This window comes from Sturnus vulgaris, chromosome Z, assembly GCF_052056855.1.
Source record: "Sturnus vulgaris isolate bStuVul1 chromosome Z, bStuVul1.hap1, whole genome shotgun sequence".
In the NCBI taxonomy this organism is placed as follows: domain Eukaryota; kingdom Metazoa; phylum Chordata; class Aves; order Passeriformes; family Sturnidae; genus Sturnus; species Sturnus vulgaris.
The window spans coordinates 79,871,469-80,013,568 of NC_142283.1; the positions used below are offsets into that span (position 1 = coordinate 79,871,469).

Genomic DNA, 142,100 nt, shown 5'->3' on the forward strand with positions numbered 1-142,100 from the left:
GGCTCCAACAGCACAAGGACGTGCAGCTGCTGGAGCCAGCCCAGAGGAGGCCACGGAGATGCTGCAGGGCTGGAGCCCCTCTGCTCTGGAGCCAGCCTGGCACAGCTGGGGCTGCTCAGCTGCACAAGAGAAGGCTCCAGGGAGAGCTCAGAGCCCCTGCCAGGAGCTAAAAGGGCTTGATAGAAAAGATGGAGAGCAACCTTTTACGAGGACAGATGGTGGCAGGACAAGAGGAATAGTTTTAACCTAAAAGATGAATGATTTAGATGAAATGTTAGAAGGATATTCTATCTTAGTTTTAGTCTTACAGTTGTAAAGAAGCTAGAGCTCTCAGCTCATCACAGAATCCCAGAATGGCTTGGTTGGGAAGGAACCTTGAAGCTCATCCCAAGCCACCCCTGCCATGGGCAGGGACACCTTCCACTATCCCAGGCTGCTCCAAGCCCTGTCCAACCTGGCCTTGGACACTGCCAGGGATCCAGGGGCAGCCAGAGCTGCTCTGGGCACCCTGTGCCAGGGCCTGCCCACCCTCCCAGCCAGCAATTCCTTCCCAATATCCAACTCTGAATCCACCATATGGATATGTCCGTATCTGCATGACAATTGATTGAAGGCAGGTACTTCTGGTGATCCTCTATTCCTACTCAGTGCTATCTGGAGAAGCTCACCTTGAAGCTGTTGCAGGTTGTTCAGAGCCTTCTCCAGTGAAGGTCTGAGTATCCCCAAGGAAATTCCACAGTTCCTCCCAGCAGCCCCTTGTAATGTTGAATGAATGCTCCCACTTAATAAATTTGCCTTGAAATTCCACAAAACTTCAGTAATTTGTTTCAGGATGGATTTTCTTTCCTTTCTATCTATGTAGTGCTGCCAAAAATTAATGAGCAGTGAAAAAAATCATATAAAAATTAGTTGATTTGTGGCCCAGAACCACAAGCAATTTGCCAATTTGTTTTCAGCCCTAAATAAAGTTTTTTGGGTTTTTTTGGTCAGATAATGGAAAGGGCTGCAGATGGGATTTATTTACCTAACTTATATCTCTCATTCTGTTCCAGGCCTTGAGAGATATCAAAAGCTTAGGTGAAAAGCAGTAAGATTCATATCACTTATGCTAAGCTCAATCTTTTTTGCAAATAAAAACAATCCTGGTCTTTTTGGTGATTTTCATTCAGGAGCATAGGCCACCAGAAGCTGTGATTTACACCAACACATAACACAGCTGTATTTTTTGGTTTCATCATTAAGAATAAAACCTTCTTGCCAAATAGATCTACTGAGTTGTGGACAGGCATCTGCCTTGCTTTGAATCTGCTCTTTGAAACTGATTTTTTTCTCATTACCTGCCTGACTGGGAAAGGTATCTGTTTAAGCTGCAGGTCTAGGAAGCTACCCATGCTAAGAAAATTTCACCAGCTGTTGCCTTATTTTCAAAATTTAGTTATCCATTGAACTTGAAGTTCGTAGTCCCCTTCTGGTTACTCTTACATCAGTAAGTACAAGCATATACATCCAATAAAAATGTATGATACTTTTCAGAATAGAATGGTGCATGTTTGAAATGTCATAAATTACTTGACTTAAGCAAAGATGGACTATTGATCAACAAAAGCTCCTTGCTAGGACACTGAAAAGTAGCTCAGAATTGAAATATTAAAAGTAATAGAATTTGAGAATTAACTGTAAAATGAGTACTACCAAAAAAAAGAAAGCTCTTTAAAAGATAGCATTTGATAGTTTGGGAGCTACAAAATACTGACAGCTTGCTAGGATCACATGGAACATACAGTCCCTCCAACAAAGATGGTCACACATAATTTTTACTTGCAAAATTACTTACAAGATATTGACAGGAGCAGCAGCAAAACAGAACTGATAACTGAGCACACAGTTCTCACATTGCCAGGAAAAACAGGCCAACAGCTATTTCCTTCTCAGATCTCAAGCTGGGATATATATAACTGAGTTCACAAACCAGAAATGCTCATCTGCCCAGTCTTAGAGGTTCAAAAAGTGGCATTTTGCTGAAACCACACAAGTAGCTAAGAACACCAAAAATATTATCAGCGTTTAAACTTGTCACACCAGAATTTCAGACTTTAAAGGCCAAAGACATTAGTGTGAGATTTCACTTCAGAAGTTGTACTTCTCTTCCTGTTCTTGGAAAAGGGAGCAGGAAGCTCCTTGATGCCTCCACATCCTTGCTGGTAAGATCCAGAGAGACTCAGTGAGAACATTAGTGAGGTGGGGGTTTTTGTACTAATTAAAGCTAGTTTTCATAACAGAGACTGCATTGACTGTTATTATCAATAAATTCAAATATTTTACACCATGTCCAATACTCAAATAGCAAGAAACATTCTTGAGAGTTTTGTAAGGCAGTTGCATCCTACTTCTTTGGGAAATAATTGGAAAGTTAATAAATGAACACTAAGAGTAAGAACTGATGATGATGGGCAAATGCAATAAAAAGTAATTTTCTTGTTCTGTGACTCTGAATCCCATTAAAGCAATTCACCTGCCCTGCATCACCTCCTTTGGCTCACTCTTTCCCAGAAATGAACTATTGATTACACGTCTAGTCTGTCATTTTCAGTGACCTAGCAAGCCTCCCACACACCAATTGAACAAATTGTTTCCAGGTAAAAGCTGTTCTGAAAATGAGATAGACGTAAATTCATCAAACTCAACAAAAAAAAGGGGTTATTCTAATGCAATCCTGTAACAATATGGTCTTTAGAAGCTCTACACACTTAGACTTGAGCTATCTGGGAACTTTGCAACAGCTTTAGTCTGTCCTTCTCTTCATGCATGGCTCCCCAGATGCCATCCAGTGTGTCCTACCAAGGGTCAGTGAATGAACATTTGACTTAGTTTAATGAGACAGGTTGTTTTCCATTTTTCCAAGTTTTTTTCCCATGTAAATCCTGGAGCTCTGAGGCTCCTGGGTGCACCTACTTCATCACATTCACTGTAGTCAGTGATAGATCTGCAGCTATCACACAACCTTTTCATCTTGGGCAACTTGGTATTTTCAAAGCACTTCCATATCCTATGAAGGAAGATGCTATATAAATGCAAATACTGACTATTCCCATTTTATCAATTTTCCTGGCAAGAAAACACTGCTTACAGTTTTCAGTACTTTAAAAAACACTTATGCATGAAATACGAAGTGGATTCCTAAAAATAAGTTAATATTATAGTAAACATAATAAAAGCCAAGAATAAAATCACTGCAAAACCAGAGATTTAGACTTGGAGGAAACTAAGATTGGTGGTAAACATTCCTGTGTTCCTTAAACAGCTTAATCTAAAGTAGCTGCAGTCTTTCAAAGCCATGATTCATATACATATTGATATGTTCTAGAAATATCAGAATCATTCTAGAAACAGCTTACTTGGACTCTGTCTAAAACTTGGATAATTTTTTAGCAAAAAAACTACTTGTTTAGTTACTTTTGATTTAAAATACTACAAGTAATTAGTCCATCAAATCCTTCAATCTGATGTACCTGTGGAAAAGTCTTTTGAGAAGCGAGCTATGTGCATAATCCTCTTGGCCAAACAGTGCTGAGCACAGGACCAGTGGGTGGCTGGGGAGTCATTTTATTCTTCAAAACAAAGCTGTAATAGGCCGTGGGTGCTGCATCATCCCTCTGGAGTGCAATTAATTGCAATTACTGCAGCCTGTCTTTGTGGCTTCTGACTCCTGCAGGAATAGCTGAGTATTCTCTTTTTGCCCATAAAACAAGCTGCATTTTCTCTCTTGTGTTTTATCTGATCTGCTCCTGGTCCGTCTTGGTTGTGTGGGTTTTTTGGAGGGGACTCTTGGCTTTTGTCTTTCTCTCTCTTCCATGAAGCCTCTGCAACCTTGAAAACCTGTCATGCAATTAGAGTGTATAATGCCAGAGAGGTGCAGTGCTGCTATCAGCCTCCCCTGCACGTGATGGAAAGATTCATTACTCCAATCTCCCAGCAAACTGGTGGAAAGTGGATAATAGATACTAGATAAGAGATTTACTTGAAACCAGAGAGCAACATCTTAAATCTCTTTCTCCAAGGGCAGAGCCAGTGTCACATTCGTGGGGTCAGGTGCCCAGACACGGGCACCTTTTCCTCCCATTCACCTGCCCTGCTCTTTGGTTTGATGGGGTCCTGCACAACCTGCAGCCTCAGCAAACACCCTGAGCACTCATCCCTGAAAACTCATGCTCGTGCTCAAATGAACATTCCTTTGATTAACTTGGCAGCATCTGCCCAGTGCTCAAATTCTATTTAGGTAGCACAGGAGAAAACACCCTGCAACCCCACAGAAGTCACGTAGAGGCAAATCAGCCCTGAGTCAGAATAAATAGGACTTAATTTGACTTCTGATTTGTTTACACTTCATCACACAGCCAGTCTCCATTATGATCCCTCTTTATTTCCTACTTCTGCAATTTCACACATTCTTCTTAACATGAAACTACTATTATAATTATTCAAGTACTCCAAGGGTTTTTGGCAACTCTGTTACCTGCAGGTGTTAGCATCTTCAAAAGGAACCAGTCTAAAGTCCACGTGAAGTTCTGCACGTAATTGCAAGAGATCTTTAGCTTTCAATTCCCCCTCCCATAGCTTGCATCTTACAGATGTGCCCTGCCTGCCTCTGAACTCCCACTTCCTGTCATAACAAAGGTATTTTACTTTAAAGAGAAAAATTGTAATTTGAAAAAACCTAAATCCTTTGTATTTGGAGTTAACTCACTGTTTTTAACCAAGCTTTCAGATTAATGCAGATTACTGTGGAGCCAGGTTTCCCGTAAAGCTTGTGGGAATGGATCAGAAACGTGCTGAGCAGAGAACAGCACATACTCTCTGCAAGAAATCCAGCCAGACTAGGGGAGCAGCAGCAACCTGGTGTTTTGCAATCAAATTGCCCCTTATTCTACTGTGATTGCTTATTTTACCTTCCACACATGCTGTGGCTGCCCTCCTGTCTTGCCAGGCTGCCCCTTTCTCTGCGTTTCTCCTCCACGGCCACTCCTGCTCCTCTCGCTCTTTGAGTCATGGGCTGTCCCTCTCTTTCCCCCCGGATTGTCAAGCCAGATCCAGCCTTCACCTCTGCATCACGGGCAGCTTCCACCAATGCTGGATTTCAATTTCCTCCCGATGTCAAGTTTCAGCCCAGCCCACGGCTCTTGCATCATGAGCTGGAAAATCCTCCTATGCTCCAGACTTTGCAAGGGATGTTTGCAGAGAAGCAGCAGTTTTATTCACTCTGTACTTGATGCCCCATTTCTTTTGCAGCTTTCCTCTCTTATGTGACAAGAAACAGCTGCTTCTGTTGAGGGAAGCCTCTTTCTTGAGCTAAATCCCTTGCCTTTCCTGGAAACAGATCTTTCAGTTACTCCAGTAGTACTGAAATTCCCTGGATTTTAATAAAACTTCTCACAGGAACATTTCTTCTATCAGACTTTGTTTTTATATCCATAAGAAACATTTAGACCATTTTTAAAGGCGATTATTTCTCTCAAAATAATATGATTCTAAATCTAAAATTTTAATTCCACACACCTTTTTATGTGTATGAGAGCTAAAAAAGCAAAAAAAAAAAAAAAAAAGGAAAAAAAATGGGGAGGGGGGATGAGGGGGCTTGCTGGTGTGAAATTACCTGCATAATTTTTAGTTAAATGCTGAATCTACAGGGTAATCCTTCAAACCAGCTCACGAGCGACTTGATTGGGACCACTCTGCTGTGTATAGTGGCAGCAAAAAACAGGTTAAAATTTTCAGAATCTGGGGTGTTAGCTTAATATCTGATTGAGGCTAGGACTGACTACTGCTGTTAGTTTAACACACTGCACAAAGCAGCTTTCTGCTCCTGCAAAAAGCCCCGGGTGTAGATCTCCAGTGAGACTGAGCACTCACAGCAGATTGCTGATGACTTCTGGAGGAGTGTCCCTGCCTTATCAACTCTACATCACATTTTGCACAGCAAATCATGTTTGAAGTTTTAAAGCTGGATAAATGTGCGAGCTTGATTACAGACGCTGATGCAGATAAGATTGTGGAAGAGAAGTTACATTGCAGGACTACACCCTTTCTGGCACAATTCCGTGCCAGGTCTCTGAAATTCTGTACCAGACCTTTGCAATTCTGTGATAATTTAGCAGTTTACTTGACTTAAAAAGCAGTTGGAGAATGCTGTCTCCAAGCTCTGAACAAGTCTCTCTGTTTAAATCATACACCACTAAATCATACACCACTCTTACTCAGTGAAATTAATGGCTGTACCATAGTCCAGCTTTCAGAACTCCCAAATCAGATATATTTGCAGGATTCAGTGGGATATACAGGAATAGGAGGGATAAAATTTTGTTTCATCACAGAAAAGGCAGTAAAAAGAAGGGAGAACAACATTTTCACCTAGTTCTGAGGATCAAGGAGAAGTGGCAAGTTCAGACCAAGTATCTCAGGAGTGAGAACTCACAAAGCAGATCAAAAAGCACTGGTTTCAGAAATGCTGTAAATATGTCTACACAGGGTACTGAAGAGACCTGAGCACCAGGGAGAAGATGAGGTCCTACTGCTTCCAAGGGATATTGTTATCAACACAGCAATGTCCACTGTCACCCTCAGAAAACCTTGCTGCTTTCTTTTGCTCTAGTGTGGAGCAGCACCCTGACCCCAGAGATAAAACATTAAAAATACAATAAACACTCAGCACATGGAGAGTGCTAACAGAGCACACACTTGCTGGGAAAGCAAGATGATGCTGCCACTTTGCTATTAATGTCACAAATGACATTCTCATAGACGCTGCCAGCTCTGCTCTGTTCAACATTTGAGAAATAAAGCTTTCTGCAAAGAACACAGCGATGATGATGATGATGATGATGATGATGATGATGATGATGATGATGATGATGATGATGATGATGATGACGATGATGAAACCCAAATCCTTCAATCAGCATATAGAGGCACAACTGCAGCAGGGCAGATGAACAGTGATGATATGCTCCACTGACAAGGGGTAACATTCACAAGTCACTGCCTGGAAGTAAAACTCAGATTGCAATTGGTAAGAGAATATGCACTATTAGCTTTGCATCTCTACTTGTTCGTCAGTTTGAGTTAGTTTGTACCACTATGCATTTTTATCCCCTGGGGACAAAGGGCATGAAGGAGATAAAGTAAGAGAAGCAAAGGAAGAAGAGAGATGGAGGCACAGCTAGTTTTCAGAAGCATAGTGAATAACTCAGTATTTTAGGCCTGTCCCAGCCATTCTACGACCACATTGCAAAGCTGGTAGGTTACAGCCTTGCTCAAACTGGCATCCACAATTTCCTTTCAGCCCTGCTACCAAACATACCTTAGGGCTTCTAAATGCTTGTGTATTACAATGCAGAAACCTAATGTGGAAACACTCTGCGTGCAGGGAATTTGTGAGAAGTTAATTTTGCCCCAAGGGATTTTCTGCAGACAAAAATCACAGAGGGCAATAGCCTAGTAGAGTTTTTAAAAAGGAGTGGACAGTGGAAATAACCACAGTTATGATAGAGGTAGTAGCTCTAGAGATAACAATGAGATGTTTTTGGAGAGATATAGCCCCCTCCATCTTCAGAACCAAAGCCAGTCATTAAACTCCTTATGATTACAGATGAGCTCCCTGCATGAGTTTTTTATTTCTAAACTGCCACGTGCCCAAGATTTATGCCTTTTTCCTCAGAAGCCACAAGCAGTACAGACACAAGCACAAGCTGTACTGTGTGCTGGCCTGACACTGAGGTATATTACTGAAACAAACACAACTACTTCTGCTTTTTGCCATAATCTCTGATTACACACATGTCCAAAGCATTTCACCACGCCCCACAGAAATTAAGACCCTGGGGATAAAGGAGCTCTCTGTGCAGTTTTTGGCATGCCTGGCCAAGCAGAAGGGAGCAGGATGACAGGCACTGAGGTGATGCTAAAACTTCAGCAGCATCACAGCCTGAAGAGTAGTATACTGAGAAATTTGAACAACAAACAATATATTCTGAAATGCAATAATTCCCAAGCAATCAACTCCAAGGGTAGGAAGGAAGCACTGAGACCAAGCCAACTGCAGGTCAGTGTTATTGCAAGGGCATAAAAACTGCCTGAGGATCAGCTTTGTTTTCTTTCAAGATGGAGAAAGGCTTCTTCGCCTGGAATTTCAGCATCCTAAAGTCTTCATTAAGGCTGGTGAAATCCAAGTTTCTGCAAAGTCTTCAACATTGTAAAAGTGGTTCGAACAACTAGTGAAGAAAGATTTCATACCTTTTCTCTTTTTCTTCTGGGGTTTTCTCTGAAGTGGGACCTGATCTTACAGTTACATTTGAAGATGGAGAAACACACTTTTCCTAGCCACCAACAGAAAAGCTGAGTACACATCAGAACAATCATATTTGCCAGAGAAGACAAGAGAAGGAAAATTCACAGTCAGAACTGGAACATTATTGCACCATATGCTTTCCAACAGCCAAGCACAACAGGGGCCCTGCACAATCCTTGCCTTACTGCACCCTGTTGTATTTCCACCTGGAAAGACATATGGCAGTGCCTAGGAGAGAAAATGTTCCTTTTTCTTTTTTTTTCCCCCTAATGTTAATGTTATTTCTCAGCTTTAAAGGAACATTTGATTATGAAACATGCTCAGCCCAAGGACGGAAAAAAATCTTCCTATCTATTCCCAAATGATGACAAAAACAGGTCTGTTGACCTGTTGGTATTATGGCCAAATGAAAATTGGAAGGCATGGCTTGGATGCTACTTCATCTCTTGCATCAGTGACAAAATTGCCGGCTCTGCAGAAACCTGGTGCCTCACAGTTATGGCAGGGACACTAAAAAGTGTCCTGGAAGTGTGACCTTACAAAAATAATCCTTCTGCTTATGAAATGAAAAACACTATTTTGTAAAGAACTGACCAGAAACAAACATTGAGCACAACAAGAGTTGCTTTTACCTCGAATTACAGTCAGTTTTAAAATGCCATTTTTTACTGAGAGCACATTCAAAATTACAGTAACCTTCTCATGAATGCTACAGTGTAAGGGAAGTAGTAGTTATGCTAAAAGACATAAGAATAAGAAACTACACAAATAGCTCTTATAACTACTCTATTATCACTCAGGTTAGTAGAAATATTTTAATGGTGATGTTATTGTAGCAGTAATATTTTTCACCTCCTTTCACAGTAGCTCTGAAAGACCTATGTTGGTCACTTCTGCTAGAAGAGGGCTATCTTTTAAAAGAAAACCTGCATAAAGTTGATTATTACAAGTCTCACCACCCCCTACCATCGCTGGGTAAAAGAGAAGCATGGTGAAACCCTGCATCATTTCACCAGCCTCGATTAGTTATACTATAATTATATATAAATATAGTTATAGTTGTGAAGGGTTGTCCCACCTCTCCCTTTAGTGTGGTTGCCCTTTCTCTGCCCACCCCAAACTGCAGCTCAGCCCTGTGACATCCACTGCCTCAAAGGGGCACATCTGCCTTAACAGGCTGTGGCCAGAGATTGCCCCCGGCCACTGATCCAGCTAGGCTTCAAAGTGACTACTCCTCCATCACAGATTTTAAAGCTCTCACTGTGGTTTTACCACTGAGTCACACAATCATTCAGGTTGGAAAAGCCCTCCAAGCCCATGGAGTCTCAGCTGTGCCCAGTCCCCACCGTGTCACCAGCCCAGAGCACTGAGTGTCACCTCCAGCCCTTCCTCAGACACCTCCGACCCTGGGGAATCCAACACCTCCCTAGGCAGCCCCTTCCAAATCTTGACTATCCTTTCCATGAGGAAATTCCTCCTGGTGTCCACCCTGAGCCTCCCCTGGCCCAGCCTGAGGCCGTTCCCTCTCCTCCTGTCCCTGTTCCCTGGGATAAGATCCCAAATCCCCCCCCGGCTGTCCCCTCCTGTCAGGGAGTTGTGCAGAGCCACAAGGTCCCCCCTGAGCCTCCTTTTCTCCAGGCTGAGCCCCTTTCCAGCTCCCTCAGGATTCTCCAGCCGTTTCCCAGCTCCATTCCCTTCCCTGGACATGCTCCAGCCCCTCGGTGTCTTTCATGAACAGAGGGAACATGGCCGCAGGGCCTGGCTCCGGCTGGGAGTTTTCATTCTTAATCTGCTCATTTCCCAAAAACCAGACTCACAGATTCCTGGGGTAGTCCAAGCCCAGTGCACAAGGGTTCACCCGTGGCTGCTCATTCCCGGTGGAGCATCCTGGATCCTGCTGACCCCTTGCTCAGGACACCTGGGCCCACGCCGCTCCTTTCCTCCATCACACAGCACGGCCTGCTCCCAGGTAAGCAGATCCCACCTTCCCCGTGAAATTTGGCAGATGCTCCCTACATATCCAAAGTCATCACAAGGATGAGTGGTAGCCCTTGTTTAATACACTGTAGAAAATCTGCCTGTGCCCTTCCTGAAGCACAAAAACACTTAATTCCTCGTGCTTTCCCCTTTTTTTTTCATTCTGTCTTTTGCAACCAGAATTGAATGAACACTACAACTAGTCCCTTTCAAATCTTTGATAACATAGAACTACTTCTACATCCATTTCACTGTATTGAAGATTATAATTTAAAATAATCATACATAATTGCAAAATATATTATAATAATAAATTATTTTAAGATAAGGAAGTGTTGTTAATTTCATTCACAAGCAGGGACATTTTGCTCTTTGGCAAAGACATTATGTAAAATTTCAGTAATGTCTTTCATTCATTTCCCAAATGTAGTCCGATGTCTTTTAATGAGGCCAGGCCTAAACTCTAAATGAGCTTGGATGAGTTACATACTCATTCATTTGGTCCAGGCAGACAAGCAAGTGTGTTTCACTAGCACAAATGATCACACAATCCATTTCAAATTTACACATAATTATCTTTGCTTAGCACCCTTTTCCTTACAGCTTTTCAAAAACAGCCATTTGGGGGCAAACTGCTGAAAATGACAAGAGCAATCCCACTGATTTAAGGAGAACTGAATAAATGCAGCAGTAAGGCAGTGCTTTTGAAGATCATATAGGCTGCTTTTATGTGTTAGAATTAATATCAGAGGTTCTCACAGCATCCAGTGAAGGAGCAGAAATAACATAATGTGGCACATCCTTCTTGTCATTCAGTCACAACACATCACAGGCAAATAAGAAGCTGAAATGCCTTCCTGAAGTGCCTGTCTCTCTCCATCCCTATGTAAGGCCTCCAAGGAAGATATCTCTGTCAAATACCTCATATTTTTTGAGGTGGACAGAGGTGATTCTGAAGTGTAGGCAAAATCCAAGGAGATTGCTTGACTGTAGCCAATGCTTAATTTAAAAAAAAAAAAGTTCATAATAAAAAAGCAGCAAAATAATTTATCAGCTTTCTGATTAATACCTTTAAAGGGCTAGCATGCTGTTAGAAAAAAAGCCTGCTAGGGAAAGAAAAGTTAAAGTCACACATAATCTATAACTATATATCCTGATTATCAAGATTAAATTAAGTTCCATGCTCAAAGGTTCAAACACACATGATGCTTGACGTAACAGATTTCCAAATTAAAAAAAACCACAAAACTATAGCAACACATCAAGGAAACTTTCAGTACCACCCTGGAAAATCCCAAATGCTGGGAGTTAAAATTATCCACCGCTTTTCAAAGATTATTATGCCAAGCAACTTCAACTTACACCTAACCCGATTTTCTTTTCCCACTCCTGAAAATAAAAAATTTTAGACTTTTTCTGCTCTACACAAGGTTTACTGGCATCAGTTGTGCAGATTTTCTAATACTGTGTCAGTCAGGTAACTTTTTGCTCCCATGAACTTATCCATCACAGCTTTTATTTGCACAGAGATGTTTTAAAGCAGATTTACAATACTATTTTAGTGTTTTTTAGGTAAATAATTTGAGTATTTTGAGATCCAGCACTTCCTTGATGAGAAACGTGCAGGACTGCTCCCTTTCAGTATGTGAAATTACCAGCTGAAGAGAAGCTTTTGCCCCCATCAGGTATCTTACAGCCATGAAAGATTTTGTTGTAGAGCAACTTAGTAATAAAGTTATGAGTTTTTTTAGTTCTCACGCATCATTAATAGAAATCCAAACAGGTATTGTACTGAAATATGGACAAACCTTCTGTCTTCAGAGGCTGTCTCAGATTGTTAATGGTAGGTATAGAGAAAAGCAATTGGTAAGTAAAATAAATAGGCTGGAGATTGATCTTGGTTAACTGCAGTGCTTTAATAATGCATATGAGAGAATACTGCAAATGAGAAAATATTTTAGTCAATGCATTTGATTTAAAGAATAAAATAGGTTTTAAGCTAAGGCTGGGCCATTTTTATCCGGGGGGGGGTTCAAAATTGAATTGTTCAGGGTGAAGTCACCTATGTACAAGCAGGTGAAGGCAGACTTGAGCTCTTCAGATATACTTGGAATACTCGAGATATACTTGGAATTCTCGAGATCTGAGGCAGCACTGATGTGGAAACTGGAGACTAAATGATAATTGAGTTGTCTTCTGCTTGGCTACCCTGGGTGATAGCCAGAGAGGGTCCTGCCTGTCCACACAAGCCCATGTACCAATAAACTTCAGAAACACCCATCCTCTAAACCACTGAATGTTATCAAAATTTATTTGAATAGACAAGGCATGGAAAACCAAGTACTCCATGCAGTACAAAGCAAGGCAAACCTATCTGAATTGAGTAGAAAGTAGAACCTAGGCCAAAATGAAATGCACAGGAAAAATCTGAAGATGTGCATGAGAAAGGGTGGATCCAGTGCAAAGCAGAGTAAGTGAAAATGGATTAAAACTGTGAGAAGCACTGGATGTGGGAAATGGCTCCCCCTGTTCCATTATGGCATCTTCTGCCACACAAGTGTTAACTAGCAAGCAATTTTTTAACTGTTCCAATATACATTACAGAATAAGGCTCTGGGTCTTTGTACCCACTGTACAATGGTGATAAAATACTGGGTACAGTTTGAACCAACTTCTCCTCATGGAGCCTTAGCTACCCTTTGACAAACCTCTCTTTTCAACATTTTCCAATTCTCCAGAATTGCTGGTCTGCTCTTATTTACAGCGCTCTAAACACAGAACAATTGATCACTTACACAGAATCATTTTAGAGTCTCCTCCTAAGCAAACCCCAGCATATTAAAGAAATCAAGTCTGGCAGAAGGCAAGTACAAAAATAATGTCTCTTCAATTTCCCTTCTGCCTTTAAAATGTGTGCTGAATTGCACACAGCTCTTTCATTCTACAGGAACAATTTAGATGATTATACTGATTGAAGATACAGCCAGGAGGGGGTTCAGTACAGCACTCTCCACATCCAGGGCTGAAGGCAATGCTGTGGAGGAGAGAATAAGGACAGTAATTGCTCCAGAAACATAAAAGACCATGCTTTTAGCAAAAAAAACCAAAAAAAAACCAAAAAAAACAAAAAAAACAAACAAAAAAAAAAAAAAAAAAAAAAAAAAACACAAAAAAAACAAATGTGGGAAAAGGAATGGTTAGCACCTGTAAGAAGGTTTTTGTAGGTAGTGAACAAGCTGAAAGACACTTTATGGAAGAGCTGTCATTTTTAAATGGAAAGGCGGTCATACAAAGAATAAAATGCCCAAGAAAATGGCATGCCAGTGTACACTGGGTGTTTTTTTCCAGGAATTTGTTAACTTGGAAACTTATCAACACTTCTGTAAGCTTTGTTTTCCTGCACAGATTGGCATAAATTGGAAAGGAATAAAAGATAGAGGAAAATAAATTTCAGTTATATGTACAGGACTGTGCCTGTGCACCAGCTCTGAAAAATGGTCCAAAAATCGTGTGCTTAAATGCACACAGACACGAGGAAAATCTGGTTTTATTACCAGACATCAAACCTTCAGAAAGGACTCTTCATGCTATCAAAGAACTGTCCATAGAACTGAAGTTCACACTGCACAAGCAAGGCCCTTACGAGTGCTGCTCAGCTCTTCAGAACAAAACAACAGCACTTTCCCTCTGCTGTGACACAGCCAGGTTGTTTAAAGGAAGATATTTCATATCTTCTTCACAACCCCTCGAAGATATGCTGAAAGAAAAATGCGCCTTTGGGCAGGAAAAGCTTGGCAGAGAAGTGTCTTGTGAGCATTTCCTCTTGTTCAGGGGGAAGGAGATGAGCAAAAGAGCCCTTCTCTTTCTTGGCCTAGTAAATATATAGATTATTTTGGCTTGAATAGAGGTGCTGACAAGGCATCAAACACACTGGGCTTACAGCCTGCTCAACGTGAAGTTGTTAATTGTCTGGCCAAAGAAAGTTTGTAGCTCTCAGATCCAGCTTTTCCTCTGTTGTGGCACTGCTTTGAGGAGCATGGTGCAAGTAATACCTGCTTTTCAATAAAATGAACAATGCCCTTGAGGCAACGTGTAATTTTGATCTCTTGGCTGAGCATTTATGACCACTGAAATTGCTGTTTAATTAAAAAAAAACAACCCCGCAGGCCAGAATTTCCACATTCCCACATTCTGACGCTCTCCAAGTGCATCTTCTTGCTATTGTGTTATTTTTGAATTATTTAATCATATTAGGCTTCATCCAGTTGAGCTAGGTCCTGCAAGTTCTCCTTTAGCAGCTCTGTGGAAAGTTACAGCAGCATTTTTCCACACCCAAGGCTGATAGAGGTTTTAAAAAGGACCTTTGATTCTGTAGGTCTGATACAGCCATTTACCCCATCCATAGCACTTTGTATATAATAATATGCTTGATTTGATATTCATCTTTCCTGACCTTCAGTTCTTAGGAAGTATTACTGTATAAATGTTCTCTTAGCTTGGTCCCTGAAGTTGGTGCTTTTCAGTGAAGTCATTCACACACTCACTCTGTGCTTGACAATTTAATTACCTAATATTTCTAAAAGACGTTTTTGGATGAAAGTGTGTATTAGAAACCTGAAGTGCTGTTATTACTTTAGTGCCTTCCATGACAGCGAGTTATTTTTAAAGGGACTCAGTGTCATCCCTGCACTCCAACAGGGAACTGATCAGTCATTTAACTCATTTTTAAAGCAATTAATGAGGGGTTACAGCACTGACTACCTGCTCCAAGCCAGGAATCAAAATTCAACATCCTCAGAGGGCAATCCCACTGCAAAGAGGAGGGCCCTTGGAGCAGAGCAGTGAACATCACAGCATGGAGTTTTGTCAAGGAAAGGTTCTTCCCCCAGAGGGTTCAGGCACTGCCCAGGCTCCCCAGGAATGGGCACGGCCCCGAGGCTGCCAGAGCTCCAGGAGAGTTTGGACAGTGCTCCCAGGGATGCACAGGGTGGCATTGCTGGGGTGTCTGGGCAGGGACAGGAGCTGGGCTGGATGATCCCTGTGGGTCCCTTCCAGCTCAGGATATTTTATAACTCTACATTTAGAAAGAACTACGACTTGGCCCAGTGTCTTGTGGTAAATCTCATATTCCTCCTTCCCTGCAGCTGGGAGGGAGAACATATGGGAGCTGCCAGCACACTGCAGGACACAAAAACTTCATCCCTCTCCTTTGCCAGGAATGGGTATTTACAGTCTGCTGCGACTCTGAGGAGGTGGGCAGGTAGGGAGCGTGTTGGTTGTTCTCTCTTTGTCATTTTTATGCAGGTATGGCAGCTCACCTGGTTGGGGTAGGTCACTGATTAGAAAATTCCTGTATGTTCTGCCCACACATTTGTGGATTCAATTAATTCACCTGTAAGATTTAGGGTTAAACCCTGATCATCAGTGCCTGTAGTAAGAGCAGTGCTTTGGGTGAGGCTGTGAAAAGGCCATATATATGAGTACAGTACAGGGCTGCAATGGACTCATGTTGAGGAAGAACCACAGAATCACAGAATTAGGTTGGAAAAAACTTCTGATACCAATGGTCTGACCTCAATTAAATCCGTGTTTTCGTAGGGAAAATCAGTAAGTTTGAAACACTGTAGAGTGGTCTTTTGGTTTTCTTCTAATTTATTTTTCCCCTTAGCAAGCCTGCCCCGTTGTTTTTCAACAGAACAGCTGTGGCTGCCCCTGGATCTCTGGAAGTGTCCAAGGCCAGGCTGGATGGGACTTGGAGCAACCTGGGATAGTGGAAGGTGTCCTTGCCCATGGCAGGAAGGTGGGACTAAATGAGTTTTAAGGGCTCTTCTCACCCAAACCATTCTGGGATTCTATGATACTATGATTCTATGATTCTTTTAAATCACTGCAGTTCTCCTAACCTGATTCACTCATTTTGAGTCTGTTTTTATTCTAGTGAACCAGTGGTAAACAGATGCTTGCACACCTTTGCCTTTCTTGAGAATTAATTAATGAGAATCAAATTCTTTCCCTTCTAAATTTTTTTCTTAAATTCTTGTAGTCTTTCCTTGTATTAATGCTACTATTTACTGAAATGAACGTTCTAGTTGCTCACACCAGCTTCTGTAAGTATTCTCATTTTTCTTTGGCTTTCAGGATATTTATTTCTGAGGTGAAGCATGTAATTGTTCATTAAAATAAAAATCTTAGCATCCTTAAGAGTAAGAGATGCCCTTCAGAAGAAGAAGGAGTCTAGTTTGGAGGCATTAGTGGCAGCACTGCAATGGGGCTACCAAATAACTTCAGGTAGAAGTTAAAAGGAAGGAAGGTCATTTTCTGCCTGTATTATCCATTAAACTTGGGAGTTTTGGACAAAAAGTGAAGCTCTGTTTTTAAAAACGTGGCAATGTTTTTCCCTTCTACAGATACTGCTTTTACCTCATAAATTTCTTGCTTGCTGGAGCACACAGAGGATCTTAAGCCCTCTGCAGCAAGCATTTCATGGCAAGGTACCTTTGATCTGGTTGCTGACTGACACAGCAGAACAAATTCTGTAACAGCTCTTCAATTAAAATCACTTAAGATTAAATTCACTGCTAATTTTTAATCTGAATATGTGTTTTTAATTGTAATTAAGACCAAAAGAACTGTGATGCCAGTGCCTTTCTCTCTTACAGAGCAGCATACATGTCCAAGCCTGTTCTGGAATTTGTGTAAATGAAGTGGTAAATAAAATGTTTGGAAGTGAAGAGCGTTTATTGATACATAATCCTGAAGCTCCTGCCACAGGATAACAACCAGTCCTGTTGAAATGATATGTCAATGATGTTTACATTTAGAATTAGTGTAAATGGACACATGTAGGAGGCTTAAAATATGAAATAAAAATTAACAGCTGTGGCCATATCTGGTCCTTGTCCCAAAAGAAAACCAGAGTGTGGCCTGTGTATATAAATGTGGTGGAAACTTGAAGACAATGGAAAAAGTTTCAGTTCAAAATGTAATTATCTTTGCCAGCTAAATATTTATCAGGTGCAAATTTCAGTTGTACCATTAAGAAGTGTAAAATTAGGAAGAAGAAAGAGCAGGTAAATAAATTTCTCAACACTTAGGTATTTATTTGCATTATGAAACAAGTGTACATAGCCCACTTCTGGCATTATACTTAATTCTTGCTAAGAGTCTTGATTTTATTTTTTTTTTTTTAGCTCAGCACAACTTTAAAAAAAGGGAAAACTATAAAAGTAGAAAAGTGGTGATGCCCTCTGTAAATGGAAAAGAAAGAGAAGAAAGAAATAGTTCAAAGTTCAGAAGAAGTATGTAAGTGTTGCTGTGAGATTATGGGTGCTAGAGCACTATAGAACTTTCTAGAAAAGGAATATAATTTTATTTTTTATTAAACTGAAGAATAACCTAAAGGGTCAAATTCAGAAATGAGGTACCTTCATATGAGGTGGATCACTGACAAAAGTGTAAACATACACTAAAAATTGTCTTGTTTATACTAAGTTTCTGTTGGTGGCAAAAGAAGGAGGGGTTGGTTGGTTGTTTTCTGAAGACTTTTAAGTAGGAAAGAAATTTTAAATGAAAAGAGCTGTGGGGAAATAACATATTTTGGGGTGAAGAGGTCAGGCTGCTGCTTAGATATTTCTCATTTCCAAACAGAGCTTGGCTATTTTAATGAGAACCAATTTCTGAGAAAACATGCAATTAAAGAAATTGAACTAAAGATCCAAAGTTAGTAAGAGAACATGCAGTAATTTATGTCTGCAGTGTATCTGTTCATGTACCAAAAAAATTCCTGTTTTGTCTCTTACATTTAATTATATTTTGAGCTGGGCTGGTTGATATTTTAAATTAATATCTTATCCTTGCAGGAAGATGTGCTCATTAGCACACCAGCTGTGTTGGAAACTTTTGTTGCTGTAGCAATAGAAATGCGTGTTTAATTTGTTTTTTCAGTCATTTGTGACTCCAGCTCAGACAAGGAACCTATTTAGGTGTTTCTTATGGGGTATTTTTCTTCTCTTGATCAGCAAGTACAAACCACTGCTGTAACATGGGATTTCTGTGTTTGCTTGTTTGCTATTCCCTATCATTTTTTCCTCCTGCTTCTGTTCTTTTCCCTGTCCCTATGAAGCACTTCCTGCATTAAGGGGATTTACAGGAATAACCACATTAAAGGTGCTTGTGACAGACTGAGACAAGTCAAGATTAGCAACATCTCACCTGCCTTTGCCAAGGTGTCTCAGGTACTTAATAAATAAATACCTGCACTTCTGGGGGGGGGGTCAAAATTTATTTTATTTATTTTTCCTTTCTTTTTTTACAAGCTGAAAGAGGGGAAATACTCTTAGCAAGAGATAGAAAAGTTATGGAAATAAGAACTATTTCTTTTAGCTATATAATTTGTGAAAGGGGCTCTAAAAATTCCGCACTTGGCTCATTAATGTTTCTTAAGAGGTTTTTAGCTGAGCTGGACCACCAGTTTTTAGAGATGGTGGTTATTTTGTCCAAAAGGAGGAGACCAAGGGCGTGCTGGAGGATGGGAAGAGGGGCTCAGATCCTGGGAGATGGGGAGCTGGAGTGGGAGCAGAGTTTGGCACGGCGAGGAGCAGAGGTGGGAGGAGAGGAGAAGGATGGAGCTCTGGTGAGAGCTGCAGCTTTAGGCTGTGTGCAGCAAACCCTCCTGGAACATTTGGAAGGGATGAGCTGTTCTGTCTCTGCAAGTCTCTTCGTTTCCTATGGTGGTTGACACTGTGGTACAAAACCAGGGCTGTATTTTAAGTTATGCCTCTGCTCTCTGTACTCACACAGACACGCCAAAAATGTGAATGGATATTTGTAACGCTAAGTTTAAAAGCATGAACAACCTCATTTCCCCTTTAGGTTGTGAATTTAATGACAGTAAAACCTTCAAACTTCATATCAACATTTGTCTACTTTGGAAGAAAGCAATAGCTGATCTTTCATTATTTTTTCATCCCTCCTCCGGGTGAGTTTCACAGCAGAACAGAACAAATCAGCCTTGTCAGACTCCTCGGTGTGTAGAGCATGCTTTCTTCAGCCAGAGCTTGAGGAACCTGATTCACAGACACACAGAAAAAGAGTAAGAAAGATGTATCATAGCTGAATCTACGTAAATTCTGTTTGTATCTTCTCTTCCTGTCTTTTTCTTTAAAATCTGAAGACAGAAGAGGGCTCTGCTGAAAGCCTTGCCTCTCGCCAGATCTTTTTTAAGTTGACATGTGCCTCAAGCTGTGCACTACAGAACATAAACTCACAGTCCTCCGAGTGCAATCTGGGCAATTTTGGGGAAGAGCTTTTAGGTGGTAGCCACTGACCATTCTCACCTGCTCCTCAGTAAGGAGGAAGATGCTTTTGAAAGGTGTCTTAGTAGTATCCTTCCTTTTTAGTCGATTTCTTACTGTTATTTTCTCTATCTTTGATGTCTGCAACTGCAAAGTTTTAAGGTGAATGAATTTTAAACTGAATTGGAGCATTGCTCTACAAGTGTCTTGCAGTGGTCATGCTGTGACTATTATGTTAGGGTGTTGGTTCTGAATAAAAATAAAAATTAATTACACCAAAAGCAGAATTTTAGATCCTAATAACTTTAGAAATTGAATTATTGAAGTATATTATGAAGTATTGGCACCATAAGAGTGTTGGCACAGGAATTGCCCAACAAATGCAACTTACAAAATCAGCAGAAAATGAAACATTAATAATTTATTATTTTTATTTTCTTCTCTTATAGAGCAATTTCTGTGAATTTTAAACTCTCAGACAGCACCTTGGCCTTCAGTTCAGGGATGGTTTGGGTTTTCTTACTGAGTTAGTTGATTTCCCTGGAAATATCGATTTCTTCTCTGAAGATAAAGCAACCCTCCTGTTGCTGATGGTGTCCCTGTTGTGACTGGCTGTTTCAGGTAAACATGCTCTTCAGCTGGAAAGAGCTCAGTGTATTTTACTTTCTTCTTCTTAAGGGAAATAAAAATCATAGGTGATGGGAGAACCTTGTTTCTCTAACAGTTTAACTTCTAATGATATGAATACTGATATGTGTGTTTAGCCCATGGCCTTGCCTCTATCTTAGGAGATTGTAGCAGTTCATATCCAACCTGTGGGTTGAATGTAGACTAAATACATGTGTGTAGGAATGAAGGAAATAATGTGGGAATGCAGGAAATAAAGTCAACTTTTCAGTAAAATCCTGAAGAGTGGAGCTGCCTATCTCTCTTCTCCTTCCTTTAGAAAATAAAGGCAACTGAGAATGAAGTTTTTGGTACCAGTTTGACTTTCCCACTCACCATTCTATCAAGTAGATTAGAGGTCTTGCACATATATAATACAAGTTTTAATCATGCTTGTATTTAATCAAGGGGTTTGAGTGCAGAAAGGCACAGTTTTGTGACAGGCTGTTGCAGAACAAATGAAGCCCATACTGATGATGAGCAAAATGGACCATTCTTTGCTGGGATTGCAGCTGGAGCTGGAGGAACTTTACCAGAGTGTTGTGGAAAATGTCACTGTCATCATTCCCACATATGGAGAAGGGGAAACTGGACCAATGAAAGATATTATGTTAAAGAAGATATAAAAACTTTGCTGTGGTTGAAAGCTAGTTTTGGAGAGTAGCAGCCTTGAAGCAAAATAATTGCATACATTTATGGCAGTTCAGAGTCATTCTTCAGTCCCCTTCCCCCTTCATTGTCCCACATTCTTTTAGGGATGTTATTTCAGACCAAACAACTGGGGGGTGAAAGCAACTGGGAGGGAAGGGAGGATTCACAAAGCAGATCATCCTCTAGCGACAAAATGTGTAACCTCAAGGCAGTCTCTCAGTGTGATTCAAACCCCAAGTGTCAGACATCTGCCTGGGGCAAACTGCTGAAGGGAAGTGTCTTTAAATCCATAAGGTTGGCTTTTTGTGCCTGACTTTGCTGCTTCTGTCACACAAGAAGAAACGTGGCCTTTCTGCTATATTCTGAGAAGATATTTAGTTTGCTCTGTTCTGCTCGGAAGATTAAGTCTGTGTTTTTCTATCAGTAATTATATGATAATGTGCTGGATATCTCTGGAAGCATAGTTGGATAGAAAGACAAATAGTATTTTCTGTGTTGCAGCTGAGAACTGCAAAATAAAAAAGCAAAGTCAACTGGAAGTTTTCCCTGGTGGTGCAGCTGTTAAGGTGAGGAATTGTCAGTACTGGGCTGGACCAGATACCATTTTTTTCAGCAAAGAGGTACAAGACCGACTTTCTCACCAGTTTTTAGCTCTTTTCTCCTTTATTCAGATGGAGTTCTCCCATACTGGCTCGTTTTACAGCTAAAATTGACTGCAGCTTACCTAGTTACTGAAACAAAGGTCTCTCAGCTAGGATTTTACTCTGATTCTTATATTCCATGAATCTCAGCCACCCTTAAGTCAGGCTAGTTCCATCAGTGAGGCAGGAATGACCCACCTCTATTTTAAATGCCAGAGAAAAATTTCCCTAACAATTCAGCTAACGCTCATCAGAAAGCAATCGTCCTCCAGATCCTACTCGGAGCTTTACAGATATATTTCTCAAGTTTCAGTTTAACCTTTCTGATGAAAATTCCCACCTTATGGAAGGAAACTCTTGCCTCAAAGCTGCGGCTGAGCTTGAAATGAAGTGGGAGAGATGGTGAGGAGCCTGTGGGGTGGAAAGGGAGCAGAGGGAGCGCTGCAGATCCATGCTGAGATACCACAGTGACACTCTGAGGATATCAGCGGTGCATACAAGAGCTTCTGCTGAGCTGAGCTCCCACAGGCAGCCCCAGGCAGGAGCCTGGCACTGCAGCAACAAAAATATTTAAGTATCTGAGTGTTAAACCGCGGCTCTGAGAAAGGAAATTTCTTGTCATGCGGATGTTCTGTGCGCGGCTTCTCTAAAAGAGCAGAGAGAAAAGATTCACAGCTTCGCAACCTAGATGATTTAATTGTCCTGCACGGGTAAAATTAATGCACAAACGCAAGATGCGCCAAATCCAGTCTTATGATTCCCGTGAGTATTTCTGTGAATTTCATGAACCTGAAATTGTTGAAATCAACTTGCTCGATTTGCTAGGAGCTGTGCACACAGCTTGCTGTTAGCGGAATGATTTATACAGGTGTGAAAGTTCAACGTGTTTTCTTGTTATTCTGGTACCTTATAATAAATTGACCTTCCTTGACTCATGTAGCTCATAGGTTCCTGCAGGATTTATCTTACTTAAATGATTTTAGCCAGGCTTCAAAAGGCAGTTAGAGATAGCAGGGAGGAGTAGGAGAATTCTTGATAGCAAAGTTAATTAAAGTGCCTATTTCCCTGTAAAAGCCTAAAAATCATAGAATCCCAGAACTGTTTGGGTTGGAAGGGATCCTAAAGCTCATGTGTTCCAACCCCCTTGCCAAGGGTAGGGACACCTCCCACTAGACCAGGTTGCTGGAAACCCTGTCCAACCTGGAAAAATGCATGTTAAAGCTAGTGTTCATAGAAAAAAAAAAAAAAAAAAAAAAAAGACAAAAAAACAACCAAACAAACAAAAAAACCAACAACAACAACAACAACAACAAAAAACAACCAAACAAAAAAAAAATGAAAGATGTAAATGAACAAAAGCCATCCTTTGCCTCCACAGACTTCTAGTGGTTATTCTATATTGAAATTACGCACCTTCTGTTATTTGAATCTCTGTTTAAATGTGAAATTTTGCAAAGCTTTCTTTTAAAAGTAACGAAGTGGAAATTTGTAGGGAAAATGGATACTTCACAAGTTCAAACTGGATGAATAAAAATAAACATCTTCTTTAGATATTTTGATCCAGCAATTGGAAAACTCAGCAAATCAGCCACTAGCCCAGATGGAAAGAAATTGCTGAGGACATTCTGCCAGCTAGTTCTGGATCCTGTCCTTAAGGTAAAACACTATTTTGTCTGGATTTAATTGCAAGAGGGTAAGTATAGCAGCTTAACCCTTAGGACAGCCAACCTTCTTCTTAAGCAGGTCCATACTCTCAGTAAAGATTACAAACAAGAACAGTGTGAAAAATGTGGTACAAAAATAGGAGGCAGAAAATCTGAATGATTTGTTAACTGGAATAACATATTAATCATGTTACTAAAGATCTCTGTGTGAACTCCTTCCCACTGGAATTTGGAATTTCCTTGGGAATTGCAAAACATTTAATGTAATTTGTGAATCTTAAGCTGTATGATCCTTGCAAATAGCTTCTCAAACAAAAGCCCAGAACAGAGGCACCAGAAGGTTTTCAGCTGTGCAACATGTTTAGGATAAATGATAAACAAATCCTGTCTTTGTTACATCACTTACTCTGGTTGCTATAAATTTTTTGAGATTATTTTATGCCATTATGAATTTCAAGAAGGAAGAAGCAGCCAAAGTGATAGAGGAACTTGATATCAAAGTCTCAAGGTAGACATAGATAAAAGAAATAAAACGCCTCCTCAAGGTAACCTATCCTTTCCACTTCATTAGAATTGTCAGTGTGGTGGTATTTCTCACCCTTGAGCTGTAGAGTGGCAACAGTCCTTTAGGTCCTTTTAAAATGCATGGAAATTTACCTTAATTGTCTTTTTATAATCTGGTCAGAGCTAAATTCCTGTGTCAGGAATGCCACAATCTGAAATAATGTGCTGGGAATGTACTGCACTGAATCTGCCAGGGAGATAACAGAACCTGAGCGTGGTGCAGCACACAAAGCAGACACCTGGTCTAAGAAAACAGAGGAATTTTTTATTTCATACTAGCAAAAGGCACCAGTACTGCCTCCCTGCCTCTTCTCAAGATGTCAGTGCAATGCTGATACAAATGCTGTGGCTATGTGATCAGAAATGAGATTTCTGGGGGCTCTCATGGGTTCCAGTGTACCCAAAAAGACTGAATTCCAGTCAGCCCTGGAAGAGCAATGCCTGAAAGCACATCAGCACTTTCTGTGCAGCATTGAATGCTAAGAGAAGAGAATTTAAGAAACTGCCCAGTTCCCTTTGTAACTCAAGTTCTCCTCAGGTTTGTAAAATCCCACAGGAAAAGGGGATCCATGTGTAAACTTCTTTAATTCTTCAGTGGAGAAGGGAAATCCTAACACATAACTGTGACAAGTGGCCAGAGATTTAATAAAACACTTGGGTTTATTTTTAATCTTCTCTATATGGAAATTACAACCATAAAATATGGCTATGCATTGACATTTTTCTTTTTAGTACTCAAATGTGTTGTCAACAGAGAAGGACATTCGTGGCTTTTTTCAGGAGCTTAACCCAAGATCCCAACCTTTGGCTGGAATGTAAGCCACCAGCCCAAGGAAATACAGAATACAATGAGTGATGGTTTTTAGTAACTCAAACATAGAGTTGTATCCAAATTGCTCGTTCTAAATAAGTATTTTACTCACAGCTTTAAGATTTAAAAGATTTTAGTAGTCATAGAGAAGTCTTAAATGGATGCCATGACTTTTTAAATTGAATTGAATTGAAGTGAAGGGAATCCCTAGGTGAGGCCTTCTATATGGAACCCAAGAAGTCTATGTTTGTTTTTATGTTTGGTGAAACAAGTTTAAATTCCAGTGCAAATTTTGGATTCCTAGGCCATACATGATATGTTGATGGCTCCCTGTTGGACATGCCTTGCTTCAGGTGATCACCTTTCACCTACCCCACCCTGTACCAGCAAAAAAACACCACTGTGCAATCCTCTGAGGGGCCACCTGACAGTGAAGCTGCTTTGGGCAAAAAAGTATAATATTCCCACTATACCAAGGGCTGTCAAAAATACAGCACTCCTACTGCACACATGAGCAAAACTGCCTCAAATAGATTTAGATTAAGTTTCTGTGTTATAATTAGTAATTTGGCACTGTTGAACAGGGTATTGAAACAAAGCAAGCAACAAAAAAAGCCTTGGGGTACCACACATAAAGTTTGGCTTATGTCTATATGCTGGATGCTGATGTGTGGGAAACTACATTGTATTTATTTTAGACTCAGAGAATGTGTGGTTGAGATCAGCAGGAATATGATGGGGGAATGTTAAGATTAAATTCTAGCACACTTAATTATTTTCTATTGGAGACAGAGCTCTCCTCTAATCCCAGAGTAGTTTGGGTTGGAAAGGACATTCGAGCCCATCCAGTGCCACCCCCTGCCATGGCAGGGATACCTTCCACTGTCCCAGGCTGCTCCAAGCCCTGTCCAGCCTGGCCTTGGACACTGCCAGGGATCCAGGGGCAGCCACAGCTGCTCTGGGCACCCTGTGCCAGGGCCTGCCCACCCTCCCAGCCAGCAATTCCTTCCCAAGATCCCATCCAGCCCTGCCCTCTGGCACTGGAAGCCATTGCCTGTGTGCTGTCCCTGCCTGCCTTGTCCCCAGTCCCTCTGCAGCTCTCCTGGAGCCCCTTCAGGCCCTGGCAGGGGCTCTGAGCTCTCCCTGGAGCCTTCTCTTGTGCAGGTGAGCAGCCCCAGCTGTGCCAGGCTGGCTCCAGAGCAGAGGGGCTCCAACCCAAACCATTCTGGGATTCTGTGATTCTAAGAGGCTTTTTATTCTAAAGTTACGGAAAGGTTAAATGGAAATAGCAAAATGTAGGTGGGTAGGTAAATTGTTATTTAAAATTACCTTTCTTCAAGGGAAGTTACTATTTGGAGGTAATTTTTCTCATTTCTTTCTGTCACTAAATCTTTGGGATAACAAACAATGGGTATCCTAAATAACCAGAAACAGCAGAAAGAATTGGGATTTTTTTAATAAACTCTTTTTGAACTGTTGAAACATTAACTTCTGGCCTTTGAATAACTGGATTTTCTTAGTAAATTAAATTTTTCCAAGAAAAGCTGAAAAATACATTCCATCCTAAAAGTATTTGTTTATCACTAAGCCCAGATTTTCACATGCTAATTTGTCTTAACTGTCTTAAAAGCAATCAGAAGATTTAAAACCTCCTTTAAAAATTAATTCCAGACGACAGTGTTGGGTGGTGGGCAGGAAATATACCAGCCTAGCTGCCTAAAACATGTCTTGGCCATCAGGGCTGAAGGATGTGAGTGCAAGGACAAAAGAGCAAAATGGAGAATTCCTTTTCCACCTCTATGACTTGTGAGACCTGTCCTGGCAAAGCAAGGGAGTTTTGCAGCTGTAGTGATTTTTCTAAGCCAAACTGATGTTTTTTTCAGGTACAGTATTTATCAGACTGCTTGTCAGCCTGTTGTCCTGTATATCTTCAGTTCAGATCATCTCCAGTTCAGATAATTTACTCCTTTTTTCCTGGCAGCCAGCTCTTCCAGATTTGGTGCCAGCAGAGGGTGCCAGAAAGATGTGGCAGCTCCTGCACACTCAGACTTTTCCTTTTCAGGTTGGGTTTCCGTAATTTTAAATAAAGATTTTCCTTTGCAGCAAGCCCTGGGGGAAGAATTGGTCACCAGCAGCAGCAGGGTAGAAAATTTAGTACAAATGTGAAGCTTTAAAAGGACAACAATGCCAGCCCAAGGAGCTTCCATGATAGGACACCTCCCTTGCCAATACTTATGCTACTTTAAAATAATGTGATCTTGCTTATGCTGCCCCCGAAACTTTTCAGTGTGGTACAGAGCCCTTCTTCTGGTGGTTTGTTTGTGAGTCCCATTTCACTCCTCCCTTTTTAAAAATGCACTTCAGGAGTATCCTGTGACATCGAGAAGTTTCACAGGGCACATTTGGAACTCCTCATGTGGAAAAACTGCAAGAAATGCCATGTTTTATTTTGGAGGTGGCTCCTTTCAAAGCATCAGTGTGGAACCTGCTTAAGTAATCAGTGATGAAGTAAGAGATGGTCAACTTATAAAGTCTAAACTGGCAATCTGACTTCTGAAAATAATAATTTACTTGTTTAATAATACTTGTGTGGCTTGGTTTGAGTATTTAGGAGGTTTTATTTAATTTGTAGCCCTCTGTATCTGTCCTGCTGCACTGCTGCCTTTCCCACGCCGGAGGGCCCGAGTGGCTGAGTGTGTTCAGGGCTTTGTTCATGTTCCCTTTCTGGAACCTTCTCTGCAGTAATTGCTTTGACAATAATAGAGCCACACTGCACAGGAGCTGGTGAAGGACAGGCTGTCACTGAACATATTGTTTTGTGTCCTGTTCCTTTTCTAACAGGTGCAAGCACTCCATCTCTCACCTTGGCTGTTTCTGAACACTGAATTAACACTTCTGAGTGCTTATATAAGCTTAAGGAGCTCAAGATGACCAGGTCAGTTCCTGTGACATGTTAAACACCTTTTTCTCAGTATCCTGCTCTGTCTATTTGAATTGAATTTTGCCTTTTCATTGCCAATTAACTTGGTCACATGAGATCTTTTTGCAAGTGGGAGTTGGCCTCACTTTTACCTGCTTTAAAGAATTAATTGGAAAGCAGCAGTTTCCTAGCTACCATTAGGGTGTTCTAGGGTTTTGTCTATGCAGAAACTCACAATAAGCCAGTTCCATTTTTTCCTGTAGCTGGCTCATCCCTTTTTAATTTATTTTTTTTTTCCTTCCCACTAGGTTTTACTGCCAATTTGAGAGCCAGCACTGGCAGCCAGGTTTTTCCAGTGCATCTTTGATCATTGGCAGATTCTGCCTGGAGATCCCTGGCAAGTTGTGCCTGAAACAAGTAAAGGCAAAGGCTTCAAGGAGTTTGTTCCACCTCTGGAAAACTTCCTAGGTAAGTTGTAATCACTTCTGTTTCGTGGTGTGTGATGCACTGCCTGGATTTTTCCTGACAGTTTCCTCTTAAAACCAGGAAGGAAATGGAAAATTTTAGAGCGTCACTTTGAATACACACAGAGTGTTGTAGAAGTGTGGTGACACCTAATTAAAAAAAATAAAAATGACATCCTAATTTGGCTTATGTGGTTGTTGGTGCCTGTATGTTGTCTGTGACCACTCCTGCCTCTGTCAAAAACCCACTTTTAAAAAAATCCACGTAGGACTAGTGGTGTTTTCTACAGTTTGCCTAGACCACTATTGTTTTTAACCTAAGAAGTGCCTCTTTTCACTGCTACTCTGGCATGAATTCTTGTTGAACGATCAAATATTTTCCTCTGAGACAGAAGATGTGCTCTTTGATTTCCTAACAGGAATCCTCTGTGCTCTGGGAGACAGATGGCAAAAGTCTGGCAGTTCAGAATCACAGAAAAAAATTAGATTGGAAAAGACCTCTGAGGTCGTCGAGTCCAACCTGTGACCCCAACACCACGTTGTCACCCAGATCATGGCACCGAGTGCCACATCCAGTCTGTTCTTAAACACCTCGGGGGATGGAGACAACACCACCTCCCTGGGCAGCCCCTTCCAATGCCCAACCACCTTGTGTGAGGAATTTCTTCCTGAAGTCCCCTGGCCCAGCCTGAGGCCACTCCCTCTCCTCCTGTCTCTGTTCCCTGGGAGCAGATCCCAAATCCCCCCTGGCTGTCCCCTCCTGTCAGGGAGTTGTGCAGAGCCACAAGGTCCCCCCGAGCCTCCTTTTCTCCAGGCTGAGCCCCTTTCCAGCTCCCTCAGCCACTTTTTACAGGACTTGTGTTCCAGACCCCTCACCAGCCTTGTTGCCCTTCTCTGGACATGCTCCAGCCCTTCCATGTCCTTCCTAAACTGGGGGGCCCAGAACTGGACACAGCACTCGAGGTGCTGCCCAACCAGTGCTGAGCACAGGGGAAGAATCACTGCCCTGCTCCTGCTGGCCACACCATTCCTGATCCAGGCCAGGAGCCATTGGCCTTCTTGGCCACCTGGGCACACTGCTGGCTCATGTTCAGTTAGCACTGACCAGTAGCCACAGGTCCCTTTCTGTCTGGCTGCTGTCCAGTCACTCTGTCCCCAGCCTGTAGCACTGCAGGGGTTGTTGTGGCCAAAGTGCAGGATCTGGCACTTGGTCTTGTTAAACCTCATATCCCTGGATTAAGCCCCTGGATCCAGCCTGTTCAGGTCCCTCTGCAGAGCCCTCCTGCCCTCCAGCAGATCCACACTCACACCCAGCTTGGTGTCACCTGCACATTTCCTGATGGTGGACTCAATGCCCTCATCCAGACCATCAAAGAAGATGTTAAACAGCACCGGCCCCAGCACAGACCCCTGAGGGACACCACTGGCCACTGGCTCCCAGATGGGTGCAGCACCATCGTCACCACTCTCTGGGCCATCCAGCCAGTTCTCAACCCAGAGAGGAGTGAACCTGCCCAAGCAGTGGGATGCAGTTTTTCCAGGGAATGCTGCGGGAGACAGTGTCAAAGATTTTGCTGAAGTCCAGGCACACAACATCTACAGCCTTTCCCACAAGGAGATCAGGTTGGTCAGACAAGACCTGCCCCTCCAAAATCCACGCTGGCTGGCTCTGATCCCTCAGCCATCCTGTAGGTGCCCTGTGATGGCACTCAAGGTGATCTGTTCCATCACCTCACCAGGCACCCAGGTCAGGCTGACAGGCCTGCAGTTCCCCACATCCTCCTTCCAGCCCTTCTTGGGGATGGGCTCACATTGGCACCTCCAGTCCTCTGGCACCTCCCTGCTGAGCCAGCACTGATGAGAAATGATGGAGAGCAGCTTGGGGAGCTCATCCAGCAGCTCCCTCATCCCCCTAGGATGGATCCCATCTGGTCCCAGAGACACCTGTGAGCATCTGAGTGGCTCAGCAGGTCCCCAGCTGCTTCCTCCTGGATTACAGGGGTCTGTTCTGCTCCCTGTCCCCATCTCCCAGCTCAGGAGAACACTTGTCCTGAGAACAATGTCTTGTTGTTGAAAACTGAGGCAAAGCAGGTGTTAAATACCTCGGCCTTTTCCTCATTTTTAGTTACTGTATTTCCCCCCAATCCAATATGGAATGGAGGTTGTCCTCTTTTTGCCATTAATATATTTATGAAAACATTTTAATTATCCTTCACAGAAGTGGCCAGATTAAGTTCTAATTGGGCTTTCACCTCTCCATTTTTCTTTCTGCAAGACACAGCAACATACTTGAATACTTCCTGAGTTGCCTGCTCCTCTTTCCAGAGGTGATACACTCTCTTTTTTTTTCTCCAAGTTTCCTGTCTCCTACAAGTGCCTTTACCTACAAGTCTCCTTCAAGTTAAAGTCTCCTTCAAGTAACTTTACCTAGACCTACAAGTTCCAGGTAAGCTTTCCAGCACCCACCACCTAGATTTAAAAGAGATACAGAAAATCTCTGCTAACATTGGAATCACAGACTCTCAGAATTATTTAGATTGGAAAAGTCAGCGATCATCAAGTCCAACTTGAGACCAATCTCCACTTTGTCACCAGCCCAGAGCACTGAAGTGCCACATCCAGTCACTCCTAGGACACCAGCAGAGACAGGGACTCCACCACCTCCCTGGGCAGTCCCTTCCAGTGTCCAACAGCCTTTCTGTGAAGAATTTTTCCATAATTTCCAGTCTAAACTTAGTCTGTCACAACTTGAAGCCATTTGCCCTGGTATTGTTAGTTTACGGATGGTAACTCACTAATCACCTCTTTCCCCCATACCATCCCCACCACTGTGGTTGCTGGGGGGGAGAATTAGAGGCACAAAAGGTGAAGATCAGGGGTTGAGATAAGAACAGTTTACTGGAAACAGCAATGATATAAGAAAATAAACAGTAAAAGCAACAGTATTGATAAAACTGTATAAAAGAGAGAGATTCACATGCAAAGTGGTCATCATGGTCACCAAATGCAAACACTCCATCCCACTGACAGGCTCTGACAGGCTCTCTTCCTCCCACCCTCACACTGTGAGGTGGTACAGAACAACCCCCAGGTTCTGGCCATGCCCCTCCCAGCTACTGTGAAAAGGAACCTGTCCTGGCTGGAACCAGGAGATCCTGTCCCTGTTTCCTGGGAGCAGAGGCCGACCCCCGGGCTGTCCCCTCCTGTCAGGGAGTTGTGCAGAGCCACAAGGTCCCCCCTGAGCCTCCTTTTCTCCAGGCTGAGCCCCTTTCCAGCTCCCTCAGCCTCTCCTGGGGCTCCAGCCCCTTCCCCAGCTCCGTTCCCTGCCCTGGACACGCTCCAGCCCCTCGGTGTCTCTCTTGTCCTGAGGGGCCCAGAGCTGTCCCCAGCACTGCAGGTGTCCCAGCAGTGCCAGCACAGGGGACAGCACTGCCCTGGGGCAGTGTCACACCATTTTCCAATGCAGGAAATGCCTGTTCCTGCTGCTGGACAGGTGCACAGTGTCCTGGAGCAGGTGTGGTGGAGTCAGGCAGCAAAGTCCTACCTCCATGGCTCTCTGAGAGCTTTGATGGCAATTATGAAAATGAGAAGCTAGCTCAGGCTGAGAGCATTGAAGAACGTAGTCTTTCTATCACTACAATTTTAGCTGCTAGCTCACTTCCAGAAGCTGCAGAAAAATCATAGCAAGTGAACGGGTGAGGGGAAAAGGGCCAGTTCGTGCAGCAAGGCTTCCATGCTGTTATCTGTGCAGTGGGGGGACTTTGTGTGTTAACCTCACCAGCTTTACCACCCTTCTGCAGCTGGCTCAAAGGTGTATTGATACAGTCCACTCAAAGCAGAACGATAAACTCACAGTGGAAAGAAAGAGGGAAAAAGTTATCCAACCTTTTCTCCAAGATTTTTCTTACTGGAAGTTCTTGGACATTCTGATATGTTTTGATATTTGGTGAAAGGAAAATAAACCAAAGCCAGGTGTAGCTACACTGGCCAGTTTGGCTGAGCAGGACAGAAGTGGTACAGGCCTCACCTCAGCTGCAGTCTATCCCCCTCCCCACCCATCCCAACAAATTCCTTGTTCTCTTGTGGAAGCAGGAGGATGGAAGGGGGCACTGCACTGCTCTGACTCCTCATCCTCAGCAGTTAAAGGATTCAGGGGTTACACAAACCTTGTACTTACTGGCACTGCAGGAAAAGCGCTCACACCATGGCCTGTGGCGATTCAGGCTCAAATGTCCTCAGCTTGCACTGCTGTGGCTCTGCAAGGTTTCAAGATAAATGCAGGCCCTGTCCACAAAAGCTGAAGAACACAATCCTGCTACATGGGGTACAGTAATTTACAAAATTGCAGCTGTATTTTACTACACTCTGAGTGGTTTAGAGCACATCCTAAGGACACTTATCCTTACTTCGCTTTTCTGATGTACATTATGAGATGTTCTCATCCCCTCAGCCAGTTCAGCCACACTTGAGTTTGACAATAAGAGCACAGACAGCATCTTCAGCAGAGACCAGTTTTAAATCTTTTATTCAGAATAACTCTTGGAACCTCTTTCCACACTCTACTTATAAGTCAAGTCGACGTGCAATGGTGATGCAGAAAGCACTGATCTGCTGCAGGCCATCAGGAAAAACTTCATGAAAAGCATGGTTTTATTGGAAATAAATCATGCTAACAACTGATCCTTAACAGGTACAAAATATTAAACAGGTAAGAAAAAAGAGAAGAAAGATTGGGTGCACTATTAAGACCAACATGTGAACTCAAAACTGCTGTAAAAATCATACAAAAAAGGCAATAAGGAACAGTAATGCAGCATTAAAGGTAGGGGTACAGGGCAGACGAAAGTTACAAAACATCCTGTGTCAATATTTCGCATCCATGTACTTGGTTCAAATACTGTAACAGTACTGGAAGGCAAAAAGCACCAGACATCCAACTAAAGAGGTAAGAAAAGAGGAACATAAAATTAGCAAAAAAAGAGTAAGATCTGGTCATTAGGGAAGGAACAATCTCAAATACAGTTACTTAACAGAAACGCAACACTTGGAAAAGCTGTTACTTCAGTATACATAGACAATACCATTATTCCAGCTCCATGGAAATGACTTGGTTTTCCTAGTCTGTAACCTCTTCCACATACAGTACTGCTGAGGTTATCCCCAGGTGTGTGTGGCCAGACACCGCGTACACACAAACAAAGCAGCACGGTCATCAGAGGAGTAAAACAGGGGAAAGTTGTTCCCTTTGAAGTAGAAAAGCAACAATCAGGAGGCCAGGAAATGCGGGGCAAAGCATCATTAAGCCCTAAACACACAATTCAAAATTAGGTGGGGACACTGTGCAGCTATGGCTTCTATCTCCTAAAAAGCCAAGCCTCCCTCACAGTCCACGTAGAATACAGCAGCTGCTGAAGAGACAGAAACCATAACGAGGAAATCCTAGAAAATATTCCTGCACTAGGAGAAAGCAGTTCCTATTTCATCTTACAGCTGTCACAGGAAGCAGCTGTACACTCAACTGTATACTGGGAGTTTTTGGTGGTGGTGAGGTGTCCCAATCATAATATGGCAGCACAGAGACTGTGTGATGCAGGGTTTGCATAGATAGTCTGTCCCCTTCCTAGCTCAAAGAACACAAAGAGGAAGAGGTCACAGCTTAGGCTCTTGTTGCATTAGCAAAAAACATGAAACTAGGAAAAAAACCCCCAACTACTCCATTTATAGAGGCTTCCTGTGTGTCCCCAGGTAAGGGGAAGGTGGGGAACAAGACATAAAACACATGTCATGGCTATTTCAAAGCTTCATTCTCTTAATGAAGTTTATTACAGGCCCCAGTGAAAATATCAAAAATTCACTAATTCTGACATTTCTGCACCTTTATCCTAATTGCTGTCCTAGAGTGAGTAAGTGCTTTTATTAATTAAAAACAACCTCATTTGTTTTTACATTATTGCTGTGTTTTACAACAAAATTAGAAACCACTTATGGAATCCACACGACAGAAAGTCAGTATCCCCAGAGCAAACCAAAAGCTTCAACATGTATTCTCAAAAGGGCCTTTTCTACACCAGCTATTCAACAAGCAGTGGAAAGTTAAAAAAAAAAAAAAAACAACACAAAGAACAACCCAACCATAAAATCATCCTATCGCTTCCCTTCCTAGCATCAAACAAATTCACCCCACTCTCCCAGGAGGCAAATCCTTCCAATAAATATCAGCGCGAGCTCCGAGGTGCTGGAATGCCGGGAGGGGCAGGGGAGGGGGGGTTAAGGAGGAGCAGCAGCAGCTGTGTGCAATGCCTGCGGGGAGCCGTGGTGCCCCGAGGGTCAGTCCAGGGAGATGATGTCGGGCGCGCTGCCGCCGCTGCTGGTGATGACGCCGGCCTCGGCCCGGCCCGAGGAGCTAACGTGCGTGCTGCTCTCGTGGTGGCTGGTGGAGGTGATGATGCTGCCAGGCGTGCTGCTTGTTAAGGTTGAGGTGAGACTATCCAAAAACATAGGAGGACAGTACTGCTTGAAACAAACAATGAAGAGTGAAGAGACTAACTGCACGAGGGAAATGTATGCTCTGAAGATACATCTTCCCCACACAACAAGGACCAGACACGTTCCTAGAGGGACCGTGGTGCATCCAGAACCACAGCTCTGCAAATCTGTGAACAGGTGGGGATGGCAGCCGTGAGCCCCCTCCCTCACCCTCCCTTTTTTGTTCTCCAGAATGGTTTGAGTTGCATGGGACCTTACAGCTCACCCTGTCCCACCCCCTGCCATGGGCAGGAGCACCTTCCACTATCCCAGGGTGCTCCAAGCTCATCCAACCTGGACAATTCCAGGGATGAGGCAGCCATAGCTGCTCTGTTCAGCCTATACCAGGGCCTCAAATACACTCCGGGTATATTCAATTTAGTGCTGAGCACATATTTACTTTGAAAAGGCAATCTGTCAGTAAAGAATGAGTTTCCAGGCTCACAGAAAGGCCAAACTGAATCCTCTTTAGTGCATCTTCACTAGGTTTTCCCAGTCTGTGGTTAGGTCTAGCAAGTGAACTGCAAATATAGTTTGGATGATGGCACCCTGATAGCTAATGGAGCACAAGGTCACAAAAACCAGACTTGGAAATTAACCCCACAACAGATCAGAAACATACCTGTGAATCAACTGGGATTAGCGAAAGAAAATCCAGACCTAGGAAGAAGAGAAGGATGATAAATAGACAAGACAGACGAGTGTCTCTCTTTTATTCACACAAAACAAATTTAAGGATTTTTTTTTTGTGGTTGTAGAACAGATTTTGAAATTCATACAGAGTTTCTAAATGGAATATACCACTGTGACACCACTCTCAACGACTACTTCAGGCAGCAGCAAAACGAGTTATCTAGTACAAGTGGCTCTTTTTAAGAATGAGGATGACATAATGATGTATTATTCACTGAATACTGCAGGGTGGTTCAATGTGGTTGCTTAGATGGAGGTTGCCATTTGGAGCTGTTGGTTCATTAATGCAAGTTTCACTGCATATTGTACCTGACTTGGCCAAACTGGGACATGAAGAGTGTCATCACATTAAAGATGCTGGAATGAAGTAAAGTCACAACATGCACAAGTCCAAAAACAAGCAGCAGGTCTCTTCCTCCACCCACGGGCAGCCAATAAGGAAACATTTCTAATATCATCCCCGTTTTGTGTCTAGACAAATAAAAGGAACGAAGAAGAGGAAACTACAAGTAGTTCATTGTATATCCTCCAAGAGCAGTGACAACTAGTGTCCATCTTAAACACCATTAGCGTGTAAGCATTTAGGGCAAGATGTTTAGAATTACGAAACCAATGAGAAATTACCACATTTTTTGGTATTTTTTTCTAAATATTGGCCTTGTGTTTGCTATGTCAACAGAAAGAAATGATATACTCCCTCCCTCTCCCCTCACCTCCAAATCTCTTCTGGCCCATGACATCTCTCCTCCTCTTCTCCATTAGAGAAAATTTTTGAAGGAGATTTTAATGGTCAGCTGCATTTACAGAACTGACAGCTTTTTTTTTCCGTGCAAGTTCTAGAACTTCAGTTAGTAATAGCTGGAAAACAGTTCTCGACTTCTGTTCTCTCAGCGTATCCTGCTATCCAATTTGGGAAGACAACTGATTTCTTAACAAGGGAGAAGTGGAGGGAGGGAGCAGTAAGGGAGCCAAAATGGACAGAGAAACAAGGGGAATGATATCCATCTCATTGCCAAACTGGTGCTGAAAGAAGAGGAAAAAACCCAGAGATGTTGCAGGGGAGGAATGGAGACAGGCAATGGAGCAGGGAAAGGGGAAGTACAGGAGGCCAAAGTGACACCTGTCACCACAAGTCACCACTTCCTGGGCTCTGGGTTTGTTACAGCCGGCCAAGAGAACCCCCAGAGTCCCTATACACAGTGTTCTTTTCAAGGAGCCAGGATAGAAAACAATCAGTATCCCCACCTTTTGTCTGATATTTAGCAGCAGTGTTGAAGAATACATCATAGGCATTTAGGGTATGTCTAGGTAAAGAAAGTCAATAGAGGTCAGCTCACAGATTGTAGCTCACCTTAACCTTTTTCATACAGTCTAGACAGAGCACCACTACAATCAGCTAGCAGAGTAACTACACTGAGGTCTGGGATGAGTCAGCACCCTCACACCTCTAGTAACTAAAACAAGCAACTACTCTCCCTCAGCATCTACAACACGTAACTACAGGATGTTTACACAAAGTCTGGCTGAGCATGACAAGAGCAGTTTCTGGCTGCCGTGCTCAAGTGCCAGTTTGTACCCCAAAAGCAGTGTTTGTCACATCACTGCTGTGAAATGCAATCTGAAAATGGGCAGACAGCCTGCACTAGGCTTGTCTAGACATCACATCAGTGCCATACTGCATATAGACTTGTTCCATTTAAAAAAAAAAACAAAAACAGAGTTAATTAATTCTTTCGATTTCTACCCACCCCGTAAATTAATACTGCTGTCAGAACACACACGAAAAACACCAAGCACCTACCTGGCAAGTCTGATGAAATACTGGATATTGGTGGATGATGGAATGGTACTGGGTAGTCTGTTAATGAAGGAGGAATAGCAGCAGCATCGACCGTCGTCACGCTGGGCACTCTGGCAGTAGATGGCTGATACATGAGAACCCTGTTTCAAACAGCATGGGAAATTACAAACAACCTGGCTGTTAGTTGCACAAGGGAAACCATGCACTGCTGTGCACTCTCATTCACAAGTCACCGTGTGACAACACAGCTACAGCGTGGCTACTCACTACACAGTACTCCACTCTAATTTCCTCTTTCATAACAGTCTTCATAAAAACATGACCGTATCTTGGCTCTCAACAGCAGCTGTGACATAAGAGCAAGTTGGCGTTAAAACAAAGTACAGTGCTGGAGTCATTGGCAACAGACAGAGACAGAAATGGGTGTCTGTGAGCACCCACAGAGGAATGTGCAGGTTACCAGAGCCAGGAGGAGAGCACTCAGCTTGATTTCTCCACACAACTGCTGCTCAGTGACCACCTGTTGCACCACGGGCACAACTGACCATTGTCCTGCCCCGCAGGATGACACAGATTACACAGGTGGGAATTAAATATAAGCCTGTCTTTACTCACAGCTCTCAAGGAGCATGCTACAACCTTTATGCTTCCCCTCATGCTGCCCGACCTCTTGGTAGCATTGTTACAAACACCACCACAGGTGCCCAGGCACCAGCCACGTGCATGAAACAGTTCATGAACTCCAAGTCAGGTGAAAACACACAGAATTCTGCTCCCAGATGCTCCACATCACTCTCTCCAGTCATCAGTGTTATCCACTCATTTTCCTTCTCACACTCCTATCTGTTTACCTACTTCTGATGTCAGAAGCTTGGATTTCAGACCCTCCCTTCTCAGGCACCTCTCATACTTAAGCCTACACTGCTGCTGCCTCTACGAAGACACCCCATTTTCCCAAAACTAGCATTCAGACAGCACTGTTTAAAGGAGATAAGCTATAGTCCAAAAAGCGTGGCTTTGATCTCGATTTGAAGGATGAAAATATGGCACATCCATACCCAAAAAATACGGAAAATACATGGATCATAGAGAGAAAAGAAGTCAGTCCTCCTACAATTACAGTTGCAGGTAGCCATTTCAAACATAGGAGCACGGAAGAAAGTCTCGGTGCCTTCTGAAACTTCATTAAGAGATGTATTTGTAGCTACACTTTCTTGTAAAAGTGGGGAAGAGTCTCTTGCAGAAGGACTCCTCCATAATCCTCACAAAAAAGCAACAGCATTGCATTATCACTGCTGAAAGTGGTTGTAGATGACCAACTACTTGCTCACCAAGGACCACACAGACACTCCTGTGGACTAGAGACTCACCACACCTGCTCATTACTTCTGAAACAGAAGGGGAACCTTCAAAACAGAAGGGGATTGGGTTTATTATTATTATTTTAGTACAAGTCATAAGCCACTACACAGAGAGAGACAGACACACACCTCATGCAGGCAGCAACACTAACTGATGAGCCATTACTAAAAGCTGAGCATGGAGCAGTGAGTGCTGGTCAGCCTGACCAGTGGCCCTCACTCCTGCAGGTCTGGGGTGCCCCATGGGCCAAGAGCAGGAACATTACAGGAGCCACAAGCAGCACCCAAGTTGAAGTGCACAGACCAGGACAGACAGAAGGTGGCACAGCAGCAGAGAAGCTGGTCAAGCCTGGTGCCAACATCAGGCCTGACTACAAAGATGGAGGAGTTGCCACAGGATTTGGGAAGTCACTGGTTGTGCTAATCAAGGTGCAAGACTGACTGATGACCACAGGCAACAACAGCATCCAAGACATTGCAGAGTTTAACAGAGAGATGGAGGAAAAGCTCATCTTGATTCAAAACAGCAAAGTGGCTCCCTTCCAAGACTGACAGGATGGATGAAACACACAACACAGTCTCGTTCCCTGGGCACCAGAGCAGATTAGATAGAGGATACAGCAGACAGTAAGAGAAAAGCCTTGAAGACGACACTAACTCAGCAAGAATGCATGAAGTTCTTCCACTTGGCATAATCTACTTTCTCAGGAGAACACTGCCCACTAGCTTAGTCAGCTTCCTTTTCTATGGAGAAATGTCCCTGCAAACACAGCAACAGTCAGCGCAAATCTTTTGTGAGGTGCAAATCTATTTAATAGTGTTTTGCCTGTACAAAGAGTTACTGTATCAATACAACCTTCCACAGCAGAGGCCTAGACATTCTCCTCTGAAAATGCAGAGCTGGATCCCAAGTACATTTCTCTACAGATCAGTTTAGCTGAGACATTACAGAATAACAACTGACTTTAAAATTGACAAACCCTTTGGTTGGGCTTCCGTGTATTTCAGACATAAATATGCACTTCCTTTTGGCTGGAGGATCTTCCTCTTCATCAGAAGAGCTTTCCACTGTCAAGTCGATAACATCAACCTTCTTCTTGTTTACCTCACTGGCCACTGTCACGGAACATGGTTTGCTAACAACACTGGAACCTGAAGAAGAAAATAAAACATCATTGTTCTCCAAAAGCTGGTGATGTCAGCAGTTTCTATCTGCAAGAGAACCAGGAACTCAGATCCTGTATAATAGATCACCTTCCTGGCCATGACAAAGAATGTTATGCCCCAGTACCTGCTTTATGACTCTTCTCTGTCACATTGAGACTACTGAAGAACAAACTTTTGTTTTCACTTATCATTTTAAGGATGCAAAACAAAAGCAATCTTTCATTTTCTTAACTGCTATTATAAAGAGCAAAGACAAAGACCAAAAATGCACTCTTAGAGACACAACCCTTTCTTTTCTAGTTTATATTACAAGTAGCTTACAAGAATTAATTCCTCCACAAAACAAACACCAACATCCACATATATTATCTAAGCTACAACTAAGTCTCCAAGACTTGTGCTGGTTTGCAACCAGTATCCAGATGTACATACTTTCTATTTTGGTGCACTGTGGACTTGACACTTTCACAGCTTCCTTCTTTGGCCTCATGGGGCACCAGGAGCCATCTTCCTGGAATTTGATCTCATCCACATCAGAACATTCATTAAGGATTTCCATAAAGAGGCTGAAAAAATAAAGTTTCATTTTTGATTCTAAGTGACATTTTTATTCCAAGTGAAAAGGAGACTCACAGAGAAAAAGATAATTATGGTCACCTTCTACCCACTGTGTCTTCTCTCCCCCAGTTCCTCTTTACCTGAAAGCCTGTAATTACAGCCTTAGCGGATATCAGAAAACACAATTATCCCAACTCAGCCATAGTTCACCCTGACACTACTGTAATGCACAGATTTCCATAATGAAGCAGAAGCCATCATCCCTTGAACCAAGTTAGACAACTATTACGAGTCAGAAGTCAGATTTTGAAGTTAACACCTTCTAGGGACAGAGACATGTTAAAGTAAGACCTTAGATGTTGCATTTATAATTCTCCAGAGGAAATACACTGACACTCAAGAAGAGTTTGATGGTGCAGTTAAGAGAGAAACTTACACAGTTCATTATGGGAAGAGAAACTAATGGAGTCTAATGGTTCCTCCAGTCTGAAGTATTTTGACAAAAAATAGTATGAAATGGCTCAACTTCAAGTCATAGAAGTAGCTACTGACTACATAATGAAAAATTTCAAGTAATTGTGTAATCTGCACAGCCAGTCTCTTACCCATCTAGTATTAGGCTCTCATAAGCTGCCTTTTTATCACAGACAGGGCAGATCCAGGTAGGCTTCTTTTCATTCATTTGAAGATAAAGAGCAGCATCAAAACATTGCAGGTGTGTACAAGTCACAGCACGGCATGGGATTGTCAGTCTCATTTTTCCCAGCTGCAGGAGATGCATTTAAAGGGTGTCAGAACAGAAGACAGAAAAACAGGACTGAAAATGGTTAACAATGAATCCAGAGACATTTGGTGAAACAAGTCTTCCTGCTCACTCCAGAAGTGCCTGGGGATAAGGGTGCTGCAAGTAAATCCACCCCATCACAGCACCCACACAGTGCTCCTAAAGGAAAAATGAAGCCTTGCTCCAAGGCTTCACCACACTGAGAACAGTCTGAAACACTTCTAATGGACCTGCAACAACATTATTTACAGGATTTCATTTTTATTAAACAATCTACTGAAACACACACTTCTATAATTTTCTTTTAACCCAATATTCCAGGTGTTTTCCTGAGCTCTAGGTACTTGTTATACTCAGAATGACCAATTTCTACCTGGGAAGAGAACCCTCAAGGCAGCATTACCTTGTTAGAAGGAGATCACCGTTTTTTTTTTTTTGTTTGCTACTGTATCTGCAGTATAGCAAAGCCACCAAGATGAGGAGATAAGAGGTTCTAATTATCACTCCATCCTTTAATTATACTGTCAGCCTGCCTGATTAGCCTCAGCACGTCAATATGGGAGATTAATCCTTCTATAGGCCTCACTGTACACAAGCAGCAGCTTGACTCAGTGCATCACAGCTGAGGCATTCATAGTCCTAAACCACAGCTGGGTTACTGCTGCTACGATCAGGTGCTTGCTGATGCACCCTTCTCCCCATTATTTTATCTTGTTTAAAAAAATAAAACAGTGAGGTTTCTAAAGCAAGGCCTTCAAAAGCAGCCCAATTTTGCACTACAGATGCAAATATGAATCTGTTATCTGGAAATTTCCAGCCATACTTACAGGACACATCAGAGAGACTCGCAGACTGGTTGTGGCAATCTCACTATCAGGGTCTGCAGTTAGTTTCTCTTTAACTATTAAAATAAATAAAGAAGTTATACATAGGGGTCATTATTTAAAATGCTAACATTGATTCAACAGTACATGCACTTTTCTTTAAGCTATCTAAAAAAAATTAATCTAGGAAACTAGTTCATAAACAGTAACATTTTCACTACTTATAAGCACCTGGCAAACTGCGTCAAGTTATCTGATGTTGTTTGACTGCAGATGCAGTAACAGCTACATAGAGCAAACTCAGCCCAACAGGTCAAGAGATAAATAAACCATTATGAGTGAGTGAGGTACAAGCGAAGAGAACTCAGGACATCTAGCTGTACCTCACAGCTCAGCACAAAAAGGGGTGCATTCCCATAACCATATTTCAGATGGGATCTCTGGGTTTGCTCCCCAAAAGCCCTGATTGAAAAAGAGTGCAATGAATCACCAACAGCCAAGGGAACCTGTGAACCCTGGGCATGGATTTTATTCCCAAAATACAGCAAATCTCTTACGCATTACCAATCCCAGTTTTAAAGAGCCACTAACCACCCTCCGAAAGTATAGACAGGCAAGTTAATTACTTACTTAGTGCTCTGGAATGATCAGGGTTTCTAATACCTTTCATTTTTAACCTCTGCAAAAGCATAGCTGAGGTGAGCTGGCGAACCAGATACACAGACATGGAGTAATTCTACAAAAAGAAGGAATAAAGATTAAATGTTGATTTCATATTCCCACTATGAAAATAGATTACTATTTACATTAGTTGTAGCCTACAGTAAAAACAAAAATGTGACTTTTTGCTTAATCATTATGAAGAGCATTGACAGACAACTTCAATTCTGTGGAGGTTCAACGTTCTGCCAGAATTCTCTGGCCAATCCAGTCTAATTATCCTACTCCAGTTATGACTGAACTAAAAGGTAATTACACAAGAAAAAAAACAATTTGGACTCTTCTCCTGGAAAGATCATATGTGACACATTTCATACACGTAATCTTTAAAGAATTTCTCACATTTTGTCTCCTTAATCTTCCCCTTTTTTCCAGGGTCAGTGGGGAGCTCAAAGAGTCACTTGACAAGAGAGAAATTGTCTTTATGGTACGAACAACAACTTCAGATGCTACAGAGCTGTCCCAGTTTCTTTATACCTTTTCTTCAGCTTGTTCTGTACTTCTAAGCCCAGCCTTGTTACACCATGTCTGTTCTGCTGAGCCTGGCCCCGTTCCCCAGCATTTTCTACTCCTCCCTAACTCACACCACTTGTCAGCTTCTTTTGTTCAGCGTTCACTCCCACTTCTAGGTCACTACTGAAAAGTCTGCAAGCCCCAGTGCTGCAGGATAATAATGGTTTCATCTGTGTAACAAGAACAACCCGTGACTTCTTATTTCTGCTGCCTGCCAGCCACCTTCCTATGGCTCCTGCACTGACTACTGCACAGGAACTTCAAACAACTCCTACAGCCCTGATACTCCTTCACCATCTATGGGAAAACCAGCCCTCAGCTAGAGCAGCAGATAAAGCGTTCTAATTGCACATGAAACCACTAAGAAACCCAGATATTTGTTTTTTTCCTAAAAGAATGGCCACCTGTTGCCTTACAGGCTCAAGTCTGCCCAGCACTGAGGAGTTTATGCCCCCAGGGCTCAGGAGCCCTCCAGTATCAGCTCAATCCATGCCAACAAGCCCCTGTGTGACACCCCATGCTGCTCCCCAGGGTCTCACTCTGAGGACGAGAAGCAGAGAATTCTGGCACCAGCACTACACCACAGAACTCGCTTCACCTCTCAGGGCAAGGGGAGGATGTCCAAGCATTCCGAGTCATCTGCTTCCATCAGAGTATATTTTGGCAACACAGAGAGGAAAGCTAGCAGGCATCAGCATGAGAAGCCAAGACCACACACAGGACTGGAGCCATTTTAAGATTCTGGGCTTTGACTGGGAAGCAATGGGTTAGAGCTTTCTCTCCATTCCTGTTCTAGAAAAATCATCCTTTGATGTCAGGACTGCCTTTCATTTATTTTCTGAACGTTAGCTTTCAATTCCATTTTTTTTAAATTTTAATGTAAAAACTAATAATGGAATCTCTTTGAAATATGTGGTATTTTTCATCCAGAGAATTTGATTTTGAATAAAATCTTGTAGAGAAAAGTACTTTGATAACTACATCCAGAATTTACACAATTAGTCACAGATACAGAATAAATAGTTCCTAACTTGACAACAGCTGAAAAAGTGCTGCAACAGTTATTTTAACCTAGAATGAAATAAAAAATTCTTTGCACTCTCCTTTTCTTTCCTTAACAAATCTACAAGGGGATTTACTATGTACATCACATAAACAGTTTGTTATTTTTGACATGAATTTCAGGCAAACTCTAAAAAAGCAGACTTTCTAGTGTGAATCCTGCAAGAAAATCTTCCCGTCTGTATGTGAATCTCACATGTGTTACTGAAAACTACCACAGTTCCAGAACAAACTTTGTTTCCTGGCACTGACAGTAAGTTCAGCCATCTAACACACAACACTTGCCAGCCACATCAGGCAGCAGGGGAGCAGGAATGCTCAAACAGGTTATTTAGATGACTTCCCACATTCTACAGAACATGCAAGTTACCTTTCCAATTTCAGAAGCCCAAGAAATGGAAATCTGGTTTGGCACTGCTGATGACAGCCTAACTAGAGATGTGATATTCAAGGGACGCCCAGGTCGCTTCTGTTCAATTCCATTTTTTGGTGGTGGAGCATATCCCTGTGGAAAAAAAGGACAATGGGTGTGTTACCCAGTTACTCCTCACTGTACTCTGAACCTGCTGACACATACCTGTTTTAAACAGGTCTGTGAGAAGCAGGCAAACTTAGAGGCTCTCTAGGCTAGAGAGTAAAGCCAGCATTTATTCTGAGAAACATCAGACTTTCACAGCAGATCACCGTAAGTCAAACACAGGCATTTGTTGTTTTAAAAGGGTTTTACAGAAACACTGGAAAGGTGAAAGAACACAGTTTGGGTCCAGCTAAGTACACTGGAAGAGTAGAAGGCCATGTGGATGTTTTGTCCTATTTCCCTCATGCCCTACTGGAACAGAGTGAAACATCACAAGGTCACAGCTTTAGTGACAAACAGATCAAGTAATGAAGACTTAACTCAGTGTTTCACCCACTGAAAACTCTTCACAGATTAAGAAAAAAATTACACCTTGTTCCAAAAGCTCCACGTCTCCTCAGTGACAGTGACGACTTTGCCTTGGATCAACTACACCTGGCCCCATTAGCAACAGGTGTCACCTGTCCTTGGCCAAAGCCCCTGAAGAAGGACTGCACATGGAGTACCAGCTGTATTTAAGAGATCACAGAACATGAGTGGTTTGGGTAGGAAGTGACCTTAAAGATCATCCAGTTCCAACGCCCTTGTCACTCAATAAGCCTGCAGCTTATTCCTCTCACCCTGCATCTGTCACGATGAAAACAAGCCAGTCTGCCACAGCTACCCTGAGAATCCCTGCTCTGAGCTCACAGCCAGCCTGCAGGCACGCAGCTCAAACTCGTCCTGCACCTGAAGGATGCCAGCAAGATGCAGCTCAGCCTCTTGCACAGACCTTACTGATGCGTTTCCAGACCACGTTGTTTTAAACAACGAAAAAAATATGTATTTCTTTAACCAGAGAAATACACACACATTCACAACCTAGTGCTTGGAAAAGAGTTACTTTGAAAGCTGCTAAGTCTGGATATAATGATAATAATAAATATATACATAAATAAATGAGTAAATAAATAAACAGCCTCTTCCAATCAGTAGTCCAGTATGCCATGAGGGCTTTATCCCAGAACACAGAGGCAGCAGACATATGGGAACTGGTGACAATTTCACATTTAAAAGACAGAATGATTTCACAAGTGAATACAAGTTCTCTTACATTTCCTTTTAATTTTTTTTCTGAGACAGAGTCTGCAGTTCACGTGCTTCATTTCAGTGAAGCTTTCAGTGTTTCCTTCCACAGAGCTTATTCTTGAGAACAGATTCACTCTCGTACTCCTACAACAATCTAGAACCTTCCCTTCCCATCCTTCTAGGAGCATTCTGCTTGTCTACCAGCCAGCATGGCATGACACTGTTTAGGCAGGCTGACAACTCCAGTGGCAAGAAACTGCCAATATTATTTGGGCCTTGATGTCTTCCATGGTTCTTAGAAGAACCACACTACTCAGGGCAGGTATCATCTGCTACAGCAAGGAAATTCATCATGAGAAGGAAAGGGTAGCTGCTCATTTATCTGGCTTTTCCCAGTGACACGGATCCAGGATATAAGCAAATATAATGTTAACATGAGCACAACCCAGTACAGTACTGGTACACAGGCAGCATTTCTCTGAAGCTTTTGATAAGGATTGGAGGCAAGGAGATGACCAAGAAAAATCTACAGACCTCTGCAGAGACATGAACTGCCCTACCAGGCAAAGACAGAAGTTCACTTATGAACTGTGCAAGTGGGCAGTAGAAGCTGGCATCATTGGTTAATCACCTAACAATACTGCAAAGGACAACAGTGATCTTTGAGGCAAAGAAGGTACCTTACACTTCCTGCAACATAAAGCAAGTGCCAGATAATGCAAAGAGAGACCAAATCAACAAAAAAAGTGCAGAAGCACTCAAACAGACCCTATTTGCCATTCAGCTCATAAAGAATGAGGAAGGGAAGGCAAGTTGCCAGGACAATAGTGATTTATTCACTTTCCCACCTAAGGTTCAGCTGAACAGATTAAAAAATCATCTTATGTGCAGGAAGAACCTCGCGGATTTAAGTCTAAAGCAAAGTAATAATCCAAGATTAGTAGTAGTTTCTGCTACAACTGTGATGCATTATGCACAAAATGGAGAGCAAAGCAGGGTGGAACCTGTATGAACAAGACTGAGAATCAGCTGACACTGATGTCCACAAGATAACATCAGATCAAATTCTTTTCTGTTGGTTGCTGAAAGACAATCTGCAGAAGAGAAACTGCTCAAAGTTATAGAATGTAACCAGCATTAGCAGAAAACACGAGGAAGAAACCCTTTTATAACCTGAAGACTGAAGTAGGAAGAAGAAAATCTAAGGAGTCTCATATAAGCTGAGTAGAGGCAAAAAAAAAAAAGGCAATCACAGTTGCATATGGGAGGAGAGAGGGTACAATACATCTGACACACCAAAATAGTTAAAAACATGCTGAAAAAGGGGTTTCACGTTTCACACTTTCTCTCTCCAAACCCCCTACTGAAAAATCCTCTGTTCTATGACTTTTTCCACCCTTTTTAGCCTCAAAAAGTATTGCTTTTTGGGTTGTGCAAGAGTTTCTCTCAGTTCTATTGAAAGAAAAATAGAGAGAAACCCATTCCAGAGATATTTTGAGAATGAGAGAGCTTTTCCCTTTCTGTCTATACCCAAGCCTCTAGATGACCCGGTGACTATGTACTAATTTTTGCAGCATCAGACACTCCTGAAGTGTGACTACCAACAGTGTTCTGTTACAGTATCAGCACGTGTAGGATCATATTTACAGGAAAATGGACATGTATTAAACGAACCAGCCTAATCTTCTGAATGAAGTCCTCTCTGTGAAAGAAGAAGCAGACAATTTCTGACAAACATAGGGGAGTCAACTCAACTAAAATGATGTTTATAGTATCAACCAGCTAGGTTAAGAAAAAAGATGTGTGCTTGCCTCGTGGACAAAGCAGAGCTACCAATGAAATAACGTGACTGCGTAATCCAAGATAAGAAGTAAATACAAACAATATTCAGAGACACAATAAAAGGCTTTTGCTTGATTCACATTGAATCATGCAGAGTCCTTTGTCTTCTCTCCTCAAGCACGTGCTAGGAACCCTAAAATGTGTCTGTTCTTCATCCCCACAACAAACTGTGCCCTAACCAGACAGATGCAGAGCAGCGCACAAACGGCACACAAGGCTGATGCCACGCCCTCAGAACAAGAAGGAACTCAAACCTATCACAAATACAGGCAGCCCACACAGCGAGGGCTACCACCCTCAAATCAACTCAGTCTGAGCACACGTGAGGAGCATTCTTCTTGCAGACACCGGACTGTTTTTGAATTATGTAGTTATATTAACAGCAAAAGACGAGATTTGCTATAGGAGGCTTAAACACACTTAGTCCATGCAGTGGCTATAATATGATTAATAGCAGTAATGGCTATCTCACACAGCAATGTACAAACTCCATGCCTAGCATTAGAGAAATCTGAGTAATAACAAACAGCTTGAGTGTTTTTGCAAGCTAACACTACAGAAAAACACATAGACACTCCACAAGTCACCAAGAAGCCACAAATGCATACATACATACTTACCGGCAATGGGAACAGCTTCCCATTTACTTTAATGCACAAACTATTAGGGTAATTATCCTCTTGAGGGCAGCTTGTCTCTGCTAGGCATAGCCTGTATCCATGGAAAAAGAAAGCATCATTTTCAAGTGTCCCCACAAACATCCATCAGCCAATTAAGTTTTCAGAGAACACTACACAAAACGTACCTTAGCTGAACTTGGACTGTGTAATCTCTCCTGCCTCCAGGCAAGAAGTCCCTGTGACAAAGAGAAAGAAAAAGAGAAGTACACACTTAACAGGAGTCATATTGCATCCATGCAGAGAAACAACTGACACACCTGCCCCAGAAGCACTAAACTTTGCTCTTATTTTTTGTTTCATTGAGTTATGAACACCTTACAATTGACATTTCTGTTTAACTACTGCCAAGTTACACAGGACTTCAGGATCAGCATCCTCCATCAAAAGTTCATAGAACAATAAAGTAGGATGCTGCCAGCACCTATGAATTCTCATAGTTTACAACATCAACCCTGGGAAAAAACAGAAAAGCAGGCTTCCATTCCTGCAGCCAGAAGAAATATAGCGAAGCTTCCCATCTCTCTAAACAGTGACAATTATTTGGAACTGAGTAACTGTTAAGTCTTTAACAGTACAATTTTCACAAAATGCACACAAATTCTGCGCACAGCTGTTCCTGAAGGAAACAGAACAAATATAAACTTAAGAGTAACTTCAGTGAGGATTATCACTCTGCATCTTAAGAGTAAGTGATGCATATGGTGAACCAACACCTCACACTTTTTCCTGAAATTTTGTAATTTACCTACACTATACCACACTCTTACTTCTTACCTGGAAATACAGATTTCTCTGACCTGCTGAGGTGTTAAAGCAAAGATAAAAAACTTCTCCTGGAACCTCTGAATACTGCTCTGTACTAGAAGAAGAAAACAAGACACAAAAGAGGTTGAACCATGGTGATCAAAGCCATTGATTAAAACAGGATCTGCAGTCTACGCCTGGAACGAGGCATAAATCACTGAATATACACAAATGGTGGTTGTAACTGTTAACAAAAAAAAAGCGATGGAACAAATCTTTCATTAAACTGCATTCAGATGGTTTAATATTGTATTACACTTCAGTACTAAAGCAGCTTGGCAAACTGTGTTATAATCTTTTCTCCCAAAGGAGGAAAGTTCAAACAAATACACAACAAAATATTTATTTGGATACCTGACAAAAGGAATACCACAGAGATGCCAACAACTACGGTAAGGTACTACAGGAAGAACATGTGCACCAGAAGTTATTAATGTACAGCTGGAAACAAACAGCTACACATAAATAACTAAATAAATCTTTGGGGGAGGAAGGGAGGGAGCACAAACCCTCAAGCCAGAGAAGCCAGCTAGACTCTGTATCTGGAGTTACCCTTTAGTGGCATCTGACAAAAAAATAAATAAATACAATCAGAATCCATCACATCAGAATCCAACTTATCTGTAAGTGATGGGAATTGGCAATATTTTAGTGAAGTCCACAGTATGCAGATGTCACTTTCTATAAAATTTAAGAGAAGTTAAAAATTTTGACCTGAAGTAAAGGTAGATTAGACATGTGCAATTTAAAATAAGCAGCAGGGAGGACAAATGCAAAAATAGCAGAACTAAACCAGATAAATTTGGGAAAGTTGGACTGTTTTGTGCACAGTGACATTCAGGGGAGATTGTTTCTATATGCAGAAAAAAACCACACGGAAAGGAGGCAAACATGAAATGGAACCCAGAAGGAGGAAACACACACCGAGCTCCTCAAGCAATTCAAAATAGCTACAGTGCGCATGTTCACACACACACGCTACAGAGCACATCTGATACCAAAAATAATACTTGAGCACACGTAAAAAGGACAGTGGAAGTATTTTGTTCTTTAATTCAGTGTGGGTCAGAACTAAACCCCACACTTCTATCTGTGCTCTTGTATCAGCGCAAAGGAATACCACACTCATCACTTCTCAAGCACGAAGCAGTGAGGTGGACTATACTCCTAGCTCTGACTTAGGGGTTATTTAAATGCACAAAAAATGTGAGTGTCACTATGGGTAAAGAGAAGTGACAACGGGCTTTGAAACTACTGTTTGTTGGTGAAGTTTTCTGCTTTAGGTACTGGGGAATGGCAGATGATTGGTACATCCCTCACTGAGGTATGAGTCACAGTCTAAAAGACTTTATGATCAGTTAAGAAACTAAATTGTTTAAGAGGATGCAGACTATTCTATAAACATATTATTAAATAGTTAGGCAACATTTTTTGCCATGTAAGGTAAGCCAGACTGAATTTCAAGACAGAAGGTGGTAGTTCCAAATAATTAAACATATTCAAGACTGAGGCACTTCGGGAAGATAAACGTGATTTCAGGTTATTTGGAAGACACTGTTAGCTCCATATTATAACATACAGCATTGCAACAATTTGCAGACTGAGAAACTTCACTGCTCTGAGCACAACACTGAACACTGTAGCACAAACTATCTATTTCAGTGCCAGATCCCAGAGCCTGCAGAATTGCTGGGAGTGAGATAATGGTAGAGTAGCAAACCAATGAATTCGATCTCATTAATTTCTGACCCTGAAATCCTTTTTCTACTACTCCTGACAACTGTTCCTCATCTGCACTGGGCAGAAACTTCAAGTCCAAATCTTTCAACTAAAACGTAGAGCTTCAGACTAGGTATTAGGAAACATTTTGTTACCAAGAGGGTGGTCAAACACCACAATATGACTCTAGGAAAAACATTCAATGCTGTGACCGTTTAAGCCTGTTTAAGAGGAACTGGAGAAAAACTTATTTTCTCTATCTTTTGGTCAGGCAGTTGGATGATCATTGTAGGTACCATCCAGCTGAACTACTCTGCTCTTCTTATTAATATTCAAAAGACAGAAGTCTTAAATCATATTACTTTTATAATAGAAAACCCTTATTTTCTGAAGTGTGGTTTTGCACTTTTGGGGAAAACGGTAAAGAAAAAGAAAAGATAAGGATGTAAAAGGAAAGGAGTTTCCACTTCTCCCAGCTGCAAAAAGCCACTGAAGTTTGGGCTCAGTATTGTCAGAAGCAAAGCTTATTTAATGAATTAAGCAAGCTGCAGAGGTATTAAACACTTACCTAGACTTGTGGGTTTAATGAGCACATCGAGCACATCGTAAAAAGGTAAGCTTTTCAGCTGAACATCAGGATGAACAGGAGGAATCGGAGGGGATGGCTGCTGCATCTCAAAGTGAGGCTTAGTGTCTTGGAGGAGCACGGAGCTGACAGGCGAGGATGAAGACTGAGGTGTGACTGAAGTCGAAGGGAGTGGGTGAATGCCCGCGACAGCCAAGTCAGGCTCGACTGAGGAGGAACTGCTGTCCAAGTTGAACGCCGCGGGTTTTATAGCCGATAAATCCGACAGCCCCTCAATCGTCCTTGGATACCGACGCCTATAGAGTTCCCGGATTTTGATCTGAACTGCTGGGCTGCAGCCACTCTTCAGTAAGTGCAGTGCCCTCATCAGGAGGTCATGTTTGCGCCCGCTTTTGTTACGTCCAGCAAATCCTAGCAGCACTTGCAGTTCAGAAACACGAAAACTTGATACCATATTCTAGAAAGGAAGGAGAGAAAAGCACAGGTGAGCCAACAGCACCCCAAGGAGGCCTTTTCAAGGAGCATGGCGCGGCATCTTTCATCATCTAATCTGACAACTTGTTACTCGGTTATGGGTACTGCCCACACCTTCACAGAACACAAAAGTACAGTTAGTTTAAAATGAAGAAACAAAGCGTCCAGGATGCAGGTCGAGTTCGCCCAAAGATTTCTTTCCATACTCAAACAATAGTAACAACAAAATCTGAAATTCACAGCACAAGCACAATCTGTACCACAAAGAATCTGTCTCACTTTGTGGAACAAAATACCAAACCTAAAAAATAAAGTTAATCAATATTATCACCTATCTTCCAACACATTTTAAGCACTTCCTTATTTTACTTTTTAATTTCTGAATAGTTTATTGTGAAACTCCCTTTATTTTGGACACATGCATTAAGAGAGATATGCATATCAAGTGTCATTGAAAGATATGCACAGCAAGGCCAACAGTTCTTTTAAAAATACATTATCTATTGTATAGAGCATGATATACAAACAACATAATTGGTTCTTCAACTGACACAATGAACTCCCTTTTTCAGATCACATTCTGGTATCAAGATTATCTTCAAAACAAACAATACTATTTACTTGCTTATCAGGGTTAGTTTTGGAAGACTGAGGATTGAACTGTGAAGTTAAAAAATCTGGAATCCTTCTGTCTGTGAAAACATAAACTAAAAAATAAAAAAGCCCACTACATAAAAGGAAACGATCTTGTGTCCTGCTACTACTAACAATTAACTTTGCACAGATCCATCATCTCACACTTTTTTGAGCAATATATACCTCAATTTCAGAGGTACAAAGTTGTCCAGAATACTTCTAACCAACTCGATTCCTTTTTCTGGGGGACTCTTTCACCATAGCAAGGAGGTAAAGTTTTTAAAGGTGAAAGAGCACCTGCCTTCAATCTGTGCTGCACCATGACAACTCCAGATTCAAGGACTGGAGATGAAGGTGCTAAAAGAAGGTAGGAAATGGCAGTCATCTGGGATCATATTTATTTTTAAAATCAGTTCAGAAGTGCATCTGGACTTATATTAAAGCTTTGGGCATTGATTTCAGATGGGACACAACTGAAAACGCAATGTTTTGACTTAATCTTCCAAGTCCTTACTATACAGAGTTAACACCTGTGTTCTGGCACAGGCTCGATCTCAGCTGAAGTTTTAACACAGCTTTTGCCCAAACATTGAGTCAGTCACCAAAAAAGTCAAATCTTCCCTGTGTCCCTGGCTTGCTCCTTATTCTCTCTTTAATATTGTGAAAATTGTTTTGGCAGTGAGACCAGCAAACTGTGTCAGATGAAAATGGAACTTTAAATCACAGAATGATTTAGGCTGGAAAAGACCTCCAAGAATATAAAGTCCAACCATTGCTCCAGCATTGACAAGGCCACCACTGACTCATGTCCCCAAATGCCACATCCACACAGCTTTTAAATCCCTCCAAGAATGGGGACTCCACTACTGCCATGGGCAACCTGTGCAGGGGTGGACAACACCCCAGGTCAAGAAATTTTTCCCAGTATCAAATCTAGACCTCCCTTGGAACAACTTGAGGCCATTTCATCTTGTCCCATCCCTTTGTTACCTGAGAGCAGAGCCCAACCCTACCTAGCCCCCTCAGCCTCTCCTGGGGCTCCAGCCCCTCGGTGTCTCTCTTGTCCTGAGGGGCCCAGAGCTGTCCCCAGCACTGGAGGTGTCGCAGCAGTGACAGCACAGGGGACAGCACTGCCCTGGGGCTGTGTCACACCCCAGCTGGCACACCATGGGCACCTTGTCCACCTGGCACACGCTGTCTGGAGTCCAAGTCAATGGCTATTTCTTGTGCCACTGAAACACAGCTAGAGTAAGTAGCCAGGACCTGCCTTCTCAAGAGCCACACTATTTATGCAAATCAAAATGACATCCTAAAACACTATGGCAGAATCTTCATCTGGCACACCCTTTCCTCATCATTGGTGAGACAAGGTTATTGCATTTCAGCCCCTTATTTTCAACATTTCCAGACATTTGTACCCAGTGACTCTTATATCAAGAAGCTGTTGCAATCAGAGCTAACACAGCAGCCTTCACCCAGGTATTCCCCAACACCCTGTCTATAAACACACCATGGACACAGCAGCCAGCAAAAAGTCATATGAGGCACTGAGTGGCTCACCCAAACTTCTGAAGGGGCCAACAGCAGATGTCACCTTAACTTCATCCCAGCAACTTCCCTCAACAACAAAACAATACGAAATAGAGTGTTAGTCTCCACCTGGCATTCCCCTTCTACTTTTCCTTGCTCTCAGTCAGAGTGACAAAAATAAAGTGTTCCAACATTCATAAAAAAATGGTTTGCTGTAACAGCTTTATAGTTAGGACATAAAAGAGAAACTGTGTTAAAAGATAATACCAGTATGCATGAATTTACAAAAAACTTCACATTGCATGCTTCTGCATAAGTTTGATAGCAACGCCAGCTCCTTTATTTCAGATGCAGGCAGTAAGCATGATGCTGGATTCCACAATCACAATGTAAATGAGCAAAATAATCCTTTACACTGAGATTATGGAAACAGCATGTATTGCAAAATACTGTCTATTACCCTGCCTGCTGCCTTCTGTGCATTCCTGCAAGTTAATCAAGGTGAAATGTGCAGTCAGTCACGCCTCAACACAGCTAACATTTCATACAAAAAAAATTCACAAACTAGCACTTTGTTACAAGATGGATTTAATTTTACTAGAAGACATAGCCTGGATTCAATACTATAGTCAAAGCTTTAAATTAACACCCACATTAAAAATGCTTGCAAGTACAAAAAATATACATAGTTTTGTCCATCAATGTAAAAATTTTACATAGGCTTTACAAAGAAGACTTGCAAAAAGTGAGGTTTACAGGAGTATCTAAACAGTAGCTTTTCCCTCTAAAGCTGGTTCTACTTTCCCTTTAAGGCCACAAGAAATATGCATATGAAAATACACCTGCCAGTGCCTAAAGGAGCTCCTTTATGCAGAGCTGCAGAGGGACTGAGGACAAAGCATGGAGGGACAGCACACAGGGAATGGCTTCCAGTGCCAGAGGGCAGGGATGGATGGGATACTGGGAAGGAATTCCTGACTGTGCGGGTGGGAGACTCTGGCACAGAGTGCCCAGAGCAGCTGTGGCTGCCCCTGGATCCCTGGGAGTGTCCAAGGCCAGGATGGACAGGGCTTGGAAAAACCTGGGACAGTGGAAGGTCTCTGCTCATGGGGATGAAGCTTTAAGGTCCCATCCAAATCAAATCTATGATTCTGTACTTGTCTTCCTACTCCGTTTACAGATATAGAGTGGACATTCATTATCATCAAACTTTTATGGGGATGTATGTCTGAGGACATTTATAATCATAGTGCAAGGCAGACACAGCTTCCCACAAACCCTTATCAAGTTATTTTCTTTTGGTTTTCCAGCATATTGCAGAAGACTGCAGCCTCGTTATTAATATGCTTTTCACATCACTCAATTAAGATTAGACATTCAAGTTGTGTCATGTAGATGCCATTTTCTCTTAAGATAAATTCTTTACAGCTGCACAGCCCAATAAAAAAAAGCTTTTTAAACACAAAACCAAAGCCATTTTAGTTTTAACGTTACTCCATGAACACAAAGTAGTCTGACAGAACTTTAAGGAAGGAAATCACACTGGATAATTCAAGCACTTTTATATTCCAGAAATAATTTTCCCCCTAAAATTCATACTTGAAGGTTGTAAGAAGTTTCATAGGTTTTTTGTTTCTTACAGTTAAACTTTAGCAACCATGATTCATCAGCAGCAACACTGTTCTAAAGCATTAAGCTGTAGGTGTATCTGGAATGGCAATAATTTCACAGGGAGGATGATGTTAAGGAGCCCAGGAAATGCTGACATGTCACTGAAATTAAGGGACAGGCATGTTTCAAAGCAAAGTAAGGGATCAAACATCTCTTCAAACAAGACCTGTGTAATTCTCCACACTGCCCTGCAATATTAACAGTCACTCTCTATCTCCCTCTCTCTCTCTACATATATATATGTATATATGTGTATCTCAGTGCAAGGTACCTGAAAATGCCTGTTTAGTTCTTGATATGCGTCTACAATGAACAGGAACAACTGTGGCTTTCAGGCCAAGTACAGCTCGAGTGGACACTTGTACTGCAGAAGCAATCCAGCCTACTCAGATGTACTGGTCAGCTTGCTCCTAAGAGCTCTGCTTCAGCCCCACTGGCTTCCAGATAATCTCCAAAGTGTCTGAATGCTCTGTACAGAAGGGACACACCAAGGACAGGTTCCACAAATCCTCACTCCTGACTATAAGCCCTTTCATGGACATTCAGCAAAGCAGTACATTTGTGACATCTTGTGCAGCAGATTTGAGTTCGTGCTGACCTACAGCAAGCTGGAAATGGGTAATGATGGTAAGGAAAAATAACAGCCTGTGTCCCGGGATGGTTGAGGACCTCTCTGCTGAGTGAAAATGTTTTCCCAAACTGATATAACCATAGATAAAGAAATGCAAGTCTCCGAGAAAAATGATTATTAAAATCTGTGTCAGTAGCACAGGACAGCAAAAACAGCTCTAAAGAAAACCACAGTAAATGCAAATCATAGACACCAGATCCTCAGTATTATGCAGATTTTCCTCTGCAGACTCTAGCCTGGCTTCTAAATTAGAAATTAGCTCCAAAGTTGCATGTACTTAATAACAGCAAAAATCCTAAGTTAAACAAACACAAATATTTAACACATTCATAACAAAGCTTGACCTTTTCATTGCAGCCACTTTTTTAGAGTACCCTAAACCACATTATCTCCTTCCTCTCCCCATCACTGTATCTCAGCACAACCACTCAAATGTTAAAGATTTTACATACAACAAACTTTTAAGGTGTCTCGATAAACCTCAATGATTCAAAATAGCAACTGTGAACCTGTGGAGAACACAAGAATTTTGAGCAGATAAAAGGTAATGGTACATTATCATAGGTTATTAGGAGTATTTTATCAGTATTCATGTTATTTAATACACTCAATTTAACTGCAGCCTAAGGATCATCACAGCACCAACAGCAACTTCTCAGTATCTATTCTGTCCATCATCTTAACTTTAACTCACATCATCATGTGGAATTTGATTTTTACATCAAAAACATAAACTGGTCAGTATATGCAAAAACCCGATATTAACACAGATAAAATAAAACAGTGTTTGGCAATGAGCTTGGACAGAACACATGAAAACAGCTCTCAGCATTTTCTTGTTAGCAATTTAGCACTACGCACTGCTTCACCTGATAAGTGTGAGATGTACACTGTTCTTCCAGACTGGAAAAATAAAGCAAGAGAAGTGGAAAGACACCAAGCCTGGTATGAATAAGATAGCCAATATATAAAAGAAGGAGACTTCAACTTCTATATTTTAATATGGTGTCCAAACAACATTCATTTTCCCATTTGAATCGTATGACCTCAGTACTGGATGTGCAAGAGCAGAAAGTAGAAGTGGGACCTACTTCCAGCATTTAAAACCATGATTTTCCAGTAAATTTTGTGCAATCTCTCCTGTCAGAATGAATATATTAGCACCCTTCCATCTCTTCTCAACCAAATGAGTTCTTTTCCACAATAGCTATGAAACTGATCACAAGTGTCACAGACTAGTTTTGGCACAGAACCATTTGTCTATAAAGAGCCTTCTCTTTTGCCCCATAAAGATGGCACTAATAAATTACTTCAAAACATGATTAAACAAGAACTATGAGACTGATGCTGTCACCTAAACTAGAGATCGGTTTCAAAGACTGCATGCATTTCACATTATTTGTTTCCATTTTAGAGTCAGGACGCCAGAAGAAATACAGAGGGCCCAAGAATACTAAACAACAATACGTAATTGATCCTCTCAGCTGCAGTATTTTGTTGAGATTCAACAAGCTTCAAGCCAAATCTTGGTGAGTTCAGAATCTGTTGGGAGCTGGAATCACTTTCTCACAGATGGCTCTCAGAAGGAGCTGTAGTTCCCCACTCCTGGGCCAATTCTGTTCAAAAATGTGTCTACTCGTCATCTCTGGCCTCCACACCAGACTGATGATTCTGTTCCACATCCGCCTGTGCCTGACTAATTCCTTCAACATTTACCGGCCTGCTCTGGAGGGGGGATTATGGATAAAGGTATGAGCCAGGTTTGAAAACACATCTGTGAACAGCAGTTCTGGAAATGGTATCTCAAAACTAACTATAACTCACAAATAGACACAACAGAGTTGTGCTCTCCACATCTTTTCAGCCACTCCCTAATACTCCAGAAACCAGTAATCTACAGAAATCAAGAAACACTACTTGTTAATAAAAGCTTAATCACATGGTCTGGAAGGGCAAGCCTTCGACCAGACATTTTCACCAATATCTTGAAAAGCAGCAAATGTGGTTACAGCTACATCCAAACCCTTTAACAAAACTGAATATTTCCAGAAGGCCTGAGGTAACAGCAGGTTTCTTAAAGTCTGGTTTATTTCACTACAGCCTCACCTTTATAAGTGCTGGGTCCCAGCTCCACAGCACTTTTACTGTGAAGATCCAGAGGATGCCAGTGATAGTCCTAACAAATATTAAAATGCTCCTTTGCTCTGAAAAGAATTTTTTAAAAAAGCTGCTCCTGCTTGCTTCCCTCAAGAAACATGGTTTAAGAGAGAACTCTGACCTCCTGCCTTTAGTCAGTCCTTAAGAAATTACTAAAATAAACTCCACTCTCAAAATGGCCCAAGTGGCCTTTTATAAAGCAGGTAGAGATGACACACTACAGGAAACTGCAATCAAGAGAGCAGCAAACAATACTGCCACAAAAACATTCACTAGGTTAATCCATAAAGCAGCCATTTCAGATCACACCTAAAGGTCAATTCACAAAATCTACTGGGGGTGGGGGAATCTCTCTCATTTGCGGTCAGAGCAGGAAAATTTAGTTGTCTGCAAAAAAAAATTAAGCCTCAAAACCAAGTGCCTGGTATTCAAGCAAGCACATTCAAATGCATTCTCAAATGCAAAAAGAAAAAAAAAGGAAAAATTCAGCCATGGCCTTGCAGACATGAGACAGACAATTACATTCTCTTCTGAAAATTACCTAGAGCTTTCCCATAACAGGCCACAAATTATTATCAGATGGATACTGAACACTTAGAGAAACTCCAGGCTAACAGATTCATCTCACAGGCACTCCAGTTTACAAGTAAGATGAATGAGAATACCAAAAGATATGTCTTCAGACTTTCTTTTTTAAACTAGTAGCACCTTTTGAGTGATGAAAGGGCAGCCCTACCGTTGGCCTAAAACACAGTTCCCTTTTCCCTTCGTACTTCCTGCATTACATCTATCTATGCACCTCAGTTTCTTGTCAATTTTAAAGGTATTCAGGAACCTAATGCCCGGAGGGAAACTATCAATATTTATGGATATCTAGATAAGCGCTTACAGTGCTTTGGGAGAGATAGATCACAACTCCACCCCAAGACTGGGGAGTAAGAGATAAAAGAAGAGTCACCACTGGCACAAAGTTTACACTGGGGCTTCAGCCAAACCCTTTGAGACACCTTGGAATGAGGGCTGAGAGTGGGTGAGGACACTAAGCAAGAAAACAGGTAAACACAAACACATTTAAAGGGGGGAAAAAACTCCCAACAACACAAGGCTTACTTACAAAAAAAATAAGCCAATAATTCCTAAACCTAAAACTGAGAGAGAGCACTGTTGTCCTCAAACAAAGAAACTCAGTTCTTCCCACTATATTTTTCTAAGTGAGCTCCTCAGCTGCACTACCAGTGTTAGTGCTGGAGGAAGCCCCAGCAAGGAAAATTCTCTGGCGATGGCAGCACATTTCCCACTGCGGGTCACACCATCATCAGCTCTTTCTTTCCGCTAAACCCCACCTCACAGTGGTTCCTATTTAACCGGTTTTCTTCCCTCCTGTAACAAAGTCCAGGTTGGGGGGGGGGGGGGGGGGTGTGTGAAGCGGCCTGCACGCGGAATTCCCACGAAGAATTCCACTTCTGCAGGTGTGGGTGCTGCTGAAGGACAATCTCCTCCTTCCACACAAAGATACGGGCGGATTGTTCAGGAAATAGGAGGAAAAAGCACCAACTATGGAGTCAGCTCTTTGTGTACACCTTAACAAAATGAAAGGACACGCACGCACGCACACACCCACTCCGGCAAATCTGCTACACAGAGTCCACCACCACAATATGAAAGATAATAAACCGAAAATAAAACAGGTCTGAAAGGCGGCACTGGGTTTCACGCTGGGCAGGCATAGCTTTCCCGGCTGGAAAGCGGTCCCTGGATTTCCAGAGATTCCACAACTATCAGCATTTTTAACAGCCCGGTGGCTATTCACCGCCCTCCCTTCAGCTGCACGGAGTGCGGGGCCCAGCAGGAGCCGTTCGAGCCCCGGGGCCGCTCGGCAGCACCGAGATGGCTTTTAAAATGTCGGGAGGAGCAGGAAGAACCTCCCCGGCGGCAGCAGCAGCACAGCCCGCGCGGCGGGAACGGGGACCCGGGCACTAACAGGGAGGGTCTCCCCGGGCAGACCGCGCCGACCCCGAGAAGTCGGGGCGGGCTCGCTCCCTCCCTCCCTCTCACCCCGGGGATGGCGCGGGCCCTACAGCACCGATATCTTGCCCCCCGCCGCCACCTCTCTCGCTCCTTCCTCCTCACCCGCAGCTCCTCGAAATCCGCCATTTTCTACCCGCCGCCGCCGGGCGCCGCCGCCACCATCATCGTGCACCCGGAGCGCGCTCCCGGCACGTGACGGGGAGGGCGGTCCGGCGGGAAGGGCGGCAGGGAGGGGAGCGGGGACCTGAGGGGAAACGGAGCTGGAGTGGTACGGACACACACTGGGAACCCTGAGGGGAAACGGGGCCAGAGTGGCCCGGACACACGGCGGGAACCCTGAGGGGAAACGGGGCCAGAGTGGTACAGACTGGGAACTGTGACCGAAAACCAGTCCAGCTGCGTACAGACACACACCAGTAGGTACCGGCCCAAATTACACGGTGCTCCTGCAGCAGCTCCGGGATGTGAATGTTATCAATGAGAGACAAAACTCTCGATATTCAGCAAAATTTTAGATTGCTTTATTTGATATAGAAAGAGCAAGCAGCGCGCTGGGGAACGTGAGGGGTCACCGCCCACTCCACGCTCCACCGAACCTTGGTTTGCAGCCTCTTCTTATACTGTGGGTTCTCGTTGTTCACAAATTCACAAAGCCTTTGGGTGATAATCAGTCACAGGTAGCCATCCGGTCCTTATAGATGATCACCAGAGAAGTTCTGGGAGTCTGGTTTTTGGGATAGGCAGTATTGATTAGACAAAGGCAGGAAGGGCTTTTTGGGAAGTCCGATTTCACAAGCTGGTAGCCGATACAACTTACTTGAAAAACATAACATAATATAATATAACAAGGTGATTTTAAACAGAATTATTTAATCATATAATTTCCTTTATCTAGTGTCCATGCTTCACTTCAGAGCTTAGTATTCTGGTTTATGCAAACCCCAATGCTTTTGTGATTAACACGAATCTTTTATCAATTGTCACATGAAGAATTCAAGTGGTCCTCGAAATGATCCCGGGGAGGATCACAGAATCAGAAAAATAAAGATGATCTCCGGAGATCATCCTGATCAAACCCCTGACATGGCTGACACAGAGAGCAGGTCACACAGAAGTTCCTCGTGGGTTTGGAATGTCTCCCAGAGGGAAACTCCCAGAGCTCCCTGGAAGCCCCTCTACCAGAGCTGTGCCACCTTCAACATAAAGTTCTTCATGCTGAAGTGAAACTTCCTGTATTTTAGTTGTGGCCATTGCTCCTCATTTGGTCGCTGGACACGACTGAAAAGAGTCCAGCACCATCGTCTGGATACCTGCCTTTGAGATATTTGGCTGCATTAATGAGATCCCCTCTCAGTCTCCTCTAGGCTAAACATGCCCAGGTCTTGCAATCTCTCTTGGAAAGAGATGCTCCAGACCCCTCATCATCCTTGAGCCCTCCACTGGACGTTCTACATTAGCTCTTTGTGTTTTCTGTACTGAGGAGCCCAGAACTGGACACACCTGCCATGCTTCCTCCCCTTCAGGATTAACACTCTGCTCTTTAACTGAACTGTTCTATTAAAAACCAAACAAGCAAAAATAAAAAAGAGAAAAACCAACCAAACCAGCAAATCACAGAATAAAATAAATAAAACACATTCCAGTTTGCAATTGAAGTGGATTAAATAGAAAGCTTGTGATTTTACAGCCCAGTTTATCCACTCAATCAAGACCACTCATAATTTGCGTTATAATGATGATGCAGCACGTTTTATTAATAAAAAATGAAGGGAAAATGTCACCAGCAATAAGCTTCAAAAACTGGATAATGGGTTTCCTGCTGCAAGGGAGATGTTGGGACATTTACAGAAAAATAAACATCGAGGTGCAGCGGAGAATATTGTTTTCAAAAGCAGCCAGAGATCATTACCGAGTCACAACAATTACCTCCTCACAATATTCAGTTTCATCGGCAACTTGGCTGTAAAACCAAACAACCGATTTATTGCAATAAAAAATAGGAAAGACTCAGCCAACAAACAGGCAAGCAGCCAACACAACCCAAACAAGAAGATAAAGAGACACTGGAAAAGAAGAGAGGCCTGAAATGCAAAACATATTTGCTCATGTTAATCAAAAGGCAGCTAGCTTTGCAGGATCGGCACATCCTGAGCAGCAACAACAACAGTAACTTGTGGGCCAAGGGACAGGCAACATCGGCCAGAGGCTCTGCGAGGAGGGATGCTGGCAGGCGATTTTGGGAACAAATAGCTGAGCTTTTCTAGAGGATATTGATCCCTGCCATACACACTAGCTATGGACACTTAATGCTGCTACAAGACCTGGACACCAAGGAGCTCAGTAATTAACATAATTACTTGTAATTTTGCAACAGCTTTCTCAGACAGGCTTTCCTTTTTATTTACTATTTACTCCAAGATAAACCCTTAAATGTGCCAAAGCTTTCAACTACAGGTACAGACACCTAGTCCTCTGTACTAACGCTTTTGTGCTTGGTCTTATGACACCCCTCACCCTGAAGATTTAAACATTAAGGACTTCATTAACTTCAAACCCCTTCTCTTAGTCAAAATCGGGAATCGACAGGCTAATAAAACATGCCATCTGCCACACCACTGCGTGAGTTCAACTCCTAAGTGCATAAAATGCTTATTTTTCCCTACAATTCAATACCAGACTAAAGGGGCAAGCTGCAGGTTAGACTCCCTTAGATCATTAAAGCATGACCAGACCAAAGCCTTCTTTTGTTCTTTTAACAAACTCTCAAGTGTTCCTTCCTTCAAACACACCGAGAAGGACATCAGTGTTCAAGCTCAGATCAGAGCCAGGCTGTTCTCTTCTAGTGTATGCTCACCTCTCACTTCATAACCATATCTTTCAACCTTTCCATTAGTTTTATCCCCTATATCTGAGGGGATAAGAGCAAACACTATTTTTATACACCTCACATGCATAAAATAACAAGAGTTTACAGAGTAGCTTTCCCTAATATTTTACTGAAGTGTTCCTTCATCATATGTTATTAAAAAAAAAAAAAAATTTTTGATCCTCCTCAATTTTTTTTAAGGCACAGACCATTTTCTCTGCTATTCCATTATCTGCACACAAAAATTTCTTTCAAATCTCCCTCTTCTGTTTTTCCAGTAACTAGAATTAATCTTCCTTTTTGCTCTTCAAGATAGTTCTTCAAAATCCTGCTGTTTTATCACAACTTCTTACATACACATCAACTCCAGGTTTACACTCCACAGCTACCAAGTCATCTTTACTAAATTTCAACACTTCCAATATTTCTCTTTCTACCAAGCTTTTACAAAACCTACCTCAAATGTCAGAGTTTCTTCTGGGACTGGAAACTTCTTCTTTCTGAGGCTCCATCTCCGGTACCCCTTTCTTCCTCTCCTCTTTCTTCTTCCTAAATCTCCTGAACCATTTCCTAGGCTCTTCCCTTGAGTATTTTCCCATTTTTCAGTATTGGTCTTAAAACTCGGCTCAGCACCAGCCATTAGAGGAGACCTTCCCCAAGGCAGCCAGTGGATACTCCTGTCTCCCAGAAAATCACTCAGTTAGTCCCTGGGGCTTTTGTCTTCCCCAGCAAGCTCTAATTAGGGTAAGGAATGAGCCTATAGGTGCTAAGTAACCTGCCTGCTAAATTGAGGCTTGTTAGAAGAAAAAAAAACCCAACATCTGGTTTCAGCCTTTTCTAGTGCTATGCACAGTATGTCCATACAAGCACTGCTTGTTCCCACTGAGTTAACTACGGAAAGCATCTGAACATCCAAATAAACCCTCCCAACCTTGCACAAACGCTGCAGTTTAAAAACAAACAAACAAAAAAACCCCAAAACAACAAAAAAACCACCCCCACTCTGCAGCTGCTCACAGGATTGCAACAATTGCTCTTATCAGCATTATACCTCATCAAACCCCTCCTGTGATGCTTAACCAGCTGCTAATAGACTACAGAGTGCGAAGTGCTGGCAGGGATGGGGCTAGGGTTACTGAATGGAAAGTAGATTTGTTTTGTGTGTGCTATGTTTAAAGGAAAGAATTTTATGAGGTCTGCCTCAAGCTTCCCCATCATCTCTCGTATCCCACAGTCATGTACTTTTTAAAGGTAACATTATAAGTGAATGGCAAAAGTATTTAAGTGATGGTCAGTGCCTACAGCCCTCTTGTATGAAGCTGTCATCTAGAGCTGTCAAAGCACAGAGGCTGGAAGACACCCTTAATCATGCTGCTGACGAAAAAAAGTGGGCTCTGGCTATAAGAGAAAATATTCGAAGTTGGATACTCAGGCTGGATGAGGCTTGGAGTAACCTGGTTTAGTGGAAGGTGTCCCTGTCCGAAGCAGGGCATGGGAAATGGATGGTGTTTAACGTCCTTTCAGATCCAAACTATCCTGTGGGTTCTCCGATTCTGCTTATTGGAAAGAAATAATGTATGTGTCTGCATTGTATCTGCATTCACTATGCAGCTGTTTGACAAAACAGAGTTTGGATGGGACATAATCTTCTGTCAAGGTGTCTGGGTTTTGCCTTTTTTTTTTCTTTTATGTCTTCTCTCTATTCTTCACACATATATTTGCAGCTCTGTAGTTTATTGTATTAATGATTATCTTTCCCAGTACTTTTCCATTGTCTCTCTAAGCAGAAAGACAAAACAAATTCCAGAGTTCCAAGCCTCGGAGTGTACAAGGCCCCTATCCTATCTTGGCTCTTCCTGGGAACTAAGGCTGAGAACAATTCTTGGAGATATTTTCTCATGGACAAAGTACAGCTAGTGCTGAAGGGGGCTCCAGAGAAGGGGCTTGACCTGGGGGGGAACTGCATCACCATTTGGCCTCCTAATTGGTGCTTTTTATCAATTATCTAATTTCCTAAAACTTATAAAATGTACTCACACCTGGAGGGGGAGGGTGGCTTTTGTGGACATCTTTCCATAACTGCTCCTGAAGGCCTTCATTAATGAGCCTCTTTTATATTGCCTCCTTACTAAAATTATCTCACATTTCATTTCCAGGTTGGGAAAAAGGCAGTAAAGGCACATGATGAATATAGCTATATATCACTACATTGACCATAGATACATTAAAGTTTAGAAAAATCCAAGTTAGTAATTTAATGTATTAATTAATATATATTTTTTTCCTAATCAGTTTTGATAATTAAATATTAATTTTGCCTGCCCATCCTAACATATAATGGTGATACACCTATATTTTGGTAATAACACCACCAGCAAAATATTTAAATTCTGCTATAAAGTTGATTACTTCATTACTATCATTACTATTTTTACTAAGTTATATCTATTGACATAGGCCTAGATTTCACAGTCTTGAACACAGCCTTCCTGACTGTGGGTGAGCTTTTGCCTCTATGGACAGTTTTTGTGAAAATTACCCTCAATTTTTGTTCAAAGGATTTGAAGAGTCTCTTTATTCATCAGAACTATAAGAAACCACATATCAAGGTATCATGACCCCTTTAACAGTAACAGTGGAAAACTCTACAGTCAAGCACAGCCCTGAACCTAGGTTATTCTCCCAATAGTGATGAACTTGGGATGGCTTGAATTCTAACTTCAATTACAAGAATTTATCTTTCAGAGCCATAAAAAAAGAAGCTCACAAAAATGGAAAAACAAATGCATTACCCACTCTACTACCACATTAAGGCCACAAAATTAGGAACACGTTCTAGTAGAAGGGGACCTGAGTTAGTTAAACATTAATCTGATCCACTTTGAAAAAGCTCCATGTTTTATGCGACAAATGTAATAAAAAATATGTGTATTAAATTGCATCCTTGACAGGATGAATGCTATTACATTTGCAGCACAACTACCTGAGCTGTGAACACACACTGAAGCCTGTGATGGCATGTACCAGATTGGGAAAATTTTAGAAAAGGGCTGGGGAAACATTCCAGAGTGAGAACAGAGTGACATCAAAGGGACAAAGCCATAATGGGGTATTGACAGTTACACTGAGGAGTATTTTTGGAAGATCTGGATGTCTAGAAAAATCATGTTTTTGACGATGAGATGCTAAGCAAGTGAGGTATAGAATCCCAGAATGTTTTGGGTTGGAAGGGACCTTAAAACTCATCCAGTTCCATCCCCCTGCCATGGTCAGGTGCACCTTCCATTAGACCAGGTTGTGTCGCATGATGTGAGAATCTGGTCATTACCCTGTCCAAGAACTGAGTAGCTGCTGGATTTGGGAACAGGGATAATAAAAGCCCTTCCCCAAAGCTGTCAGGTGCTGTGCATATGTCCATCAATTCCCCTTCCACTGTGCAAGAAAACATAGGTTTCCTCACAAAAGAGGATTTTTAGTAGAGGTCTTAAGACTGAGCTTTAGGTTTCATCTTGCCCAGTCATAGGTTCTCCTCCAGCTGGACTGAAGCTGCACCACGTCCAACAGGCACAATTCAGCTCTCCAATAATTCCCACCCTGAACCTCAGGAGGCTGAAGCAAGAGAGAAGAGAGCGCTTCTCACACCTCTGTGTTCCCTCACAGTGGTGATCTCCATCTTAATGCCCAGTAGCGTATCCTTCATGTGAAACGCAAACTGCGCTCTGCTGCTTCTCAGGCACACCTCAGCTGTGTGGGTGAGCTCGGCATGTTTAACAGTGGAGCGAGCACTCGTTTGGATTGTTTTGGCTTGATTTGTCCTGCTTGGGGTGGGGTTTGGTTGGATTGGCATGGTTTGGCTTGCTTGGACTTGGTTTGGCTTGGACTGGCATATTAGGGGCTGGTTTGGCTTGTTTTGGGTTAGTTTGGGCCACTTTGGATTGTTTCGAGGCCGGCCCGCTCCATCCCCTCAGATCCAGCCCCCCACCCAACCGTCCCCACCGCGCAGCACCCAGGCGAGCCCGGCGCCCATTGGCCAGCTCCGCCTTCCGCCCGCGCTGCTCTACTTCTGATTGGGCAGGTTTTCAGTCAATCTTTCACCTTCCGGCGTTCCGATTGGCTGCGCTGGGGGGCCGGGGCGTGCCTGTGCCCCTCGGGGGTCGGCTGGGCTCGGGTCCGGGCGCTCGGTGCGTTATTCGCGGCGGCAATCCCGGTAACATTCCCGACGGCATCCCTTGCCGCCATGGAGCTCTCTTGCCAGGCGCTGAGAACGACCCACCAGGCGAGAGAAGCGGTGAGAACCGGCAAGGAGAGTGGCTCGCGTCGCGGTAGCGCGTCGCGGTTGCCATGTCAACGGGAGGCGGGGCGCTCTGCGCATGCGCGGGGGGTTGGTGTTGTCATGGCGGCGGGGACGGGCTTGGGCATGGTGGGTGGGGGCGGGCGTGGGTGCTCTACAGCCCCTCTCTAAATGGTTCTGGGGCAGTAGGCACGGCCAGAGGACAAAATCTGTATTCCTCCACTCGCTCTTGTTTGAAAAAGTCCCGGCTGTACTGCCCCATCCTTGGTAGTGTGCCAGGTCGGATTGGACGGGGCTTGGAGCAACTGGGGTGCTGCCAGGTGCTCCTGCCCATGCCAGGGCTTGGAAACTGGATGGTCTTAAGGTCACTTCCAACCCAAAGCATCCTGTCATTCAGTGATTCTATGGTTCTTGCTCTATAAAGCCCAGAAACAGCAAGATTTTGCTGAATTTCATAACCTGTTCTTTTGGTTCCATCTGCTGGTTAAATTACACCAGAGGGAGAGGAGCTGCAGGGATGCTGAAAGCCTTTCTCGTAAGGCTGTTGGGTGCTGTGCATGCATACACCAATCCTTCTTCCCACTTGAGATTGAAGAGGACAGGATTCTTCACAAAAAGGCGTTTTGGGAGGAGTCCTGAGACTGAGCTTTTGGTGTTAAATCAGCCTCTTGTAGAATCATAGAATGTTCTGGGCTAGAAGGTACCTACAAGGATCGTCATGTTCTTACTCCTGGCCTTGCAGAGCACAGCAGAGTCACACCATGTTCCTGAGAGCATTGTCAAAACACTCCTGTAGCTCTGGCAGCCTTGGACCACTCCCTAGAGAGCCTGTTGAGTGCCTGACCACCTTCGAGGGGAAGAACCTTTTCCTGATACCCAGCTTAAAACTCCCCTGACCCAGTTAGTTCCATGAAATTCCCTTGGGTCCTGTCAGTGGTCACCAGAGAGAAGAGATTGGTTCTTGTGCCTCAGTTTCCTCTCCTCGGGAAATGTTAATAGGATAGATATATTTACCTAGGAATGGGATCCTCTAGCACAGTCTCTTTCTGAGCCCTAAAGTGAATTCAGATCTCGAGAATGGAGCCTAAGGGTGTAGTATTGAAACAGCATCAACATGCAGGAGGAGAGGAGAAAAGGGGACCTGATTTTTAACCTCACCAGCGGGGATTTGCATGGCCTTTGTCCCAAGGCAAAGTATGGTGCTGGATACTAAATGCAGAAATATTTGTGGGACTGGGAACTGGAGCTCAAGAGCTCTTCCCTATCAGCTGTGCTACAGGATTTGGTTTGATGTGCTTTTGGTAAACTGGTTTCTCCACAGGCTTTTGGCAGGATGGATCTGAAGATAACAGTCTATATTTTGGGTATAGAGATGAGGGACTCATTTGTGTTTCGCAGAGGAGCAAAAGTTTAGAGCCTCTTTTTTTAATTAGTGACTTGAAGAACCACCTGAAGCTGCCAAGAGGATTTTTTGCTTCTTGTTCCTAGTCATAAGTTCTATGGTAAGCTTGCTGTATGTCTTTAATTATGAAAGCTTATTGTAATCCTTGAAAAACTTTGGCAACTCTATTGTTTGCAGCAGGCTTGTATAATTGGGAAGAGAGAAGAGGGCAAAGCGCCCTTTCTTTGTCCTAGGAAATTCTATTCAATGTTAGCCAAGTTATACATTGTTTAAAACTCACCAGTTCCATTCTCTCCTTGTGTTTCTCAAAAAGTACAGTCAGCAAGCCAGACAAGAGCTGAACATTCAGCCTTCTGAAAGCCTGTAAAGGGTGCAAATATCCAAAGGGCTGTGGGGAATGGAAAGCTGTGGGAATACAGGGTGGTGGAGGGAGTGAGGAAAACCAGGTGAGCCCATCAAGCCTCTCTGTCCTGGCACATGGTGCCAGCTTGATTTTGAGGAACTTCATACTTGTCAGCATCCTGGGATCCCAAAGACAAAGAAGGAAGGGGCTCTGTGTGTGTATTGGGATTAGTGCTTTCCCTGTGTGATTGTACAGCCACCTGGCTGCCTCTTGCCTGCATTCCTAATCAGAGATCTTTCTGAACACATCCCCTTTTGGATGTCCTTAGACTGCATACACTAAAGCAGAATAGTTCTTATTCCCAAGCTCCCCAGATGATGACTTACTCTTGTAGCTCTTTATTTTTCATCCCAACAAATGCAGAATATATGGGGTCAAATGATAATGAAACGTTACTGAGTTAAATTAATCTTTAAATAGGTCCATTAATTTCAGGAAATTGCTCAAGAGGCTTAGTTGATTTAGAATGTAAATGCATTTTAGTGAAAGGTGTGGAAATTACTAAACAAACAATTGCACCTAAAGATGCTCAACTGTTAGAGTTTAGTTTAAAATGAAGAAAAAAAAAGGAATGTGTGCCACTATTTTGTTAAGGCAAAAATAAAGAAAATAACACTATACGTGTTGAAGCTAATTAGTTAAGTGCTCAACTATTTAGTTTTTAAAGCAAGATCACATTTAAGTGCCTTAAGGTTTTATTAATTTCATGGACCCCAAAATCCCCTATAGTAATTGAAAATTTAATTACATATGTTTTTTTGTTCTTTTAAGAATGGAAGCTTATTAAGCTTTAAACATTTAAACATCTATTGAAATACCAGTGGCTATAAAAAACATGCAATTCTAAATACTAATTAAACAGGACGGCTAGATCACTCTAAAGCTAAACTGAATTTTAAGTAAATTTACACTAGTAAGTACTCCTGTTTTTTTCATGCTGTGTAAGATTTGCCATTTCCTCTCTAAGCACAGCAGAAGCCCTAGGCAGTGTTAGCATCTGCCTGGACTGTGGCAGGCAGGTTTTTTGGGAACATGAGTGCAGTGGGTCTGTCCCTAGAGGACAAACTGGAGCTCAGGACAGCAGACCAGGGTGGGCAGAGAGCTCTTTTAAGGAGATAGAAAAAGCTTCTGGTGGCACTCACACAGACAGAGGCTCATCTACCTCATGGAAAGAATGTGTGCTAAAATAATGGTGAAAGAATAATGTGCTAAAATAATGGCTAAAGTAATAGTGAAATGCAGGAAAGGGATTGGTGGGACTGGTTGGACAATGATCTATGTGCCACTGGTTCTCCAGATTCGAGACTTCGTAACAATTGCACGTTGAAAGATGTTTGATCTCTGTTTTATAGAACACTCACAGAACTGGGCTACCAGAGATACCTCGGTTTTGTTTTTCAGGTCCAACCTAGTACAAGCCATTGTCAGTCGATGAACTGATTAACAGCTCCGTTAATTTTCTTCAGACACGTCTGACTTCTCAAAATCAGCCATTGCTGTTTGCATTCTTCTTAACAAAGATTAAAGACAGAATTAACCTCTCAGTCTAAACTCTCATCTCATTTTTAGATGGAGCTGTTTTGCGATGTAAATGTTCATTTTTCCTTCTGTTTGGTCAGCACAACCAGAAAAATATCGCTGTGTCAAGGTTGAAGTAGGTGGCTCACATGTAGACACAATGTTACCTACCCTCAAAGCAAGTCTTTACTTAAATGATTTGAGATGCTTCCAATCACTGTATCACTATTTATACTAGAACTTAAAATGCTTTAAGGATAGCTGAAGTAGCAAAAGGGGACGAACAGCAGCAGATGACATGCCAGAACACAAATATTTTTCAAGGGAAGTTCCAAGCATGGATCATGAACCCTGTCAGTCCATCAGGCAGAGGCAATTCCTCTCTTGTCAGAATATCCATGTTTATTACATGAAACACTTGATGTGTTTGTCTTCTGTGGCAGCCACTCTGTTTGCATACTGTGTTTTAAATACTCAGAGGTAGCTGTAACCTTGCCCTTTGATATGTTAGCAAACACAACAGTTAATCTTCCTCAGCATAAATCTTCAGGAGCAGTTGCATTTCAAAGGGTATACAGGTGGGATTCTCAGCAAATGATGACTCCAGCTTCCTTCTTGCACCTCTAGATGTGTTTAGGAAGATTCAGGTCTTCCAGGAGAAATGGCAAAAGGGTGACAATTCAAAATCTGTTTTCCAAGCACCAGCATATCAAAGATTAAGAAGGAAAAGACCCTTTCAATCCGAGCATGTATCTTCTCTCCTTCCTCATGCCAATTCTCGCAAGTGATTCATTTCTTGTTGCAGCACCTCCCAGGAACAAGTCTACTTCATTCAAGAGTTACCTATCTGCAAAACATTTACACAGCACTCCTTTCTCCCCAAAATGGTTCAGAAAAATTGCCTCTGTACCACCACTGACACGGTATTGTAACTTCCTTTTGGAAACACTTTCTCAAGAAGGTATCAAGAGTAGTAAAGGTAGAAAGAGATTATGATTTTTCACTTTTCCCCAGCCAGTTTTAGCCTTCATTCTAGTAAACCAGAATGAATGTTCTATGAATCTTTTTTGCAATATGCGAAATGCCAATACACGTTGACTCTGCAGGAAACGTTAAAAACAAACCCCAGCTTTTCCTTAGTCGTGACACTAGATGGCCCCACGACTGAAGTAAACGTCCCAGGAAATACCTGCTGGACTGAGATACTTTTTCCCAGTTCTACCTAGTACTTTCTACAGGCTGGCAGATTTTATTTTAAAATTAAAAAGTAGCTCATGGTGCTATCTCAAATGTTGAAATTAGCAGTGGAATGCCATGTGATACCCGGTGCTGTGTACAGAGCAGAGGGACGTCTAACCAAGCAAAGGAATGGTGCACAAAGAGGTAAATTTGTTTTGCACGACCCAAAAATAACCTTTGATTTTTGGAATAAATGATTCTCTGCTATCAGCAGTTTGCTATGATTTCTTTCTCTTCCAAGAGACAGGAAAGAATAGAGTGATGGTCTTATATATGTATATTTCTTTTGCACATCTTCTGGGGTTTAAGTCTTGGTGAGTAGTAGTTCCTTGGCATCTCTGTGCACCAGGCACAGGCAGAGAGCAGCCCAAGTCCTTGGTGGGGCTCTGTCTGCAGTATGAAGAGGACAGAAATCTGTTTGTCACCAGGCAGCACACTTGGGATGGGCTTTTTCTTGGGGGTGGATGCAGGCGCTGCTCAGCTGGGATAGAAGGGAGGGAAGCTGGGGGTGGAAGCAGGAGCCTGTGTAGCTTTACTGTGCAGTGTGATCAGGGGTGTATGTGTGCTGTGCAAGGAGCAGCTGTTGCTTCTCTTTCCCCATCCATTAAGGGCCACTCCATGTTCACAAGAAATCACAGAATCACAGGAAAGACAGAATACCTCAAGCTGTGGGGCGACCCATGAGGATTATCAAGTCCAAGTCCCAATGCCTCCCAACCTGAAAGAGGAGGAAAGTCATTAATTTCCCTAAATGTGTGTTTGGCCATGCCTACTTTCCTTGTGGTCAGTGACAAGCCCTAGTGAGGCAGGCCAAAGGCAATGGGCTGATTTCTAGAGCTTTCATTGTAGCGACTTTTGTTCAAATCGTAGAAGTTTTCTGCAGACACTGAGCATACATGGCATGTTTCATCAGAGTAAAGGTTTATTCCATCATTTATTCCATCATCTTGCATGTTTCCATTTCCCCTTTTCCTCTACTTGATATTGCATCTGATACTGTCCCAGATGAAGCTTCACTGAATGAAGACAAGGATGTTTTATGCTGCCTTGTTTTTATTGCTGAACCATTTATGAATGACTTTGGGTTCTCCAGTCTGTGCCAAGACATCCATGGGAGTGACTCCATAGTGAAATTTCTTCGTGCTGAGCCCTGATTTTGGTCAGTCTTGTATTAAAATAGTGCAAGTTCTGTGTTATCCCAAACCGCTAATTCTTCCAGTGTCTGCGTTTCATTTGTTTATACATCAAGGCCTATGAAATGGGAGGTGTCAGCAAGTGTTGCAGCTGGTTTTTGTAGTAGAGTCATGCAGATCCCAGGCCTGTTCACCTGCTCCCCTTCTCCAGGCACTCAGAGAACAGGTTTCTGGTTGCAAGGGAAGGACAAAGCCTGGATGGAGCACAAGGTTTCCTTGCACAGTCCCTGAAGCATTGAGGTCTGCAAGAATCCTGCCCTGAAATTCTCTGAACATGTTGGGAGCCATAACCATAGTAAGGGAAGTAAGTTATTTGTTCAACCCTAAAGTAATTTTCACTTTTCTAGGAAAAGATTTCTACCCATCCCGTAGCCCTGATAATGTGTAAGAAAAATTAGATTGAAAACCACTTTCCTTGTGTTTATTAACAGTGAGTTGTTTTACAGATCTTACATGCTGTTGTGTTAATTTGTTTGTTTCCAGAGGCTACATTTAGATGCTGTTTACAGCAATAAAGAGAATATTACATTTGATCTAGAGTTCTGTCTTAATTCACAGGAGGAGATGCGAACAGAAGCTCGTCGGAAAAATCTCCTCATTCTAATTTTGCATTATTTAATCCAGGAAGGGTATGTTTTTTAGATAATAGTGCTCTACCCTTGTGGAGTTGTGTGTATCTGACCTGCTGTACTGCATCTTTCTGTCCTCTACTGCCTGAAGGGACAGTGTGGGCCTTTGGGTTGATGTGAGGAAGTGGTAAACTACTATGAGATATCCTTACAGTTTGCTTTGCTAAATTGTTTCTGAAATAATAAGTTTCTGAAACAAAAAATACTGATATAGTTTAAAAATACTTTAGCTTATTAAAATAGTTTAGAGTTTCTACTTCTATAAAAATAGGGTTCTACACAGGTTAAAGATACCATATGCTTACTAGTGCCATTGTTTGCTTCTTCTCTCAGAAATCAGAGTAAGATAATGACTCTCAGTTTTTTGATATTTGTTTTGTTTTTAAATTACCAGATATGTTGATGCTGCAAATGCTTTGGAACAAGAGACAAAATTAGGTTTACGAGGCTTTGAAGTTTGTGACAACATTGATCTTGAGACAATTTTGATGGAATATGAAAGCTACTATTTTATAAAGTTTCAAAAGTATCCTAAAATTACCAAAAAGGTCCTGGACACTGGTATGTGGCTCTGTTCCCAAAAGAAAGCTTTTGTTTCTAAAGTCTAAAATGTGCATTTTCCTGCTATGCTCACAGCCCTTGTCATACATGTCAGCATTTAATGTTCCAACCCTTGCAGTTACAGATCTGTCGTTCTAGCACCAGAAGGCATCAGAATTGAGAGATGAGACTTTGCGCCCTTCTGCTTTTCCTTCTTTCTTTATATAAAGGAACTAGAAGATGGCATTTTTCTGTCTTTTGAAAGCTGCCTTGGTATTGGAAAATGTCAGCTAAGCACAAAGCTTACAGCATTATGGATTAAAAACAAAGCTATGTTTATCCACTCTCTTCACATGGGAACAGAATAGTAAATGAACGGTACAGAATAAGGCAAATCAGAATATGAGCATACTATGACCTTGAGAGCCTGAATGGTTTTGTGCTTGATCACAAAATGTAACTTGGAGAAGCCATGAGAACAGCTGTATGAGAGTAAGTGATGAAGAGCTTGCAGGATATAAGTTTGGATTAGACATTAGGAAAAAGTTCTTCATGGAAAGGGTTGTCAAATCCTGGCACAAGCTGCTCAAGGAAGTGATGGAGCAACATCCCTGAAAGTGTTCAAAACACGTGGATGTGGCACTCATGGGTCAGTGGTTGCCACTGCAGGGGTGGGGGAATGATTGGATTGGATGGGTTTAGAGGTGTTTTCCAGCTTGAAGGGCTTACTGGTTATTTGCTTGAAAAAGGCATGTATATATAGAATCTATGGATTGGTGTTAATACAAAGAGGAAGAACAGGCCTGCAGGACAAAACAAAAAAGATTCGCTTTGAGTTGAGAATGAAAATGTATTGCAAAGCACTTTTTCACCTCATGGTCAAACTGAGCAGTAGTAAAGACTGAATCCAAGTAAAAAAGAATTCCCAAAAAGCCACCCTTGGACACTTAAAAGCTCTCATGATACATTTCTTGGTCAGTGAAGCTTCTTGGGCATGGAGTATTCTGCTATTACCTAAGCTCAGATTTGTGACCATGCTGGCAGGGAGGCTTCATCCTTTTGCCCTAAAGCATAGGCAACCTCTTCTACTGCACTGCACGTAGTTTGCACCATACTCTAAATTGTGCCCATGGCCAGACTTGGGTATCTAAATAAAATATTTGGGGTGATGCTCCTTCCTACTGAATTCTGTGCAGCACTCTTGGCTAGTCCTGCAGTAGCAAGTTGGGCATTTCCATGCTGAATTCCAGATGGAAGTGTTGTAGATCTACCCACAAGATTACAGGTTGCTCCATGAGCTCTGCTGCCTCTAAACACATCGTGTTCCCAAGCTCCTTCAGGGAAAGAGCTGTTTGGGAAGGGTTATTTTATGGAAGTGTCTGAGAATCATGAGTGTGAGAGCATGGTGCAGAGAGCACTGAAATGGAGACATGTTTTGGAGCAAGCAGGGACATGCTGGTAGCATACAAATCCTTGACTTTATGAGTTCACATCTGGGCTTTGTGAGTTTGACATTTTGTGAAAAAAAACCTCTCCTTTGACAGAAATTGTTTCAAATTATATAAATGCAAAAGATAACATAGTTTGATAACTAACCACTATTGCAATGTGACATTTATTCTGTCTCCTTATGTTGAACTTGATTCCACTTCAGAGAAGTAAGGCAAATTCATATTTCCCAATTCAGAAATGAAAAAAATTATTAGCATTAAATAAGCATTCTGTGTGATAAATTAAATTACTGTACTTAATCTAATTTCTGGTAGTATCCATTTTGCTGTGAACATGATACTAGTTTTAAAATGTAAGCAGAGAAACCGAAGACTGAATGAGCTAAAATGTAAAAAGCTTGAAGCAAAACTACTTTCACCAATACCAGTTTGTTTTCAATAAGGTTTTGCAAACTTGCAGTGCTTATACTCCTGCTGTTCCTGTTTATGCATTATTATTTCCAAGGTCATTATTGTGTGCTTAAAAAATAATTTTTAAAGGGAAAAGAAAGTTCAAATTGCCATCTTTTATATTCTTAATTATTTTCCATTTTAATTTTAATTTTGCTACAGCAGAAAATAAACAACTGAGAAGTGGAGGAAGAGCAAAAAGGTGAGAGATATATGTGGGGTGTTTTTCTCCTAGAAAATTCTCCTAGTAAAAAAAAAATATACACAGTGGTTAAGATAATGTTGTGATACCAGGAGTACCAAAGTCTAGAGCCATGCTCCTGACTGTGTGGTGCATTTTTTCTGGATGTGTTAGAGGAAACTAGAGACTTATTTCCCAAATGGAAAGGCTGACAACTTACAGAGCTTTAGCAATGTGGATAAAGTGGGGTGGGGTGTTTGAAAAAAGTAGGCATTGAACTCTGCTGTGATTGAAATTAACACCATAACTTCAGTGGGAGCAAAGTTAGCCTAAAACTGCTTTATGTGAAAGCTTTGGTTTTCAATCTTTTGGCATTTTGAAGAAAAAAAAAATAAGTCATGTGAGTCTTGTATTATTTTTCTTAATTCTAGGGCAGCAACTTCTTCTCAGAGTGTACCAAGGGTGAAACAACAGACAGTGCAACGACCAGTGTCAAAAACCTCACCTGGGAGTACAGCAGAACCTAAATCCTCCACCAAGAAGAGCCCCAGACAGGTTTAAATGTGTTTTGTCTTGGCAGCAGTACAGTTGAAATTAATGTAATTATGTCTGGGGAATCTGTAGGCAGCAAGAGTATGGGAGTTACACGATTAATAATTGTGCAACTAATGGGTTTTACTGATTATGTCACTTAACGATTATAGGTACAAGAATTCAAGAGAATTTCTGGCCATGACTTTGGGGGCAGTCACAGGCAAAAAATAGAGGAAAAGGAGGTATATAATCCAATTTATATGGAAAGCAATCAGAGTTTTTCTATTAATACCAATATATTCATACTTTAGTTCCAGAAAGCAAAACAAACAAATAAAGAAGAAAGTCTGGTGTGAGTTGTAAGCATCTTCACAGTGTATAAGTTGTTCGAGACTGGGGGAGTAATTTGGCTCTCTAATGTTCGTTTGAGAGTCTCATTTTGGTGAGATTGCTGGGAAACCTCCTTTATTATCAACCCTTTACAGAGGGTAGAGCAGGAGCAGCAGGTTGCTGGGCAAGCACTGTGTCTATTACAGCCTTTTTTTGAGGGCCTGGTTATATTTCTGCACTAAGAGGAACTCTCCTCTGACCTATTGCTGCCTCTAAAATACCCCAAAACGTTGCCTTTTGGATTTTACAGCAATAACTGCTGTGAAGTAAATACATAATCCTAAAATATCTCCTAATTTCGGAGTTGACGTGCTGTGCCTTTTACTTGGCCTGTCATTTCTGCTGTTTGTGAGAGTTGCTTCTTTTGTGAGATGCAGTTTTCTGCTCAGAACATGGGGTAACTTCACTGCTGAGCTCCAGAGCTGGGGATTTCACTTCTATCACTAGACAGGTAACATTTAATTAAATGAGTAGTGGTGTTTAAATGATGAGTATTTCTCTTGGAACTTCATCTGGGCCTGTTTTAAGAGATGGAATGATACCTATAGTGTAGTATCTTCAATCCATTTACTTGGCAACACATTTGTTTTAAAAGACATTTTTCTTTAGAATAGCAATGGTGCAGAAACTCTGGATCAATCTAATTTTGGCTTAAGTATCTCAGGAATCAGCAAAACTGGAGGAGACAGCTCTCACCCAAGAAAGGTTGGTGGAAACCTGGTATGTGGTTTATCAGAGAAATATGTATGTGGAAATAAAAACCACAGAGGTTTTCAAAAATATCAGATGGTAGGGTTTTTTTGTCTATTTTTATATAAAATTTTTCTGTATAGTCAGCTGAAGAGTCAGTTTTATAATTTTGTATAAAAAGTTTTATAATTCTTTGCATAGGAGGCACTTTTTAATTAAATACTACTTCAAACATATGCAGAGAGGAATATTTCTTTTTTTAAAACCCAGTGGTAAATAACTATGATTGAAGATAAATTTTGAATTCCTAAATCAGATAATAAAAGGCTCTGCAGTTATTATTGAATTAACTGAGTTATGTGTTCTATCCCCATTGCTACCATGTTTTTTGGCGCAAATTTTTCCATAATTAGACTGTATATGCAGTAAGGAAACACACTGCTGTAATTGCAAGCAAAATTTGGTCCAGTGTATTTTTAAGAGCAGAACTACCACCGTGGTAAAGCCTACAGCAACATTGTTTTTTCTTTAGAGCCAAATAATTGACTTCCGCAAGATGATTCAGGATGCTGTCAAAGTGTCAGCAGATGGAATTCCCTTGAACAGCCTTAATTGTGATCCAGATCCATCAGTAAGTGTTTCTGTTCATATTTCCATCCAATCAATATGAACTTGAGTTTTGCACAACCAGGAACAAAATAAAATACTGCAGCAATGCTGGTTTTTTTCCCCCAAGTGCTAAAAAAGGCCTTGGATTTCTAAGAGGTGTGTTTCCTCCTTGAAGGGACAGTCATACTTGGTAGTGGTTTGTTTTGATGACAGTTGTTTATTCTGAACATGAAAGCAGGCAACAAATAAAAACGAGACCTATGATGGAAAAAAAATAAATTGCAGACACCTGCAGAACTTCTGGGGGTGAAATCCTGGCTCCTTTCAGCTCAGTATGTCTCTAGCACTTGACTCAGCTGAGACAGCAACAGAATTTTGATGGTTAGGATAAATTTTCTGTAAACACTTCAGACTCATGCCAGAACTTCTCAGATAGTGCATCTAGCTTTTGTGATGCTTGTCTGCCTGGCAACTTGCTACACTGGAAGAAACTATCCAAAAAGAAAATGTGACAGAACAGTGACCTACAGTTACATTTTTCATTCCTCTTAATCTGTGTAGGGCATATTTAGGACTACAAGTGCAATAAGAAAGTTGCTCATTTTAAAGTTGATTCAGGTTAGATTCTATCTGATGAAAAGACGATTTAATGCAAATATGATTTACTTCAAAATATTTATTATTACACATATTCCTGCAGCTTTAAAAGTTGATATTAATACAATGTATCAGTTTTTAAAAAAAATATTTAATAATTTGTCTAAAAGTACATGCAGTCTGACAAGAACTTACATTTTTCTCTTTTAGGAACGATTATTGAAACCTCTTAGTGCTTTTATTGGCATGACTGGTGAGATGAGGGAACTTGCAATGGTTATAAGCAAAGTAAGAGCAGATCTCCATGTCAATTGTAGAGAGATGTTGGTTATCTTTGTCATCTGGGAATGCTGCTTGTTTCTTTTTACTGTCACTGATACTGTTTATTCTTGAATGTGCAAGTTATTTTTCTCTTCACGTAACTCCCCAACAAATAATTTCTTTACATGTAATGCTGTTTCTTTCTGATGTACAGTGGGAGGAAAAAATTAAGACCTTTCCTTTCTAATGGGGAACAGGTAATTTAGTTGTGCTGTGCAGGCTGTCATGGCTTTCCTCTTTGCTACTGGAAAGAGAGATTTAAATATATTAGCTAAAACTAACAATTATGTAATGTTTTATCTAGCTGTGATCAGATGGTGGGAGAAACCTTGATACCACCCTTTGAGTGAAGTTTCCATTCCAGGCACTGGGCTGTAGTCAGTGTTGATGGGGGGTGCCAGCATCAGCAATATCTGAATTCTGAATGTATCTACTAGATAGCATCTACCAAAATTATTATTAAACCCTGGTATTCCTGCATGGTTTAGAATCAGAGAATCATTTAGGTTGGAAAAGCCATCTAAGATCATCAGGTCAAATCATTCCCCCAGCACTGCCAAGGCCACCACTGACCCATGTCCCCAAGTGCCATATCAACATAGCTTTTAAATCCCTCCAGGGACAAGGATTCCACCACTAGGTAGCCTGTGCCAAGGCTTGATAAACCTATCCATGAAGGAATTGCTCCTGAGTCTCCCCTGGCCCAGCCTGAGGCCGTTCCCTCTCCTCCTGTCCCTGTTCCCTGGGATAAGATCCCAAATCCCCCCCGGCTGTCCCCTCCTGTCAGGGAGTTGTGCAGAGCCACAAGGTCCCCCCTGAGCCTCCTTTTCTCCAGGCTGAGCCCCTTTCCAGCTCCCTCAGCCTCTCCTGGGGCTCCAGCCCCTTCCCCAGCTCCGTTCCCTGCCCTGGACACGCTCCAGCCCCTCGGTGTCTCTCTTGTCCTGAGGGGCCCAGAGCTGAGTCACTCATCCGAAAGGATTCATAGCACCACAGTGTTTGGCGCTGTTGTGACTTTCTACATATAAGCGTCACGATTGGTATCAGCTTGATATCATCTTTCTAAAAAGCCTGGAAGACTTTAGCAGACTGATTTTTATATCTGTGTGTGGCCCAAATTCTTGGTACACAAGTTTTGCATTTGACATTTAGTAGAACTTAAGAAATGTCTTAAGAAATGTCCCACCTCAAAGTAAGAAAATTCTCACTTGTTTCAGTTCCTATCTGGTCTTTTATTTATGGTAGACCTTAAAATAATGTTGTTCTTGCTGCTACAAAACACAAAAAAACAAAAAAAAACCAAAAAAGACCAAACAAAAAACCAACCAAAAAAACCCAACCAAACAAACAAAAAAACCAAACAAAAAAAAAACAAACAAACAAAAAAAAAACAAAAAAAAACAAAAAAAACCCAAAAAAACAAAACAAAACAAAAAAACCCCAAACAAACAAACAAAAAAAACCAAAAAAACCCCAAAGAAAAGCAATAAAATATTACTTTCCCTTTGTTATAGTGTGCTTTTTGAATTGTGCTCCATTATGGTATGTTCCTAGTCGCTATGGTAATCAACAATGTATAAATCAATAAAAATAAATAGCATGTTATATCTATTTCATATCACAATCTAATTTAATTTGGAAACAGTTAAGAAAGTCTCTACTTAATAGCAGAAATCTGATTCATCTTAATTCACTGTTAATAGAAAGGGAAAGTGTAATCTACTCTATATAAATAATTTTTTCTAATTGTATTAAATCAAATTTTCCCTATGGATACAACCACATAATTTTTCTTCAGTCTGTGTGGACTATTTTTGTTGGAGAGCAGAATTTATCCTGAGTATTTGTACTGAGGATATGATATTTTTTGCAGAACAATTAGCCCCTGGAACACAAAGCCAAAAAATATTATGAAGGCAAATGAAAAGATTCATAGAAGATTTGGAAAGTTTGATGAATTAAATGAAATTAATTTGAGTGCTTCAGGGCATAGACTAATTACCGTCTATCTTTTGATAGACGCTTAGGGGGAAAATTTCTTCCTGTTGCAGTTTCTCACAGCTTTTCTTGCAGCATATAAAATCTTGAATAGCATGGAGTAAATAGAAATTTTTCACTGTTACTTACAAGATGAGTAATAACATAAGAAGTAGTTATTAACATTATAATAGGTAATAACATAGTAATAGGTGCAGCCATAAAGTAACTGAGCATCAATTTAAAAAAAAAACCCAAGTATTTTCACATTGCACATGAGTGAGCTGAGGAACTTGTGACCACAAGATAAACATGTTTAAAAAAGATGGAATAAAAATTCACTGAAGAATGAATAAAGATGTTTCAGCTCAAAGATTCAGATGTAATTTGAATTACTGGAGTCCACTGATGGGTATAAACTTGAACCAATGTGTCACTATGATTGCTTTTACTTCTTTTTTTAAATATCCAATACTTGCAGCAATAGAGACAAAATATTAGGGTTGGTGAGCCTTCATACCACCATAGCTCTAGATATGTTGGTTGGTTCCTAAATCAAACTAACAGAAAACAGATATGAGGAAGATCTACTCAGCATCTACATTTGGTAGGAATATATTAGGGAAACTGAGGCCTGGAGGGGAAGTGATTGCTGTGTATGTTTCCCTCCTAGGAGGTGCCTAGCACCTAGAGTTGAATAATACAGCCTGTATCATTTGACAGCACTATTATTTTATCACTGATTCAATCCTTTTACTTTGTCAGACATCATTATCTGACTGCAGGAGGAGTTTTGCTAACAAGATGTAATGTGATGTACATTGCAGGACATTTATCTCCATAATCCAAACGTGAAGTGGGAAGATATTATAGGACTGGAAGCAGCTAAAAGACTGGTCAAGGAAGCAGTTGTTTACCCCATAAAGGTAAGGTGCTAAATAATTTTGAGAAAACCAGGGTTGGGCTCATTAGCTTGTTTCCTTGCAATTACAGTGGTGTTTTAGAGTTCTCAATATTTCTGTGGTTTTGTAGGCCATTCGTGTTAGAACTGTTGGTGTTCCTGTTTCATGCCAGAACTATTCCTGTTCCATCTGAAATGGTACATGCATTCTTCTATAGGGAAATTACCTTTCAGTATTAAAATTGTAAGAGTTAGGTTCAATTCTTTGGCATTGTAAGAAGTGCTGGATTTGGCCTTTATTAATTCCAGGAAAAATTATTTACAGAAGAGAATGTCACATCAATTGTACTTGAAAAAAAAACAAAAACACTGAAACCAGATTTCAAATAATAAGACAGCATTTTTCTCAGTAGTCATATCATGCATGCCACATTGTTTTGGTGTGGGTGGTTTTATGCCTCTCTTAAAATTTCTTATGTTCCTTGAATGTGCTAGGAGCAGTGAAAGTGGGGACTACAATGATACATTTTTAATCCCTGAATTACTTTTCTGCTTCTACAGTATCCAGAACTGTTTACTGGCATTCTGTCCCCTTGGAAAGGATTATTGCTGTATGGACCACCAGGTATGGAGAGCTTTTTACCACATCTTTGTGTTTGTCGTGGCCTCTTGTTTTGTCCTGTAGATAAATCATCAATGTTAATTAGATCAGATGGTTGAAAAAGAACGTTTTGTATATAAATTAAAAGGAGGGAATGTTGGAAGATTATGTCCATCTCTGACACTCAAACTTGGCTTTTCTTATGAGCCTTGGCTATTTTTATACCCGAATCTCCCAGAGACAGTACTTACACTAACAGTTCAAGACACCAGACACTGAGATCTCTGTTTTTACTTATCTTGGGCCATTTTAATCAAGTTTGGCACGATCCTATGATATGTCAATAAATCTGCCATGGACTTGCCTCTGTAGTGAAAAATGTCCTTCCTTTCTTCTGCTTTTAGGGGTTATTTTGGGAATGGGGAAGCTTTGGCTTCTTGCAGCTGGATGTTTTCCTTGTCAGTGCAGCTCCCTGCTCCCTCTGTCCCACTTTGACACAAGGATGTGGCTGGAAGGGAGCAGAGGGCACAAGAGCCACTTGAGTCAGGTTGCAAAGCCTGTCACTGCAATGAACTCCATTTATTTTGTGAATGTGTAGATGTTCCTACCACAGAAGGCATCTGATCATTTCGGCATGCACTGCCTCAGGATTTGGAGAATGCATTTGCAGTTCTATGTTACCTGAGTTTCTCCAAACAGTCCTGAAATGGACACAAAATATTCTGAAGGCTGGAGCCCCTCTGCTCTGGAGCCAGCCTGGCACAGCTGGGGCTGCTCACCTGCACAAGAGAAGGCTCCAGGGAGAGCTCAGAGCCCCTGCCAGGGCCTGAAGGGGCTCCAGGAGAGCTGCAGAGGGACTGGGGACAAGGCAGGCAGGGACAGCACACAGGCAATGGCTTCCAGTGCCAGAGGGCAGGGCTGGATGGGATCTTGGGAAGGAATTGCTGGCTGGGAGGGTGGGCAGGCCCTGGCACAGGGTGCCCAGAGCAGCTGTGGCTGCCCCTGGATCCCTGGCAGTGTCCAAGGCCAGGCTGGACAGGGCTTGGAGCAGCCTGGGACAGTGGAAGGTGTCTCTGGTCATTGTAGGGTGTTGGACTCAATGGCATTTAAAGATCCCTTTCAACCCAAACCATTCTATGAGTTTTTGACTATTTTTACCTGACTGGTAGTAGAATGAGGGGAATTTATTAAAACATTTACATTTACATTCCTTTGGAGAGTGAATTTCTCAAACACTGTTTTTTGTAGGTACTGGAAAAACTTTGCTTGCTAAGGCTGTTGCCACAGAATGCAATACAACCTTTTTCAACATATCAGCATCCACCATTGTCAGCAAGTGGAGGGGTGATTCTGAAAAACTTGTCCGGGTAAGAATTACTAACTCGTTCATTATATTTTAGCAAACATCATGTTCCCCCTTGAAGAACTGGGGTTCAGCACAGGACTGGAAACAAGTGTTCATCTGATACTCATAATCTTTCCTGATTTAGACAAAACATGACTTTGATTATACCTAGTTCTGAAAGCAGGAATAACGTCACTTTTGCAGAAATCTCATAATGGATTCTTGCTGTGGGCCTTCAGTTCTGTAATGGGAGATGGAGCAGATGTTCTGAAGGCAGCAAAGATCTTTGACTGCCTGATTAGGAGTCAGACAATCAGAGTTCCAAACTAGTGTGTGCTTAGTGACCTCTTCAGAGCACTTCACATCCACTTTGCAGGGGTTTGCTCCTAGGCACCCTGCAAAATATAATTTAGATTCCCAAGTTCTTCATGGCACAAAATGGGCAAAGAGCTCCCTTGTCACAAAGATCTTCCAGTCAAATGCAGATGTAATGTTGTTTCAAGGTAGTTTGCTGGCAAAGGAGTAAATGCATTTTTGTGGATAAACTAGTGAGAGGTGTGCATGGCTCACTCATGGTAAAAAAAAATTCAGGGGTTCACGTGGGCATTCTTGCCCATCTGAATCTCTCCATAACATCTGCCATCTCAGTGGAAATCCACAAGCCCTTAACCTGCCTTACCCTCATCTCCTGGGCTGCACTTCAGGTAAATGCAGAGCTCTTGGAAACAAATAACCATAGCAAACTGTTCCCTGCAAATGGCATTATTACTCTCTTGAAATGTAGGCAGTGGCTGCAGCACATTACTTGTCCTGCCTTCTTTGTCCTTTAAAATGGTATATTTTTCTTCTGACATTCCCTTTCTCTATTACTGATCCTCTTGACATCTGTTTCAGTAGCTTCCTGGAATTTTCTTTTGTGGTAGGAGTATGTGGGGATGATCTGATTTCTGCCACCATCATCCAGAAGGCTTTTGTGAACATGCTGCAGCACATACATTGATATTGAATTTGTGGCATTTTACCCTTAATAAAACTTACAGCAGAATCAAAAAATGAAGTAAGATTGTGGATCAGGAGACCTCTAAGAAAAGTATTGTGTGAATTTATATATCCTAAAATCACATGAGACTGGTGATAGGAAAGTATATATGGGGTTTGTGGTCATTTGGAGGCATATCCTCTCATCCTGTTTTTCTCAGTTCTATACCATATTTCTGTGATTTTATATATTTTATGTATTATATTTCTAGTAAAATTGTATACTGGTCATGGTGTACTTGTTACTCTGGGCAAATAACTTAAACCCTGTATTTCATGCTCAAAGTGGTAAAAATAATATGTATATTTTAAATTTTTGGTTGTTTAAGTGTTCAGATTTAAAAGTACTGGACTAATATATATTGCTAGTGATACTTATCTGAAAACTCAAAAACCACTTTATTCAAGAACTAACAGTGTTTTCTTACTCCTAACACATGCCTCTCCATGTTTACAGGAAATTAGATGAAACTTCGTTCTTTGAAGAGCAGATCCACTTTTTTTTGTTTCAGCTTAATAGTTTGGGTTTTTTTTCATCGTGATTGTTCAAGAATTTATGTTTGTTTTGATCAGGGGAAAAAATGAGTGCTTGATTCTTATCAAAAAATCAGTGCATTTTCTTTCATTATGCTTCAGCTGACCTCCAATTTTTTTCGTCAAATCCTTATTTAAAAAAAAACCTACAAATGGAGCAACAACAAAAGGCACATGTTTAATCTCAGTAACAACTTAAGACTTCTCAGAATCCTCTGATGGATCATTTTCTTCTATCCCATTATTCTCAGGGCACTCTGATAGGATTTAGACAGAAAGATTTACACATAAAGACAGGATTACAAGGCTGTGTTCTTTATATCTCCTTTACAAACCTCTCAGATTTTGAGAGGATTCAGGGACCCTCAGCCTACCCAGAGCTTTTTCCCAGCAGATATCCCTTGGGATGTGGGTGCTGTTAATTTATCTTCCATGCCAGTTCACTTTAGTGTTAGTTTTTCTTTCACATTTCCTCTTCTCTCTGACAGGTGTTGTTCGAGCTTGCCCGGTACCACGCTCCTTCCACAATTTTCTTGGATGAGCTGGAGTCAGTTATGAGTCAAAGAGGCACTGCTTCTGGGTAACTGGTGGGGCCACTTTGGGGATTAAAAGAGAGAGGTGCAGTGGTTGTGTCAGTCACAGCAGAGAAGCTAGACAGGTTGTGTGAGCATTAGCAAGGGGCTGCAGGGACAGCCAGAGGGTGGGAGGTGCAGGGTTTTATAACCAGTTGTGGTGTACTTTAAAGGGATTTGAAATGGGAATAAAGGGCAGTGGTGAGGGATACAACAGGTGAATTGTTAGAGGTAAGTAGGAAGCAGCTTATTTTGTGATACTTTGAACATAGGCATAGCAGAGTAATAGAGAGTGTACACAGTGGAATGTTTTTTTCGTTAGTGGCAGATTTTGGTGGCATTGTCAGCACCTCCCATTGCAGGAGCAGGAGTATGTTGTTACTTGAATCCAAGATGTAGACAGTTTCCAGTTAAAAACACATGAAAAAGGTTAGGGATGGGAAAGAACCCAGAGAAATATAAAAATACTGTTACAACCCTTAGGAACCCATTACAGGGGATTCTATGTACAGTGAATTACGTGATCACTTTATTTATATTATATTGTTTGTCTATATTCTATGTTTACTCTTTGTAAATAGAATATGCCCTATTGTAAAGTTGCTATTTGTAGTCATTCTCGCTTAATAGATGCAAATTATGAGCCAAATTTGTCCTTCATATGTACATTTAAAAGCTCTCATTAACATCACTCGGCTATATATTCTAATAAGGGCTTTTATCCTAGCTGTTCTACTTATTTTTACATGTACTTATTAAATACAGACTTGGCATTGATGTTTGAATGCCTTTGCAGAAATAAGTCATTAAACCTGAACTGCAGCCCTTACCATCTAAGGTCGTGATGTTTTCCCTGGGCTTGATCCAGGAGTTTCCAAGAGCTTCACATCTGGAACCAAGAGTTCCAGCTGGTTTTCTGCAAAACACATTACCTGTATCAGGGCCAGAATTCTTAGCACTTTGCTTAAGTTCTCCTTTTCTGAAGAATGATTCTTTCTGTGTGGTCTCTGCCCCATTTCTAAATTCATATCAGTATGGCATATTTTTCTGTTTTCTTTTGATAGAACATTTTACAAAGTGTTTAATTCAGTAGTAGGTTTATCTCCTTGTGGCCATTTCACATTCACTCACAGAAAAATGCAACCCTGAAGAGGTAGGTGCACCAGTTATTTAATGGCAACTATTACATTAAAAGAATTCACTGCTATGGATCAATCAATCAATCAATCAATCATTCAATCAATCAATTGGAGCCCTAGGTATTTTGCAGTAAGTATTGGTCTTGCATGGAGATTAACATGAAGAAAAAAATAAAAATAAGTATTTTCTTTGGATTCAGTAATAGTGAATTCTCCTCACTTTAATGCGCTGAAAAGAGTCCATTTAAGTAATCATTAGAAAGCTTGATTTTAATGCTTAGATGTTAGCTAATGGAGCTTAATCATGCTTTGAACTGGGGCAAAACTGTGACAAGGACTCAGTTGCTGTTAATGACACTGTATAAATAAAGATGATTAATGCACTGAGCAAATAATATTTCTCTGAATCTTGGTAGTGGTGAACATGAAGGAAGTCGGCGGATGAAAACAGAATTACTGGTGCAGATGGATGGCTTGGCCAGATCTGATGATCTTGTATTTGTTTTAGCAGCTTCCAATCTGCCATGGTAAGATATCCAGAGAGTACATTTTGAATACATTTTCATGAGCTTCTAAGCACAGATAAAGATTTTATTTAGACTTTTGCAGAAAAAGCCTTGATATTTGGTTAAAGCATTTAAAGATTAATTTGGAGCTTTTACTTTTAAACTCTTCAATTCTTGCTATTTGTGTCACATGAGAATAATCCATAATAAAGTCAACATATGCTGGTCGTACCAGCTGCTAATATTTAAAATGGAGTATTTGATTTTATAGGCAAGTTATTTACTATGTTTAAGCTAAGAAGGGTTTTCAGCCGGGAACTGTAAGGTGCTTAAAACATCTGGTGCTTAGAAGGATACTCCATAAATAGGAATGTTGGATTTTACTGGTATCAAATGTGGCTTTGAAAAGTTGAGAGGCAAAATTCTTTGGTTTCTTCAACACAATTTAGTATAGAAGAAAAAGCACTTTAAGATTGGAACTGTGGAATTTCATCATGTTGGTTCTCAAACTGGGCAGGAGGTGTATTGGCAACAAAACAAGCTGGAGAGGATGAGGAAGGGAGGTAATATTGGTAATGTAACAATTGTGGATGTTCAGGAGAGGAGCTGCTGATCCTCACAGCACTGAGATCTTCCTGGATACCCCTGTCCCTAAAGGCACATGGACCTAAGTGGGTCTGTTCCCCTCTCACACGGAGAAGAGCAGAGGCTTGGTGTCAGAAGTGGAGAAGAGAGCAGTCCTGTTTCCCAGGAACTTCAAGCCATGGTCTGGGTGTCATTTGTTGGAGCCCAATGGGAAGTGTTCCCAGAATGACCTCGTGTGAGCAGCAGTTCAGCAGCATTGCAAGGGGCAAAACTTGAAATTTACTTAAAGATGCCTTGTTTAGTGAGATGACACTTGCCCAGTTCAGCAGTGTGACAGTCAGAGCAGGGCACCTAAAACCAGCTGGGAAGTGAGGGCTCTGCACCCACAAAGCCACAGGCTTCATTTATGGATTGTTTTTCAAGATTACTGATTTTTGGTTGAATCTTACAAGTCGCCATGGGGGAGAAATGTTGGAAAAGCCTCTCTTTGTGACTGGAGAGCTGGAGGTTGTGATCAGCAGACTGTTGGGAGTGTCTTGAGTTTGAATGTCACTGGGTGTGTAACTACAGCTGCTTCCCTTTAAGTACTTATGAAAAGTCTGAAGTCCTAGAGCATATATTATTCTGAAAATACAAATGCACCCTTTGGTTGTGCATATCATAAAATGTTCTCTCACAAAGTCTGTGGTAATATTTTATTCCTCTTATAAACCAATCTCTTTTTTGTCAGGCCTGGATAAAAAGGTCCAGGGAACAGGCAGATAGAATTAAACAGCAGAAATGGAGTTTTTGCCTAAGAATTGAGACTCAAAGGTAATCTTTTCAAGCAGCCCCATGTGGCAGGTAAGCCCAGCTTGTCTTGTCCAGGGTTTTCATTCTCTTTAAATGAGAGAATGGCTGTGTGAACACCTAAATTTGTGTAGAAGTTAGCTGTTCCAAGTTAGGCTGGTCCTTATCTTGGCCCAAAAGTGTGAATACAGAGCCACCATGGGCTTTTTTTTTATAGCCATAATAGCAAATCTATGTTTTGGTTTCAGGGATTTATGTCTTGGACAAACTCATGAATTTAAATCAGTGCAAAATCCACCCCATTTTGTTACAGTAGCTGTATAAAAGGAACTGAGCTGAATTCGATTTAATTGTGTTCCAGTATTGTAAGAAAATGCTGAAAAAAATAACTGCTGTCTGTGTGGACAGTTAAGTTTGAAAGAGAATTAATACAGTATTAATACATTTGTCTCTTTGTTAGTAATCCACTATAAATGTTTACGTTATTGCAGCATTGTTGCCCTTTTAGAAGAAGCTCTGAGCAGTGCATTGTACCTTTCTGTGGTCTCTTAAATTATCCTGTGAAATAATTATCCATGCAGAGAGATTTCTGCATGTGTTTTGTTACCCTGTATCTGCCGTACACAATGAATAAGCTTTCTGGGAAGTTGTGTGAAATACACAGAATTCAGTTTTGAGTATTTTACATATTTGATTTTTGATCATTTTATAATACTGAAGTTCTAATTTCTGCAAAATTGCTTCCTTGAACCACCAAAATGACAGCCTTTTTTAAGGCTGAGACAAAACGACAAGATTTCTGTTTTGTGGGACCTGCCCTGAAAGAAAGCTGTCAGTCTGTGTAGGGACAAGAGTGGCAGCTGAGGTGTTCATTTATGGAAGTTTTATACCTGAGGCTTTAGAACTTCCCTTTGGACTTTTTCTCTTGTCTGGTGGAAATGTGCCTACCACAGAAAAAATTATAAGAAGGGGCTGGGCAAATGCTTAGAAAGGTGTTTGAGGGGGATGGAAGGCCTGGTGAAAGCCTGAGCTTTCACATCACTGGGGTTCTCCAGTCTCGGGGAATTTGGGATTATCTGCCTCCAGAGAGATCAGGAGGTTTTGGAGCTCTTTTAGGATCCCAACTATATATTATAGACTATTTTTATGAGTATTAGGTGACATTTAGCCCCACTGTCAGACCCAGACTGCATCTCCACCGGAATATTTAGTAACAAAATTTCAAAATACCTACTGCTACCTAAGTTGTGGCTTCACAGCACAGCCCTGTGCTCTTGCAAACATTTGTTAAGCTGGATTTCAAGAGATTTGTTTAACATGGATATTTATTGATCAGGGAAAAAAATTAGTACCAAGCTGCTTTTAGAAGAATGAAAAGAAGCCTAAACAAAGCTCTTTACACTGTCCTAAGCTGCACTGCAGCTATTGATCTTCCTCTTCAGCCTGTGCTTGCTGCCCAGCCCTGCTTTCTGCTGCTCATCTGCAAGGTGTTTCTATTGATAAATTACTTGTTGAAATGATTGAATATAAGTAAATAAAATAAAGGTTAGTGAAGGAATAAAGAGATCCTTAATCACACAGTTTCCGAATGCATCAGCACATTTAATTCAGTTTTCATTGCAGTGCTGTTTTCTTCTCATCCTTACCCTCAGGATGGGTGAAGTTGTCGTGCATGCCAGTAGATTCTTACCTTGCAACCCAAACCATTCTGTGAATCTGTGATGCCTCCTAATGTTAATTGCAAAAAGTCATCCATCTTACGAGTCTGTAGAGCTTTGTTTATCTTTTCATGAGCATCTCTCAGTACTGCCATTAGCTGTTGTTTCAGAGAATATTTAGGTTGGCTCAGTGCTTTGTATTCTGCTCTGGTTAATGTCACTTAACCTTACACTTGATGACTGACAAAATAATTCAGCAACAACCTAAACACTCAAGATAACAAAAAAACATTGTTTCTTTATTTCCTTCTTCAGCCAACAGGTCACTGTAACCTTTTGGATAAACAGAATCATAGAATCACAGAATCACAGAATGGTTTGGGTTGGCAGGGACTTTAGAGCACATCTAGCTCCACTTTCCTGCCACAGGCAGGGACACCTTTCACTAGACCAGGTTGTTCCAGCACCCTGTTTTTGAACACTTCAGGTGTGGGGCAGCCACAGAGCAGCTGTGGCAGAGCTTCTCTGGGCACAGCAGAGACTTCTGCTGGAGACTTATTTACAGAACATGGCAGAGGGGGCCCATAAAACTGTGCTCTTGGGGGGCCTGAAGCAGAAGGAGTGATGGAAAATGTCATCATTTGGAGGATTTGCAGGCTATTTGCAGAGGCTGGCTGTGGTTGGCCTTTACCTGCAAAGGCTTTTTAAAGTACCGTGTGGGCATCTCTAAAACACTGAGAACTTTTGTCCTTTTTACATAGATGGTGTTAATGTGGGTATTAATATGGTAAAATAAGAGCAAGGTTATATCAGCCAGAGTAACTATTTCCAGCCAAGCGAGGCAATTTTAAGAAGTTTAGCTGAAAAATACATTTGCAAGGTGAAAGGAGACTAACATGATTCTTTCTGCTGAGTGGGACCCTCTGCAAGAGGCATTGCACTGAACATTGGACAGCACCTGAAACAGCCTAAAAATACCAATAGTAATATCAATATAGCAACAACTGTTGATTAAAAAATTCTGATATTTAATTCTGATGCCTTGATTAGTAGCACAGGGGTGGATCTGAGTGCATTCCTGTTGTCCTCTGGGCTTCTGTTTTTCTGTTTCTTGTGTTCATTGTTTGGATCAGCACATGTGGAACAAGTTCTCCCAAACCAAGACATTTCTGGGGAGAGGTTCACTTCTGTTCCTGCAGAGCTGGCAGCCGGGCATGCTAAGGCCTGGCAGGCACCTGTGTGGAGATTTGGGAGCCCATTTTTTGGTTTCTTTATCATGTGCTATGCTATAGAAAGCATGATTTGGAATTAAATTTTAATTTGGTATTTAAAAAAATAAGGAAAAGTCATCAAAGGTGACAGAAATCAGCTCTGGTGTTGGGCTACAAATCCATCTTGAGCTGGCTTTGAACTCCCTGTGAACTAAAAGGGAGTTTCATACAAGAAACTCCATTTGTTGCTTTAAAGTTGACTTTGCTGGGAAAAATAGTTTGCCCAGGGATCTGGAGACAGAGGCGGGTTTATTTAAGTGTATCTCCAGTCCCAGGTTCCAGATACAACCCCCCAGCAGCTGGTTCCTCATGCTCAGCCAGCACAGGTGGAAATGATGCTTAGGACTTCTGTTCTTCTGACTACACAAGAAACTTTGAAGTGGGCTTCCCCTGGCTGAGATTTTCTTGCTAGGTGTGAGGACTAAATAATATTTTAAACTAGAACAAGGAGTCTGGAAAGGTTGGTGCAGGACCTTTTTCTTATCTTTTTTTAGACAAAACATCATAACCAGTGTTGATGTTGACAGAATCAGGGTTTTTGGCTCACTGACACATTTATCCAGCCTCTTCACCCTGCACGTGATATTTTTCATAAGGATAATGTCCTTTGTTTCTGTTTATAATCATAATAAAAATATAAATAAACAAAACAAAAATCAAGATATAAATAATAAAAATATAAAAAATGTTATAGTTAGTATTGCAGGAAGAGTCTCAGTCTGGTGTCCTGTTCTGCCATGATACACTGCCTCACATCCAAGACCAGTATGAATTTTTTACCTACTGAGCATCCCTTACTAAGTAGCAATTAATTAGTCCTGAGAGTGCCCCAGACAGGCAATTTGCAGTGACTCCTTAATAGCAGAGGGGGAAAGGGAGAGGTTGTTGCTGATGAGACATGCTGCAGATGAGTACCAAGGTGAGGGATGGAAAAGGCAACTTCTGATTGTTACTGTTAGCATCGGTGTCCCAAGCAGCATATCACTGAGCAGGAATACACTGGATAATAAACCCTTTTTATTATTTTTTTTTTGACACAGCCACAGGCGAGGATCTGGCTGTCAAAGCCACGTCTCCACACGGAGACACTGAGACGCTCCCTCTCCTCCTCTGCTTGCAGGGAGCTGGACTCTGCCATGCTGCGGCGGCTGGAGAAGAGGATCCTGGTGGACCTGCCAAGCCAAGAGGCACGGAGGGTGATGATCCAGCACTGGCTGCCCCCTCTGAGCAGCAGCAGCGGCGTGAAGCTCAGGACAGACCTGGACTACAGCCTGCTGAGCCAGGTGGGCTCTGCTGCAGCTGCTCCTGGGCCACGGTGGTGACCGAGGGCTGGGACAGTGACCAGTGTCACACACAGAGCTGGGCATGCACCTCAGCTCAGCTGGGGTGCAGCCAGAGGGACACTGCTGGGATGTGGGGCTGAGCATGGAATACACACTCACTCATGGGAATCACACCTCAGCTCAGCTGGGGTGCAGCCAGAGGGACACTGCTGGGATGTGGGGCTGAGCATGGCACACGCTTGTGGGAATCACTGGTTTCACACAGTTCTGCCTGCAAAATGGTGTGTTCTGGTCCTCTCTGCTGGGCCAGCTTTCCAGCCTTAAATACAGAGAGACTTCCAGCAACAGCAGATTTTATCACTGTTCTCACCAAGCTGGGAGCACTTCAATTCATCGGGGTAATGAACAGTTAATTGTGTAGGGGAGGTTTGTCACAGCTCCACTGCTGCAGCAGAAGAGAGCATTTGACAGCAAAGAGATTCACTAGGTACCTCAGCTTCCTTCATGTGTCCCTTTGTCACATCCTGGACTCTGGAAATAGAATCCTAGAATGGTTTGGGTTGCAGGGGACTTCAAAAATCCTCTTGTTCCAAACTCCAGCTATAAGCAGGAGCACCTTCAATTAGCCCAAGTTGCTCAAGGTCCCAGCCTTGTGCTGGTTTTGTATTAGAATATATATTTAAGTATTTTAGTTTACCCAGTTGAGATTCTTACATCTGTTTACAGAGACAATACAGCTCAGTTCTCGGTTTATAAGGAAATTCATTTATTTTATTAACAGGAAAGCTGAGGATGGACTCAGGTGGGTTTTATTTGACCTACAGAAAACTGGCATTTAGTAAGGAAATGCCCAGTGTTTTCCTTAGTCCTATGAGGTATTGTAGGCATTCAAAGAATAACAAGCTACATAATTTTGAGGGGATGGTACAAAAAAAAAGAAAATTTAGTGTGTGTTTCTGTGTGTTTATAAACATTTATTTCAGACAGCAATAGAATTCACAAATTTTTATATAAATACATACACAATATATATGCCTGTAAATTCCATTTCTGTCTGATTTGTGAACTGTAATGTATCATTCTGATCCCATCACAGGAAACAAATGGATACTCTGGCTCAGACATAAAACTCGTATGCAAGGAGGCAGCCATGAGACCAGTGAGGAAAATTTTCGATGCTCTTGAAAATCATCAGCCAGGTACCTCTCAGCAGAGAATCTGGGAAGTGCTGATTTCCTGATGTAATTCTTGGAATGAACATTCTAACCCCAGCAGGTGGAGCTCTGATATCTGCCTGGAAAAGTTTTAAACTACAGTTCCAAACTCTCTAAATTTCTAAACATTGGGGCTTCTTTTAGAGCTGTCATTATCTGTGCTCTCAGCATAAGTACAATTTTTAATTGATCTCACTACATTTAGTCTGTTGTTTTCCTACATTAAGTGTTGGACTAGGCATGGATATAAAAGAGTGTCTTTTGGTAATAGTAACAGGATTTACTAAATTTTGTCTTTAGGTAACAGTAACTTGCACATGATCCAACTGGACACAATCACAACAGCCGATTTCCTGGATGTGATCACCCACACCAAGCCATCAGCAAAGAATCTAAGCCAGAAGTACACGGCTTGGCAGAGGGAATTTGAGTCAGTCTGACAGAGAGAAAACAAACCAACCCCAAAATCAAAAACCTCCAAGCCATTTGCCACCCAAAGTGGCCTCCAAAGGATCAAGTGGTGATGGGGAAAGAAGTGTTGTTGTTTCAAGGCACAAAATGCTGTGACAAGTGTCAGAGGGAAATCTTTACTTTCACAATGCAAGGGTGGGTGAAGGGGTGGTGGTTATTCTTTATTCAAAAAAGTTCCTCTTTGAATTAATGTGATGGCAGCTCCTATGCAACAACGCCTCCAGCCTTAATTTTATTTATAAAGACTTAAAAGAGTGATTGATTCTCAGTCTTTATTCATGACAGATTTTGGGTAGAACTGGAGCAAAGTTTAAAAGCAGATAGACAATTAGTGTAATTCTCCATTTCTGACATTCCATAGAGCATCACAGTCAGTGTAGCTTTCCCAGCAAAGACGTGCACCTTTCTTAATGAAACACGAAATAGGAGTTTTCAGTGAAATTCACAACCTTAGCAAGAAATGTAAATTTGGCTAATTTGTCACTATTTTCAGCTGAGTTTAAAGCCTTGATGTGTATTACTTTCCTGTTGGTTTCGGGTATTCCAAGGTGAAAAAGGCAAGGAATTAGAGGAAAAACTGCAGAAAATCAGCAAATTTAGGATAATTAACTAGAAGCTATATTGGTGGCTACCCACTGGGTTGCAGCCAGCCATAAAACAGAAAAATCCCACAGTGCATCAGGTTAGAGGGGTCCAGAGGGGGTCACATCTGACCCCACGTCCTGCTCCAGCAGGGCCATCCCAGAGCACAGGGCACAGGATTGTGTCCTGAGGGCTCTGGAATATCCCCAGTGAGGGAGACTCCACCCCAGGGCAGAGTTTGTGTCTCCTGTGCAGGGGGAATCGCTGGGCTCAGCCCCTGCCCGTGGCTCTGGTGCCATGGCTGGGCTGTGCCTGGAGCAGAGCCTGGGCCCTGCTCTGACCCTGCCTGCACTCAGGGACACCCAGGGACACGCAGGGCTCAGGGCCCCTCTCACAGTCCCGAACAGCCCCAGCTCCCCCAGCCTTTCCTGGACAGGGAGATGCTCCAGAGGTCCTTCCTCAGGTGTGTCACCCTCCCCTGCCCCGTGGATGCTGCAGTGAGCTGTGCAGGGCAGTGCCAAACATCCCCCACTCTGGACTGTCCTGCTCACACACACGGCCAGGTGAGCAGCCAGCACTACCACACGTCCTGCAGTCTTCTCATCAGAAATTCCAACACTTCCACCATTTTTTCAGGCTCCAGGTCCTATCACTGCCCTCTCTCACCCTCCTCCTTGCTCAGCAAGACACCTCCCCTCCATGCAGTTCTTCCTCTGTTTCCCTTGGGCTGGTGTATGTCTTCATTCCAACCACCAGGGTTGTGCATGCTTTCCAGCACATTCCAGGACCTCTGAGGCACTGACAGTCCCTTTTAATTCCTGCAGCAGTCACACGTTATTGGAAGTCTCCAAGGGAAATGTCTTCACAGGATTTTGCTGATACATCTCCCACCTCCTGCACCTGACTCTCACCCCAGGCCACAGACCTCCCTTACATCCTTCCAAGCAGAAACCAACAGGTTCAGAACTGCTGGCACAAAATCCAGGTGTGTGAATTCATGCAAAACTGAAGCTGGCAGTACAAGGGCCCACAGACATTATCTAAAGATAGCTTCTCTTCCTCAGAGGTCTCTTCTCCCAGGCAGAAAGTGACATGATGAGAGGAAACAACCTTAAGTAGCACCGGGGGAGGTTCAGGTTGGATATTTGGAATTATTTCTTCTTGGGAAAGATTGTCCAGCCCTGGCACAGCTGCCCAGGGCAATGGTGCAGTCCCCATCCCTGGAGAGATTTAAAAGCTGTGTGGATGTGGCACTTGGGGACATGGATCAGTGGTGACCTGGGCAGTGCTGGGAATGGTTGGACTCCATGATCTTAGACAACTTTTCCAGCCTAAATCATTCTGTGATTTATTCTTGTGTTTCTACTGCAAAATCTCCTCCATCCACCCATTCTGTTCCTGACAGAAACTAAATCTGAACATAGTAACCACCCACCAAGGGAGGCTGCAGAGAGACACTGTCACATGTGAGGAATTCATTCATCACCATGGTTTTGTTTAACAAGAACGAGCATGGCTCATTAACACAAAACTGTATTTTCAATAAGGTTAATACTCCAGTAATGCATAATTACAATCTAATAATTTAACACACAGGAGCACTGTAAAACAACTGTAAAGGACTTTGATTATTACGGTTTGCAAATGGACCAGAAAAGCCATTTACCATCATTACAAAGTTGGTTCATATTGGGGGATGTAGTGCATAGGAAAAGCATTGCACGCTACAGAATTAAATTTCATTTTACAGCTCTGCTAACCAACTGTAAAAACTGGAATCTGTCCCCATGGCTTGTGAAGGATTTTTTCCATAACATTAAAAAGAAACAAAAAGATCCCCAACAACAGTGAAATTTTGCAACTGTAGCATTAATAGGACCCTGCTGAAGCCTAATTTTAAAAAGTCACAGTCTCTAAGGCATTTAATACCAGAGTTTTGTTTCTGTATCATTCTTTTTAATAACAGCATCTAATTAAAACATCTGTAAAATGCTGACAGTTTTTTAATTTTATGTAAAATTCGAAAAGCAAATAACAGGATCTGCTCTAATGAAAGACAGCCACAGTAGTTATTATTAAACAATGGTGATATTTTCATTTAAGAGTCACTTCTAAATGTGCATAATCTCTACCTTTAGGTCAGAGCACAGCACAGATGTCAGTGAAATCACCACAGGCCCACTGAGGCTCTGTTGGTGTTTGAGCTTTACTTACTTGAGTGTTTTCAGTGCACGTTTTCAGTTTAACTTATTCTGCAGAAGGTGACGCTTTCCAGACAGGGCTTTTCATCAGGTATTCTTTGAAAAGTGAAAGAAAGAAAACACTGCCACGTTCCCTGTGTGTGTGACTGTGCTGGGCCCACACGGATCCCCTGCCCCTCACAGCCCAGGGTGGTTTCTGATGGATGCCACGCATGCACTGATCTTGGGACCTTATTTTTTGAAGCAAGAAAGAAGGAAATGGTGTGAACAGATGTTTCTTCAAGCTAGCTGTTCCTTTTCTCACAGCATCTGCTTCAGGATATGTTCCACTGCCTCTGGGAAATTCTCACAGGTTAAGTAGGGAGCCGGGTTGATTTTGTTTTCATCTGCTGGACGGTATTTACCTGTGAAGGATTTACACAAGGATGCCTTTACCAGACTCTTCTGAGTACCGTTTTTTCCCCTTCCCTGAAAATTACATCCTTGTCATAGCAGTACCAACACGGAAAATGCCCATCTGGGCAAAAAACATCTCACAAGGCTTTCCTGAACAAATGCTGAGCCCTACTGGAGATTTATTCTGCCAGGGGCAGCTCTGGATCAAAACCAGTGTTAATTGCACTGGTTCACTCTGCTGTACTGGCAAATGTCTATGTTGAAGGTTCTTAAAGCAATAATAATCACAGAATCCCAGAATGGTTTGGATTGTAAGAGACTTTAAAGCTCCAGTGCCACCCTCTAGCATGAGCAGGGACACCTTCCACTGTCCCAGGTTGTTACAAGTCTTGTCCAGTCTGGCCTTGGGCACTGCCAGGGATCCAGGGGCAGCCACAGCTGCTCTGGGCACCCTGTGCCAGGGCCTGCCCACCCTCACAGGGAAGAATTTCTTCCTAAAAATCTCTAACCTAAATTTCATGTCTTTTATTTTGAACCCAATACTCTCTGTTCTATCACTACAGTTCCTGATGAAGAGTGCCTCTCTGAAGACTCTTTGAACAAAGGAGGATTACTTCCTTTCATTTTCAACATACCACTGTGTGTGGAATGAGCAGCTGCCACCTCAAAGAGACCTTACCAGTCTATGGGTCCATCAACAACACAAACAATACCTGCCAATTCCTCCAGGTTCCACTTCCATACAAAGCAAAATTACATTTATAACGACCTCTGTAATTATTGAGGAATGCCATGATCAGAGGTTACATTGTGACTGATTTTGGCAATCTCAGGTGTAACAGTTCCCTCTGTTCTGTGATTACTGTTCTAGATTTTTGAGACAGCAGAAATTCACACCTACAAGAGCAGCTGTCCCCACGTATGACTCTGGTCACTCTGCCATCAGCTGGGGGTCTGTGTTGTGGTCCAGCCCTGTTCTTACAATGTTCTGCTTGACAGACGCTGCCTCTGCACCTCCCCAGCACGGATGTGCAAGGTGGGCTGGCACACAGCAGCAGGGCTGGCCCCAGGGCTCAGAGGACCTTCACTTTTGGGCAGAGTGGGATCCCTGAAGACACCACGGTCTCCTGAAATGACAGATCCATCAAGTACTTACCCGTCCTTACCAAAATCCCACGCATTCCTGCCTGCTGGGCACCACCAACATCATCCCTGCAGTCCTGGAACACGGCAGGAGAGCAGTGGGTTAGAGAGCACAGACACTTCCATAACCTTTTTTTGCTTTGCACGTCACTTAAAAGCAGCAACACGGAGTCAGATCTTTCAGGTGCCCCATTGATCACAGGAGTGGTTTTCTATGTGCTCTCTGCCTGATCAAATAGTGACTGAAGCAAGAGAAAAAACTCCATGGATTACACACTAAATCCTGTGAAATTTCATCTAATTGTTTAGGTTGGAAAGGCCCTCTAAGAGCATTAAGTCCAACCATTCCCCTAGCACTGCCCAGCTCACCACTAACCCATGCCTTCAAATCCACACAGCTTTTAAACCCCTCCATGGATGGGGACCCCACCAATGCCCTGGGAAGCTGTGACAGTGCTCAAAATCCTATTTCATGAAGAATTTTTCTCTAATATCCCATCTAAACCTCCCCTGGCCCAGCCTGAGGCCGTTCCCTCTCCTCCTGTCCCTGTTCCCTGGGATAAGATCCCAAATCCCCCCCAGCTGTCCCCTCCTGTCAGGGAGTTGTGCAGAGCCACAAGGTCCCCCCTGAGCCTCCTTTTCTCCAGGCTGAGCCCCTTTCCAGCTCCCTCAGCCTCTCCTGGGGCTCCAGCCCCTTCCCCAGCTCCGTTCTCTCTCTAGAAATGACAGTTCCATCCTTTGGAATCCCCCTTTGCAGGCCCTGGGTTTGTGCCCACGTACATCTCCAATCATGACAGCCTCCTCGGGGGCACAGCCAGTGCCCCGCAGAGCCTCCAGGAAGAAAGTCTTCTCTGGCTTCCCCACCACGGTGGCTTTGGTGTCTGTGGCATACTCCAGCCCTGCCACAAAAGGTCCAGGTCCCAGACACAGCCCATCCTTCTTCTTGAAATACCTGGCTTTATGGATTGCTATGAGAGGCGCCCCCTCCAAAATCAACCTAGAGAATGAATGAATGAATGAATGAATGAATGAATAAAGAAGAGAGTACAAAAATCGTATCAAAGGAATTATATTTACAACTGAGGGCCTCAAGTGGCTTTCACACAATTTCAGGATGGTTTGGGTTTGAAACGATCTCAAAGCTCATTCAGTGCCACCCCCTGCCATGGGCAGGGACACCTTCACTATCCCAGGTTGTTCCAAGCCCTGTCCAGCCTGACTTTGGACACTGCCAGGGATCCAGGACCTGCCCACCCTCACAGAGAAGACTTTCTTACAGGTACAATATTAATCACTTGACCTTAACTTTATATTTTAGCACTGAAGGAGTTACAGTAACAAGTTACATTAAAAAAAACTCAAAGCCCTTTGACACATTCACATCCCTCTGAATTTCCCCCTTAACCCTGGGAGTTTGGGCAGGCTCACTTGCACAGAACCTGCACCTCATCTTTTGATCCTCACATTTCTGTTGTGTGCCCTGCAGATTTTCCTTGCAGCAGACACTGCATCCCCCTGTCCTGCAGCAAAGGGAAGATGTGTAGGTGCTGCACTAAGGAATGCTCCTGCTCCACCAAGCACAGCAATATTATAGCAGTCCTCCCCTCCTTAGTTTCAGTGCAACAAGAACCCTCCAGACAGCATCTGGACTGCCAAACATTTTCCCTTTGATTTTACACTTTCCCCAGGTAATGCAGGTCATTCCGATCTTTATCACAACAGTGTAAAACACTGGCTGTTATGCTCAAGGCAGAAAGGAGGATTAACTTTCTCCTTAACCCCTGATTAATAAAAGAAAACAAAATAAAAGCCTTTAAGAAAACAAAGTCTTGCTTTGCCCCTGTTGTAAGAGGCTGGCTGAGGTGAGCTGGATTCGCCTTGGAGGATGTCTGCAGAGCAGCCTGGAAGCTCTGAGCAGGACATAAATGACATTTCATTTCACTTAATTATCACAAAACACTCCTATTGAATCGATGCATTCCAAAGCAAGCTGAACAAGAAGAGAGCTGGGTTATGTTTCTGTGAGCAGCCAGACATGTTCACGATGGGAGGATGCCTCTAGGACACAGAAAAATTTAATTTGACAGCATCACCACAGCCACTACCTTCAGCAGTTTGCAGGAGAGATCTCACCTGAGAGAATTCTTTTAAACATGGCATCAAAATCCCACTTATACAGGAAGAGAAATTTAGTCTCAGTCATTTCAAGTGGTGCCTGGAGAATGGCCAGACTCTGTATATCTCCTTTTGGGACTCATGTTGGGTTAGATTTACCTGAGTTAATGTTGGGTGTCAGTGGAATAGTTGCCTACCACATAATTAGTCAGCCTGGGCTCCTCACAGTCGGTGCAGAGGAAAAGGCACTCCTAGGGCACAGTTCAACTGTCCTATTTTAAGCACTATCAGGTAAAAAAATGCCCTGAAGTGCCTCCCTTATCCCTCCAGAGCCCAGACCATCAGGAATCTGCATTTAGATACCTGCATTTAATCAGATACACCTCAGAGTTCTGCAATCCCAATGCAATTCCATTTTCAATGCAAATCCCAAGTGGCTTAATTATCTGAGCAGTAAAGTAGAAGGAATAGGGCAGGGCTCGACAAGAAGAGAATGTGCCAGTGGTCAGTGTTTCCATCAGGCCTAACAGACCTGACACCTGCAAAAGTTTATCCCCTATAGAGGACTGGGGTAAACATCCAGAATAAATCAGTGAGCTGTTACATGTCAGACAGAGCCCATCCTGTTTTTCTTAAGTGTCCTGGTCTTCAGCTTGAAGCAAACAATGGATATTATTCAACAACTAATATATTCAGGACAGAAATACAAATCAATAAAATGATGTAAGCTCTGTGATACTTAATGGGTTAAGCTCATGCAGTTGTGAAATTAAGAGTCTGCTCATGACCCAAAGTAAAACTCCAAAATCAATGCCTTTGGCAAGGTGCACTAGTGAGGCAGACAGGGTCATTTTGGGTCAACATCTGTTGACCCAACACAGAATTGGCAGCAGATGAAGACAGCATTGCCCTCCTACTGCAAGAAACCACCTCTTGGAGAAGAGGAAACAGCCTCAAGCTGTGCCAGGACAGGTACAGGCTGGACATGAGGAGGAATTTCTCCATGGAAAGGGTGCTCAGGCATTGGAGCTGCCCAGGGAGATGTTGGAGTCCCCATCCCTGGAGGTGTCCAAGGAAGGCCTGGATGTGGCACTGAGTGCTCTGGGCTGGTGACAAGGTGGGGATTGGTCACAGCTTGGACTCCATGGGCTTGGAGCTCTTTTCCAACCCAAATAATTCTGTGAATGCTTCCCCACATCCGTGGTTTTGTGTATTCCCCCTTGATGAATTGCTGACTTTTCCCCTCAGTGACAGCTGTGACTTCTCCCCTTCATTTAGACTGAAAGCTGTAAAACTGAGGTCTGAACTGCCTGAAATTCCTGGTGAAGAACCCAAGCCCACCAAGATTATATTATATTATGTGTGATATTCCCACCAGCCTTTTCTTCCCAGAAAGAGAAGAGAGCCCAGCACAAGACAGCCCCACTCCAGCCCCTGCCAGGAGCTGCCTTACCGAAAGGCTCTGTTCATCATCTCGTAGTGGAAGTGCTCAGGAGCCAGTCCCACCACCACTGCATTGGGGTTATCTGTGCCAATCCCTGGGAAATCAGAACAAGACTGAGCAGACAGGATTTAATTCACACTTAGCAGCCCACACAGTCAGCAAAGTGCATTTAATCACTTTAAGGCAAAAAACAAGCATGTTCTGACACAGTCATATCACAGAGACTGTTTTTATGTCTTTTATAGACAAAGAAAGCAAAAGCAAAAGGTGCTGGTCTATCCAGACTGTTCCATCCTCCAGGAGACTTTGGGATGATTCTGTCACAGTTCCCACTGAAATGCAGCAGGACACCAAAATCCCTCTCTTAATTGAATTACTGCTTACCATCTGAGAATCCCTCTCTACATATATTTACGTGCTTTTGAAGATAGTAAAGCAGGATTTCAAATGAATCCCATCCAGCTTTTCTATTCCCTCTAGTCACAGGAAACTCCACTGACTGTTGTTCCACACATGAGTCTAATTCTGACAATAAAAGTGGCACTGCAGCATGGCCCAGAAGTTGTTACCCTAGACTAATTTAGGCTTTTCTGGAAGAAAATCTACATTTTTCAATGTAGATTAGTGCCCTTGGGAACAGCTCCACTGCAGTCCCACCCCTGGACAGAACCAGCAGTGGAAGCAGAGCAGCACCAGCAGGAGAGATTTACTAATGGCACATTACCAGCTGCATCCTGCACTCACTGAGCATTTTGTTTCACCTTCAAACACAATCTCTGTACTTTTACCAGGACAACTAGAGCTCCTGGCTGGCTCTGCTGGCTGAGGTCTCCTGCTGCATGTCCCTCAGGTGGTTCAGCCAGCAAAATATCCTTGTTTCCAAAACAGCATGGCACTCAGAGGTGCCACGGTGGATTTGTGACACCACCTAGAAGCATCTGAGTCCTTAAAACAGGAAAGGATTACTTCATCTGCCTGTGACCAACTTTAATAGAGAGACTAGCCAAGAACAGCTCAATAGCAGCTATTAACAGAAATTTAAAGGACTCTCCACTGTACTTGTATGTTCCAAGAGCAGCACTAAGGAAATGTAAGCCAAAGCCCTTGTAGCAAAAACAAACTAAACAACCCATTCCAGACCCAAGCAGTACAGATAATGCATCAACATGCCCCCATGATACCTCCGTCTGTGCCATCTTTTACAAAATTAGCATCAGCTCCTAAGAAACTGATGGAAAGATCCCAAAACCACGGAGACTCAGCTGATTGAAATGCTGTCAGTGAAAAAGCTGCTGCCTCTGCTGTTTCTCCCCCGGGAAAGCCTTCCCAGGAGCACAAATACAGAATATTGCTGGGAGCACATTTCTCTGGGTATGGTGTTAGGTAGAACAGATTCCCAGGTTTCATTGCTCTCACAGAGGCTTTTCTCCTGAAACATTGACCTCTCTGAAGATTTCTGACCAGACTGTGGCACCAAAATTTAACAGGAAATTCACAGATCCTGGCAAGATTAGAACCCACTTAAATTATACAGCCAAAAGATTTCAGTTTGTAAGGCAAGGACAGGGCAAGCCATCCATACTTCTGCCGCCTTGACTTTAAATAAAAAATTTTGAGTGTACAGTACACAGTTTTCAACACTGAGTATGTTAAAAATGTGGGTATCTTTGTTACTCTTGATGTCCAAGAGAGAACACATCATTTTGCTGCTCCCCTTACTGCTGAGAGAGGGAATGTGAGCATCTGAAAGCAAAGCAAGTTTTAACCAGGTCTTTAGGGACGACAATTTAGAGGAGTCAGGGCAATGAACCTTCTGTCACCAGTGAAGGTACGTGGGGTGAAACCTAAATGTTCAACATAAGATAAGCAATAATTGCCTAGAGATTTTGCATTTAATAATAACAATCTATTAACAGAGAAACAGCCTGCTGTGTGTGCCTACACACTGGCTTTTCAGCTCTTTATGAGTAAAATCTCTGCTGGAAATCATGTATTGCACAAATTGACACATCTCTGCTGTAAAAAAAATCAGCACTGCTGTAGGTCCCATAAAGTGCCAATGACTCGGTGGCAACTTTTACCTCATATTGTAATGAATGGGAAGTATTGGGTTTTACCTGAATTCCTGACTATGTGAAGGCCTTGGCTGCCATTCCCACTGCTCCTCAAGAAGATACAAGTTCAGGCTGTTTGATTTAAAATGAAGAAAGGACGTTTACGACCCTGCAAAATTCCACACTTCAGGCTCCACCGTGGCCAGCGGTCTATACTGATGGAGACACAAGCTTAGCTGCTCATTAACTGCTGTTAATTAGCTGCTTCCTGAGCACCTCACCTGCGAAATCAGGCAGGGCTTTATCATCCACCAGGAGCAGGGGCCGCACCTGCTGCTGCTCCAGGAGGTTCCTGGCTGCTGTCAGCGAGGTGAAGATCTCTTGCTCGGCGATGTCGAAGCCCAGCCCCGTCAGCCTCTCCAGCAGGTCCCTCTTGCTCTCCTTGGTGGTGTTGGTGACAAAGCGGACGGTCAGCGGGGCACTGCGCAGCCTGGGGGGCACAGAGGGGCACACTGCACACAGGCTCCTCCTGCTCCCACATCTCTGCTTCTCTCCGGGGTTAAAAACACCCTAAAGGCTGGGGAAACACCACACGGAGGACCGGTGCCGCGCGAAAAAAGTTCTGTGATGGGGAGCAGGCAGCAAGAATTACACCTCCCAGACCAAGACAAGTCATCCTCCCCTCCTCTCCCTCATTTACCACAAAAAATTCCTGAGGAAAACAGTGATTCCAGCTCCCTCTTCACAGCAGCAGCCAGCACGTCTATGATAACCAATCTGAAAAGCCTTTTTATTCAAACTACACAACAAGTAAGTCAGTCCTGCTTCTTGATCAAAATAAGCAAACAAAAGAAGCTTGGTGCTAAATTAGTATATTTAACTCGACTGCTGGGTGAATTTCCCAGCAGCTGTGGCTCGTTCAGGATGTTCCAGGAGCCTGTGTTACCTTGGTGGTGGTTTTATGTCAGCTTCTGCAGCCATTTCCCCCCTTTCCTGAGGAACACCAGTATCACATAAAACCACATTATTGCCCTGTGCTGACAGTAAATGCTACCGAACAATCAAATAATTTTAAGTGACAGTTTCAACAGTGTTCCCTTTAATTATTCCCCTACCATCACTTTCTCTGTTGCTATAGGAACAAACACAGGCACCAGGACTGTGTGGAGAACATCAGAACAAAGTTGGAGACTTGCTTGCACCTGCCACCTCCTTCTCCTGTTTACCTCTTGTTTCACACTGATCCTTCACAGGTAAGAGCTGGTAAGAAAGCCCCCTGGTTCATAATAAAATACAAATTAATATGATTTTCCCCTCTGGGCCTCAATAGGGAACTATGAACACAGTAACCCTAAAACTGGCATCTCTCCATTTGTTCCCTAAGCGAGCTGCATGCCATTCCTTCCAGCCTCTCTTTGGGAAGTTCAGGGACATGAACTGGCAGAAAAGAGGGTGGGATAAAAATTTTTTTCAAACCTCTGAGGCCTGGCTGCTCTCTGACACCTGCTCTCCATACCTGTGGCAGCACATATATATAATATGGATTTTCAAGAACATTGACTCTCACCAATTGTCCCTGCAGCAGGAACCACGGTGCAGGGAGTGAGTACCCAGTGTTTTGCCAGCTTTTATTTTCTTGCAATTCTACATCTTAAGGACGTAATAATTTCCATGGCATTACCTGTGGGAAATGCAGCTTCCTAATCCCTATGGGAACCTTTCCTCTGAGCAACAGCCCAGCTGTATAAAACCCTTAGCAGCCCATTCAGCTCCAGTAAAGAGTTCAGTTCTGCTCCTATATCCTGATTAATCTTTAGTGCCCCAGAATCTTAAAGTGTCCTCCTTCATTCACTACAATATCACCTATCACCCTGGGATTTTTCCTTGCTCATTGCAAGGTGTCTTCTCCAGGAAAACACCACAAATATTCCTGGGATTTTGTTCCTATTTCACCACTGACTCGGTTGGAATAAATCATTTTGCTGTGCCTCAGCGTTTTTATTAATGTGACCTGTTTATTAATGTGTTGAAATTCCTACAAAAGAAAAAAAATGAGGTTGTCTACCTAGCAGAAAGAAACTTTAAAAACAGTAATAACTGAGAAAAGTCTTGTCTGAATGAAATGAGAACTCTGCAGAGGTCACCTTGCTCCCTAGACCAAGCTTTTCTGTTATCCCACTGTATCTCAGCACAGATCTAAAAGATCTGACAGACAATCAGGTTCTTGTAGTTAAACAAAGCCCCGAGGAACAGCTCAGCTGAACTGATTTTGGGGTAATTCACCAAAACTCAGCTTCAGCTGTGGCTGTCTCACAGCTAATTCAGTGGAGACACCTTGAATATTGGGAAGATTATGTCTAGAAAAGGCTTGGAAAACACAGAAAGAGCCACTGAGGAGAGCAGCAGGGGCTCAGGTGACACCAGCATCTCCCCCCTCTGCTGAGTTCTCCTGGCCTTCACAGAGGGTAAAGGATTTGGCCGTGTTATAAGTACATATTATATTATTGGCCTTTCACAAATATTAAAATGAATGCTGTATGTATAACGCTGGAAAACTTTGCTGTATGAATATGGCTTCTTTTAGTTCTGCTATTAACAAAACTTCGAAATAGTAGTGTGATAAATATATTTTTCTTCGACTATAACGTGGTGATGTAAAAAGCTTTTGTTCATGTAACTAACTCAGAGAATGGTAAAAAAAGATAACCAGGAAATTCTTCACATTCTTGGATTATTGCACAGCAAAACCCCAGGGAAGGAATGTATTGATCCTCTGTTATCAGGGAGTACTGGCAGGATGGAGCCACAAGGAGAAATTTAAAAAATTGTTGATTTACAGGCTGGGGGGGAGGATGATTTTGAATAATGCATGAAGGTCTATGAATATGCAAAATGTTGATGCATTTAAAGAAGTGTTTTCTGAGTTAGTGTGTGCTCTTAAGCACCACTTTTGCTTTATTGTTTGTCTCTTATTGTCTTCTATTAAACCTTTTAAAATTCACCAGGAAAGTGAACCTCGTTTTTCACGGAGTTTGCTCCACTCACCCACCCCTTTGTGCAGACACCGCCTCCAAGAGGAAAACCCAAAAAAAAAAGAAGGTGAAACTTGCCTCCTGAGAGCCTCCTGGGCGCCTGGGATGGCAGAATCCTCGACGTGGAGGGTGCCATTGAGATCCACCAGCACAGCCTTCAGCGCCCGCCGCGCCGACATCGCACCCTGGACGGGCACAGGAGCCTCAGCCCCCGAGCACCCACCCGGCAGGGACAGCACCCAGGGACAGCTCCGCGGGCACCTCACTGCTCACAGCACGAAATGGGCCCCCCTGCACTGGGGGGTAAAAGGCAGGAGTTCAAAAATCGCCCCACGCAATTGATGGGGTGGTGTTTTGCTTCCTGATTGCCTCCGTGGGAATCAGGTGCTGTTTGTTCTTTTAGGGCATCAAAACGAGATAAAGTTGTCTGAATGAGGGTGCTGGGGGGTTTAGGGTCATTAGGTCTGGGATTGCTGGCTCGAGTCCTCGAAAAGAATATTTCAGCAGGTCCCACTGACACAAACTGTGAAAATAAAGACACAGTGCTCTGGCTGTAAAGCTCAAAATGCTCTGCTGAAGTGGATATTGCTGATTTTATTTTTGTAAGAGAGATCGAGGGTGATGCGGCCCACACCACAGCCACTCTGAGGCTGCTCAGTGGTGACAGTCAGGACCTTGCAGATTTTTAGCCTGCAAGCTCTCAGGGCTCATGCATATCCAGCACTCCCAAGGGTCATTCCATGCTCTTCCAAAAGGCACAGCCAGGCAGTTTTTCTGGTTCCACGGACTCAGCCAAAAACAAAAGCCAGCATTTTAAGGGTAAAGGTACCAGGGGAGGAACACAGAGGTGATGTTTGAGTCACCTGGCTACAGATCTGTCTCCAAAAACAAACACTTCCCCTCATGTGTGCTGCAAGCACTGCGTTTTGCTCGATGAACAAGTCTGAGGAGCTGTTTCTCAGAGAATGCCCAATACAGCTCCAATAAAGCAAGGTTTTCTCCTGTTCATTAGACAACAACCATCTGAAAAGGCTGAGGGAGCTAGGGTTACAGAAGAGAAGCTTTGGGGTGATCTGATTTTGGCTTTCCAGTGCCTGAGGGAGCTGACAGGAAAGGCAGAGAAAGACAATTTCCAAGGGATAGAGGGACAGCACACAGGGAATGGCTCCCAGTGCCAGAGGGCAGGGCTGGATGGGATCTTGGGAAGGAATTGCTGGCTGGGAGGGTGGGCAGGCCCTGGCACAGGGTGCCCAGAGCAGCTGTGGCTGCCCCTGGATCCCTGGCAGTGTCCAAGGCCAGGCTGGACAGGGCTTGGAGCAGCCTGGGACAGTGGAAGGTGTCCCTGCCATGGCAGGGGTGGCACTGGATGAGATTTGAGGTCCCTTCTACCCAAACCACTCTGGGATCTGCCAACCCCACAAGAGACCACAAGTTTGTGTTAGCTGGTTTGGTCACAGACATCCTGCAGCACGTTTGTACTTTAAAAAAAGCTCACAGAGTAGCCAACACCATGAATGGAACCTGCCCTAATAAATTTCTGCCAGTTGTATCTTTTCAGACAGTTCTGTAAAGGGTTATGTGAGCCTGGTGTCTCAGGTACACCCCACACACATACAGAGCACGAAACTTTGATATTACACTAACATTATTCCTGCTGGTTCTCTGCAATAAGAAAATAAATAATTTTTTTTTTTACTGTACGTCTGTTGATATGAAAGTCGAAGTTAAATGTTAATGGCAGTTAAATGTTAATGTAAACGTTAAAACCAGCTGAAAACAGAACTTCTAAGGGAGCTTCATCAATTTCAACGGAAATTACTATTGTTATTATTATTACTACTACTACTACTGTTACTGTTACTTTATTTTTACCCTACATTTTCATCGGTTTTCCTTTTCATATAGTATTTATCTGGGAAATATGGAAGTTTTCTGCAAAGTCAGTTTCCAGCACAGCCTGATTTTAAGTTAAAAAGCTCATGGACTAGCCAGGAAGTCCTAAAAGGCCTCCAGAAGCTCAGTTTCCATAATCACCTCCCCACAAGAACTCACCTTGTCAGGACAATGGGACCCCCCAGCCCCGGTCTCTGGGACAAGGACACGCGGAATACAACAAGACACAACCTAAGGGAACGAGGGATATATTCTAAAAAAATATATATGGTTATATACGTCCCTCGATGGCAGGATGCTGACGGCACAGGTGTGTGCCCTCCCGACCCACAAAACCCCCGTGTCGCGCCGATGGTACCGCCCCTTCCCGCCAGCTCGCCTGGCATACGGGCTGGCCCATTCCCTACCGGGGGAGACCCGACCGCGCCGACCTCCCCTTTCTCCGACGTGGATGGTTCCGCCCTCCCGTTCGCGGCCGAAGGCGGCGGACGCGCCCACGCGGAGGAGAGGGGGGAGCAGGGAGCGCGGCTCCCCCGGTACTGACCTGCTCCCGCCGCCGCCGCGCTCTGCCCGCCGCCCGCGGGGTCCTGTGGGAGCCGCGCCCGCCCAGCCCCGCGCCGGGCCCGCCCGCCGCCAGCGCGGAAAATAAAAAATACAACGTAGTTATTCCCGTCATAAATAAATTCCCACCTCAGCCCTCAGCGGGCCTGTCGCCGATCGGCGTCCGGCAGTCGCGACAGGCAGCTCGCGGGGCAGCCCGCAGGGCCCTGAGGGCGCGGGGCGCATCGTGACGTGATATGGCTATAAATGATATAAATTAAACCCGTTATACCCATTATATCCCTATTATTGTACCTGTTACAGCCTCTTCATCCTGTGTATACACTACATAATAATATCCTATGTGGATACGATCATAAATCATATAAATTATATCCCTTATATCCTATATGACATTTTTGTATTCGTGGCCATACATTATGGATATCCATAAACCATTTATCAATAATATATCAATAATCTGTAAATAATGGACATATTATGCCCTGTATTGATACTATATATAATAATGTATCCATATATCGATATTTATACATATATATAAACGTTATATACAAAATACGTTATCATATCCATATGTGGTTTTCTTATACCCATAATACATAGTATATATTTATATATAAATAGATATATATTGGAAGGAAATTATTCCCATTATATAGCTACAGTTAAATGTTTTAAGTTACATGCGCAATACGTCCATAGTGACTAATCCACTTATTATATCCATATAAGAATATATATTTTTGTACCTATATTTATAATTCTACATTTGCATGTGTTTATATATTTTTGCAATATGAATTTTAATCTGAGGCGCATATATGAATTTTAGATACAGTTTTATAAACTATTACTCGGGTGTGTATGTATATATGCAGTAACTTTATTTCGCATATTTCTTGTTTTTTGCGGTTTTAGCCACAGAGCTGCTCCAGACCTGCTGGAAGCCACGCGAGGGGAGAGCAGCAGCGTGGTTATTCCCCAGCTGTTCCTTCACTCCCCTCGCCCTCTCCCTGCTCCATCCTCGGCTCCTGCCCCACTTTGAATCGCTATTTTTCACCTGTCAGGTGAAACTCGTCCCAGTTTTCAGGGTTCCCGCTGCTCCTTCTGTGTGCCTGCAGCCCCTCTGGAAGCACAGCAAGGCGGAGAAAATCACTTTTCACCCGTTTTATTTTAAAGCTGCTGCTTGCAATCTTTAGTACTGGCTTTTATTTCAGTAAGAAGGAATTAAGTTTTGACAGTCAACAGATGTGGAAATGGAGTTACAGACACGCCGCGCCTCAAACCAAGTTGCTCCCAGTGCCACAGCCATGGAAACATCACCGCTTTTCTTTCCAAAAGAATTTCATAGGAATACAAAATGTTCCACACACACATTGCCTCGTTTCCACGAAAGACAGATCTGTGAAAACAACTGTGCCAAGCTGTACCCTCGCCACCTCTGACACAAAGATCATAAAGGAATTACTTCTAACAGATCCACACGTTTCAAAATTTAAAGATCCTGTTCTGCCTTCTCCCACGTCTCACTGGGTTTGCTACATGAACCAAAATACAGCTCCACAGCAGAGAGATGATATTGCCAAGTGCCACAGGGATGAGGAAAAAATTACATATTTCATATAAGAGCAGTAACTCTGGTATCTGGAACAGGATGAAGCAGAGTTTTGAGATATCCCCATTGTACACAGAGAGAAAGTGAGTTAGGAAAGAGAGTGCTTAACTTGGAAATTCAGGATTTATTTACAAAAATCACTAAGAAAAAAGGAAACATGAAACTCTCCTCCTGGATGTACTTTACTCTGCAAAAAAACTGTGATTGAAGATCATTAAATGCATTTACATGTTTTACAGACTCTTCTTCATATACAACAGCATAGGCTTTAGTTATCAAGATGAAGGGAGAAGAGATGATCGACTAAAGTTGCTTTAAAATAACGGAACTGCCAGGTTTCCCCTGGCCTTCCCTCTTTAAAATTAAGGTAAAACAGAGGAGCAGACAAAGAATTCTAACTTCTCTAAAAAGACACGGGAGAATCACCTTTTCCAATTCAGACCTAACTCAGCAGTCTTTACTGAGACAGGACCAGTAGGAGAGCAATTAGGAGCATTCTCTGCGACAGAACTGCAGCCACACACACAGCTGCACTTTCAAAGCAGTTAATTTAACAAATGATGATGATGAAGATGGGGGGGGTAAGAAACAGTAACAGAAGAGGCTGCAAATTCGCGATTTTTTTACAAAGAAATGCATTTGAAAAGCGCAGGGTATTCATCTCCCCTGGTATTCTCCTTCCCCGTTTCCCAGGAAGCTCAGAATACAAATGGTTCCCCACTTCGACCACAGTAATCACCACGCAGAAGTTTAATACATATTTTAAAAAGTATAATAACAATCCTTGACAGAAGAGTAACAAATGCTAATTACTAATATCCCCAAAGTTAACACAGAGTTGCCCAGCTTTAGGTACAGCTTTTTTTTCTTAATTTTTAGATCTTTAATTTTGCACTGCAGTTGCACTCATTTGCAACTGGCTTTACCATTAGTATGAAATACTGATTTGAAGACAAAAATCCCCAGTCAAAGCAGGAAAATTCAGCTTTCAATGTTAACCTGAATCAGGACTTTACCCAGCTGGTTTTATCTCCCTCCATATCACAGCTGGACTTCAATCCTTTATAACAATTATTCTTTACAACACGTTTTCAGAGCCTAATTCATGTTCTCTTAAACAGTTCCATGGTAGTAACTGAAATGAAAACAAACACATTGTTGCTTTCCTCAATTTAAAACAAAAATTGGAGAGCGTACTGAAGGAAATTCATCCCTGAGTAACGAGGCATTTAAAAGCTGCATCCCATTGCCAGTCACTGCAACATCCTATGACATTTATTCTAATAATTAATCAACACTATGAACAGGCAGCAACAGAACTGGTCACAGTCCAATGTGTTTGCAGCGTTGTTGCATTGATCCCGTGATCCTGCTTAATGAAACTGCAAGGGAACATTAGGAAATGGGATAAATAGAAACAGTGTCTTTTATTATTTTAAGTTGAATGTCAGATTGACAGCTAAACCTTGCTGGATCCCAGGGAAATCAGAGCAGTGGTGGTCAGCAACTGGTTTCTTTGGATGTCCGAAGGATTTCTGCCGGGTGTCTTCAGCCGAACAACAGGAGGAGAACGATTGTGATGGAATTCAGGGCTATTAACGGCACTGCAGAGGGGAAAGAAAAGATAAATTGATTGTGAAAATTTTAATTTCCAAATGACACAGCTTAATATAACCTTGGGAGAACACCTTGGGAGAAGAAGCAGAACCGGTCAAAATTTTAGAAATACACTTAATTTTCCTATGTAAAGTTGGGACCAGTGGATGAAGCCAGGCTCAAATCCTAGTAGTAGTAAGCAACAGCAGAAATATTTTTCTACAGCCTGTTTTAACTTTAAGCCAGAGCCTTTAGTTCTAACTTTAACACAAATAACTCTTTCTCCAAATGAAAGTAAACCATCTAAAATTCAGTTTCTATCCTTGGCTTTACTGTGCTTTAGAATAAATGTTTTAGGTTTTACTCACTGGTAGGCAAGACAGGTCTGTCTCTGTCATCATCTACAAAATGAATTTTTGTTGTCCTTCGTAATGAAGAACTATCAGTAACTGACAAATTAAGTATATTTTTTCCCCCATCTTCTGAGGCACATAAGCCTGGCTTGCCTTTCAGAAACCCTGGGACTACATTTCCCTCAAAGGTACTTCCCATAAAGTTGTATTTAGACAAGGTGATTGACAGTAACTGCACACTTTGGTTGATCACCAAGCTTCCTCCCAGCTGCCAAACTCCAAAGAGAAGGCAAAAACTCAGCAGGAGAAACACTAGCCAGTCAGGGAATGTTTTTGCACTTTTACCAGAATTAGGGCACTTTAGGTGAGGCCTGTGCCCTCTTAGAGAGAGTCCGGGCCCAGAGAACTATAGATTAGTGCAGAAACAAGACATTTCAGATTGTAATAATAACAATAATAATAATCACCATAATAGTAACAGAAAATATTGTGCCCTTACCTCTCATAACAGTTCGTATTGATCGAATGAGGTTTGTCAGCTGTGCTTTAATTCCTGGTTCCTCTCCAAATCCTCCAATCCCTTGATCGCTTCCCCAGCCAACTGGGTCACATAAAAACAGACACACACATTAGGGTAAAAAAACCCAAAACCACACAACAAATGCTGCAATTTCAACGAGCAATCCATCCTGAGCGCAGTTTATACTAACATAGCCCAATTAGCCTTATTTCACGAGCATATTTTAATACAACAGGCTGAAAGCTGTTAAACATCATGTTAAGTGATGACAAATCCATGTTTCTGTAAAGAAAACCCTCACCTCTTTAATACACCACTGTTCCCTGCGTGCCCAGAGTAACACGTGAGTTCATCTGGGCTTAAAAAAAACAACAAAACAGCTGTCAAAATAAACCGACTGCAACCTGTACACAGTCCTGAAAATAAAACAGCAAATAACTGCTGGGTGTGAAGTGATGATGCTTCAGCACTGAGAAAGGGGCCACACGAGAGAAAAACAGCCAGCACAAATTCCGAAAATCGGGGTGATGGTTTTTGCAACTGCTGTAAAAAAAAAAATTATAACTTTTGTGGAAAAAAACCAAAGGGAACTTTTCTGAACGTAACATAAGTACTGAAGTTCTGCGATGTCCAGACACAGCATGATAGGACATGGAATGTCTCCAGGGATTTCTAACACGTGCTGGTCGCAGCCCTTGCCATTTCGGGGAGAAGCAGAGCAAGGAGCAGCTCTCAGTACCCCAAGCTCCACTGCCCAAGCCGTGCATTTCTTTCTCAAGAAACCACTTTTGAGTGATTTTTGTTCTCCCTTTCTCGTCTCCCTGGCACCAAAGTGAGGGTGGTGGGCTCCTCCCTCACAATTAATTGGGTTCACTGCCAGCTGCTGCTTCCCACTGGGATGAGCTATAGTCCCAAGTCTCACGAGGCTGAAAAAGTGGCTTCACCCATCCCGCTAGTCCCCACATCTCCCTTTCTTAATTCCAGCTGCTCGTCAGGAGAGCAAAAGAAAAGCTCAAACCCAAACTGAGCAGATCCCTTGAAGCAAATCCAACCATGGAGCAGGAGAAAGGAATCCCCTTCTGCACGGCTGCCAGAAAATCCTGGCTCAGCCTGATGTGGAGAAGTCAGGATTCTCCACACCAATGAACTGGGAAACCCTGGATCATTGGCCATTTTTTTTTTTTTCCCACGGTTTTGCAGATCTTTGTCGGTGGATTTTGTCTATTTTGCAGAGCTTTGGCTTCTTTTGAAAGGCAAGGATGCCCAGCCCTGGGAATCCCACGGACGGAGAGGCGCCATCTCGCCAAGAACCAGGCACGACAAGAAAAAGAAAACCTTTGCACGACACGAAATACTCTGAGGCGCGGCACGAAAGGGCGTGAAACAGTTAAAAATGGACAGGAAAAAAGGACAATTATGGGGCGGAGGGAGGAAAGAGAGAGATACAAAGGTACGACGGAAGCAGCTGGGAATTCATCCCCAAACCCACCCCGAATCTCAAAGCCCTCCCCCGCGCGGTGCTACTCCCACCGGCAGGGAGCGGCGGCGGGGCCGCGGCCACCGCGTCCACCCCCCCCCCCCCCTCAGGCCGGGAGGCCCTCCCAGCTCACCGTGGCGGAGGAAGCGCTCCTCGTGCAGCACGGCCACGGCATTGACGATGAGGAGCGAGGCCTGCAGCAGCGAGTAGAGCGTGAACGCCATGGCCCGGCGGGGCGGAGGGGGCGGCACCGGGAGCCGCACCGGGAGCAGGAGCGGGAGCGGCGCCCGAGAGAGACGTGGCGGGGTTAGGGGCGGAACCTCCCCTCACGGGTCGGCAGGGGGCGGAGCCTCCATCTGGAGGCGGGGCTTGATGGGGCGTGGCCTCCCAGATGCTGCCTCGCATTGGCTGCGCACACAGGGGGGCGTGGCTTCACGGGGCGGGGATACATGGGGGCGTGGCTTGGCGCGTACGTCCCTATGGGGCGTGGTCATGTGGGGGCGTGGCCTCCCGGCAGAGCCGTGTCCGCCTCGCTGGGCGGGGGCACTCGGGGGCGGGGCTTGTGGGGGGCGTGGCCGCCGGCTCCCGGCAGTCGCGCTCGGCTCTGGGTTCGCCCGCGGATCCCTCGGGACCCCGAATCCCTCGGAGCCCCTCGGGTCCGGCGGAACCCTGTGGATCCCTCGAGCCCGTGGATCTCGCAGAGCCCCGTGGATCCCTCGGTGCACCTGGGATTCCTTGGAGCCTCTTGTGCCCGTTGGATCTATGGATCCCTCTGGTCAATGGATCACTTGGATGACTGTGGATCCCTCGACTGCGTGGGTCCCTCGGAACCCCGTGGGTCCCATGGAGCCCTTTGGGTCCATTGGATCCGCGGATCCCTCGCGCCCGTGGATCTTTTGGAGCCCCGTGGAGCCCTCGAATCCGTGGATCCCTCAGAATCCCATGGGTCCCTCGGAGCTCCTCGGGTCTGTCGGGTCCGTGGATCCCTCGGGTTCATGGATCCCTCAGAGCCCCATGGTTCAACCAGAACCCCTTGGGTCCGTCGGATCTATGAATGCCTTCGGTCCATGGATCCCTTGGAACCCCGTGGATCCCTCGGGTCCGTTGGTCGTTCAGAGACCTTTGGATCCCTTGGGTCCATTGATCCGTCAGAGCCTCTTGGGTTCATTGAGCCCATGGATCCCTCGCGTCCATGGAACCCGTGGAGCCCTGTGGGTCCCTCGGGTCCACGGATCCGTCGGATCCCCATGGGCTCCTAGGAGCCCCTTGGGTCCACTGGATCCATGGATCCCTCGGGTCCATGGATCCCTTGGAGCCCCGTGGTTTTCTCAGGTCCGTGGGTCCTTCGGAGCCCCGTGGATTTCTCAGGTCCGTGGATCTCTCGGAGCCCCATGGGCCTCACAGCGCAGGCTGTGACATGGGAAGCTCTGCTCTCCTCGTAGCAAGTGCCCTTTGGATTCGGAGCGGGAATAAGGCTCATCCTCATCCTCCTCCGCCGGTAGCGTGGCGTCTCCCGGTGGTGGGAGCTGGCAGGGACGCCTCGCCCGGCGTGGGGCAGCCCCCGTGGCCATCCGTCATCAGCGACCCAGTACTAGTAGAACTAATAAAAAAACATAAACACTGCATATACAGTGAAAAAAATACATGAGTTTATACTTATATTGAGTCTTGCGGACAGCGGGGTTTTTTTCCGTGTGTTTCCTCAATACACTGGTTTTCCTTCTATCCCGACTGAGGTTTCTAGCAGGAAGTCAGCCCAGATCCCAGATGCTGTTTGTCCAGCATGTAATTCTGCAGAATCCAAAGCCGAATCCAAAAGAAAACAATTACCTCTTATACTGGATTGATCAGGGTTTCTGGGCAGTTCTGAAGTCAAGTAACAAAATAATCACAACTGGAACTCAGCGATACTATATACCTGTTACAGCTACTGTAGTTATACAGTTATCCCTGTATTGTAGTTACACAGGTATCCCAGTGTAGTTATTGATGCACAAATAGACTTTTTTTTTTCCCTTTACCTCTTTCAGTCCAATTGGCTGAAGGGGGTGATTTGCATAACCCCCCTGATTTTATTTCCCAGTAACCACACAGTACACAAGCCCCTTAATCTGGATGGTTGGTAGCTTTTATTACTCAACCCGAGCACAGTGATTTGCATAATCGCTGTATGGTGATGGTTATTATCCACTGCAATAGAGGTGATGATTTTGTGCTCAGTGTGGTGGACTGGAGAGACCCCATCTCGATTCCCTGCCCTGCCACAGACTTGTGGCACAGTCTGGACAAATTATTCACCACTTACCAGTATTGCCTCCCCATGCTCTGTGTGAAGATCCCCTCACCAGCAAGTGATGATCTGATACTTCAATTAATTAAGTGTCAGGAGTATATAATCACTAGATGCTCAGACACCTCGTGAATCAGCTGTGAAGAAACCCACACCTCAGCTTCTCCTTGTGTTCGCCTTTCCTTTTCAGAAAACCCACTTTGGTACAGTCAGTGTCACAGTATTGTGCATCTTAATAACCATTACTATTAAATAACATTACATCTTGATACTGGAATAAAAATAAAGCACCCTGCCATCGGAACCACAGCCTATTTTCTTTATAATTTACTCCCAAAATTACTACTATTATACAAGGGAGATAGAGAATCAAGCATATTCAAAAGAGTTCTGTCATCTGGTCAAAAGCATTTGTCATTTCAGCCTCAAAAAGGAATATAGTCTCAATCCAGACTAGTGACTAAAACGTCTATTGCATTGAGTGAGCTCAATATTTTTGAAGCCTGTGCTGAAGTGTTTACTTACGTGAAAACTCATTGTTTTTCTCAAACACTGTCTTTGGCTCTGAAAACTCTCATGTGTATGATTAACTTTGTAAGTCAGCAGTCAGTGGGAACACTCAAGTGTAGTGGCACATGTGAACTCACACTTGCAGGCTCGGGAGTCCCAACACAGCTTCTTTTTTTTCTCATCTAGGTCTTTAAATTTGCTATGACTGCAAAACTCTTAAAATCCACCATTTTAACAATTTTAAATGGAGCCATTTCTAGTTGCCCAGGGCCTCTTCCCCCAAAAAATTTAGGGGAGTTTGTAATTCAAAAAATCCTTTTCCTTCTGTAAACAGCAGCAACAACAACAACAACAAACCTTGAGTTTACCAAACTCCATACAGGCAGAGAAAGACAATATTGACCTGAAAAATTTAATCTGGAAGGTCACTACTAATTTTTAAGAAGTTCTGAGTGGTGACATATGATGGTCTTGCAAACAGAGCTATCTTTTGTACTCAGATATAACTTAGGGCGTTCTGACAGTGATTCTATAATTAAATACAGATGAATATGGGGGTCACTAACATAGATATCTAATAACCACCATTATCAAGTAGCATTTCCTGGGCTACCTCCTTATGGTATCCAACCTATAAATAAATAAATGCTAATCTCAGTGAAAAGCTAATGCTTAGAGTTATGGCCCTGAAAAAAACCCCAAGGTTTTTGTAATAAGTATACAAGTTATGGCTTAGTAATTTTACCCATAATTAAGATGTATTTCCAAAGAGTAGCTGCCATCAAGCTGACATAAACTTGACATGATTTTCCCCTTAGTGAAATCCATCATGGCAACTTAGCAGCCACAGGAGTCTTATCTCTGAATCATGTTACGTGGTTGAAGGGAAAACCAGATAAAGTTGCTTGCATTAGAAGGAAAGGGGTTTGTTTGGTTTTTTTTTCCTTCATTAAGGTGTTGTGTTTCAGTACGGTAAATTCTCGTGGTGTCATCTGTAGGGTGCAGTCAATCACCATAAAGGAGAGTTTTAAACCACCTTACAGATGTCAGAGGGTTAAACTTCAGGCTAGTGAAGTATTGTGAAGGCACTGGTGTTTTTTACATTCTGTTTCTCGTTCGATATTTTCAGAGCACATCTCATTAAATGTAGGGGTCTCACTGACCCCTACATTTAATGAGAACCAAGCTTGTTGTGTGGGAGTTTTGGGGTTAACTGAGTTTAATCCTGATGAGAAAATACCAGGGCAAAGGAACACCTATTATGACTTCAGCCTCTATACCCTTCACCTCGCTTGCCACCACCATCTTCTGATTCTATTTTCTGAACTAGCTTTAACCATTTCCTTCTTTAGACATTGTACATACTCAGATATACACTTATCAGTGAGAAACTTTTAGGGGCACAGAAAAGTCTGGAAATAATGCCAAGCTGGAAATGAAGAAATTACTTTTGTTGGTGGCAGCCTTTTTACCGACTCCTACCATAAGTAACTTCATTAACTGAAAAACTTTGTGTATGGGGGAAAAATTAGGTTCTGCGTCTCAGCAAGGTGCTATAAATAAATCCAATAGCTAAATTTCACAGTTAGACTAAAGCCTTTGTCATCCCTTACTCATCACACCTATAGCACTGTTGAAGAGCTGTAAAGTTAATGGTGCATCCGACTGATGTAACACGTCCCTGGTAAGCACAAATTGAGTGACTGGTTTAATGTCCAGACAGGGCTTTTTTTTTTAAAACCACCAGAACTGGAAATGCAATAAGATTCTGTACATTTGGGAGAACGTGTGTCTGGTCCTTACCTGTCGGCAGCTGCATACAGGAAAGATCCTTGCCTTATCCATGACTCATGGGTCACCTCTGCCCTTGCTTTTTTGAGAAGTGAGCAGCCATCCCTCCAAAAACACAGCCTGACAGCCTTCCTGAGATTTGAGAGGACATTAATAGGGCTTCATACACAAAAGGACTGCCTGGGGATTGAGGAACAAAATGAAAAACCATACACAGTTTTTGATTTACACCTAAATTTATCAATGCTGTTTTCCTAAGTTACTTGACTCTGTAACCATAACAGCCTTTAAATGTAATTTGTTGCCTGGTACTCTCTGTCTCACAGACACAGAAACAGACAGAGACACACACATGCTGTTGCTCATCTTGCTACCACCAAGAGTACAGAATGGTCATACAATCAGGGAACAGTTTGAGCTGGAAGGGAGCTCGAAGATATCTCTGTGACATGACATTGTTCTATTATTATTGGCACTGTTTGTGCTGCATTTGCACTGGAGTACACCAGTCCAGAACCAAATCCTGTCATGTTCAGTACCGTGCAGATATTTTTCAGAGGCAGGCATAGGAATTTTCCAGTCCATGTCTCAGCTGGAAGACAATGGATATCGAAAGCAGGGCAACGCGAGGAGTGGGGCAGCAAGGAAACAAATGGATTTTTTCAGGGAATTAAAAGTCTCTGCCTAGCCCTGCCTCACTGCTGACAGGGGAGTCAGCAGAGAGTCTTAGGGAGGGATTTAGAGGATGGGGAAACAGCTCCGTGAATTTTGAAAGGTGGGAGATTTAGTCTCTGTGCAGTGAGCAGCATGAAGAAAAGGCAGGGGTATGGAGGAGTGCAAAGAGAAGGGTGTCAGGGGCTGGTGCTACAGAGGAGAACAGGCAGGAGCAGCTCACTACATCCAGGTGTGGAAAGAGGGAGGGAGACCCGAGGGACACAAACTCCTACAGGCACAGAGTTGGTGTTTGCCACCGTGGACTTGCATGGATGTGTGTCTGTTGGACCAGGGAAAATGGTGCCAGTAGAAATATTCTGAGTGGGAATACAGCTAACATCAAAGGACCAGGGATGGCTGGCATGTGCCCACAGCTTTGAAATCAGGTCTGGCTTCCACCTCCACTAACAGAAAAGTCACTCAAAGAGCCCTTTTGGGGACAAACACGAGGAGCTGCAGTGGTGACCAAAGTCTCACCTTTGTGGCACAGATTTTCCCCCAGGATTATAAAATGTGGATCTGTGTGGGGCAGCCTCACCTTCCTGTGTCTGCCCCAAGTCTCTCCTCTGCTAGCTGTCATACACAGGAGTGTTCTGGGACCCCAGTGTGTCCCAATGGGGCCAGGCCTTCCATCAGCAACTTCCCCAGGGGATGGTGGCCCCATCTAAGCCTGGAGAAGGAGGAAACTCACAGGCTAAAGGTTCCCAGCAGCAGTTAGCAAAGGGCATGAAGCTGGAACAGGCTGGCCAGATCCAGGGATCACACTGATCCCTGGAGCCAGATCCCAGCCTAGCCTGATCCCTGGAACCACCACCTGAGCCAGGACAGCCAGGTGAGCTGGTGTCACTCCAGAGGTCATTAGTGAAAGTCGCAGCACTCAGTTTAAAGATTAATAGATGGTCTTTTTCTCCAGGCTGTAAAAGTGGGTGGGTAAAAGCCAAATCAGAGGCCTGGTGTTTCTGGAGGCTGCAGCCTGTCCAACAACGTTAGCATTAGCAAGCTGGAGTAATGCAGATAATAGGAAACTATGTGCAGAAAGTTAGGTCTCAGCATAAGGTCTGGGGTTCTCAATGAGTCAGAGGGATTAGGAAATCTTTGTAAAAATAACCAGAATTCCCCCTCCTGTATTTTTTTCCCATGACTCACCCTGCAGGAAAGAGGCAATATGAAAAAGACATAAATCTCTGCAGTAAATTTTTAACCCAACACGTCACAGAGAAAAGGTATGTGTATCTATGCTATTTCTCCACTTCCATTAAAAAACTCAATTTCCTGCGTTTTCTAATACTTTTGTGGTATGAGTTCACAGTCCAGCACTTTGGTGGAGAAAATGAAGTGCAACATGTCAGTCCATCCACCCACTAGCACACATCCCCTGAGTCCTTTATCCCCTTTTCTCTCCATAAGAAAGCTGCAAATGGAAGAAGCTGTGGGCTGTCATTGCTCTGGTGCTGAATTAAGGGATGTTGTCAAAGGAGAAGCATCAGAAATGGAAATTGTCTCTTCAGAGATGGCAAACTCTGGCTGGGCACACATTTTGCTTGTAAGAAATGTAATTTATGCATATCGGGCCAGTCAAATCCACTGTTGAAATCTTGTCAGAGCTGCAGTTTGCCTCTGTAACTTTTTCCACCTTCACAGGAGTTCTGAAGTCTTTGGAGGAATAATTTGATGTGCAATGCCTGGCACAACAGAAGTAAAAGAAAAAACAAATAACTGGGTGTCTGATCAACATGAGGAGCTGTTGGTATCTTGAAGCCAAGTCAATTAATAACAGAATGTAATCGGTAGAGAACTGATAGCTGGGGTAGAGCTGATGAATTATGTAGGTAACAAATTCCTTTTTCCCCTATCTTCCGCCTTTTAAAAAAACACATCCTATGACCTCATCACCCTGCTTCATTTGGCTAGACGCATTCAAACTAAAAAATAAACTTTTTGCTTGAAGAGACCCCTCAAAACATATCATTTACCCTCTCTTTATAGAAATAGACACCGTAAGAAAAGTTCCTCTTTTTGTGACTTCAGGACATTGAAAACAACGAAAACATTGGCAATATTGAGGAATCAGGGGCTCGGGTGTGCTAATTTTCCTCTATAAAATTTAAATACATATCTATATCATTATACCTATATACCTATATATCTATATGTCTGTATATATATATATCTATATACAGATACAGATATAGATATATATGTACAGATATAGATACAGATATAGCTACAGATATAGATATATTAAAAAATCTGGAGGTGGGGAGAAGAATTTAGACCAGATATAAAACAAACCCAAATGTCATTGCACAAGCACCCACCCTTGTGATTCTCCAGCCAGCTCTAGGCTGATGGAGGAGCCCAGAGAAGACCCCAAGAAGCCCCACTAGGGCATGGCAGGCTGTTCACTTCTGACTCGAGCGGGAATTCATCCCTGCACACATTCCCATGGCAACCCTGGTTTCTCTCTTCTCCCCTGACACTCACCTCCGGAGAACACTGATTGCCATGCTGATGGCAACCAGCAGCAGGAGGCTTCCACTGAGAGACACCATGACAATGGCATAGGTGGAGGGTGGTGAACCTTGAAGAGAAATCACAGGTGAGTTTTTGCCAACAAACAGCTTCAGAAACACAGCCTTTTGTGAAATCACAGGGTGCTACAGGCTGAAAATACTGGCAGTTCTGCTCTAACTATGAGTGGAAGGGGGTGACCAGCTCAATGTTAGGAGGGTGTTCCTGGAACTATTTTTTCTTCAAAAATCTCACAGCTCAGTTAAATAACTTGTGTGTCTTTATCTACCAGAGAGCAAAGCAAAACTGCTTTTCAAGACTGAGACTGAAATACAGCCCTGTGGATCTTGGGGTGGGAAAGTCTGCCCTGCACTGTCAGACCACAAAGTCATTTCACATATTATCCACCTATTTATAGCAAAGCAGGATCCTGAATCTTACTGCCTGTCTAGCCAGCACTTTCCATCCACTTCCACCCCTTTCAATCTGTTTCCATCCTTCTTTACTCTTGTATATAATTCCAAACTCAAAGGAATGAAGACTGGGTTACATCCCTGCCTCCAAAGCTCCCACTCTTTTCTGCTGCAACCCCTCCTTTTAGTTCCACCATTCTTTCAACCCTAAACCCCAACAGAAGCATGTCTACCATGTCTGATTCATCCACTCCTTTTGAGCCCACTCAACACCCTGTATCTATAATCTGGCAGATTTGACAACATGCTCAACAGTGTCACCACACAAATAAACACTGCAAAACTGATGTAAAGTGCTGATGGAAACAAACAGGAGAGTAAAACACCTTCTTCCTGGAAAATTGCAGTGTTGTACAGATCTTCGCCACTGGCATTGGCCATCCTGAAAAATGAGGCAAACAGACAATCAGATCCCAGTTTAATGTTCAAAACCAGCACATTTAGTTCGGATTCCTTTATTACACCTGAGTATTTTGCTATCTCTAATGTGAATTATCTTTAACTGGAGATTAAAGCAAGATGTGTTAAGGGGCAGATCCAAAAGGTTGAAGCTAATCCAACACAAAAAACCTGAATTCTTCTGTTAAGGCAATGAGCTTCCACTGTCTTGAGTTTGACTTCATACTTATCCATGGCATCTAGTCTTTATAGAATCACAGAATCCCAGAATAGTTTGTGTGGGAAAAGCCCATCCAGTCCCACCTCCTGTCATGGGCAGGGACAACTTCCACAATCCCAGGTTGCTCCAAGCCCCTTCCAACTTGGTCTTGACACTTCCAAGGATGGAATTTTGGCATGGACAAACAACCCAACACCACCAACAACATACTCTGACATATCTAGTAGATACTTTTATCTAATCCTGGCCAATTTGCCCCAGTACACAGAGCCTTTTCTTTTACTCTCTCCAGAAGTGGTAGGTAACTAAACTGTCCAGGCATTGCCTCTTGTCCATCAGTGCATGGGAATAAAATGAAATGTCAGCCCAGAATCTGCTCCAGGATGCCATGTGAAATTTTCCCTGGAGGAATTCTCTCTCTCCCCAAGGAGAGATGGGCTGAGTCTTACTGAGAATGGAAAACCAACTTGCTTACTAGAGAGTCGTCCAACCCCTCAAGACACCAAATCTTTTTGTCCCATCTGTAAGATGTTCTAAGGAAAACCTCAGTGTCACCTTTGTGCTTAAAAAGAAGTCAAGGAAATACGACAGAGAAATTAAAATGTAAAGCAGAATTAGATTACAAATTTAGGGATTACCTTGTGACTGCTGAAGATCCTTGTGTCAGCATCACACAGCTCAAATCTTGCCTGAAAGTAAAGCTGGTCTGAAGGGTTTCAGGCTAATTGCTCACTTCATTTGCCTCTGTTGATTGCTTCCTTCTCTCCGTGGTTTTTATAGGGCAGAGTAATCTCTTCCGTGTGTACACAATCAATAAAGTGTGGAGGTGGATCAAATAGAGGCTTTACTCACCATCCTTTGGATAAGCAATTATTTTCAGAGTCTTTCTGGTGGAGCAGGAGTCACACACAGCAGGAGCTGGACTCCACCCAGGAGCCTCTCAGGGCTCCCAGGGGCACGGGACCCCCTCTGATGTGCATTAACTCCTCCAGCAAGACTATCTCTGGTGGCCAGGACTTGCTGCAGAAACATGCTGTGTCCCAGGAGGGGTGCCTTTGGGTTTTATCTGGAAGTCTGGGTGGAGAGGGGAGGTTTGGATGCTCTCCAGGCAAGGGAAGCCCACCAGCTGGGACGAGTCTGAGCCCAGCCCTGAGCTGTCTGGGTGTTGTTGGTGGTCTGACCTGGCTCTCTGCACTGAAAAGAACCAGGCAGGAGTTTAAGGAGCTGTTGTTGAGCTACTGGAATGGCCAGTTCAGGGCTTCCAAAGTGCTTCGTTTTGGTGTTTCTTGCAGCCTGGCTTCGCTGCACCACGGGCAGGAGGACAACATGACTTTATTTCCAAAGCACCTACCCCTTCCCATGCCTTTGTTGGGGAGGTCACATCTGCACAGCTCTGGAGCTCGTTGTGCCCTGCAGGAGCCCCAGTTCCCTCTGCCAGACTGGGGCTGAGCTGGCAGCTGCCCCGAGTTATCTCCTGAAAGGCTGCGGTTGCCTGTGCTCTGTGGTCACAGAAGGAGTGGTGCTCCAGGGTGGAGACCCTTCCTTCGTTAATGCAGGCATGAAGAAAACATTAATAAAATCCACATTGGCAGGTATTTCAAAACAATAGAGGCTGGCAGGTTTTTCTGCTGTGCCTAGACAAATAGGTGCACAACAATTTCAGCTCCTCTTACGTCACAGTAACAAACAGGACCCAAGCACCTCTCTGAGTCCCCTGGAGATTTTTTGGAAGGGTTTCAGGCATTCACAGTCTGGAGAATGACCACAACTGTGAATTTTCCTCTGTGGCTCAAGAAAACAGCAAATTAACTACATTAAATAGAATTTTCAGAGAGATGGACAGCAAAGAGTAGGCCTGCAGACATACACAGGTATTTCTTCTGTTTAAGCCACACATCCATTCTCCATCCTGTGTCATCCATAGAGGAGGACACTTGGTCTGTATGAATCTTCTCTCCCTCCTGCAAGAAATCTTTAAGCCTGAACATGCCACAAAAGAGTTCTGAGAAGGAAGGACTATGTATTCAGGCAGATACCAGCACTTTCCTTCTTTATCAAACAAAGAGAGAGCTCAAATCAAAGCTGAGATTGCTTTGCGGAATCCACCTGTGATTTTTGAGTCTGGTCCAAAGGTCACTGAAGTTAATGGGAATCTCTGCTGATTTCTCTGGTATCTAGACCGTGTTGCCAAAGAAAAAGCTGCTAAATACACAGCAGACCTCACTCTTGAAATCCACTGACCAGCTGCATGGTGGATCCACATATCTTGTGCGTGCCCAGTGTGAAAATGTGGTGGAAGCAACTGGGACGTGTTCTTCTTTTGTGAATGGAAATTCACCTCTATTGAACTTTCAGAGACAATAAGGAAAAAAAGCAATGGATGCTCTCCATTTTCCTGAAGGTGAATAGTCTTATTTTTTAAAAAATTTAATACGTGAATACCTACGCATTATTTTTCTTTTTTATCCTGATGTCACCTCACCCCAAACTCAGTTTTGTGGAGAAGCTTGAAGTCACAATGTGGGGAGCTGTGGTGGAGGAGGAGGAGGCAGCTCTTTTCTGCAGAAACACTTTATCTCACGTGGCTTGGGTGCAGTTCCACCACTGAAAACTGGCAGCACAGATAACAACAATCCCAGTGAGACCAGGGCAGGCAGCCAAATGTGTGTAAGGCCAGAGAGGCACACACCACGGGTTGCAAGGATGTGAGATGTATGCCAGGACAGAGCTTCTCAGCACCATTTAGGTTTTTTTACCTGCTCTTGGACTTATTAGTGAATACTTGGCTATTGCTTTGGAGATCAAAAATTTCATATATGAGAGTGTTCATCAAGGATAATATTACTTTAATGAAAAAAAAAAGTCCTCTCAAAATTGTACTGAATAAACCAAGGCAGTTGGGTAAAACAGTGTCAAAATACCTTTAGAAATACAGAATAACAGAACTGTATGGATTGGAAGGGACCTTAAAGCCCATCTTGTTCCAATCCCCTGCCATGCTCATCTAGGCATAAACTCCCTGGAAAAACCTCCTGGAGGAACAAAAAGCTACAGGAGATGATAGGAAAACAGTGGTTTGTCCTACAGGAGCTCTCCCAAGAGCTTTACCTAGCAGAGTGATTCTGCTTTAAAAGCCAGCAGGGTAAAAGTTTTTATCAAAGAAGGTCAGAGAAAACACTTCACCTTGTTTTTGTTAATTCCTCGGTGATGCAGTCTGAAAAGCACAGTTTTTCTGAGGAGGAGCTGTTTCTTGTACACTGTGAAATTTATACCAAACCTTTGGCACAGCTGCCTCAAGGTTTTACACTGCATGAAAATTACAGAATAAGAAAAATAACCCCAAGGAAATCTGAACTCTAAAAGGCACAAGAATTTACTTGGTCAGTAGTACAAAAAAAAGGTGTAGCAATTGTTTTTTGCTGCTAATGAGCAGGGCCTTATCCTGCTTGCCATACCCAGCTCAGACAAAACTTCTTGATCTTTACTGTAACCTTGAAGAAACATATTCTTGCAGAGTCACCTTTTTTATACTCATCCAGGTATTTATTCATCAGTGTGATCAATCTCAAAAGCAGTAAATGCTCAGATATGCTGTGTGCTTCACATAACTTGTTCATGACTCACAAGGCCAGGCTGGATGTGGCTTGGAGCAACCTGAGCTAGTGGAAAATGTCTCTGCCCATGGCAAGGGGTGGAACTGGATGAGCTTTAAGATCCTTTCCAACCCAAACCAATCCAGAATTGTGTGGATTGCACCTTCCATTTTAGAGCAAGGTCAGCAAGAGGTAGAAAGGGTCTTTGAGGGAGCTGGCTTTGGCACACAAAATTTTGGTCGTGAGAGAAGGTCTGTTCCCATTTCCTGGAATAAGGGAAAGCACATATCTTCATGCGTTTTCTTGGTGCACTTCTTCACTAAGATAAATAGCTGTGCTAAAGTATCTCAGAAGCAAACAATGCAAGCCCTGGGTCCTGGAGAAGCACCACCACACCTGGAGGACAGAGCCCCCCTGGGAAGGTGTCGTGGGCAGTTCATGGAAACACAGCCCTGTGGGGTAAGAAGTGATCCTGTCAGTCCATTTGGAAATTCAAATCACAGCTCAGTGTGTAGCCTGCGCTGTGGGTTTTGCCATTCTCAGGGGATTTTGGTGTCCAGAAGGCTAAAACTAAGGTCTGTGAGACTGCTATCAGCCTTTTTCTCTCTTGTGGTAGCAGCTGTAGAGGCGATGTCTGGTCACTTACGCAGGTTCCTTCAAGGTGTTGACAAGCAGCACGTCATAGGTTAGAAAAGCTGCGTGTTTATTTTCCACACCAACACGTCATTTGCTTTGTGCTAAGGGCAGCAGCAGGGCTGCTCACTGTGAGCAAATTAAATGTGCCTGGGACCGTTCCCTCGTGGCACTGGGGAGCTGCAGCCACACCACGGCACTGTCACCTTCCAGCTCATCCAGACTGCCACCAGCAGAGGCTGCAGGTCGGGGGTGACTCCCCAGCCGTGCTGGGAAGTGCTCCCCAGTGGGCTCAAACACAGTGCTGCCAATGCCACTGCAATGAGGCAGCTGAGCTGAAGTCAAATTGTGTAGGCACAGGGTATCTGTGCTGCAGATACAATCATACCAGCTACTGGGAAAAAATTCGGGTATCTTTTCTTTTAACTTTTATTTGTGATGCCAGCTGGTGGGAGGGTTGAGTTGGTGAAACATAGCAGTGTTTGATGGGATTCTTTTCACTTTAATGTGTACAAGCTTTGGCACAAGAGGAAAGTAAACAGCAAGCAACTGGTGATAAGAAGCTTCCCTGGATATTTATCCAAGTGATTTGTTTAGGTGGAGGAGGCCTCTCTTTATTTGTTTTCTAGAATCACGTTCTTGACCTTTATCAGCATGAGGAATTATTTTTTAATTCAAAACACCTCATTCATGCTTAGTTCTGAGATATATGTTCCATCACAGGCTGTGTGCCGTTGTGGTCAGTGAATCAGCTACAAACCAGGAAAACGATGCTTCCATTTCCTGAGTAGGCACAAATAACCAAGTGGAAATTGGACATTTCGAGTTGGAGTGTTCAGTTTGAGGCGTATTTGTTGCTTATTCAGTCTGTCATTCGTGTGAGCTGTGCATTTAATGCACGGCTCCACAACTCCACCAGCACACACGGCTGTGCTCTGGAAAATCCCTGGGGAGCACGACGGTCTGAACACTGCTGAGCTGGGAGCAGAAAACAAATAAATCTGCTTTAGGTGCTTTGTGTCTGCTCCTGGCTGCTTCTCAGATGGTGAGGGACAACGAGGGCTGCTCTGCACGCCTGACCACATCCAGGAGCTCTGGCACTCAGAAGCCATTAGGGCGGTAATTTCTTATTGAGCAACGGGATTACTTTATGTCCGGGCAAAATTTTTGATCTATAGTGGTAAGAGATTTTACCACCACCCTGCAGCCGGGTTCATTCATCACAGAAAGCAGCACAGTGTCACTCTGTGCAAAAAAAAAAAAAAAAAATCTATAGAGTATCCTGCATCCTGAGTGTTCTGTGCAGCTAGCTCTGCAGCTCATAAAGGATGCACCTGGCTGGGAAAAGGTACATGAAGGCTACAGAGCTATGGGGCTGCTCATGTCAGAGGGATGACTGCAACTTAATCTGGAAAAATGACAGCCAAAAAGGCTTGATAGATGCCGATTAAATCATGTCAGACATGGGGGAAGCGGACAGGGATGGCCAGTAGTCAACAGGCAATTTGTCTCATCCAGTACAAGATGCCCAGGGCATAAAATGAGGCTAAAATGAGGCTAAATTTGGCAGCTCAAATCATCAGAAGCTGGGTTTTTTATTTTTTTCCCCACAAGCTGTATTTAAGCTGTGGAGTTTATTGCCATAAGATGCTGTAATCTGCTAAAAGTGTGCCTAGGTCTTAAAAAGTCACTGGCTGTGTTCATGGAAGAAAAAAAAAAACCCATTGAGGGTTATTAAAAGCAAGACATCATGTCTAGGTCAGAAAACCCATAAGCAGTAAATCATTAGTAGCTAAAACAATATTCTGGGAACATATCTCTAATTGCTGGTGTGCTTTCACAAAGGATCTGATTTCTCCTGTTACTGGGAACTGGTTACTGATACAGGTGAAATTTTGGTCTGACCTGGCCCAGCTTTTCTGGTGGTTTTGCTGCTTTTTTTTTTTTTTTTTCCCACGCCACAAAAGCCATAATTCTGCTGGTTCCCTGAGCCTTGTCAGCTCACCTAAAACCAGAGCAAACTGTGCAGGGTAGGGCATGAAAACAATGCCCTTCCTCCCCTGCCTCCCAGCTCTGCCAGCTGCTCCAAGGAACTGCAGAGCCAGGTGATTCAGCCTCACAGGAATTTGCTGGGAATGAGGGGAATACTGAGAGAACAGCTCTGCTGGGCATGGCTAAAAACGCTTTTGGATGCTGGTGGTGCTGTACTTTGTGTTTGGGGCCAAGACCTTTAGCAAGGAGAGGGATCCACTCAGGAAAGCCCTGACAATCAGGGTGCTGCAGGTCACCAGAACGGGGGAATACAGCTGCAGTCATCAAAATCAACTGACTGCCTTTATTTCTGTGGATCCACAAGGCACGTCCTGAAATTGTACTAAATCTATTTCTAATGAGCGTTTTCAAAATAACCAGAGGCAGAAATTTCCGCCACAAAACTCTTCAGCATATTATTTGTGTGAATTAAAATACTTCTAAAAAGGTATTCTTGGGGATTAATTTCCCAGTTGTTTTCTTCAGTGGACTAAGCATGGCATTAAATTACAGGGAAGCTCAACTATTATCTCATACTTTTCTCTTTTTTTTATTATAGACTTTTTATCCACATGAATGATAAAGAAACTACAACAGAGTTAAATACCTTTTTTGATAACAGTGATTATATTCTTAATTACACTCAATATTAAATTGTAAAATATTTCCAGAGGAGTACAATCGTAATTCATACAGCAGGCAAAATACCAGAGAGGGAAAGGGATGAGGGAGAGGGGTGTGAGAATCTCCAGACTGCTTTTAAAAAGCACTGTGTATGGCTAACGCTGCTCTATCCATCCATCCATCCGTCCACCCGTCCATCCAAACGTGGTTCTGGCCCATCTGGTGAGACGTTCATTTCCTTCCATAAAACAATCACTACTCCAAAGCAAAAGGTGAACTGGCAGATGTTGTCAGTGTCTGTGGCATTGAAAGGACCAGCAGTTCCTTTCACAGCTTATCTGCACGATTCAAAAGCATTTTTTTTTTCTATCAAGCTCAATAGTCCTTCTAAAAACACAAAGACTTAAACTTTGGTACCACCAAAAAAAAAAAAATATCAAGGACAGGCATTTTTTTTGTTGTTTTGAGTTTACTAATAAATGGCTGCTACATTCTATTTGACATGGTTGTCCATGATACTATGAGGTCACTTGTCCTTAGGTTCAGAGGAACCTGATTTTTTTTTTTATTTAGATCCCCAAACACTTCCATTTCACAGTCTATATACAAGTCAGGTTTCTGACTGGGTTATAACTTATAAGGTAACAGCTGCAAAAGCTCCTGTGCTTCTGGGAATGAAAAAAAAAAAAAAAAGAAAAAAGAAAAAGAGAGAGGGAGAAAAAGAGAAAGTGTTATCAACATTAAGCCAAAGTTTGAGACAGTCACAGAATTATGACATTTATTTACAACCCTTGAGAAAGGGACACACATAGGCCACCTGCTCTACAGCATCCCCTGAGGCTCTGATAGTGAGTGTCTGTGGGGTCATAGGGAAATAAATATTCACAATAAAGATGAAGTGCAAACTTCCACTGCAGTGCGATTAGACGCCGCCAGATCTGGTGTGGGAAGGAGCACAGCAAGGGTGTCTGAGGGGGCACAGGGCAGGAACTGAGGGGCTGCTCTGCAAAACAGAAAATCTCCAGCCCCTGGGAGCGCTGCGTGGGCAGGGATGTGCGAACACCTTTCCTCCTTGAGGAGACTTTTCCTCCTCGGCGCATCAAGGACACGAAACTGCTTCCGAACAACAGAGTGCTCCGCCTGGCTGGTTCAGCTGATCACTTAAGTAACAACTGATCTTCCCGAAGCTCCGGGGCTGCTCGGAGCCATCCCCGGTGTGTGCCGCTGGAAGCCGGAGCGGCGTGCGGAGCGCACCCACCCTTCTCCCTCTCGCCAAACGGGCCCGGAATGCTCGCCGCTGGGATGCCAGCACCCTCCTCGCAGGGACCGGGTGCTGATGGAGGCCCGGTGATGGGAGCAAGCTGTTCCTCTCCTCCCGTGCTGCCATCCTCAGGCAGGCTTTTATTATCGTGAGTCGAGCGCTGCAGGCAAGGCGCTGGGGGCAGGACCTGCTGCTCCTCATCTGGGGAGGCGTGCTGTTTTACTCAGGGTATTAATGCCGCTGGATTTGTTTTAAATCAGCGCCCAGATTGCTGTAGACTCGGTTGGAAAACTCTGGCAGTCAGTAAGGAAGCGTGCACAAGAGGGCAAAAGAGAACCAGCTCGGTGCTTAGAATAATCTCCTTATCTCAGCGGGCAGAGCACAGGGCCACAGATAGTGGTTATCCGGTTACTCTGCACTGCTCTAATTTATTACTCTGTTACTCTGGTAACTCTTTATTTTTAAGAATCTGCTTCTCCTACAGCTCAGGCAAACCTCCATCATCTCCACTATCAAGCCCTTCTCAGATGTCCCAGACTCTCTTGAACACCTCTGCTCATTACTGAATTTAATTCACTGATGAAGTGCACTGCTCTGTGTGTGAGTAGCTCTTTTTTTTATAATCCCTTTACTTCTCCTCAGGGATTTTTTAATGAATCCGCAGGCCAAATTTTGTGGCATAACACAGTAGCAGGGGAACCAGCTTTTGGCATCTGTCTCCAATCCCTAATCTTCTTGTTTTACCAGGAAAAACCAAGAGAATGTCATTTAAATGCTAAGACTTCAGCATCCAAAACTGGAATCTCCCAAGCCACTGATGATGGAAGTGGTGTTTCTACTAAATGAACCCTTCTAATACACAGTCCTGAGAAATGTAGTGTTTGGTTTAGGAAGGCTCTGCACATGAGCAGCAGGATAATTTCCTTCTGTAGGACACTGAACTACAGAACCACAGTCAGTGGGGTTCAGTGAGACTCCCAAAATATGCTGATGTACTGCTTTTTCCTGGAGCAAAAAGGAGCTCCATTAAGGGCAGAAAATCTCCTCCCTACCTGGAGTGTGAACAATTTTTTGCACTCTGAATTTTTTTGCCTCTTTCCACTGAAGGTACCTTGACCTTGATGACACTTTTCAGTGTCAGGAAAAGCACATGCTCAGGCAGCTAGAGTCATGGAATGGTTTGGGTTGTAAAGGACCTGAAAGATCCCCTCATCCTACCCCTGATGTGGACAGGACACCTTCCACTGTCCCAGGCTGCTCCAAGCCCCAATGTCCAGCCTGGCCTTGGACACTTCCAGGGATCCAGGGGCAGCCACAGCTGCTCTGGGCACCCTGTGCCAGGGCCTGCCCACCCTCACAGGGAAGAATTTCTTCCTAATATTTAATTTAAAGCCACTCTCTTTCAGTTTGAAGCCATTGCCTTTTGTCCTGTCACTGCAGGACCCATGGGTCAGCTCCCAACACCACATCCCACCCCAGTGAAGCCTCATAATTAATGCCAGAAGTAATTTATCAGCTTTAGACTGTAGCACAACACCTGCACAGAGAGGGCTTTGGGACCAGAACCAGCCACATCAAACAACAGAACGATCCTCTTAATTCTCATGATGTTCCTGCAGAGGAACACAGGCAGCCAGGTCAAGTGGAATGAAATCTCTTTTTCACAAGCTCACCTTTAGCTTTTGCTGAGGTGTGCACCGAGCTTTTCTTTCCTGATCAAGCTTGCTGCATAGGGAATCTGGAATGACACAGAAACAGAGACACTGCTCAAGACAAGGTTTGGCTAACAAAACAGACAAGCTGGAAATCCCTGTGAGTGAAAGGTTTTGTTTTCCTTCCTGAAAACAGGGAGGAATTGTAGGAAACAACACCTTACATACAAAGGCTCAACTATTTATGAAACCATAGGGAGGTTGAAGCAGAAATAAAATAAAAATGGTCAGAATTAAAACAACAGATAGAATCATAAAATTCAGTACACAATATGCATTCTGATGCTCTGTTTATATCAGAGGCTAACAAAGGGTAAAGCCACCTGTGAGGTCATAAAAAATCAGCTGTCTGTGACAGATCAGGCAATGCATACTGATCCCTGCACAGCCAAAAAGCAGCAGGTTGGGAGCCTGAGACTTCGTGTATTTATATCCCCGTAATTAGGAAGTTCATAATAGTTATTTCCAACTTGCACCAATCTGAAGGGAAGCCACTGAAGTGGAACAAATAATTAAAGAAAAACAGAGAACATGGGCATATTAGGGAACACAGTTATATTTAGAAACAAAGTGGGATGATGTGCTCATTGGCCACTGGGAATACATTACAGGGCTGCTCTTCTTCAGTGCTGGGCCTTTAGAATGCAACAAAACTAAATTGCTCTGAGATTCCCCCATAGCTGGGAATCCAAATTCTTTGATGATGACTTTTGGAGGGACTGCTGGAGGAATTCGGGCTAGGAGATCAAAAAATTCTGTGTCCCTGCACTCCTAGGTGCTGTTGCATGCTGAGCTGACCTGCTTCTGCTGCCAGGCACTCCAGAATATGCTCACAAATAATGCCAAACATGTTACTGCAAGCTGACAATTATGTCAGCAGAAGTCAGAATCAAGGCCTTTACCTGCACAAACAGCAGCAGGAATAGATGGGTAAAGGCAGAGAGTTCAAGCAACCTGCCCCACACACCTGGACACAGTGAATTTGCATCCATATCCACTGACTCCACATGTTCCTGTTCGTCCCTGTTTTGATTTTAAATACATGATGCCCACAGAGGATATTTATGTGAGTTGTGCCCAGCATGCCTCTGGGCTGGGGTAAAGACATTGAGAGACTTATCCATCCCTGCCTACTTTAATAAGGAAAAGAGGAGGGAAGGATCATGATGAGAGGAAATGAGAGGGGCTTTAGGAGCTGGAGAGCTAGCCTTGTCATTTCTTGGGAAAGGATGTCAATCTGACTGAAAGCAGCAGCACCAGGATGGAGCAATGTCTGTGTCTGAATGAGAACAGAAGCCTTTCACAGTGGCACGCTGCTTCCCCCCTACCCAGTCCTGGAAAAGGGGAAATGTGTGTGCACAAACCCCTGAATGACCAGAAAAGATCAAGATTCCAGGTGTTTCATTTGACTGCTCTTATAATCCCTTCCCTTGGCAGAAGATAATAGGCACCAGGAAGTTTGTGGCCAGACCCCCCCCCCCCCCCCAAAAAACAGAGGCAAACACATCTGCCTTCAGGACATGGCACTTGCAAAGGCTGCAGAGCTCCCTCCCGTGCTGCAGCAGAGAGGGGGGTGCAGAGAATCTGCTTCCCTGATCACCAGGGGCCAGGGTTTGGATGCAAAAGGGAGCCACAAACAAGCTGCCCGAAAAAATCAGCACATTCCAGCTGGGACCTGTGGTGCCTCACCAGCTGATTCCTGCCTCTCTCCCACTCACTAAGGCCAACTTGGGTTTGCATGGCCACGAATTATATAGGACATCTCCCAAGCTGTACTGACCTAGATAATACAACGGGGTACATTCTGTCAGAAATTAACTGTTCTTAATCCACTTCTCCGCTATATTTGGCACACCAGTGTCTTTCTAATGTGTTTTGTTTTCTACCTGATCTCCTGGTAACAGATGACAGTGGGAGAGGTGGGTGCTCAGCAGGGAAATGACTACTTTCTCCATGAGTTAAATCACCTGCAATGGCATCATCTATTCCTCTCGTTGTCAGAGCATTCAAAAACTCTGATGCTGTGGTGGGATAGGATTTAGGGCTCTTCATGACAAAATAATCCCTCTCTGTGCATCCATGGGGGTTGCTGTGATGAGGGCAGGATCAGTACTAAAAAGGCTGTGGAGATGCAAAGGGTGCCCCTCTTCAAAGGGTGTAGAGAAATAATAAAAGTGCAGCTTGGTTTTAGCAGCCAAAACCAGTTTCTCATGACCAAGTCCACATTAATAGGAAATACAATGAGAGTAGACCTGAGGAGAAACTCCAGCAAAATGCAATATGGACACTGAGTCCTTTTTCCTACAGGCTGACTCCAGTCTAGTCCTGGTACCCATTAGGACCTGGAGCACAGTTCTGTGTGCATTCCCCATATATTCCACCTGGAAGGAACCCAGCCAGCAAGCCTTGAGCATGCTCCTCGACTCAAACCAAAGCACAGATAATGGATAGCACTGGGGAGTCATTTCTGAAGTTCCTGTCTGATCCCTATTATACACCCTCAGATATCAAAGAAGTTTCAGCACACCATCCTCTTTCAGAGGTTTCACCTCTGCATCCCATCTCTGGTGAGGTACACAATGATACATCACCCTGCCTTCTGTTGCCTAAAAAAAAATATTTTGCATTCATGCAGTAGCAGAGGCTGGCTTGTGGCTTCCTGTACACCCACACCCATTTTTGATCAGAATTTCTGCAGATTCTAAAGGAAAGGAGGCTTACTGCCTAAATTTCTACAAGGCATTCTTTTCTTTAACATTTTAATTTACCAGAGAAAGAGGTACAGCTCCATCCTATCAACTTAAGGCATATCCACATGTACTGTCAAGATACAAGTTTTGCTCACCTGTCTTGGGGGGGGGGGGGGAGGGGGGGGGGAGAGAAAAAAAAAAGCCAACAGCAGGAAATAAAATTCTGGTGAAAACAGCTCACTTTCTTGTACACAATCAGGGATGAGCCTTTTGAGGACATAGGACACAGCGTTCCAGAAAAGTCCTTTCACCTGTCATTATGTGTGTGCCTGTGAGCAGCCACTTCAGCACAAGATGCCACTCAAGAAATCCGAGAGCCATTCTGAGGAACGGCTGTTTGCATTCTCCCCAAGGTCAGTCCTCTGAGCTGCACCACTTCAGGCCGAGCACAGAAATTACAAATGGCACTGCAGCATTGCTATTTCCCATTCCCTGTTTCTGAGAACAGAGACAGGCACACGGAGACCGAGATCTCCACACACAGAAATGTGGGCGATTCTTGTTTGGATAATGAATATGTTCGTTGTACAAAAGCACCAGCTTTCCATAAGTAAAGTAGGAATTAGAACTACTGGTGCTGTTCTGAATTACAGAGCGACCCAGAGGAACAGGCTGTCATGCCTCTGAAGATTTACCAACGTTAACAACATGCTAGATTATTTTTTCTTCTTCTTTTAAACATTCCTTCTCAATCTTTAAGGATCAGGGTAAAAGATGATGCAGAGATGGAAATCAGTTTTGCAGAGAGATAGTTCCTGATTTATTTTATTGCCTGACTCTGAAGAACAGAGTTGATTTAAAGGAGCACTGAGAGCAGAAAGCCATAAAACACAGAGGAGTTCCAGATGGATCCAGTTCTGAGCTCTAAACATTATTATCAGCCGAAAGTGAGGCTGGTAAGGAGGAAGTTCACGGGAGCATAACCTAATTAAAATATCCCAAACAAAACCAAACCATCATTTTTCACCTAATCTGGAAAGACAAAGGCCTGCCTGAGTGTTTCACATTTCTAACACACCTCAAAAACCTGTCACCTTCTACCCCAATGTAAAATTAGTGGGATTGATCATCACCCAATGATCTAAACCACAACGGGTGACGAACACCTGAACTTTTCCTGACTGAGGTCAACACTTCCTGAGAACCCACAAACTACTCGTAAGGCACCTCTGAGAGAAAATTAACAAAAGCTCCTCAGTTTGCAGGAGGTTTAAATTTCCTGCTTGGTGTCCTACCTCCCCATGGCCATGTTTGAGAAATGTTCATGAAAACATTAAAGAATGAAAATCATCATGCTGGCAGTGCTGCTTCTGATCTTTTTCTCTCACCGGGCAGCTAGGAAGGAAGTTCATGGTTTTAAAATTTGTTCTACTAACACAGTTGCTTAGAAGACAATATCAGACAGATGCAGAGTCTCAGGCAGGAGGTGACTTGATACTTGCTTACAGTGCTGGGCTGTCCCAGCAGGTGAGTTCTGGTCTCCTTGGGCAGAAACCAAAAACTCTAAAGGCAGGTGAGCTCTTCTAAGACCATACCATTTGTGTCATGTCAGAATTCCCCCCATCCTGCTGGGTAGCAGATCTTCCTCACTGGCCCTTTCTGTATGACTCAGTAAAAAAAGACAGATAATCCTCAGAATCTTTTAGATTCAAAAAGATCTCGAAGATCATTGAGTCCAGCCATTGCCCCAGCACTAACCCCTGTCCCCAAGTGCCACATCCATACAGCCACATCCATAAACCCCTCCAGGGATTGGGACTCCCCCTCTGCCCTGAACAGCTGATCTCAGTGCTTGACAGTGAAGAAATTTTTCCTAATATCCAGTTTAAATCCCTGGCACAACATCCACATGCAAAATCCATATTTTATATATGATCTTCATGTACATGGCCTGTACTCAGCTATTTTGGGAGACAGTGCTTTGCAAGAGCAGGAAGAGAAAAGTGCATTCAGGGGTCTAAGATCCATTTTCTTGTTAAATATAATGACTAGGTTTTTCTTAGCACTCGGCCCAGAACCTGGCACAAACAAGTCGTACAATTTCCTGGTGGCTGCTTCAGACACTCTGAAAACTCTGAAAACTGAAAGTCCCACCTGGACATCAGGAAGAAATTCCTTACTGGAACAGTCTGCATGGAGAGGCTGTGGAGCCTTCCTCACTGCAGGTGTTCAAAACCTGCCTGGAAAACCGCTCTGAACAATGTGCTCTGGGGGACTCTGCTCCAGCAGAAAGGTTGGAATGGATGCCAGTGGCCACTTTCAGCCTTACTCATTCTGAGATTCTCATCAAACCTCACGGCCACGCAACACCTGCCTGCAAAGAGCCCCCCACGCACCAGCGAGGATGTAACAGAACAGGACACACCCCGTTTCCCCAGTGACCTGAGCCATACTCCCGCCTTTCAGGCAGCCATAAAACATTATTATTTTTGAATTATTTCTGAATTGCGGCGCGGGCACAGCGGCAGCAGCACTGATTGAGCCCAACTTTAAGCTCGGCTTTGAGCGAGGGGCTCTGCAGTGGCGGCCGGCGGCCGGCAGAGGGCACCCGCGGGCCGCGCTGCGGCGGCGCGCTCCCAAATCCGGGAAGAATCTCCCCAAAAAAGCCCAAAAACGGGACAAAAAGCGTCATGGCTAGTGATCACCACCGCCCGCGCACAGGGCACAGGTTTCACGCCAGGCTGCAGCGAGTGTTGGCGCCGGAAAGTTTTCAAACGCAATCATATTTGGTTGATATTTTCTTTTTTCGTGTTTATGTTCAGCTTGTATCTCAGACATTTCCGATACAGCAAACACGCTGGGTCAATTTATTTCAAAGTTTGATTATTCAGGGTGGGTGAAACGATCATTCTGGCAAAACCTGCCTCTGGTACCCACAGTTACAGGGGATCAGGGAACAACAGAATCATTTAGGTTGGAAGAGCCCTCCAAGATATTCAAATCCAGCTGTTTCCCCCGCACTGCCCAGCCCACATTAACCCATGTCCTCAAGTGCCACATCCACACGGCTCTTAAATCTTTCCAGGGATATTCAGGAAGGACTAATTTAAGTTGTATATCTTCAGCAGTGAGAAGAGCCAAAAAAAACCCTGACAACCATCTATGTTGTTTATAAAATAATTTTTTAAAGCAATTAAGCCAAGTTCTGTGGCTAGTTACATCAGTAAATTTTGAGTTTAGTCCTACAAAGGCATACACCTATGAAGGTCTAAGTAAAACTGTGATTTCAGTATGTATGAAATGCTCCTGCTTTTCTCTCTGTACTTCTATGTTAACAAGAAAATTAGGTTAAAGCCCTATTAAAGTAGTAGTGCAGCATCTCAGGTACAAAAAAAAGCCTAACTGCCCTAGTTAAAAGCATAACAACAACAGCAATTAAACAAAAAATCAAAAGCAGCCATGCTTTTTGTTTATTCTGCACCAATTCATCCATGCAATAACCCTGGAAGGCCGAAGTAGTTCTCTCATTACCACATTCAGTTCATTAATCTTAATTCTGGATATAAACATACAAGATATATTCCCATGAATGAATTAAAGCAACTGCTGCGATTATCACCTCCAAAGTGCTGACTCCATTTCGGTTATCAGCCAAGACATCTCTGAAGATTTCTGCACACATCTTGCACAAACACACTCCTTATTTGCAGCAGTCTCTCAGTTTTTCATACAAACATCTTTTTATCAGTCTCACTGATCACAATCTGACCCACAAATATGAGCATGAAGACTTACTGGTGATCTGACAATTCTATTAGTAATAATTAAACTCGGGCATCAGTAGTGAGTGAAGAGGTCCTGAGTTGTTGCTGCAGCACATTAAATGCTGAAACTATTATTTTTAAGTACATTCAGACTGCTCTGTTTAATGATTAAATTATTCTTAACCTGTCCGTAGCACACATCAGTAAGTAAAAAAGAGTATGAATTACTTGATCATATTTCTTTTCCTGCCCAAGAAAATCAGGAAAACCACTACAGCTGGCTTGCTGGAACTCTGGGATACTCAGTTCCA

At 43.0% G+C, this 142,100-nt stretch overlaps 6 protein-coding genes and 1 long non-coding RNA gene across 33 annotated transcripts in view; 2 read left to right on the forward strand and 5 right to left on the reverse strand.

Annotated features, from left to right (window-relative positions):
* The first annotated feature begins 21,887 nt into the window (after positions 1–21,887).
* LOC148219958 (uncharacterized) lies at positions 21,888–27,952 on the forward strand. Its single transcript, XR_015799262.1, has 3 exons — positions 21,888–22,331; positions 27,450–27,543; positions 27,837–27,952. It is a non-coding gene; the product is annotated as an uncharacterized LOC148219958 (long non-coding RNA).
* A 4,537-nt stretch (positions 27,953–32,489) lies between these two features.
* PIAS2 (protein inhibitor of activated STAT 2) lies at positions 32,490–67,458 on the reverse strand. Of its 15 annotated transcripts, none has more exons than XR_015799388.1 (16): positions 67,365–67,452; positions 63,727–63,946; positions 51,259–51,733; positions 48,942–49,026; positions 48,293–48,343; positions 48,108–48,198; positions 44,371–44,505; positions 42,336–42,441; positions 41,709–41,782; positions 40,703–40,863; positions 39,972–40,105; positions 39,353–39,524; positions 37,012–37,151; positions 35,520–35,681; positions 35,140–35,177; positions 34,439–34,476 (listed from the first exon to the last, which is right to left on the reverse strand). XR_015799388.1 is itself a non-coding variant. In XM_088156252.1 (15 exons), the coding sequence occupies exons 2-15, from the start codon at positions 63,907–63,909 to the stop codon at positions 34,320–34,322; spliced, it is 2,031 nt and encodes a 676-aa protein (XP_088012378.1). In that variant the 5' UTR covers positions 63,910–63,946; positions 67,365–67,458; the 3' UTR covers positions 32,490–34,319. The 15 variants fall into 15 exon arrangements, 5 of the variants coding, with proteins under 5 accessions (XP_088012378.1, XP_088012379.1, XP_088012380.1 ...); XR_015799385.1 differs by having other exon boundaries at positions 34,439–34,502; XR_015799389.1 differs by having other exon boundaries at positions 34,439–34,505.
* KATNAL2 (katanin catalytic subunit A1 like 2) lies at positions 67,412–95,846 on the forward strand. Of its 8 annotated transcripts, XM_088156258.1 has the most exons (17): positions 67,431–67,557; positions 68,994–69,062; positions 73,874–73,944; positions 74,339–74,505; positions 76,548–76,587; positions 76,998–77,121; positions 78,100–78,195; positions 78,713–78,811; positions 79,597–79,674; positions 82,509–82,607; positions 83,144–83,207; positions 84,432–84,550; positions 86,589–86,680; positions 88,228–88,338; positions 93,741–93,903; positions 95,000–95,102; positions 95,418–95,846. In XM_088156258.1, the coding sequence occupies exons 2-17, from the start codon at positions 69,060–69,062 to the stop codon at positions 95,555–95,557; spliced, it is 1,569 nt and encodes a 522-aa protein (XP_088012384.1). In that variant the 5' UTR covers positions 67,431–67,557; positions 68,994–69,059; the 3' UTR covers positions 95,558–95,846. The 8 variants fall into 8 exon arrangements, with proteins under 8 accessions (XP_088012389.1, XP_014750356.2, XP_088012383.1 ...); XM_014894870.2 differs by lacking the exon at positions 68,994–69,062 and having other exon boundaries at positions 67,416–67,557; XM_088156257.1 differs by lacking the exon at positions 68,994–69,062 and having other exon boundaries at positions 67,418–67,557; positions 76,551–76,587.
* A 1,841-nt stretch (positions 95,847–97,687) lies between these two features.
* On the reverse strand, positions 97,688–111,051 carry HDHD2 (haloacid dehalogenase like hydrolase domain containing 2). Of its 5 annotated transcripts, none has more exons than XM_088156266.1 (8): positions 110,993–111,051; positions 110,608–110,679; positions 108,634–108,851; positions 105,805–106,013; positions 103,479–103,563; positions 100,691–100,907; positions 99,924–99,987; positions 97,688–98,775 (listed from the first exon to the last, which is right to left on the reverse strand). In XM_088156266.1, the coding sequence occupies exons 3-8, from the start codon at positions 108,732–108,734 to the stop codon at positions 98,672–98,674; spliced, it is 780 nt and encodes a 259-aa protein (XP_088012392.1). In that variant the 5' UTR covers positions 108,735–108,851; positions 110,608–110,679; positions 110,993–111,051; the 3' UTR covers positions 97,688–98,671. The 5 variants fall into 5 exon arrangements, with proteins under 5 accessions (XP_088012392.1, XP_088012393.1, XP_014750357.1 ...); XM_088156267.1 differs by having other exon boundaries at positions 108,634–108,846; positions 110,993–111,040; XM_014894871.2 differs by having other exon boundaries at positions 108,634–108,740; positions 110,993–111,011.
* A 1,113-nt stretch (positions 111,052–112,164) lies between these two features.
* IER3IP1 (immediate early response 3 interacting protein 1) lies at positions 112,165–116,931 on the reverse strand. Its single transcript, XM_014894873.2, has 3 exons — positions 116,707–116,931; positions 115,076–115,177; positions 112,165–114,231 (listed from the first exon to the last, which is right to left on the reverse strand). Exons 1-3 carry the CDS (start codon positions 116,795–116,797, stop codon positions 114,176–114,178), a joined length of 249 nt encoding a protein of 82 aa, XP_014750359.1. The 5' UTR covers positions 116,798–116,931; the 3' UTR covers positions 112,165–114,175.
* Positions 116,932–121,451: 4,520 nt separating this feature from the next.
* LOC148219959 (uncharacterized) lies at positions 121,452–126,397 on the reverse strand. The gene is made up of 4 exons (XM_088156227.1): positions 126,120–126,397; positions 125,189–125,244; positions 124,363–124,459; positions 121,452–123,560 (listed from the first exon to the last, which is right to left on the reverse strand). Exons 1-4 carry the CDS (start codon positions 126,149–126,151, stop codon positions 123,383–123,385), a joined length of 363 nt encoding a protein of 120 aa, XP_088012353.1. The 5' UTR covers positions 126,152–126,397; the 3' UTR covers positions 121,452–123,382.
* A 5,938-nt stretch (positions 126,398–132,335) lies between these two features.
* SKOR2 (SKI family transcriptional corepressor 2) overlaps positions 132,336–142,100 on the reverse strand; it is a 26,488-nt gene continuing 16,723 nt past the window's right edge. The window contains exons 7-8 of one of the 2 annotated variants that reach the window (XM_088156150.1): positions 135,297–135,361; positions 132,336–133,027 (exon numbers count right to left, since the gene is read on the reverse strand). In XM_088156150.1, the coding sequence (XP_088012276.1) occupies positions 135,299–135,361 (63 nt within the window). In that variant the 3' untranslated portion in view covers positions 132,336–133,027; positions 135,297–135,298. Of the gene's footprint in view, positions 133,031–135,296; positions 135,362–142,100 lie in introns of both variants that reach the window. The other variant, XM_088156149.1, reaches the window with a different exon arrangement.

What these genes read in the sequence shown, in the direction of transcription:
- HDHD2 (XM_088156265.1), bottom strand. Translation starts at nt 110,834, where the DNA reads ATGCCAGGCGAGCTGGCGGGAAGGGGCGGTACCATCGGCGCGACACGG. An exon ending in GGTCCCATTGTCCTGACAAG is followed by an intron (nt 106,014 to 110,607) that starts GTGAGTTCTTGT and finishes TGTGCCCCCCAG; the next exon opens with GCTGCGCAGTGCCCCGCTGA. An exon ending in TGGGATTTTGGTAAGGACGG is followed by an intron (nt 98,776 to 99,923) that starts GTAAGTACTTGA and finishes AATCCTTCACAG; the next exon opens with GTAAATACCGTCCAGCAGAT.
- IER3IP1 (XM_014894873.2), bottom strand. Translation starts at nt 116,797, where the DNA reads ATGGCGTTCACGCTCTACTCGCTGCTGCAGGCCTCGCTCCTCATCGTC. An exon ending in GGAGCGCTTCCTCCGCCACG is followed by an intron (nt 115,178 to 116,706) that starts GTGAGCTGGGAG and finishes TATGTGACCCAG; the next exon opens with TTGGCTGGGGAAGCGATCAA. An exon ending in AATACGAACTGTTATGAGAG is followed by an intron (nt 114,232 to 115,075) that starts GTAAGGGCACAA and finishes TCCCCTCTGCAG; the next exon opens with TGCCGTTAATAGCCCTGAAT.
- PIAS2 (XM_088156252.1), bottom strand. Translation starts at nt 63,909, where the DNA reads ATGGCTGGTGCTGAGCCGAGTTTTAAGACCAATACTGAAAAATGGGAA. An exon ending in ACAGTGCACCAAAATAGAAA is followed by an intron (nt 39,525 to 39,971) that starts GTATGTACATCT and finishes TTTCTTCTTCAG; the next exon opens with GTTCCAGTGTTGTTAGCAAA. An exon ending in TAATCCCAGTTGATTCACAG is followed by an intron (nt 34,506 to 35,139) that starts GTATGTTTCTGA and finishes GTTTGTTTCAAG; the next exon opens with CAGTACTGTCCTCCTATGTT.
- KATNAL2 (XM_014894870.2), top strand. Translation starts at nt 67,507, where the DNA reads ATGGAGCTCTCTTGCCAGGCGCTGAGAACGACCCACCAGGCGAGAGAA. An exon ending in CAAAAAGGTCCTGGACACTG is followed by an intron (nt 74,506 to 76,547) that starts GTATGTGGCTCT and finishes ATTTTGCTACAG; the next exon opens with CAGAAAATAAACAACTGAGA. An exon ending in ACAGCTCTCACCCAAGAAAG is followed by an intron (nt 78,196 to 78,712) that starts GTTGGTGGAAAC and finishes TTTTTTCTTTAG; the next exon opens with AGCCAAATAATTGACTTCCG.
- LOC148219959 (XM_088156227.1), bottom strand. Translation starts at nt 126,151, where the DNA reads ATGCTGACACAAGGATCTTCAGCAGTCACAAG. An exon ending in TGCAATTTTCCAGGAAGAAG is followed by an intron (nt 124,460 to 125,188) that starts GTGTTTTACTCT and finishes TTTCTCTTCAAG; the next exon opens with GTTCACCACCCTCCACCTAT. An exon ending in GCAATCAGTGTTCTCCGGAG is followed by an intron (nt 123,561 to 124,362) that starts GTGAGTGTCAGG and finishes CTGTTGTGCCAG; the next exon opens with GCATTGCACATCAAATTATT.